Here is a 124,499-nt window from a genome sequence, read left to right as displayed (position 1 = left end):
AGGCCAATTGTATCCAGGACTACATTCGGAAGAATGTTGCCAGCAGCTCAAGGGAGGTGATCCTCCCCCTCTACTCAGCCCTGGTGAGGCCCCACCTGGAGTGCTGTGTCCAGTTTTGGGCTCCCCAGTACAAGAGCGACATGAAAATCCTGGAGAGAGTCCACCAGAGGGCTACAAAGATGATTAAGGGACAGCAGCATCTCTTATGCGGAAAAGCTGAAAGAGTTGGGCCTGTTAACCTGGAGAAGAGAAGGCTGAGGGGGGATCTTATCAATGTATATAAAGATCTTGAGGGTGTAAAGACAATGGGCCCAGGCTCTCTTCAGTGGTGCCCAGTGATAGGACAAAAAGCAACAGGCAGAAACTGAAACACTTGGTGTTCCATCTGAAAATGAGGAAAATGTTCTTTGCTCTGAGAGTGACAGAGCACTGGCACAGGTTGCATAGAGAGGTTATGGCATCTCCTTCACTGGAGATATTCAAAACCCATCCGGGTTCAATCCTTTGGAATGTACTCCAGGTGTCCCTCCTTGAGCAGGGGAGCTTGGACTAGATGATCTCCAGAGATCTCTTACAACCTCAACAGTTCTGTGATTCTCTGAACAGCCTTTCTCATACACATTGCCATTTGCTCATATTTTCTGTTATTATCATAGAGATCTAAGAACATTATGACATTGCTTTCAATTTATTAACGTAACTTCCTGTTCAGAGAGTTTCAACTGAGTCATTCGGCAGAAAAGTTTTAGTTGAACTATACTGTCACCTTGTGGTGACCAGTGCTTCTCATTCAAATTCGAACATGAAAGTTTTACTTTCAAACTGAAGAATCTGGACACCGTACACACAAAAGTGTATTTTCAAACTAGATACCCTTCTTGTGACTGCATTTTAAAAGATATCCAGGGCAGCTTTGTCACCACTATTTCCAATGAGGTGTTTACCTTTGAAGATCAAGATGACATACAGAAACAAAGGCATCCAAACTGATTGTCATGAAAATCTTGTCCTTCAATTATTCAATTTTCCTGCAGCCCAACAGAGACACTGTTACCTAGGTCAAAGTGTCCAGTTCCCAACAGGACCTAAAAACATTTGTTTGATCTCAGAGATCACATTTAGAAATAAATACTTCAGCCAGCCTGCATTTTTGAAGATAATTGATATCAAGCACCTACTAGCTTCTAGCATATGTCAAGCTTGAATCTTCACTATTCCTATCCCTTGAAGTCATCCCCATTTGTGCAAAGGACATGCAATATGTGCACAAGTAAGAGATGACACATGATGACATCCAACAGAAGTTGTTTGGGCATCAGTCTCACATTAGCCATGCAGAATTCCTTTCAGCAGTGTTCAGGTTTTGAAGAACCAGAACAAGTCGTCTGCTTCGGATCAAATCCCACCATAGTCACTTCAGGGACTGTATAGCTGTACTGTATCCTTGTGATGTTGCTAACTAGGAGTATAACACCAAACCCTTGAGAAGCAAATGCCACAGAAGCTATTAGGTGCTTATATCTACCTCGCTCTTTACTGCCTAGGCAGCCCTGTTTTGGCCTCCCCTGTCCCCCAGCTGGACTTATGTGTAAGGCTACACTGTGTTAGTGCAGGCAGGGACTGGAAGTAGGCGATTCTTCTCCTCTTCCCTGTTATAAATTAGACCACACAATTTACTGGTCTATTGAAAACTATTTTATTAATCAAGTAAGCAGACACAAACAAAACAGCGCTGGGCGGCTGGGGAGTCTCCGCTCCGCAACAGCACGCAACTTCCCTTTCCAGTGTGGCTGTTTTATAGCAGTTGAATTTCGGCTTCTCAGGACTTGTTGAACTGGCTGAGGCTGCGCAGTCTATTGTTGAGAGGGGGGTCGTTATTCCTCTGCTCCGTGTTCAGGTGGGGGTAGTGAAGCAGCAAAAAGGATGTCTTGTGATAAGGAATTTCACAGAGTCTGGTTTAACTCAAGGATGTTCACCCAACACCCCCTCCTGCTTCCTCCCTTATCAAGGCAATTAAATTTTACAACCTTCTCTCCCCAACAGATTCTCCAAATTCCTCAAAGACAATGAACAAACCCCCACTAATTTACCACAATCCCCCCTTTTTCTTTTTCTAACATATTTTGTTCATTGAATTTTTGCAATATTTGCTTGCTGAGCATCAAAGTTTCTGCGTCGTCCTTCTCCTGCTCAAGAGATTCATACTTAGCACGCACGAGCATAAGATGAGCTGCCTCTAATCGGCTTTTTACAATTGCAATTACTCGATTGAATATACATGGTCCAAAAGTCAGTGCTAATATTAGTAACAACAAGGGCCCCGCTATGGTTGATAGCAGGGTAGTAAGCCAAGGTGAGTAATTAAACCAGGATTCATACCAATTCTGACGAGCCTCATTTTCCCTTTTGCGTTTTTCTAATCCTTCCCGCAATTTAGTCATTGTATCTCTCACCACCCCAGTATGATCTGCATATACACAACATTCTTCACGCAGGGCTGCACACAGTCCTCCTTGTTGTAAGAAAATCAAATCCAACCCTCTACGGTTTTGGAGTACCACTTCAGATAATGACCTAACCGATTTTTCCAGAGCTGTTATTGATTGCTCTATACGGGCCAGATCCTCATCTACGGCAATGCGTAGAGAAGTAAATTCCTGGCTTTGTTTTACCAGGGAAGCAATTCCAGTTCCTGCACCTGCAGCCCCGAGAGCCATTAAAGTGGCTAAGGTGACGGCCGTAATAGGCTCCCTCTTTACCAGATGGTATTCAGCCACTGTGTGATGGGTATACATATACTCTTCAGTGTGGTATAGAATCCTTGGTATAATGACCACCTGTACACAAAAATCATGAGATGTGCTAAACAATTTTAAAGATATGCAAGGAGTGACTCCTAACGATGAACATACCCACCTAGTGTTATTTGCAGGAATTAACCATTTGTGGGTTCGGTCCATTTTTTCAGTGACATGGCACAGATCATTTTTATCTGTTGGAACTGTGCCGACACATCTACCTTTTTCCGTAACTTGAGTCAAAGTTATCCCGATTTCCTGACCCCAACTGCATTTGGAAGGATTTAACTCATTTGAATATTCAGACCTCCCCATATCCCCTGTAGCTTCATAATATGGGGGCTTAACACTTACACATAGCCAGCACCCTTCAGTTATCTCAGGATTAGTTTGATTTAGTACCTGGAAACTAGCATTTATAACTTTCCACATACTACTCCCGGGTACAACCTCTTTCTTTTTCACAATGCTTGGAAGCAGTGTGGGAAAGGATAACTCTGTCGACTTATTGAAAAACACTGTAGTAGGTCGGGCAGTCCCAGGTATCTTTACAGTCTAGGCAATCAAAACTTCCCCTAATAACTCTTTATTAGGCCCGACTACCTTGGAAGTCTCGGGTATTTCCTTCTTTATTAGTATGAGTCCTCCCTTGTCAGTTCCAGGTTCCGTATACCTTATTCCCCACACTCTTCCCATGTTCCACCCTCTATCCGTGGGTTGGGTAACATTTAAAAAAAGATATTTGCAGTTTCCACGTCCTCCCCACCCTTGTGGTGGAATGCACCCAAATGGACCCCATTGGACCCTTAAGTATTTATCTCTACCGTATCCCGGTATCCAGCTAGGGGCTATAGTCTCACAACCCCAATAGCTGCAGTAATATTGATTAGGGGAGTTGCAGTACCCCTTTCCAGGATTCGAACTCGGGCACATATAAAATCCCATATATTCCCAGCATCGGGGCCTCGGGATCAGCTTACATAGTGTAGAAGTAAAGCTTGGCCCCCCCGATGTTATCTGGGTAGCAATAACCTGTTGATCCTCAAATCGACTTAAAGTCCATTTAAAAGGTTGGTGGGGGTGGTGTTGAGTCGCTATGCAGGATGAAATCACTGCGAGAACCCCTAAATACCGATAGGAATGGCTGAGGCCCATTTCTTTCCCCACTTACTCACTCCTCTGCCTCACTCGTCAGTTGGGTTGCAGCCAACTACGAGGTTTTAGTTCTTCTCGGCAGCAGTAGTGTTCTTCAGGGGAGAGCCTCTACCTTAACCCACGGTACCTATCGAGTTCGTCGCAATGTGAGCTTCAGGTCTTTGTTTCCTGGAGCGATCTCCCACTTCTCGTCACAGATGGGTCCTTTAACACGGCTGGCATGTGTCCATCCTTTCTCCGCAGTCCGGACGGCTGTTTCTGTAGTAAGCAAAACAACATAGGGGCCTTCCCATTGTGGTGTTCATGTAACTTCTTTCCAAGTTTTTATCAGGACCTTATCTCCAGGCTGTATCTTGTGGATTGCCATATCCAAAAGAGGACATTGCACAATTAAACCCTTTTTCTGTAATTCCCTGCGTCTATTTATCAATTGTGTGAAGTAAGGTTTTAATTGATCATCTTGTAGGTGGGGATGATCAAGGGGTATCTCGAGATCGTAAGGCATACCATACAGCATTTCAAAAGGGGAGATTCCCAGATCAGTCCCGGGCTTCACGCCTATACTTAACAAAGTTAGCGGCAAGCACTTTATCCAAGAGGTTTTTGTTTCTAACATTAATTTAGTAAGTTGCTTTTTAATTTCCCCGTTCATCCATTCTACTTTCCCCGAGCTCTGAGGATGCCAGGGAGTATGATATTCCCATTTGATTCCTAAAGCTTTCATTGTGTCACGGGACACTTTTGACACAAAGTGTGATCCCCTATCAGAATCTATTGCTTCTACAATCCCATATCGGGGAATTATGTTTTCTAACAATATTTTCACTACGGTTTGTGCTGTAGCCCTTGTCGTGGGAAATGCTTCAACAAAATTTGTAAGATGGTCTATGATTACCAGCAAATATTTGTATCTTCCTGTTTTGGGAAGTTCGGTAAAATCCAATTGAATTCTTGCAAAGGGTTGGTGGGCTAATTCTCGTTCTCCCAGAACCCTTTTTCTCATATTTTTAGCATTTACCCTCCGACAAATCATACACCCATTAACAATTCCCTTTGCTATGTTATATATCCCTATACACATATAATTAGTGGCAAATTGATCTACTAATGCCTGAGCACCCCAATGCATTTGTTCATGAAATCCCCGTAGCACCCTCATAGCTACTGATTTTGGTAACACTTCTCGTCCGTCAGGTAGTACCCATTTTCCTTTTTCATTTTTTCGAATCCCCATTTGTGTAATCTTTTCCTTTTCTACAGTAGTAAAACAAAACAAGGGGAGGGGGGCGTGCCCACCAGAACATAAAGACTTAGCTGGGCCATGCTTGTAACAGTTCCTGTAAGGCGGACTCTCCTCCTCCAAACAATTACATTCAATCCCTTCTACTCCCCAGTCTTTCCAGCAATCATAGCATGGAAATTTCTTTAAATCCTTCCCCTTGCCACAATTCAGGCAGTCTGCTCTCTTAGTCAGTTCATATACACCCATGAGAGCTGCTCTTTTTGCTTCCTGGTCAGCTAAGTTATTACCTCTGATTTGGGGATTCAGCCCTCGCTGGTGTCCTTTTACATGCACCACCGCAATCTCCTTAGGCTCCCTGATGGCTTGTAAAACTTGGAGAATCAACTCCTGATGAATTAGTCCTTTTCCTCATGAATTTATAAGTCCTCTCTCTTCCCATATTTTCCCAAAGGTGTGTATTACTCCATAAGCATATTTAGAATCTGTATATATTGTTCCGCTTTTGTTCTTTAACAATTTCAGAGCTCTTAACATGGCATATAGCTCACAAGCCTGCGCTGACCAGCTCGGGCTCAGAGGGCCTGATTCTATTACCTCAAATGTTTTACCATTAACCAATGCGTACCCTGATTTTCTTTTACCCCCGACTACCCTTGAGGATCCAGTCCACAAATATCTTTTCCCCTAAAGGCAATTCTACATCTTCCAGATCAGGCCTCAATCTCACTTGTTCTTCTATATTTCTAAGACAATTATGTTCAGGCTGCTCATTTGGTTCACCATAAAGAAACCGAGCAGGGTTTTGTGCTGCAGTCGTTTCTAATGTTAATCTGGGTGAGGATATTAGGATCCCTTCATATTTTAGTAACCTTGCATCCGTTATCCATTTTTCAGCTTTTTGCTGCAGCACCCCACGTATATTGTGAGGGGATATTACCTTTATTTCTCCCCCTAATGTAATTTTTTGTGCTTCTTCCACTAGTAGGGCAGCTGCCACCACTACTTGCAAGCAGCTGGGCCAACCCCTACTAATGGGGTCTAATAGCTTAGATAAATAGGCTACTGGTTTTTTACTGTCTGCCCATTCTTGAGCTAGTACACCATAGGCAGTCTGTGCTATTTACGAACAAGAAAAATGTTTTTTTTAATTCCAGGCAGTTTAAAACTGGTGGATGCATCAGTTCTTCTTTTAATTTTTCCAATTGCTCCTCATCTTCTTTTGTCCATTTGACTAATCCATCTCTATTCAATTTGTTATATAGAAATTTAACCTTTCCACTGTAATCTTCTATCCATTGTCTACAATATCCAGTTAACCCTAACAATTGCCGCACTTGCCGTTTGGTAGTTGGGGCCTTTATTCCTAGGATCCCTTTAACCCTTTCAGGATCCAGCCTCTTAGTTCCTTTATTTAGCAAATGACCCAAATATTTTACCTCTTTTTCTACAAACTGTAGTTTTGACCTGGACATCTTTAGTCCCTGCGACCCCCAAAAATTCAATAGACTAACACTAGCTTGTCTTACAATGTCTTCATCTTTTCCAGCTATTAGTAAATCATCTACGTATTGGATCAGGGTTGTGCCCGGTACTCTGTTGTACTCTTGCAAAATTTGCTCAAGTGCCTGCCCAAACAAGTTTGGGGATTCTGTAAACCCCTGGGGCAGGACCGTCCACCTTAACTGCTGTTTTCTATAGGTGTCTGGGTCCTCCCATTCAAAGGCAAAATAATCCCTAGATTTTTCGTCCAGGGGGCATGCCCAGAATGCATCTTTTAGATCAATTACACTATACCACTGATCTTCTGGGTGTAATTTACTGAGCAGTGTACGTGGATTGGCCACCACAGGAAACCTGCTAACAGTTCTCTTATTGATTTCTCATAAATCATGTACTAATCTGTACTCTCCATCCTTCTTTTTTACTGGCAAAATAGGAGTGTTGAAGGGAGACATACAAGGTTCTAATAGCCCTTGCTGTAGTAGCCGTTGAATTTCGGGTTTTAACCCTCTCCTACCTTCTTCTGAGAAGGGATATTGTTTTATCCTTACTGGTATTTCTGGGTTGTTTATGGTCACTTCAAAAGGCCTTATTTTCAATTTTCCTACACTTTCTGGCGTGTACCAGACTCTAGGATTGATGTTTGCTTCATCCTCTTCTCGGAGTGGGCACAATTTAATTTCTAACTTTTTTCCTATCACTTCTAACCCTATTCCTAATTCTGTTATTAAATCTCTCCCTAACAAATTATACTCAGCCTCCGGTACTAGAAGCAGAGTCCCCTTACTCACTTTAGAATCTGATTCTATTAATACTTCTTTTATAACAGGGACCTCAAAGGGCTCCCCCTTTGCTCCAATTACCTGGACTTTTTCGGTGGAGGCTTTGCATCCAGTGGGCAAGGTTTGGACTGTTGATCTTTCAGCCCCTGTGTCCATGAGGAATTCTACCTCCTCACGCTGGGGACCCACTTTTAATTTTATCAAGGGCTCTGTCTTGTTTCGGATCCCCAGCAAATAGAGCCCCTGACACCCCTATTCACTCTTAAACATCCTCTCATCCTCTTTTCTTTGTCTGCATTCTTTCTTCATGTGACCTTTCTTGTTGCAATAAAAACAGGTCACGTTTTTCCGTTCTTTACTGCCTCTTTCCTCCTCCCTAGGTCTCCCATGCATCGGGTCGAACCTTCGATTCGGTCCAGCCCCCCTTTGTCCTTCTCGCACTGCTGCCACCATCATACGTACTTGCTTTTTTTTCCCTCTCTTCTTCCCTTCTAACATACACCTTCTGTGCCTCCCTTAATAATTCGTCCAGGCCTCGATCTTGCCAATCCTCTATTTTTTCCAATTTCTTCCTAATATCTACCCATGATTTTGCCACAAACTGGGCTTTAAGTAATGCCTCCCCTACAGGGGTTCCAGGGTCTAAGCCACTATATAGTTGCAAATTCTTTCGTAATCTTTCTAACCATTCCGTTGGGGTTTCATCCTTTTTCTGTTGCTCGTTAAAAGCTTTATTTATGTTCTGTCCTCTGGGGACAGACTCTCGTATCCCCTGAATTATGATTGTTCTTAAATCTTGCATATGTGCCCGGTGTATGGGGTCTTGATTGTTCCAATTAGGCTGCTGCATTGGCCACTTTATGTCTGCAGCCGGCCCCTGCTGGTGTTGCTGATCCCAAATTCACATCCCGGCACGCCTAATCATTCCTCTTTCCTCTGATGTAAAAAGAATTCCCAGGATGGATTGTAACTCTTCCCAGGTATATATATTTGGGCCTAAGAATTGGTCTACTCGTTCCGCCACTCCCAATGGGTCTTCTAGTAAATTTCCCATTTCCTTTTTAAAACCTCTCACATCCCCTGAGTTAATGGGGACGGCCACGTATCCCATTCCTGGCTGGGGTCCTCCCATCGCTATTTCTCGTAGGGGATATAATTCCCCCCTTAAAGCAGATTTCTGATTTCTTGCCCTGCTTCTGGTTACCGGCCCCTGTGTTTCATGATCCGATTCCGATTCTCCTGCATTTGCTAATTCGGGGGGCCCACTAAGGACGGGAGCCGTTGGTGCAGGCGGTGGAATATAGGGTGGGGGCGATGTCAGGACTTCTAAGTCATTTTTCTTTTTTTCCGCCCTCCTTTTTCTTTTAGAGGATATAGATGCGTCCTCGTATCTGAATTTATCCAGAGGTGCGCATATTCACTTTCTTCCAGACTAAAGGGCTCCTTAGAGTTAACATAAATGTTGAGGGCTTGGCATACCCAATCCTCAAAAGAGCCAAACGGAGGCCAGAAAACGCTGTCCCCTTTGATGGGCTTGTTGCCCCACACTTCTATACAATAATAAATCATTTTAACTTTACTCTTTCCCCCCCTAGAAGGGGAATCATCCCAATTCTTAATCATTTGTCCTAACGGACTATCAGAAGGAACAGAGGGTATCCCTACAACACTGGATTCCACCCTCATGGGGCCAGAAGGCTTACTTTTCTTCTGCCCCATCTTCTGGAGCACCTTCGCACACACACACAAATCGCTTCCCCCTTTTCGTGGCCCAGTCCCTCGCGGGATGTGGGAACCGCACTACCGAGGGGTCCGCACTCGCTTCATCCGCACTTGGACGTCTCACACGTCGTGCTCCGGGATACCCAAACCCAACCGAACTGAACACCGGCCTATACTTACCCACCCCGTGGGTCGTCGTTCGGTCTTCGTGCACAAAGGTTGCCTGGGGTTTACCGGTTTTATTTGCTTGTGTCTAATTTTGGGTTCGTCGATGAAGGGCTCGAGCAGGCGTTTCCGTTTCTGGGGCCACCGAAATCGGCGGGGCGCCTCCCCTAGAGGGACTCCTGATCAATCCGCCTTCATCCGAGTCACGGCACCAAATTGTTATAAATTAGACCACACAATTTACTGGTCTATTGAAAACTATTTTATTAATCAAGTAAGCAGACACAAACAAAACAGCGCTGGGCGGCTGGGGAGTCTCCGCTCCGCAACAGCATGCAACTTCCCTTTCCAGTGTGGCTGTTTTATAGCAGTTGAATTTCGGCTTCTCAGGACTTGTTGAACTGGCTGAGGCTGCGCAGTCTATTGTTGAGAGGGGGGTCGTTATTCCTCTGCTCCGTGTTCAGGTGGGGGTAGTGAAGCAGCAAAAAGGATGTCTTGTGATAAGGAATTTCACAGAGTCTGGTTTAACTCAAGGATGTTCACCCAACACCCCCTCCTGCTTCCTCCCTTATCAAGGCAATTAAATTTTACAACCTTCTCTCCCCAACAGATTCTCCAAATTCCTCAAAGACAATGAACAAACCCCCACTAATTTACCGCATTCCCCAGCAAAGTGCCAGAGCAGAGCAAGGAGGTCAGGGAGGCCTATGGATGGGATCAGGTTGAGGTAGAGAGGCTTGCACACCTGAGAGATGGAAGGAAAAATGGGTGTGTATGTCCAGTGTTACTTTTGGCTTCGGTTTTTCATCCCCAACTATATCAGACAGGCTGAAAAATAGTTAGGGGATACAGAGAAAGGCACCCACCTCCACAGTATTTATTAGTGGCAATGACAAAGCCACTCCCAGAATAATATTCACCAGAGCCAAATTTATTAAGAAAGCAATCAATCAGGCAAAACAGCGCTGGGCGGCCGGGGTGTCTCTGCTCCACCAATGGCGCACACCTCACCCCCAGCAGAGTCCCCTTTTTATAGCCTGGTTGTTCCAGGTATACCTGACACATCCTGGTGTGTTCGACGGTTGCGCGTACTGTTGCTAGGGGGTCGTCTCGGGCCTTCTGGTATCAACAAATATCAAATTCTTATTCCATGTTTATTACAGTATTCAATAAACCCTTATCTAGATGCATACTAGGATCGTATTATTTGCTGGCATTGCAATGACAGTTTCGCCCATCACTGGCTGGACGCCAGGTTCTGTGTGGGAGCTGCAGTGGGATATAGGTTTGTGGCGTTATGACCACACGGACACCAGGGTTCTTTTAGGATCAGTAGCTGCTGCTACTTTATTGATGACATAACCTCACTATCTCTGTTGCCTCCACATGCTGAGGACAGGCTCCCTTACACCATTCCCCAGAGCAGTACTTTCCCACTCACTATTCATTGGTCAACAACTTTGCCCGGCAACCGCAAACCCCCAGCAACCTCCATGCCCCAACAGCCCGAGAACAAGCAACCCGAGACGCTGGGGTCTCCTGAATCACCCCTCTTTGTTCCCTCTAAACTCTACATTCCTGATGGCCTCATCGTTAAGTGTCTGATGTTATCACCAACCATGGGGCTTGTCGACCCCCATGGCCACACTCCCACATAGGTTGTAGTGACAGACTGGTGTTTCCTGCATCAGAAAGACAGTCCTGAAATCCAGACTTTCTATATCATTTGGGTTACTTCCTATTGCACTGAAAAAGAGTGAATAGGTCAGTGAATTTAGGCTGCTGCCATTTAGCAGCTGTTAGTATACGAGCCTGTGGTTTTAAGCAGGCTGGAGATCACAACTGGCAGCGAATGCCATCTTCATGCATGACCTGTGTGGAGGCTGAGAGCTGCAGGGATGGTATGGGGTCAGCCACAGCTCTACAGCTCTGCCCATTCCCTACCCTATATAAGTTTCCAGTCGTCCTGGATACTGAAGAAGACTGCGTGATGATACCAAGAGTCCTTTCCTAACAGGTTTGAAAATATTTAAATGAACAAGATTATTTTTACCCCACAAAGGACAAGAATAATTCCTTTGGCAATGTATCCTTGCAGGCAGCCAAACCAACACACTGCCATTGGAGGCTGTTGCCATGGTATCTGTCCAACATCTTCACAGCATCTTACAGATATCTGAGACCTAACGTGAAAAAAGGAAAAGAAAGGAGGCACCAGATGAAAGATGCACACCCAGATTGCTGGCAAAATATGACCCAGTCCAGCCTGTAGGATGAATTCATACTTAATCAGTTTTTGTTGCTGCTTTTGTTTGTTTGTTTTTGTTTGTTCGTTTTTTTTTTGTTTGTTTTTTTTTTTTTTTTTCCAGTGAGAGTTGAGAGAGATTTGTCTCTCACCTTTCACTACAGATGGACCATGGATGGACTAGATACAATATATTCCCATCTGGGGATGGAAATCGCCAAAGGGAAAGAAGTGAGGTGCCTGGGACACACCTTTGTGTGTCTGGAAACAATGCAGATAAAATCAAAATGGCTTTTTTGCCCCATCTCTCAATCCTAGCAGAAGTCAAAAGCCTTCCAGCACATAAATCAGTGCTGAAGGAATTCAGTGGGAGGCCACGCTCAGGAAACAAATGACAAATTAACATCAGAACAACTGCACAAGGCTGATTTGTACCAAAGTGAATATGCACCAGATGAGGCCTAGCTGGTTTTGAGATTGTGGATTGTGCCATGGGCTGATCGCTTTCTGTTCAAAATGCTCGGCATTACAGGGTTTCAGTTGTCCAGGCGTTCTTCACAGGAGGGCTCCTCACGGTTTGCAGGCTTATAATTCCACAATCAATGTTAAATAAAGTGGCTTTATCATCATTTCCTGATTTTGTGTTGAACTGGTGATAAACACAGATTTATGCAGTTTTCTCTGTACGTGTAATTTTGTCCAGTATTAACTGATGTGATTTCCTAGCCTCTAGGTCTATTGGAGATGTATGGTAGGAGAATATATGTGGTGCATCTGAATAAAAACTGATTTTTCACTGACGATGTCTGTTTTAATGCTTTAGACAGTATCACAGGAGCGGTGTGCCACGGACAAGCTGACTCTCCGCCGTTCACTTCGTATTTATCACAGCCAAAAATGCCCCGCTCCTGGATGTTAATTGTGCGAGCAGCTCTCCCCAAGCACCGCACTCTGACGTGAGGTTTTGGGGTGGCTGCAGCTCGGACAGCACACAGGGAAAAGTGTCACGTAACGCCTGGGGGGCCGGGCCGGGGCGGGCCTGACTGTGCAGCCGCTCCCCCGGAAGCCGTTTCGGGGCTATAGCGGAAGGGAGGCGGGGCCCGGCCTCTTTGGTCCTGGCGGCGGGGGAAGATGGTGAGCGGCGGGGAGCGGGCGCGGGGCATCGGCCGCCATCCGTCGCCACGCCGCGCCCGGCGGCACCGGGGGCCTCGGCGGGGGCTCGGGGAGGCCCCAGCGCCATGCTGCGGGCCCGACCGGCGGCGGGGCGGCCGATGGAGGGCCGCGGCCTCGGGGCATGGCCTCGGGGCCTGGGCTGGCGGCGGGGGGCTGGGGTGGTGCTGCCGGCGGGGTTCCTCATGGGGCCCCTCGGCGGGTCGGGGCTGGGCCGTGCCTGAAGGGACGAGGTTCGGTTGACGTGGCCGCCCGTGGTGAGCGTGTGGCAGGGGTACGGGGAGCAGACGCTTTTTCTAAGGAAAAACAAGTATAATATTCGTTGGTGAGGAGGCTGGGGGAGACGAGAAGGCCTTGGGGATAAATGCTGGGTGGTTTCGTGCAGATCAGTGCACAGCGGAGAGTGGGGCCGGAGTGGCGGAGGGAAGTCTAAGGGAATTCTAAAAATGGAGGAGGCCTACAGGTAGAACCAGGGTGGCGGTTTAGAGTTGAGCATGGCTCTGACACGCTTGCTGTGCCAGAGTTCCCCCCAGGAACTACACCTAATTTCCCAGAGGAGTTAGGGAACTTTTGCTGGTATTTTTGACAAAGGTAATTTTTGAGGTATGGATGTATCTTTGAAGTGGTAGTGATATTTACACATGCAATGTCTTGAAATCTTTTTCAGACGAAGGGCACGTCATCATTTGGTAAGCGAAGAAATAAGACACACACCTTGTGTCGTCGATGTGGGTCCAAGGCATACCACCTGCAGAAGTCTACCTGTGGGAAATGTGGATATCCCGCAAAGCGTAAGAGAAAGTGTAAGTACGCAGCCTTTAACTGACTTGGGCTTAAATACTTGCATTTCTCTTTTTCAATAGTTAGACTTTTTTTTTTTTTTCTTCAAACCAGGGAAGAATAGTCTGTCATCCTGGAATGTTTGAAGCTTTTTTGAAATTGGAAATTAATTTAACTAATTTAACTGATTAATTTAACTGATTTAACTAATTTAGCTGATAATTCATTTACCTTGCATTATTACTACATAAAAATGGACTTGATTTAATTTTTTTTTCTTGGCTTGGTGAATATTTGTGCCATTCAAATGTACAATGCAGCAAATCATTTTGTGGACATGGTGAGTAATAGTAACTTGCATGTTCTAGATAACTGGAGCGCAAAGGCTAAGAGACGCAACACCACTGGTACTGGTCGCATGAGGCACCTGAAAAAGGTCTATCGTCGATTCAGGTATGATGCTTCATTGCAAGCTAGTGTAACATGAAATCTTACGTGGATTTCACTTTATTCGGAAATCCATCTTGATTTGGAGTTAAACATGTTTGGTTAGCACACTTAATGTGGTATGGTCTTTCTTTTAAAATACATCATGAAATAAAGGACACCTAGTATGATTAATAGCATATTCCTTTGAGGTTATAAAGCTTACCCTTAGTAATACATGGGCTGTACAAGAAGCTCTGATGTTTCTTTTAAATGCAGGTAGTGCAGAACAGAGAGGACATTGTTAAAAAATGGCCAGATTTGAAAAGATGCTGCCTGTATTTGTGAGTCAGTTAAGTGCTGGTTGCACTTAAGTGTGGGTTTTTTGTAAGAGAATTCTTGGAATGTGTTCTAATCCCTTGACTTAAACCCATAAAAAAAAGTTGAGAATTGAAATACTTCTGTAGTCGCTCTACTACCTGGGACTCAGCAGTAAGGAGTTATAATACCAGATGGTGTTTGAGTTTTCACAAGCTTATTATAAAGCTAGGTGTTGTACTTAGTAATGTAGGGGAAGGTACTGTGCTGTTAAATTAAGAATTCTTGTATTAAATCCATGTTCTGAAACAACTGTGTAACTTCTGGTCTAGTAAGTCCTAGAACTAGGTGTAATAGAGGGATCATTTTCATAGATAAAATTTTTTAATTAGCACAGTCTATCCCAGCAGCAGCCAGAAAATAGCTCTTGTATAACTGCAACCTCTGTTCCACCAAGTATGGCTGACATAGAAGAGTCACGTCCAGCAGAAAGCTTGGGGCTGACTCTTTTGTCATGCCTGTGTTAATTTTTGGTTGGAAGCATGGGGAATTTCTGTAAGAAATTAACTTGCTTTTTCAGTTCTGAGAAACTGAAATGTATTGTTGAGTTGCTTAGTAGAATATAAAAAACGGGATTCCTTGATCTGATGTGCTGGATCTGATTCAATCTCACTGTTCGCACTCACTTACTGAAATCTTCCTATTTGAAGAAGTTAAATTGACTTTAACAGAAGAAAGAAAACCATGCCATTAATTCCAAACAGCTTGTCAATGATGCTTCTTACTAAAAATGTCTGAACATATGAACTTCATAGTGATTTCAGCGCATTACTGAGATAAGCTGACAAAAAGATGGTAAACTTGATCTATAATATTAATTGTCAGATAAATGACCTGGAGCGAAAGTATACCTTTCAAAATGTGATAACTATTTCTAATTGCAGGAATGGATTCCGTGAGGGAACCACACCGAAGCCCAAGAGGGCAGCTGTTGCAGCCTCCAGTTCATCATAAAGATTCATCTATTTGCTAAAATAAATGGTCTTACCAGAAAATCTGTTACTTTTATGCATGTTTTCCTTTATTGAATCATGGGATTCCTGAAAATATGTGTGCTTACACGCAAAGTTTCTTAAGTGGTTTTATGTGTTACTTGATAAATCACTTCCAGGAGAAATGGAATGCTGGCACTGTGGACTTGCCTTTGAGTTTCATTGTGTCCATAAAGAACTCTGAACACAGAGCATCTCTGATGAGTCTCTTAGCATTTATTTCAAAAACAGTAACTTGTATAATGGCTCTTCAGTCCTGCTATAGGATGCAGTAGGTTAAGAGGGATGCTCAGTCTTAGACATTGTTCACTGTTCTGTAGCTCTGAAAGGCTGCAAAGAATACTGCTAATTAAGGGAGCTGTTGATCCAGGGAGGGGGAGAAACTCCCAAATCTGGAGGGGCTTATTGCCCCTCTGAAGGGATGGGAGACAGGGTGTCAAGGCAGAAGTTACCAAATGGTTTGAGGCCATTGTGGAAAGTTGAGGCACAGACAAATTATGCTGGGTGTAAACAAGTATTAGCAAGATACATAAGTGCTGTATGTTTGCTGTATGGTACATAAGTGGTTGTTTGAATTATGGACTGATACCTGGTAAGCTTGCACCCTGTGGTGTTGCTGGGTCACTCAGCTGGCTTCAAGCTCTCAGCCTTTAAAAAGTCCCTCATAACACAGAGGCTGGTAGTCACTGGAAGGGTTTAGAGGATTTTCAGATGTCTTGAAGACAAAATACGGAGTGGCGGTGGGGGGAACCTGATGTTTCCTTGAAGTGTTGGCCTATTTTTAATTCCTTCGGTTTCATCACAGATTTCATAGAATTGCAGAATGGTTTGGGTTGGAAGGGACATTAAAGATAACCTAGTTCCAACCCCCTGCCATGTGCAGGGACACCTCCCACCAGCCCAGGTTGCCCAAAGCCCATCCAGCCCCATCCAGCCTCGTCTTGAGCATTTTCTGGGGTGGGGCATCCATAGCTTCTCTGGGCAACCTGTTCCAAAACCAAAAATTTCCAGAGACTGTTAACCTCCAATTCTCAAGTAGTGACAAAGCTGTGTGCAAATGTGTCAGCTAATGCAAATCTTTAAAGAAATTTTCAGCCAGGTTTGAAATTGGAGTGTATACAACTGGAGTGTCTTTAAAAGACATACAATTTGTGTGCTTGGATAATTTAATGAATCTACTTAGGTTGTTTCTAAGCAAGAGAAAATTTGCTCTGTTTTTGCCTTAGCCTATAACAAACACACTGTACTCGGTTTTCAGTTGGTCATCTGAGAGATTAATGGTGTAAGTTGAAGTTTTAAAATAGGTATGTTTTGCACATACACATCTGTGTATTCACAGGTCTCAGGAATACCTGAGATATACCTGAGGTACTGGAAAATGCTTAAATAGACCAAGTAATCATACATGCTTTTTTATTAGAGCATCCCCTCAAAGCATCTTAAAACCTCCTTGCTGGAGGTCAACAAGGCAATGTAGGCATCTTAAACAATACTACGGCAGGCATTCTGAGTGGAAATTAAAGCCTCTGCATTGCAAAGTCTTAAGTGTTCGTTCTGTAACGTGAGGCTTGTTTCAGCAAACTTACACTGACACGACACGATGCAACACTGCAAAGGCGAGTGCTCAGCCATTTGATGCTGCTACCTGTTAGCTGCTCAGCATTAATTATGTTACACGGTACTGTGCTCCTGAAAAACGAACATTTGTAATATACAATGTAGGTAACAGTGACTGAAACTTTAAATGACTTGCAGTAACTTAAACCTACAAACTTTTTTCCAGAGAGATTTTTACCTGCAATAAGAACAAATTCTATGTTGAAGCAGTCTGACAGCATTTTCAACTGTTCTTAAAATGCTTCTGGGTTATATTAAACCAAAGAGCTGGGTAATCACGCACACATAAGTCATAGTTAGACTACAAGCCGTCTTTGCTGGATGTAGATTATGAAGCACTTCTTTTGTAGCCCTTCCTTAAATGCTGAAGGCTTTTTTTTTTTTTTAGATATTTTTTACAGATAATCTTTTGTTGAGATTGCGTTAAAATAATCTTAACTCAAGGGTTATCCATTAGAATTAAACCGCTGTGTAGTGTTCAGTGCAGTTTACAACAGCCCCTTTCTGTACAGAACTATTACCATACAGTCTATATTTACTGATTATTGCACCCTTCAGGCTGATACACAAGACACAGTTAATCTAAGAGACCATTACATGGTATTACCTAAAATTACTAAATGTCATATTCAGTGTTGCAAGTCTCACTTTTCAGACAACACTTTATCAGATGATTTAACTTAAGGTTTCTCAAAGACAAAGAGGTGAGCAACTGTGGTGGCAGAAGATTAATCACTTGTGGCATGTCTAGCTCCAGAAGCGTAATAGCATGCTAGAGTTTAAAAAGAAAAAAGGATCCTTGTCAGCTTGACTTGAGGGTCAGAATGTTTTTTCAGTCTCCAAATTGTAAACAGGAATTTTGCTTAGTGCCATGGGGCAGTATTTCATCTGTGTTGTTTCATACTGTAAGTTGAAGGGATAGTGAGATCTGACACAGCTGCTGAATGCATAGTGAACCATACATACTGGACAACTAACCAGGGACCCGCTTTAAACCCAGTGTTCTAGTTTTATAGTAGGGTGATTTTGTTTTTCTTATGCATGGTCTTTTGAGGGTAAGGAGGAACAAATGCGTAGACCAGTATTAATGTATATTAGTTGCAGTTGATAAAATGAATGCGATCCCTAAAGGCAATTTAGACATTTACTACTGTTGTACTTCCTGCAAGTACACACAAACAGTAGCACCTATTTTATATTGCATGGGTGCACTAGCAAACCCAATCTCACCTGTATCAACATGAGGTTGTTGCCTCTACAGCAGGAACAGCAGAAGATGTTTCTATGATCCAGTATACTGACATACAGTGGCGCTAAGTTTGCTTGAGGTAGGAGTTGTGACTAACTCCTCTGCTGCTGTATTGATAGGTAGTATGGACATCAGTCCAGCTACTTTTTTTCACAATGACACAACACAAATTTCACTAGATTTAAGTAGCATCGTGGAAAAGGGAGGGATAAAAGTAGAGGAAACTGTTGTGGAGAAGTGTTAGTCACTTTTTCCTTATGAGTTTACATGAAAATGGTTTGTGCTTTGATTCATGATGATGCAAAGATCTCTCCTAAATTACTTTTCCACACACTGCCTAAATACTACACTGGATTCTTACGCTTCTCTCACCCTGAGAACCTTTGAGGTCTTGACCTTACAATACAAATGTGAGAGGGTTTTTAGCTCAAAATACCAAATAACTTGATTGATATTATTTCTCTTACTCAGAATGTGTATAAACTCCACTGCCACGTCACGAGGCAGTTGGCATAGGCTGTGTCCATAAAAACATAAAGGGAAGCTCCAATTTCTGTTTTTTTTTTTTTTTTTTTTTTTTTTTTTTTTTTTTTGGTGTTGTTTCATGAACTAAATAGGTTAATGAACGCTTAATGAATAGGTTAACTAACATGTTAGTGCAGCAGTCCTCAGTTCAGGTTGTGCACAAGTTAGCCAAACTCTGCAATTTCTTCCTGGAAACAGTCATATTTCTTGACTGATAGGGAGATCGATGTTCTAGTGCTTTCCATGGAGCATTATTTCCCAGTGTTTTTATCCTTAGGGAGCCAGCAAACTGTGGACTATGCCTCCTAACAAGGTATTTTATATGTAGGACAGAGATCCTCCATTTATGTATAGGGAAAGATACTAGAAGACAGACTGAATTTTCTAATTGCAATAAATCTGGGGTTAATAACACATTTCATCATGCTTTTTTCTCATGGTAAGCTTACCTAGTGATTCTCTGCTGTCGTATATACAAAATAGCTTTCCATTAAATTTTGAGATATAATTAGTCACTGGAATTCTGTCATCCAATAAGGAACACTTACAGGAATTATTTTCAACTATTTTATCAAATACATGCACTCTTAATATATAGTCCCCATATGCCCTGGAAATACTGGTAGACAATTTCAGGCTTTTTGCTTCAGTAGTTGCAGGTGGTCCCAGCTATCCCTTGGTTCAAGCATGTCCTACTGAGCAGCATTAAACTCTTGCAGCCATTTTTTCCTTTTTTTTTTTTTTTTTTTTAATTAATTAATTAATTTATTTCTTTGGCTTCCATCAACAATTCATGCTTCTCTTGTGTGGTTTCTTCAAGGACAGCACTGCAGGTTTCTCAAATGTGAATCTATTAATCAGCTTTCTGTGGAAAACATTTTCAACAAACCAAACCCTGATGCTTATTATTCTGCTGTGGGATATGAGAGTTTGTAGTGTGTTTACATGGCAAGGTTTTGGTAGCAGGGGGGCGTAGGGGTGGCTTCTGTGAGCAGGATCTAGAATCTGCCCCATGTTACATAAGTGCCCTGCTGCTGACCAGAGCCGAGCTGAGCCAGTAAGTGATGTTTGCGCCTCTTTGATAACATATTTAAGAAAGGGAAAACAAAACAAAACAAAACAAAAAACAACCAAACAAAAACCCCACAATACTGCTACACAGCAGCTGGGACAGAGGAGTGAGGAACAGCCTTGCAGGCGACAAGGTCAATGAAGAAGGAGGGGGAAAGGTGCTCCATTTGCTGGAGCAGAAGTCCTCCACGGCCTGTGGTGAGGACCATGGTGAAGCAGGCCATTCCCCTGCAGCCCATGGAGTACCACGGTGGAGCAGGGTTCCACGCTGCAGCCTGTGGAGACCACGGTGGAACAGGTGGACCTGCACTGATGGAGGCTGTGGCCTGCAGAAGACCCCTGCTGGGCCAGATACTGGGCCAGACCTGCAGCCCATGGAGAGGAGCCCACGCAGGAGCAGGGGGTCTGGGGGTGGCTGCTGCCCATAGGGGACTCAGGTTGGAGCAGTTTGCTCCTGAGGGATGGACCCCATGGTACAGACCCATATCTGGTGCAGTTCTTGAAGAACTGCTTCCTGTGGGCAGCCCGCGCTGGATCAGTTTGGAAGGACTGCATCCTGTGGGAGGGACCCCAGAGCACAGGGGAAGAGAGTGACCAAGAAGGAGCAGCGGAGACGAAGTGCTATGGACTGACCACAACCCCCTTTCCCCCATTTCCCTGCACCACTCGGGGGGAGGAGGTAGAAGAGGGTGGATGGGGGGGGGAGGGGGGGAAGGGGAAGGTGCTTTAGGTTTCTTTCCTTTATTTCTCACTTACCTAGCATGTTAGTAATAGGCAATAAATCTTACTACCTCTGTACTCTGTCTGTTTTGCCTGTCACGGAAATTGTTGAACGATCTCCCTGTCCGTATCCCAGCCCTCGAGTCCTCTGCATCATATTTTCTCCCCCTTTCCCTTTGAGGAGGGAGAGAGAGTAGCAGTGGTGGAACTCAGCTGCCCACCCGAGTAAAACCACCAAAGAGGTGGTGGATAAAATACATCACAAAGTAGAAAGTTAAGTTTACATAAATCAACATAAAATACTTTTTAATGTTAGCACTTTTAAAGCTAAAGCCTCATGTTATTACAGAATTGAAATTCAAGTAAATTAAAAGCTCTAATTACTGCTCGCTAATAGCTCTGAATTTGTTCTGCTCCTCCTTAAGAACAGAGGATGCCCAGATGGGAACAAAGCCTGATGCTCGCTCATTTCCCTCCAGTGCTGTAGATATGCTGAGGATCTGTTACAGACGGATGGGAACTGCTGCAGAAGACAGGAAGTTCTGCTACAGAGATGAAAACTGCACAAAGAGAAATTGCCAAATTTCTGTACTCTATTCTTTCCCAGTTACATGAACTAAAAAAATTGTACAACCATATGATTCTTAGTCGCCCTAGTGCTGAATATGAGCTGTGATGCAAATCAGAATTTCTGTCGAAATGCTTCTCATTAGATGATGTCCAGAAAGGGCAAAACTAACATTCCTGAATCAGAAGTCAGAAAGTGAACAATCTGGCATCTTTACACATTAACACAGGCTTACTAAAGAACATTAATACCTGCTTTTCCTGCATTACATGCTATCTTTTTATCTTAATTTATAATGTTTAAATTAAAGCTTTTTACTGGTCAGTGCTGGCTGAAGGCATCTCTTATTTTCTGCTCAGATGATCCTCATGAAAATGCTTGAAATTAAAATTCTAAAATACTCAAATCAAAATCATTACTATTATTTTCCTTGTTTTTACTATTTTTTAAAACTATTATTAATAAGAAGTTAAAAAAAAATAATTTGTATGCAATTTTTTCTTTTTCTTCTTTCACAGTGATAAACAGATGGGTTTTAATTTTTTACCCCCTTAGGGCAGAGGGATGATTCTAAATATATATTAAAATAATATTAACAATATAAAATATTAGTAACATACACATATGGCATGTATAACTAATAAAGATAAATAATAAAAATAATATAAAAATATCTTCCAAGGACCAGCGTTTGTTTTGCATCTTTCTGTTAAATTCATGACTGCTGCAACATAAGTAATAATGAATACTCTCTGAACAAAGTTTAAGGTTATTACTAGATTTTTTACTTCCTGTAGTCTGCACACTGAAAAATCTTTATGTGGTCCGTATTATAATACCTTAATCTACTTGCGGACACATCGAGGGGCTGTGCATAGGGTAGGCAAGGAAAGCATTTTATTTGGCAACATTCACTCAGTCTGGAGAGCAGGGGAATGGAGAAAGGATGTGAGTGGGCAGCAACCTTCCTCTCGAGCCGATGATCTCCCCAGACAAAAGTTATCTACCCAAATGTCACTTTTTTTTTTTTTTTTTTTTTTTTTTTTTTTCCCCCCAGTTTCATCCTTTTCTTTGAATGTAGGGTGGGGAAGTGCTTTGAGACACCCCGGCTTCAGGCGGCAACAGGGAAGCGCTGTCTGTGGCGTGCCTCCCTGAGAAGAGAGGACGAGTTTAAACCGAGGCTTTGTTAAAAAAAATAAAAAAAATAAAAATAACAATAAAAAAAATGACTCGGCGGTCCTGTTTCTGTGTGTTGTCGGAGCCGCCTAACCAAGATGTCGCCTCACGGTGGCGCCGGGAGTGACAACTCGCGCTCATCCCCGGACAGACCGCTCCCCCCCCCGCAGGGCCGGTGGGCTGGCCCGCCCCCCCCTCCCGAGCCGCAATGGTTCGTTCCGCGCAGGGCGGCGAGGCGGTAAATGCGGCGTTCATTTCCGGGGTTCGGTGCGGGCGGGCGCAGTGTGGTTGCTCCTCCCCCGCCGGCCCTCCGTCCCGGCGCGGGCGGGCGGCACTATGCGCAGACTCGGCCCTTGGCTCAAGATGGCGGCGGCGGATAAACAGAAGCACGAGCACGGGCGGGTGAAGATCGGGCACTACATCCTGGGCGACACGCTCGGCGTCGGCACCTTCGGCAAAGTCAAGGGTGAGCCGCTGCCCCGGCTCCTCCGGCTGGGGAAGGGCGAGGTGGCGGTGGGCGAGGTGCGGGGCCGCGCTGTCAGATGGGGGGAGGGGGGAGCGGTGGCTGTCGCGACAGAGTCGCGACTGCGGGGCTGTAGCCCGGGGAGCGTCGGCGGTGTCGTGCTCCGCGTGTGTGGAAGCAGAGCCGGGAGCCGGGCGGTGTCCGGCCGGGGGAGGCGGTAAAAACGGCGGGCTGGGGACGGGGGGTGAGGGAGTCGCGGCCGCCCCAAGTCTTTGTGAGGAATTTGGTCGGTTCTTACCCAAGTTCTGCTCGCAGCCGACTTAAAAATAAGTTTTCCTGGTAGGGGTGCAGGTACCCCGCGGCAGACTCGAAATGGACTAGAGATTACGGTTTCCCCTTGATTCCTCTTCCTCATCTGGCCGCTCTGATAAAGGTTTCGTCACTTGGTAATTTAAGAAAAAGCTATGAAAAAAATCCCACGTTGCTCAGTTTTTATTCAGTTAGGGTTTCTATCGCGCTTCTATGATGTGGGGGTCAGATGTGTGGCTGTGGGTTTTAGTTTTAACAGCAGTGGCAGTCCCAAAAATGGGCTGGAAAACCAACGACTGTTAAAGGTCTCCCACTGCCAAAGTATCTGTCAGATGGATTCGCCCTTTCACTTGCCTTTTTACTGTCACAGATAACTGACTGATGTGATGTTTTGCCAATTTAACTGTTCTTCTGGCTCTTTGAGCCCAAATTAACCACTGACCTCATTCACTTGACTGTGCTTCAGATTCATGGAGGAGACAGCTGCTGGTTCTAGCCAATACACAGACAAAGCAAAATACCACAGAAGTGAAAGACTGGGTAAAAGAGAATGCTGAAAATAAATGTTTTGTGAAGCACATGCTCATTTAAATTTTACAAGGATTCAGCATAAAATACTACCCCTGTTTTAGCGTTCTCTTTTTTTAAAATACCACTGATGTTTTCTGCTGAAACCAAAAGCAAAGATAATTCCCAGGTGTTTCAAATGACTAGCTTACATAAAGGAAAGATTAGTCAGACTTCTAGTAATTTGTGCTGAGCTGAGGATCCTATTTGTTTTTGTAAACATACAATATTTGTCCTAGTCTTTAGAACTAGGTTAAGAGCGCTGATCTGTGTAGACTGCAACACTGATGTAAATAGGCCTTGATGAAGGCAGTGATAACAGACCCGGGAGGGGACTGTGAAGATCAGTTTTCCATCTAACATAGTTGTTCAGGAATATGCCTTTGCACATCATTAACCTGTGTCCATTTAATTTAGTAGAAACATTAATTTAGCTTTTTTTGTTTGTTTCTTTCTTTGTTTTAAGAGTGTACTCTACTGATCTTTGGGTTGTTTTTGGTCTCTGTCAAAATATTTGTGTGTTCCTAACATGCTTGTTCAGCTTTTTCCTGCAGCCTTCATGACTGGTATCTGTATTTCGTAAGAGTGTCATATTTACTCTGAATGGCTTCACAATTGTTTTTCTTTTCCAGCTGAAGACCTTCTGAACTGACTTTAGATTGTTGCTCCTGCATTTAAACAGATAAGGTTTCAAAGCTGCAGTGACTTGTTTGTCTCTGAGTGTCTTTGAAAACTTGCTGCTCTGCATAGTGAAATTTGAAAGCAATTGGTATTAGTGATAGGATGTGAGGAAATGGGTTCTAGTTGCACCAGGGGAGGCTTAAATTGGATATCAGAATTTCTTTATGGAGAGGATGGTCAAGCTTTGGAATGGGTCGTGGAGTCCCCATTGCTGGAGGTGCTTAAGGGATGTGTATGTACTAAGGGACGTGGTTCATAGTGATGGGACTCAGTAAGCCAGGTTGATGATTGGAGTTTAGAAGAGACTACCAAGACGAGGTGATTCCATGATTCTCATAACAAATAATATTCCTCTGTATTTATTAGGTATGTAAAGTGAGCTTCTTTTTGTAATGCTTTTCTTTTTGAAGGACTGATAGCTGGTAGACAACTGGAATGGTTAATATACATGTATTTTGATGTTTGTGAGCCAGCCCATTTATAGGTAAAACTTCAGAGGTAATACAGAGTAGCTTTCAGGAAAATAACAGTGGCTTCTTGGTTTTCTATGGGCTTTACATAATGTTATCATCTGAAGTCTTGTTTTCAGTTCTGTCTTTATACGGAATTCAGAAATACTCACTGGTCTGCTACCAGTTAGTGTCTGCTGTTTTGCTGGTAATGCATCAGAGTTTGAAAAAGTTTCAGTCATTGTGGCAATTAGTCAACTTATCATTCAAAACACAAAAAGATTGTTGCCTTTCTCCTCACTGTTTGCCATGTGTCAGTATGCACCAATTATCACTTTAGGACTAAATTGTAATGGGAGTTTACCCTGTCCTTTGGAGCACAGGGTGTGGGCCTATCGAAAGGGAGAAGACTGGCAAACAGTTGATGTGAGTGAAGGTGTTGTTCTAGGACCATGAGGTCTCATTTGTGAAAGTAACACTCCTAAAGCTCAAGATAACCTATTTAGATATAGAATAAAATACGTCACTTCAAAATATAGCCCATCAAGATTTCCAAAATGGTAGTCCTGTATATCAGGGAAGGATGTGTATGTGTGAACATTTGTGTGAATCCTTGCTAATAGATGATATTGTTCATAGTGTTACATACACATTTGAGATGAGAATAATGAAAGGGAATGGGGAGAAAAAGAAACAAAAGAAACAACAAGGCTGCGCGGAAGCACAGAGAGAAAGGAAAAAAGTTATTCTCTACTTCCCATCAGTGAGCGATGTTCAGCCACGTTCCGGGAAGCAGGGCCTCAAAACATGTACCGGTTGTTCAGGAGGACCCCCTCCTCCACAAGAGCCCCCTCTTATTGCTGAGTGTGACATCAGGTGTTATGGAATATCCCTTTGGTCGGTTTAGGTCAGCTGCCCTGGTGATGTCCCTTCCCCATCAATTGCCCACCCCCAGCCTGCTGGCTCCTGGGGGCTTGGAGGGAGTCCTGGTGCTGTGCCAGCACTGTGCAGCAATAGACACAACACTGGAGTGATACCAGGGCTGTTCCAGCTATGAGTGCAGAGCACAGCACTGTGTGGGCTGCTGCAGGGAGAGGTGACTCCATCCCAGACAGACCCAATGCAAGGTGTTGTAGAGAGTCCAGAAGGATGGAGAGCATCAGTGGTGCAAGTCCTTCTTGGATGGGCTTCTACAGCAGCAGGAGTACTGAACCTGACTCTGCACCCTATTGTGATTTTTACTAACTCTTGATGTTTTGTATTTACTGTTAGCCATTGTCTTACATATCAGGGCTTGGAGGATGGAGGATACAATAGGGCGTGTGGAAAACAAAGGAATGAATAATAATTGTGCTGTAACTCATACTAATGATTCTGTAAAGTTGCCCACATACAGGCATAAAACATTTGCCAATACATTTATTCCACGGAGGCAAGAGTCATGCTGCCACTCTGAAGGTAAAGTGAATCGACTGTACTGATGGAGTGGAGCATGGCAGGTACACTCTACTCTGTCATCTGACCTAAGACTTGCTCAGAATTAGGAGCCACAGTAGGCCTTGATGTGATTGTTCCTTGATCTGCTGGAGCGCCAGACAGATGAATGCCTGATACCTTGAAATCTGTTGCTGGAACACGATGAATCGCATTGGAGTCCAGGAACAACATGAAGTGATTGGCTTGTAGTTAAATTCCTTATCTAATAAATATGGTGCTGCATCATCTTTTCTTATCTGTGATTCAAAGAAAAGTTGTTGGGCGTCGTTCCTCTGTTACCTACAGAGTGTGGTGAAGCCTAACATTGGCTCACTCTGCTGTCACATATGTGATACAGGCATGGGACGATCAGGCCTCCCCTGACCATATCTGGGCCCCCTGTTGTGTGACTAATTGGTAAAGGCACAACTAAATGCTGAGGGGAAAGGAATTGCACAACATGAACCATAAACAAAGTGAAAAAAGACCTGAATCCTGGAAAATTACTAACTAAAAGTCAATTATCTCAGAATCCTGTAAATACTGATACCAAGGAAGAACTCCTTGAGCTCTTGAGGGACTGCAGTGATCTGCACCCTTGTTTTCCCCTGAGCTGGGAACCCTTTTTCATGGCATCCCCGAGGGGACTGCGTCTTGGGGGCTGACACCTTGAGGGTCAGGCTTGTCTGTGGACAACTGCAGGTGAGAGAGTAGGGTGAGAAATTCACCTCAAAGGGAGATTTTGGAAGTACGTGACTGAGTCTAGAACCGCCCCCCAGTACCCTGGAGTAAGTCCTGCGTGAGCCTTGCTGTTTTTCAAGCGTTAACTAAGTTGCTGTTTCTATTGTAACAAATTCTTTTATATAATAAATCCTTAATTACTGCTTAATTGAAGTTATGTATAATCAATTCTATGCCAGCATGACGTACCTTGAACTGCTTTAGCTTATGTAAGTTCTCAGGGCATGTAGGTAAAGTGAAGAAATAAGTCAAATTTTTATTTTATTTTTAAAAAAGCATGTGGAAAGACTTGTATTTGCTATTTTATTGTACAGCAAAGTGAAGATTACTTGTGCCTGGAAAGAATGCAAGATTTTTGAAAAGAATGTAGCTTAAGATTTAAAGTATATGACTTGTGGCAGCTGAACAGGACTAGTGGATACCCTATACATTTGCAACAAGACAGTTTTCATGAAATAGGTGGTGGTTGGAAACTACAGTCTTAGAGCTAGATTTAATATAATCTTAAGCTTGAGTAAAAAAGGGGAGTAAAAAGTTAGTAAAATATGACTGAAGAAAACAACCATTGAATTTGTTAACTTGCTAAGGACTTTTTCAGACTTCTAGGGATCTTTCTGTACCTGCACAAAACCACAATATTTTTTTATTTCAATATTTTTTTCAAAGTTGTTGGACAGCTGAAGAAGCAGAGAAGCATTTCTTCCAGTCCTTGAATAAAATCAAGGCTTGAGGCACACAGTTGTCATGACTAAGGCTCAGTCAACCACAAATGTTACTGCCTAATAAGTACTTCAAATAAAAAAAGTTTCAATAAAATGTTTTTTTTATGTACCTTGCATATTGAATATAGCTTGTTTGTACCTAATTAACTTTCTATTGCTTTTTCCTGGGTTCTAATTCAATTCCAGTTGTCTAAGGTAGACTGACAAATCAGAAAAACAAATTGGCCGATTAATTAGACTTTTCAATGATTTATATGGTAAGCTGTGAAATTGCTCAAATGCATGTGCTACTTAAGGTATTTAATTTAGTACTTTTTAAACCAAAGGGTGCTGCAAAATCTTGTGTAGTGGATTCTCATTTATTTTCTAAGACATTAACTAAAATTAATATTAATTGTTTTTAGTAGTAACTTAATTTAAATACTTCTGACTTGCCTCTGTTCATATTATAGGTAGTAAAAAGACTCAGTAATTCAAATGGAGTAATTGTTGTTTGAGTGTTTTATGTTAATGATTTGTTACTCTTTAGGTTGTGAAAATAAGTGGTATGATTTCTTGGTTTCCTTTGAAACCTCAATCACATTTGAATTGGAGAAAGCACGAAAGATAATTGCTCTAATTGTCTGCTTGGTTGAAAGCAAATACTACTTTTGCGCAACATGACTTTACAGTACAGGCACACACCTCTAATAATTTGTGGTCTGTCTAGAACTTGTGATTAATTGTCAGCCTTGTCCTGCATTCCTTGGCAGTATGAATGTGCTTGCACAGGGTTTGGTTATTGTGTCCCTAATTAGGTAATGGCTCCTGTGCACTGGGGAATGTTTTTTCCATCCTGTACTTGGAGCCTTTCTGTGATCTCAGATAAAAAAGGTGTCTCATCACCACATCGTGGTGGTTCAGTTTTGTGTGGTCCACTACTCGGTTACTTTCCAATTTAGACATGCTGCTTTGTTTTACCCGATAAACATATTTTTGTCATAAAAATAATCATTCAGAGAGGCTGAACATTATCTCATTGCTAAGAATTGCTTCTCACTTTCATTGTGTTTTATCGCAGTGTACAGGTAAATGGCAGCAGGAGGGTTTTGTACTAGAAATGAGAACAACAGATGGATAATCTTTTGCTAATTCTGTCAAAATTATCTTGAGTGCAGGAAGATTTTTTTTTTGTGGATAACTACCGCAAAATAATTATTAATCCACTAGGGAAGGAACCATGTCTTATACTTTCAGAAGAATTAGTCTGTCATGTAGCACTGGCCTTAAGCTTTAACATCTGAAATGTTGGCTTAGTCCCTGGTTTTGTGCAGTCTTTGCAGTTCTCACTAATGTGGAGTGACATTTTTTCTACTTTGTGAACAAGCAGCTGTTTCTTGCAAGCAAGATAAGTACTTCCTTAGCTATACTGTAAAATAATATACTATAAAATTAAATATTAGGTATACTGTAAATTAGCTATACTGTAAAATAATAAAATGCAAAATTGTTGAGGGCTTTGTTGATAAATGTATTAATTGTGCTGTGTCAGGTAAACTATATAGGTATGACTTCCAGGGTAAAGTTTTTAATTATATCAGAATTGTTTCACAGCTTGCTATGGGTGAACTTAAATATGTCTTGAAGCCTGGGACTTGGTCAGATTTTCAAGTGAGGAGATGCACTCAGATGAGAGGGTACTATGTTCAGCAGAGGTTTGTTGCCATTGTCCAACTGGACATTTAGATGTCTTGGAACCTGGCTTGCCTTTAGAACATTGCAGAGGATGGCAGCTGTACTTCTGAAAATGGATATATTTATGATATTAGCAGTGTTAAACTACTGTGTGCAGAAACTGATGCAGATAGAAAAGTCTTCTAGTGCAAGAGATGCTTACATCCTGCAGTATATCTGTGATCCAGTACTGGATTAAAAAAAATACTGGCACTGGATTAAAAAAAAAATATATTCATAGCAACTCTGAAGCCATTTTAAAAAGCACCTGCAAAATTAAGGAATTGAAGAATGGTAACTGTCAAGGGAGTGTTTTACATTTTAAAATTCCTCAAAGAAAAAAAGAAACAACTTATTGAAGTAGGAAGGAAACTGAGGAATGTAAGAGGTTGCCTATTTATATTGCTTCTCATAGTTGTTAGATTCTATTGTGTGCATTTCATGTGTTTTTTGCCATTTATATAATAAAGCTCTGTTATGATAGTCTTTTTTACTGCACAGAATGTGTAGTTCATAGAGTTTCAGACTGCTACATGGAGAGAAGTAATTAATTTTCAAGTAAACCAGTTACTCTTAGCAGTAATTCCAAGTAACTGCTGAAACGTGCTACTTGAGGAGAAAGGAAACACTTTTTTTTTTTAAAGTAAATGCAGTGCTTGTAGCTTGAGTAGTAAAGCTGGAGGAGAGCATGTCTGAGTGGATTACCATGTGAGTCTAAAGCTTGGAGCAACTTACACAGGGAAATAAAATGGTCTCCTACTTAGCAAGGATGGCAGTGTTTCGGATAGAAAAATGTTTTGTTTGTAATTGTGCAAAATGTAGTCATGCTGCAAGACTTCTGAGGTTGAGATTTAAGGCTCATTCTTACATTTCCAGTGAATTTTCTAACAATAAAATTGAGAGAGGAATTAGGGTGAAGCATAGGATGTGCCATCTGGCTTTCTATCTCCCTAAAGATAACGGGGATATGTGGAATGATCAATATCTTAACTGTGGTATTTCTTGGTTGCAATTGAAATAATCCAGTAAACGTTCTTATGGGGTAATTGAAAACCCTGACTAACTAAATGTTTTCTTGTTCCTTGCAGTTGGCAAGCATGAGTTAACTGGGCATAAAGTTGCAGTGAAGATCCTGAATCGACAGAAGATTCGCAGCCTTGATGTTGTAGGAAAAATCCGCAGAGAGATTCAGAACCTCAAACTCTTCAGACATCCACATATAATTAAGCTGTAAGTTTTGTTTGCTATAATCAGATCTATTTAAACCATCTCTTGTGCTCTCTTTTACCTAAGATGCGTTCAAAGGGCAAAAGTGCTATCAGTAACTTGTTAGAGAACTAACCAGCGTCCATGTATTCCATTTTCAATATCCTCTGATACATTTTCACAGAATTGATATTCTCTGTAGGGCACAAAACTTTCTTTAGGCAGGTTTAAAAAGTATTGGCATAATAGATTCTTCTTGTACTATCAGTTTTATTGTTTTTAGCTGCTGTTTCAGTATTCTTTTTCTGGTTGTATCTGATCCTTTTTTTCTGCTTAGAAATGTCTTAAGAACAAGACTGTAGAGTGCTTTCCTGTGCAAGCTTACTGTTTTTTTTTTCCTCAAAATATCTTTTATCAACATCAGTGACCTATGGTTTTCTGATGTAGATAGTGGATTGCAAAACTTTTCTGAATTAAAGACGTGCAGTATGTTAAGTGTGTTCTATATAAAAGAATTCTGAAATATCTGCTACCACTTGTCTGAATTAGTACAGAATTGATATTGTGCCTGTTCAGTCTGTTAGTTATCAGTCAATCAATAACTTACCAGCAGAGTTCAGAATACAATTTAATATGTGCTAGACTTGTGATTCATTTTCTCAGACCAGATATAAATGCCACTTATTTTTGACTTTTTTGTTTCATATAGCATACCGACGCATCTAGCAGGGCACAGCTATTGTGTATGTAACTTCTACTCCTAATTGTGGTATTAGAGTTCATAATTTTTTTTATTGGCAAAGTCTAGCGTTAAGACCATGCTGCCACTGATAGATGCCATGCCAGTACATTCCGTTAGTTTGGCAACAGCATGTAAGTCAGTGCTAAATCAGATTGAAGCAGGTAGTGAGATGATCTGAAGTGGATTAGTTTCAGAAGACTGTTGAGCTTCTTTGTCTATCTGCAGCATTGCTAGTGCTTCCAATGAAGAGTTTGTGACCTAGTCCAAAGCACATACCTGTAGCCAAAATAAAGGGAAGTGTCAGTGTGTCAGCTGACATACGGGGTGAAGCAGGAACATGTACTTTTGGTTAAGCTGATTTAACAGCTAAACAGCATAGGTTTCAGGTAAATATTTCTAGTGAATTATGAGGAAAAAATATTTTCTGCGTGTGGAGGAAAGGGTCAAGATGTAGGAGATAATGGAAAAGGTGATGGGTACCCAAATTTTCAGTTGTGCAGCCTGTATTCCCAAAGTAGAAGGGTTATTAGCCTGCATGTAAATGTTGCTTGAGCTATAATTGATACAGCTGTGCTGGTAGACATACTGGGAACTTAGGATCATGCTGCTTGCTCTACTAGGAACTAGACTGAGGAATTGCTGGGATAAAAGTAAACAGATTTCTTCAGCTGAACATCACAAATTAGACAACGTGTAATTTGCAACACTGCTTTATTAAAAATTGTATAAAATGTTTCAAGTCTGTCTTAAAGATTTTTTTTCCTATACCACAGTTTAATTTAAAAACCTCTACAGACTTGCTAATTGTCTGAGATGCTGAGGTTATCTCCCAACATTGTTTGTTACCTCAGTGTCCAGAAGGTGAACATCTTTGAAGATCTCGGCTATAAACCATTGCTCATGGTTGACTGAAGTTTATAGTTTACTGATAAAAATGTATAGATCTCATAATCAAAGAGAATTAATTTGCATCATTGTGAACATCTTTTTTTCCAGTCTTGAAGTACACTTTATTTCTGACAAGGCAGTTTTCTTGACTGTTAGGGTTGAAAAGTGTGGATTTTTGAGGAACTAGCAAAATCTTTTTGTACTTTTGTATTCCTTCTGCACTATGCTAAGCTGTGTGTGAGGTAGCACTTCAAATACTTTCATAGAAATACCTGATTTAAGAATTTTCCTCTGAAAGTATGGAGACTGATCTTCCTGGTAGGAAATAGAAGTTTTCTTCTAGTCTTTACAGTGATGTTATTACATAGTGAAAGGAGAAGTAGGTTCTGAAAAATAGTGTTACTGCAGTAACTATAAATTGACTGTTGAAACTAGTGTTTTGCAAAGAGTTGCGTAGAAGTATACTCTAAAATGTTTATCTGAATGTAACTAGCTTCTTAGACTGAGTACACAGATTAACAGATACCTTCGTTTATCAGGTACCAGGTCATCAGTACACCAACTGACATTTTCATGGTGATGGAATATGTTTCAGGAGGAGAACTGTTTGACTATATCTGTAAAAACGGAAGGGTAAGTGGTCAATGACTTGCATTGCTTTTGCAACATTCCTATTAAAGGAAGGTTTGTTTTTATGTATTCAGCATTAATTTTGCTGTTAACAATTAAAGATACCTTATGGCTACATTTTGTAAATATTTCTCATTTCAGAGCATGTTAGCATAGTTCAGATCTTAATGTATGACTGTCATAACATTTTTTCCACTCAACTAAAGAATTATTCAAATTACAGGGAAGCTGCTATTCTGCCTGTACTATTCTCTTTGACTAGTAGAATAGTTTCTGTGAATGCTCTAAACTCCTTTATGTTAAACTATCTAGATAGGCAGGATCCTTTTACTTAGACTGAGCTGACTTTGACATGTTATAGCACATGGTGATAGGAAGTGCCTAGCTAAGTCTGCTGTCTGGAGAAAGCTGCAAACAGAACGTAAATTGCATCAAAATTTACTGCCTTTTGTGCCAATTATCAGCAGCTTTTGTGTTAAGTCTTACACTGTGCTTAAGTATGGAAGTTCATTGATACTCACTCTGTTTAGACAAAGTTTGAGTTTGATAGTAATGTCAAAAGCATGACTGAGAAACTTTAGTAATTCTGAGTGGATACAATTTTGTCTTAGTCATTTTAGAGTTGTTGTAGAACAAAATGATTGAAGTTAAGAAGCTTTCTACTGCAAAGATGCGATCATTTGCTGTATAAAATATTAAAACTAAAAATACTAACTTTAGATCACTGGAAACATTTCTGCAATTCATATAAATGAAAAATAATTCATTCCACTGTTTCAAAATTGTTTAAAGCATTTGTTTGTCTTAGCTTGACGAGAAGGAAAGTAGACGTCTGTTCCAGCAAATCCTTTCTGGTGTGGATTACTGTCACAGGCATATGGTAGTACATAGAGATCTGAAGCCTGAGAATGTGCTGCTCGATGCACACATGAATGCCAAGATAGCTGACTTTGGTAAGCATTAATATCCTATATGATCGCACTTTTTTGTTACTTAGGTTCTGTTAATTGCTATGGAAAATACTTAATAAAATGTGGTTACTTGGTTATCCTGAAGATGGAACAGAATCCAGGAAGAATATGAATGCAAAGCAAAACAGTGTTCTTGCACATCTATAGTTTGTTTTCCTCAGGCTTTCTTTTTCAATTCAGGTAGCTTGTATGAGTGAATGAAACTGAGCTGTCTGGTTTAGTCATGTTTATTTTTCTGAAATGCTGAATTTCAGTGGGGACATATTTCCCTACTTGGTCACTTGAAAACTGACCCTCCTATTGCTGCCTCCTCCATCTGTAAAATGCAGATGCGTAGCTCTCTTGGAAGTACAGTGCAAGGCAGTCATCATATTTAAGAACCATTTTGCTCTAGTAAAATACGTTACTCCTTCTATGAAACTACTCTAAATTCACTTTAAAAGCTAAAGATGTGATTTGGTAAGAAAAATGTAGTTAAAGTGTAAAAGGTAAAATAATTAATTTTGCAAAGTTCTAGGCTCTTCTCTATGTAGATGCCTAACTAGTCAGAAAGTTAAATTGTTTATACTACCTGTTTGTGACACAGACAGCAAGGAGACTGGTAGCTAGTTCCCCCCCCTTCTTTTTTTTTTTTTTTTAAAAAAAGGAAAGAATGACCATACAAATACAGTAAGGTATCCATACTGCTGTGTTCATTGTGATGTATCTCCTGTAGATGTAGTAGATAATACCTGCCCTTATAAAGCATTTTGAGGTGTCTGATCAAAGGTGCTAGCTCATGCTAAGTATTCTAAGTATATTTTGAAAGTATAGGTGTTCAAGTATGTGGGTATTGGGAATCTTAACAATTTCTCATGTGTAGAGAATGCTCTGGGTGAAATTGCATAGCTGCTGAAGAAATGAAATACAGCAACTTACAGAAATTGTCCTGCAACTCCAGCATAAGCAGAACAGTAGCACTCAGTTAATTGTGACTAGCTTACTAAACAAGAACTTAATAAAAGTTTTTGAGTGTGAAAGCTAGTCAAGCTGTGTTCTTCAGTCTCCCCTCCTGCCCTTGGTGAAAGGGCGTAATTCCTTCTCTTTGGACTGAGTTCTCAGGCCTCTAGTAATCCTTATAATGCAGCCTCCACTGAGGAAACTGGAAAATATTTTCCACAGCTCTTCTGGAAGTGGTAGTTCAAACTATGCTGAGAGCTGGTGAACAAAGATGGCCTGGTCCTAAAGTATGCTTTAATCACTAACAGTATCTAAAACAAAACTATACTAAGCTGCAGTGATTCAGGAACTAGTTGAGAGTGCAGGTGGTTGTGGTGGCTGTCACCTACTCCAAAACAAAGTTGTGTGCAGTTCTCAATTCCTTTGTTTTTATATATATATAACCTCTTAGAGAATTGTGGGCAACTCTTTGGTAACATATTCCACTTAAACATATTTGTTTCTAAATAATAAAGATGCCTTCTTGTTAATGATCAAAATCCTATGTTATGCTGCTCTGTCTCCCTTAGAACAACTTTTTTCTGTCATGCCTGTGTAATCAAAATCGTTTGTCTTAGAATGAATGTATATTTTCAAACGTGCCTTGGCTGTGTACAATAATGGATTATGTCAGACTCAAATTTCTGCTAAACTTAGGATCATGTAGTGTTCTTGTGTGTGAAACTTTTGGTAATTCCAAACAGCTATGCTTCCTAACTGAGTTAAATGTTAACTTTGATATTTAAATTACTGGTGACTTGTTCCAGGTGGTATATGCAGTGTGAAATCACTTTGCTCTCTGAATTTTTAGTAGCTACTCTTATACACTTCCAGGTCTATCAAATATGATGTCAGATGGAGAATTTTTAAGAACAAGCTGTGGTTCCCCTAACTATGCTGCACCAGAAGTAATTTCAGGAAGGTAGTTTCTTTTATTTTGGATACATGTGTGCATGTATTTCAGTTATTTTGCTGCTTGATTCTAAAGGTTACAAAACTGTTGACATTCTCAGCTTGATGCTGAGATACTGGGTGGAGTTGTTAACTGCCATGATATTTTTTTCATAAGCATTTAAGGCTCCCATGAACTAGCTTTGAATAGCTCCTGTAAGTTGGAGGTGATGTCTAATGTCATAAAGTCCATTGTGTACGGTGTGCCTGAATTGGTTTAAAAATATCACAGCTCACATCTTGGAAGCAGAGGTATGGATAGAATTAGAGATGACATCTGCCGTGGAGTTGAATAGCAGTGAAACACCCATTGCAGAACTATATTCAGCGTGAACATAACTTCTACTTTTTACCGGACTCTTATTGTCAAGTCTGCTGTTTACAGCAACTCTAATACAATCTATTGCTGATGACAGGCCGAACGTCTATTTTATCTGGACGGTAGCACAGATGATGTGTGATAAGTCCTGTTATATGTACTTTCAGTTTACCATTGTATTAAATTGCATTTGTGGAGTATTTATACACAATAGAGGAGAAAACTACATACTTGTTCCCTAGCTTTCATTATGTCTTTGAAAGGATGTTAGAGTTCAAGGGAGGCATAGCACAGAACTGAAACATTATAATAATTGAAGATTAGTTGTCCGCAAGTTCATACAATTACAGTAAAATAAGTTAAAGTATGTGTGCGTGTGTGTTTGAAATCTATTTAAAAGTATTATGCACAAATCACTAACAGTTAACTTTTTCCCAGATTATATGCAGGTCCAGAAGTAGATATTTGGAGCAGTGGGGTTATTCTCTATGCTTTGTTATGTGGAACACTTCCATTTGATGATGATCATGTGCCAACACTTTTTAAGAAGATATGTGATGGTATCTTCTATACCCCTCAGTACCTGAATCCATCTGTCATAAGTCTTCTGAAACACATGCTGCAAGTGGATCCAATGAAGAGAGCAACGATCAGAGACATTAGGTAAAACACTGACATCTGCTTGCATGATTTTCTTGGTTCATGTATGCAGTATGAAGAAACCGGTATGAAGAAACCAGTTGTACCACTTGTTTTATAGTCTGAGACAAAATTAAAAAAAAAAGTGACTTCTGGTCATCTGGCTTTAGCTGTAATGGTTAGAATCATAGAATCATGGAATGTTTCAGGTTGGAAGGGACGTTTCAGATCATCTATTTCCAGCCCCCCTGCCGTTGCCAGGGACACCTCCCACTAGATCTATATGGCCAAAGAAGTACTAATTGGAGGTCACAGTAAAATGTATACATTGCAGGAATCTTCAGAAACTCTTGGTTTAAGTAAAGTTGTTTAGCTGCAAAATGGTTTGTAAGAACTGTAATCTACTGTTCTTTCTGGGGAAAAAAAAAACACATCTTTGCTTGAACTATTCACGCACTATGTGCTTTAAATATCTGATGGGAAATTACAACCCTTAACATAGCTACTGCTTAATCCAAGTTTATACAGACCTTGGAAAAATGTTAAGATGGTGAATATTCCGTCTCTAGCACTTTTTGGTCTGGCTTCAAAACCCTAGCATAAACTGGTGTATAAGTGACAATTACTGCGTAGAATATTGATGAGCTAAAGCTACAGATAGCTATCATGGGCTCCAGATTCCAAGATGGGATTCTGGAGGGGGTGACTCCTTAACAAGGTGGGCAGTAAGTAAGCTGTAATTCATCCAGTAGCGTAATTATTTTCCTGTCTCCTTTGTGAGAAACACTAAGAAAGCACTACCTTATTGAAAATACTTCTTCCTTTAGTCTTAGAATTTAAGAAGCTAGAAATGTCTGTGTTTTTTCAATAAAAGAAAAAAGTGTGGTATGTATTATCATTTGGTACTTTATTACAACAGGGAGTATTTTCTTGCAGCTCCCATCAGAAAACATGAAAACACTGAAAACTAAGAGCTGTAAAACTACAGTGGAAAGGAACTCTGGCTTATCTAAGTTATCTTTGGTGTGTCCAGATGAGAAGTGATATGAAAATGTTGAAAAACGGTGGCAGAACATGGGTGGATTTTGAATCCTAACCAGTTCTATACTCAGCTGTAAAACATCAGCTTAAAGGGCAGCTTGATTTTAATTACTGAATACCTTAATTGTTCTAGGGGGAAGTGTGCACAGGTGCAAGAGGAGAGACTCATTTCAGTGAATAGTAATAAAATATTTTTCTGACCTCAGTTGTGCAGCTAGGGCTGTGGTTTGTATTAGTACAGGAAAAGCTTTTTCTGCTTCTGAACTGTTTGTTACTGATTAAAGTGCATTTTGCACGTTTTGGTGATGAGGCATATCTTCATATTCATGCTGACTAGAGCTTGATCAGTGTAACTGCTCTTTAATCTGTAGTAAGTCTAGTGTTGATAGTTCTCTTTTCTGCAACAGTGTCATGCCGTACCCCTTGGCTGGTTAAGCAATTTACTGTAAGCACACAAGTTGCTCATAGAGGAAAAAAATAAGGTTAATTATCTGGTTAATTCTGGATTTTTCCTTTTCCCCTCTTATGAATACTAGCTCATGGATACAGTAGTAAAGAGGTACAGATTGACTTTTACATAGCCTTCCCTCAATTTTGTATGTGTTAGAGACAAGCTGGCCTTGTTCTGAATGGAAAAAAAATAACTTTTTGGGGGTGTGGAGCATGCGAGTTTGTTCAAAAATCCTTGTTAAAACACCTGCCAAAGAAACTATTCAGCATCGAGTTTTCTTTTTGTTATTTATTATGTATGTGCTTGTGGAGGAGGGAGTGCTTCAGGTATTTCAGATGAAATTGTCTCAAAACTAAGGTACTGGCAGTTAAATTTGTATATCATTTATATAAAAAGCAGGTTGAGTTACACTAAGATGTTTTTTTGAGCTAGGGTAGTTAGAACACTTCTAGGAAAGACTTCCTTTTTTTCAGTCTCCTGTCAAATGTCAAGCAAAATGTTGTGAAGGAGGTTTTTTTTTTTTTTTGCTTTCCTCTATGTAGAAATGTCCAGTTGCCTTAGCATGGTTAACTTGCTTTGTCAGAAGCACAGGATGAATACTTGGGCTGACAATTGTGTGTTTTTTTTTGTACAGACTGAAAATAACTTTTAAAGAATTTAATGCTAGAAATGCTTGCTTTACATACATAGCCTTAAGTTATTGTTTTTAAATCTAGGGAACATGAATGGTTTAAGCAGGACCTTCCCAAATACTTGTTTCCCGAAGACCCTTCATACAGCTCTACCATGATTGATGATGAAGCCTTAAAAGAAGTGTGTGAGAAGTTTGAATGCACCGAAGAGGAAGTTCTAAGCTGTCTGTATAGCCGAAATCATCAGGACCCCTTAGCTGTTGCTTATCACCTCATTATAGATAATAGGAGAATAATGAATGAGGCCAAAGACTTCTACCTGGCTACAAGCCCACCAGATTCTTTTCTTGATGATCACCATCTGTCTCGCCCTCATCCTGAAAGAGTGCCATTCTTGGTAGCTGAAGCACCGCGTCCTCGCCATACTCTTGATGAGCTGAATCCACAAAAATCAAAACACCAAGGTGTAAGAAGAGCTAAGTGGCACTTGGGAATACGGAGTCAGAGTCGACCAAATGATATCATGGCTGAAGTGTGTCGAGCAATTAAACAGCTGGATTATGAATGGAAGGTAAAAGAATAAAAGGTCTATACAATCGATAACAGTAACTTTTCGTTTGAGCTGTGTGATTACATAGACTAGAAGTCTAAAAAAAAAAATGCATCTTCCTGCACAGGAAAAAATCTTGTGCACCTGTGCTGACAGCTTTTGCTTGCTGTACAGGAAGGGTTTTGGGGGAGGCAACTTATGCTGACAGGATAAATCTTTGTAACATGTCAAACTTTTCTGCTGGGGCTGTAGGAATGCTTTTTTTCTATTGGGGGGGTGGGGAAGCTGTTACAGGTAAGCTTTAAATCACTTAATACCAGTGAGCTGAAATGAGAGGAACAATATGCAGTGTATCTCATGCAGTTCTGGTAACTTGCTCAAATCTTACTTGTCCTAGGTTGTAAATCCGTATTATTTGCGTGTTCGAAGGAAGAATCCAGTGACAAGTGCATACTCTAAAATGAGTCTACAGCTGTATCAGGTGGACAGCAGGACATACTTGCTGGACTTCCGTAGTATTGATGGTATGTGAAAACTTACATAAGTTAATTGAGTTGTAAGGGAAATAATTCGAATTGCCAGGTCTTGATTTACTTAGGTAGAAGTAAACTGAAATTCTTACCCTTTGTCAGTTGAAACAAAGTGTTTCTTTATTTCTTCAGTCCTAGTGTTCCTGAGATCAAATGGTTAGCTGGTTAATCCCTCAAATCACTTCTTAGCTGTATTAACTCCTGAATTGCTCCTTTTAATGTCTGCACTGGTATGAAAGGGGACAGATCTATGAGAGGTAATACCTGAATCAACCTAAACTGCCTGTGAGGCCTAGATTTAAACATTAACTTAAATCTGAGCTAAGACTATTAATATCTCTTCCTAGTGAAGATAAAGCTTGACATGTATGCCTGCCAGTTTGGCTTGGATTGTACACTGTTTTACTAGGTCTGGCTGAGATGGAATTAACTTCTTCATAGCAGGCTCTATGGTGCTGTGTCTTGGAGTTGTAACTAGAAGTGTTAGTAGTAGCTTTGTTTGGGCTGTTGCTGAGCAGTACTTTTGCAGTATCAAGGCCTTTTCTTTTTCCCAACTTTGCCACACATGGTGAGCATGCCAGGGATGAGCAAGAGCTGAGAGGGGACACATCCTGTACAGGTGATCCAGACATACCCAGGAGAGATTTGGTGACATAATACCATCCTTAGCAAAACATGCTAAACAAAGCAAACAAACTGAGGGGAGAGAATTTGGGGAGGTAGCTGTTGTTCAGAGACTGGCTAGACATCAGTCTGCTTGTGGGAGGTAACGAATGATCTCCTTTGCATCACTTTTTTTTCTTGGTTCTATTATCCATGTTTATCTTGACTCATGAGTTTCTTCATTTTTGGCATTCTGATTCTCTTCCTCCATTGGGCTGAGAAATAGAGGAGTGAACTATATATATAGTTCACTATATTCAGTGTATATATAGTATGGGAATTTGCTAGACATTTAGCTGCCAGCCAAGATCAAATGACCAATGGTGCTAGTAGAAGATTTGAAATAAGAATTGTAGTAACTGAAGTTTTCAAAGGTGGTAGTTTAACCTGCAGCAAGGTCATACTTTGTGGAATGACTGTAGTATCGCATAAAACTGTAAGTTGGCTATTTTTGAAAATGAATGGAGGCGGGTGTACCCTAACAAGGGTGTAGTAGAATTAAAGCAAAATTGCATACAGCTAATGGGGTACATAACTTGCCTAGGAAAATGTGGCACAGAGAAAGGATTTACTGGAGTCTGACTGGATTACCCTATAGAATGGCTAAGGCTGGTTTTTAGGTCAATTTAATGTAACTTGTTATTCCTGTTCTTGCCTCATCCCTTCTGACAATACAGGTGTTTGCCTAGATCCAGTAGTACTTGATAGAGGGAACTAACCACTTTGCTAACAACTGTATATAGGAAAAATGCTAATTTAGTTGGAGGGGAGATGACTGCATAGAGCCATGCAGCTGTGGGAGGTTAGACTGCTGCAGTCCTGCCTTCAACTCCTGAGAAAATACAACCCCAGGACATGTATTTGGCAGCTCTTCCAGTCATGAAGCTGATTTTTTACTCTGTTTTGACACAGTTAACAGTTCTCTACTCCTCTTACCTAACTAGTTTAAAGTAGCTTTAACTGATACGAAACACCATTTTATGTTTGCTAATTTCTCTTGGAAATTACTCACTTGTCACTAAAAAAAAGTTAGGCTAATGTTTTCTTTAAGAATAAAGATACTTCAGCAGAACATTACTTATAAGGTAGAAGTATTTCTTCTCATACAGGAGGTAACCTTAAGTGTAGATGTAAAAGGGAGGTAAGCTGTAGTATAGATGTAAAAGATACTAAAGGAAAATCTTCCAAAAAAGAAGGATAAATTAATGTAAACTAATAACAAATGATGCAACAATTATAATGAAAATAATATAAAATCAAAGCCAAATAACAATGACAAAGTACATACTAGCCAAAAGCATCTACAAAATGTGTACAAAGTGTTATTTGACTTACATGGGGTGGCATCATAAAGTTAAATTTAAAAGATAAATTAAGCAGATGAAATCAATTGATCTGTTAGTCACTGAAATTAGTTAATGAAAAACATGGCAGGTGCTGGTCTAACTGAAGTAGATGACATAGGCCTGAAACACAGTTCATAGCACAACGCTAATTTGCATAAGGACATCTGCACAAGATTAAGTCTCAGGAAGGGAAGATGTTTGCTGTTCCCCTGGTCAATTTGATACCAATAACTAATTCTTCTACTCTCTCCTTCCCCCTTCAGATGAAATTACTGAAGCAAAGTCTGGGACTGCAACTCCACAGAGATCAGGTTCTGTGAGCAACTATAGATCCTGTCAGAAAGATTCAGATGGTGATGCACAAGGAAAATCTGCAGATACATCCCTTACCTCATCAGTGACCTCTTCACTTGACTCTTCAACAGCTGACTTAACTCCGAGATCAGGGAGTCATACAATAGAATTTTTTGAGATGTGTGCAAATCTTATTAAAATACTTGCACAGTAACTTTGAAGATGGGCTTATTTCTTTTACAGCAATAAGCATGCCTAAATCATAGTCAGATGCTTCCAGTTGTAATCAAGTTAAATTAACTAAGGCGCTGAAAAAACTAGCTGCAAAATGCAATTTACCCAGGGACTGAAATGATTTTGGGCAGTTATGTATATTGCTTTGAAGCTGGAGCAAATTCTGATTGTCTGCTGTCCAATAGCTTAATACAGGTACAGGAAGTCACATGTCCTTTGGACAGTGTTCATAACACTTTACATCAAGTGCACATTAGGCTTCATATAACACTTAAGTTACACGGACCTTCTTGTTTTTTTTTGCTAGTGGTGCATACATCTGATGCATTGTAAGGAAATGTACAATTACTAGTTCAATGACCTAAGTATGACGTGCTGGTCACCACTTACAATTGTGCCTCAGTTGATTGGAACTATCAGTATCTCCTAACAGTAATATGTTAGAACTACTGTTTTTCCCCCCTTATTTGGCAGCGAATGAAATCAAAAATAGTTTAATATGCTATTATGAACTACTTTTAATAACTGATAAATCTGTTTAAATCCAATCAGAGTTTTTAAAGCACATAGGTGCTCTTTACCACACTTAACGGTGAAATTCTGTGGGGTGTAAGTAGAACAACTGAAGGTACGGTAGTGCCAAGAGTTTTTATGCTGATATTTGGCACCCAATAGGCTGAAACAAAATGTTGATCTGAAGAACTGTCACCAAGCTCCTGATTTGTACAGACTTGCTAGCTCATAGCTTAGTGTGGTAGCAGCACAGCAGTTCCCTGATGCTACTGCAGGTGGGGAATCCTTAGAAAAACCTACACTTATTCAAAAGCACAGCTTAGGGGTTGTTGCCTATTATTCCACAAACTAAAATTGACAGTTCTGAAAAGAAATATTTTGATATGGCTGCTTATGTTGCATGCTAACTTAGCATATGTGATACAGAATTCACTGCAGTTGAAGCTACATACATAGGTTAGGCTTTTCCAAGCCACCTTTATTAGTAAACTTTGCCACTTTAATTGTGGGAGTAAGTAGTCCAATTTATCAGTTGAACACTTTAAACTGAACATGACAACTGAAGTGTCAACATTCAAAATGTTTTCAAGTGTAGATTGCAATTAAATGCAAAAAACAAATGCAGAAGAATTTGTCAATGTTTCAGATAGAAAACAACCTTAAATGTTAATCACAGCAAATGTTTGCACAAAGACATAATCTTTTGTACGTCCATTTTGTACACCCACAGTTCTAGTTTCACCTCACAGCAATGGATGTAAACATTAATAGACTCTTATTATAAAAACATTGTAACTTCTCATTCAAGGATTCTTCCCTTCAAAATAAACTTTGTCTTAATTTCAAAGATTGCTTTCTCATTTAGAAACTGGAAATTAATGCATTAATGCGAACACTCTAACCTGGACTCTGTTAGAACAGATGGGGATTCTTGCCAATGACCAGTGAGTCAGATTTTATTCATGGCAAACTGCTAACTACAGATAGAACAATCTGGTGCAGTCCAGCTGGGTGCAGTCCAGAAATTAATCTATTAGAAATTTGAAGAAATTTACAGCTGCTTAAGTCCCAGAACTGCTGTAACTCTGTTCTGAACTGGGCAATTGTGGTCTGTCTAGTACATAGGTACAACTTTCAGTTCTTGTCCTCAAGTAGTGTCTCACATGGTCCCTGTAATGGAAGGTTGTATGCTCAAAGTGGAAGGTTTTTCTTAGATAGAGCTTTGGGTTTTAACTGAGATTGAGAAGTCAATGTGAGGGACCAGCTGCAGATCCTACTTTAAGACCTTTTTTAGTCTTGTAAGAATTGGTTCTGATGTACTGAATAAATGTGTACTCATTTTTGTTATCCTTTTGTTTTGAAACTGTTAAGTATTGCACTTGTACAAATATATATATAAAAAAAAAACGCACAGATTTTTTATTGAAGTAATTCCTCAGTGGAATTGGTTTGGGATCACTGAAACTGTCTCTTGCATATGTTAAAATAAGTATTTGCAAATGGTATCTGCTCCTGGTTTGTAAATTTGTAATGCTGATCACAAATGCAAGGTGTCAAGGTGCAAATAGCTTATAATTTTTATATACTTTTTTGGCCCTCTTGTGCTTTAAAGCAACCATGATTTTTACTTTGTCTTAGTATCTGGGGATTAAAATAAGTTTCTGGCAGAAATGTACTGTATGCAAGTTTTAAATAAAGTAAACTTTATTGGTATGATAAATCAGTTTTGATGGCCAAAAGTTTTCTGATTGAACTGAGTTTTTTATACAGGGAGGGAGAAAAGGACTGACAAGCTCTTTGAATCCAGTACAGTTATCTCTAGTGTGACTTTCTAATGCTTTGTAGATCTTGGTGTTGAAACTGCTTGAAACTGCTTTCTTCACACGTTCCTACTCATCTTGCAGATTTTTTTTTTTTTTTTTTTAGCATCACAAACCAAATTTCACTGAGAAGTATGCCAGGGTTGTAAGGATGCAGTTTAAGCAAGTATACAAATCAGACAAGTGTGTTTCTCTATAATCGCAAGTTTACTCAGATGGAGTATGCTGAATTGTTTTGCCTTTGTATTGTAGCTTTACGAAAGCATAGATAAACCTTGTTGTCCATGAGCAATATGACTCACTAGGAAATAGGTAAAAATTCATTTGGGGATATTATACTTTGAAAAACGAAACTTTCATGTTTGTCTTGCTATAAGCATTTAATACAAACTTTGAAATAAACTTTATTTTATCAGTTGATTATCATTGTAAGATGTGGAGTCTTGTTCTTCTAATACAGATGTGCCTACCGTCTATGCTCATTTTTTTTTTTTGACGAAGCTGATGAATGCAAAAGTGCTTTATAACTGTGTGACTTTCTAAACTTTCAAAACACAGAAGTAAATACAAACTGTACCACGCTGTTCTGTAGATGTGTGCATGCTGTCGTGTAGCGTTATAAGCCCAGGCTTCTTCCTTATAACGATGGAGCGATATTAACCCCCCATACCCCGCCTGTTCTCTTTTGTTTTGGTTTCTTTTGTTGAGTTTTAGTCGTTTTATTTGCCCTCCTGACGGCCGGCAGCGGCGACCCCGTCCCCCCCCCCGCTCCGCGCAGCGCTCCCCATGGCCTCCTTCGGGTGGAAGAGGAGGATCGGCGAGAAGGTTTCCAGGGCCACCTCCCGGCAGTTCGAGGCGGACGCTGCGGATGACAGGGGTCTGGCGGAGGAGGATGAGGACGATAGCTGGGCGCACGCAGCGAAGAGAAGGAAGGAGGGCCTGGCGGGGGGCTGCGTGGAGAAGAGCAAGCGGCTGAAGGATGAAGGCGCAAGTCTGGCCGAAAACAGGAGGTACCAGTGCAACCTTACTCCGTTTAACCAAGTGCTCGACGGTATTTTAGTCCTTTTCCTGAACGCTAGGCGACTTGCTAACTTCTGCACTCAAATACACATTTAAGAAGCAGACCAGTCATTCTTTTTTGTTTTGCGTCTGCCATCTGTAGTAAATAAGTGGTGTTCTTTGCTGGTGGTGTTGGCCGCGGTGACGTGAAGCTTGTATTCAAGTCTCATGTCTGTGTGTCTGCATAACAAAAGGTGATAAAGGGAGAGAGACAAAAAAATGGCTCTGAAATTTAAGAGGCTAAATAAGATTTTATGGGGTAAGCCTTAGCATAAGTGCTGCTTCAGCTACTCTGTGAGCTTTCTCGTATCTTGTAGGTGTGTGGTAATCCTGTGCAGCAGTTATTACAAATAAGCATATTTTCATGTACGCAGTGACAAGGCAAACAATACAAAGCAGTTAATGCACAGTAATTCTCTCCCCTTTGGAGAGGGGGCTGGATAAAGGAGGCATGAGAGGCTATAAGTAACACGTTAGCTACATAATTTGTCTAAGTTATTTTCTAGAACAAAAAACAACAACAAAAAATTCTAAGAATAGTCCCCTTAAAGTCTTCAGAATGCTGGATATTTAACTCTGTATTCTGACTTCGGTAATACGAAGCATCTCTGATTTATTCATTGCTCCATCTCTGCTTTATTCATTGCTCCAAATCAGCAATGACATTATTTTCCTGATACGAATATTTCCATAATAGGTCAGCATGCACTCATCTTCTGTTAAATTGGTGAGGGTCTGTTACAGGCCACCAAACCAGGATGAACAGATGGATAAGGTGCTCTATAAGCAGCTGGTTGAAGTTGCTCAGTCACCAGCACTTGTTCTCATGGGGGACTTTAACTTCCCAGGCGTATGTTGGAAATACAGTACAGCCCTGAGGAGGCAGTCTGGGAGGTTCCTGGAGTACGTGGAAGACAGCTTCCTGACTCGGCTGGTTAGTGAGCCTACCGGAGGGGGTGCCCTGCTAGGCCTGCCGTTTGTGAACAGAGAAGGACTGGTGGGAGATGTGGTGGCAGGGAGCTGTCTTGGGCAGAGTGACCACAAAATGTCAGAGTTCTCTGTTGTTTGTGAAGTCACAAAGTTACTGACCCCCTGGGTCACTAAAACTGCTACCTGGGACTTCCGGAGGGCAGACAACTTGGGGAGAGTACCAGGAAGTTGCCAGCATATGCAAGGAAAAAATCAGGAAGGCCAAAGCCCAGCATGAGCTCAACCTGGCCACTGTGGTTAGGAATAACAAAAATATTTTTATAAATATATTAAGGGCAAGAGGAGTGCCAAGGAGAATCTTCATTCTTTACTGGATGCAGGGGGAAATGACTACTGAGGGTAAGGAAAAGGCTGAGGTTCTTAATGGCTTCTTTACATCTGTCTTTAATAGTCAGACCACTTATCCTCAGGGTACTCATCCTCCCGACCTGAAAGTCTGGGACAGGGAGCAGAAGAAACCCCTCACAGTTCAGGTGGAAACAGTTAGAGACCTGCTGCTTCACCTGGACTTGTCACAAGTCCTTGGGGTCAGGTGCTGAGGGAGCTGGTGGATGTGATTGCTGAGCCACTTTCCATCATCTGTCAGCAGTCACGGTCAACCAGACAGGTCTGAAGCATTAGCAAGACTGGAGACTTGCTAATGTGATACCCACTATAAAAAGGGTTGTAAGGAGGACCTAGGGAACTACAGGCCTGTCAGCCTGACCTTGGTGCCAGGTTAGGTGATAGAAAAGGTCATCTTGAATGCAATCGCATGGCATAGGTGGGACAACTTGGGGATCAGGCCCAGTCAGCGTGGGTTCATGAAAGACAAGTCCTGCCTGACCAACCTCATTTCCTTCTATGAGCGGGTGACCCGGCTGGTGGATGAGGAAGAGGCTGATGATGTAGTCACCTAGAGATCAGCAAGGCCTTTGACATGGTCTCCCCCAGTATTCTCCTGGAGAAGCTTGCAGCCCATGGCTTGAACACATACACTCTTTGCTGGGTTAAAAACTGGCTGGGTGGCTGGGCCCAGAGAGTGGTGGTGAACGGAGTGAAATCCAGCTGGCGACCGGTCACCAGTGGCATTGTTGGGGCCCATCTTCTTTAATATCTTTATTGATGAGTTGGATGAGGGAATTGAGAGCACCCTCAGTAGTTTTGCAGAGGACACCAAGCTGGGGGGAAGTGTCTATCTGCCAGAGGGTAGGGAGGCCCTGCAGAGGGACCTGGACAGATGGGTCGATGGGCAGAGGCCAGTGGGATGAGGTTCACCTTGGCTCAGTGCCGGGTCCTGCACTTTGGTCATAACAACCCCAGGCAGCGCTACAGGCTTGGGAGAATGGCTGGAAAACTGTGCAGAGGAAAAGGATCTAGAGGTGCTGGTCAATGCTCACCTGAACATGAACCGGCAGTGTGCCCAGGTGGCCAAGAAGGCCAATGGCATCCTGGCTTGGATCAGGAATAGTGCAGCCAGCAGGACCAGAGAGGTGATCGTCCCCCTGTACTCTGCTCTGGTGAGACTCCACCTAGAGTACTGTGTTCAGTTTTGGGCCCCTCACTACCAGAAGGACATCAAGGCCCTGGAGTGTGTCCATAGAAGGGCTACGAAGCTGGTGAAGGGCCTGGAACACAAGTCCTGTGAGGAGCAGCTGAGGGAACTGGGGTTGTTCAGTCTGGAGAAGAGGAGGCTCAGGGGAGACCTTATTGCTCTCTACAGGCACCTGAAGGGAAGGTGTGGAGAGCTGGAGTCAGCCTCTTTTCACAGGTAACTGGTGATAGGACCAGAGGGAATGACCTCAAGCTGTTCCAGGGGAGGTTCAGGTTGGGGATGAGGAGCCATTTCTTCTCAGAAAGAGCAGTCAGGCATTGGAACAGGTTGCCCAGGGAGGTGGTGGAGTCACCGTCCCTGGGGGTGTTTAAGGAAAGGTTGGACGTGGTACTTAGGGACATGGTTTAGTGGGTGACATTGGTGGTAGGGGGATAGGTGGACCGGATGATCTTGGAGGTCTTTTCCAACCCTTATGATTCTATAAACTATACCTGTCAGTAAAAAGAAGGGATGACCAGGGCAATCTGTAAGAGAGAAAAACTTAGAAGTCTAAACCAGGCAAATTTATACGTTATTTTAAAAACACTTTGTGTGTGGTCTGATTAAAATATTTTCTTTGAGGAAAGGCTTTCTGCTCAAATAATTAAAGAGGTTCATCTTCTTACTGTTCATTCTGATGCTGACACTATTCAAGGGGGTAGTGGTTCATTCCTATACATACACCTGCATTCATGAGTTCTGTAGATTCTAAGTTCAGAAATTTGTCAATACAATTTTGAAACTTTTAAAAGGTGACTTTAAATTAAACTGAAATTAAGCTTTATCATTTTAAACATGCTGCCATTATATTAATCAACACCTTTAATGCATTAACGACATGAATTAGCTACAGTAATATTAATGTCTTTGAACCCAAAATAACCAAAGTAAGTGTGTATTGTTAACATATTTGTATAAACTATTTCCAGTGTTAAAAACAATGATCTACAGAATGGTAGATCTGTTCTGTCCTTTTTGAGATACAGAGCTTTTCTTTTTCAGCTTGAGAAAATGAATTATTTCTAAGTACTTTCATTCTACTGCTGATAATGACTAATAATTACTGTATATTAAGCAGAAATTGACATCCTCCTTCCCACCTTTACCCTTTTCATATTTTGCTTTAGGATGATGTATTCTGTGAAACAGCCCTCAATTCTCTGTAGATTTTGTTTTCTCTTGCTTTGTTTTTGTAACAAATTTTAAGTTTTGTTTGTAAAATGCAATATATCTCTTGAACAGCAGTAAATAATCCATGTGGTGGTCTGCAGCTGGGAGATCAGACTGCTTTATATTTATTCTGAGCAGCAGGTAATTCTTTGTGCTTTTAATATCATAAATTACTGTGAGGGACTGAGTTTTGTCCTAAGACTTTCCTTTTAATGTTGGTTAGAGAACCCTAAAAAAAACTCAACCCATTAATGAGTAGCAACTTGTGGTTTTGTTTGCAATTTTAGTGAGAACTGTATCTCATTGGGGTGCTTATGTGAACTACTGAGAAACACTAAATGGTTTATAAGAAATGTGGAAAAAAATTAACAAGAAGTTAAAATGTAGTTTTCAGGAGAGTTTTCACTCTCTATGGTGTTAACAGTCACATCTGAGGCTTAACAGAAGTTCTGACTTAAAACTGTAGTCCTCATACTTGAGGGGAGATTATCACACTCAGTAGAGTTTGGGCTATTGTGGTAACCTGGCATTGTCACCATATGTAACTTTCAGGCAGATCTGCCTTAAAAAAGGTTTGACATATAGTCTATGGAGGCTTTGTTGTTTTTTAACCCGGCCGGCAGCTAAGCACCACACAGCCGTTTGCTCACCCTCCCCCCTCCCTCTCTGGGATGGGGGAGAGAAATGGGAACGTGAAGCCTGTGAGTTGAGATAAAGACAGTTTATTAAGACAGGATAATAATAATAATAATATGTACAAACAAGTGATGCTCAAAGCAATTGCTCACCACCCGCTGACCAGCCCAACCCAGCCTATCCCCAAGCAGCCGGCCTCCCACCCCGGCCAGCCACCCCTATATATTGTTCAGCATGATGTCAGATGGTATGGAATACCCCTCTGGCCAGTTTGGGTCAGCTGTCCTGGGTCTGTCCCCTCCCAGCTCTTGCTGCACCCCCAGCCTGCCCGCTGGCAGGACAGAGCGAGGAGCTGAAAAGTCCTTGGCTTGGTGTAAGCACTGCTCTGCAGCAATTAAAACATCAGCATGTTATCAGCACTCTTCTCATCCTAATCCAAAACATAGCACCCTACCAGCTACTAGGAGGAAAATTAACTCTGTCCTAACTGAAACCAGGACGGGCTTTTATTACTTGGACAGGTGGAATAGTTGGCCTACCATCACAATGAACTTGAAGAAGCAGTATGAAAGGAATGTTTATTTTCTTTGGTGAACCGTGGTTGTTGTAACTGTGTGTTAGACTTCCATGGGCTATTTTCTGAATAAATGTCTTTACAACTTGTGTAGAAATGAAATACTTAATGGAGGTTGTTTCAAACAGTAGCAAAGCTTAGTAACAGTTAAAGACTTTAAGTTGGATTGTGCTTCATTCAGTTAAAAGGATGATATTTTAGTTGATATTTTGGATGATATAAAAGGAGGATGTTTTGGATATTTTTATATGATATATAAAAGGATGATATTTTGATGATATTTTTTTGATGAAAGGATGATTTTTTTTGGCAGCAAAGTGATACGGGGCCTGGAGCATCTTCCCTATGAGGAAAGGCTGAGAGACCTGGGTCTCTTCATCCCTGAGAAGTGAAGACTGAGGGATCTTATCAATGTTTACAAATATCTTAAGTGTGGGAGGCAGAGGGATTTGTCCAACCTCTTTTCAGTGGTTTGTGGGGACAGGACAAGGGGCAATGGCCACAAGATAGAGCATAGGAAGTTCCGCACCAACATGTGAAAGAACTTCACAGTGAGGTGACAGAGCACTGGGACGGGCTGCCCAGGGAGGTTGTGGAGTCTCCTTCTCTGGAGATATTCAAGGCCTGTCTGGACGCCTACCTGGGCAGCCTGCTCTAGGAAACCTGTGTTGGCAGGGGGATTGGACCCAATGATCTTCTGAGGTCCCTTCCAACCCCTACAGTTTTGTGATTCTGTGATATTAATTGCAGAACTTCAGAAGAAAAGCAAAGCCTGAAAACTAGTGGGAATTGAAGGTGGTATCTTAGTTGGTGTTACTTGTGGGATGGAGAGGAGAAGCAGGTTCAGGAAGGAAACAGATGGGAAGAAGCAAGACAGAAGAAGCAATAAAGAATGGAAAGTGATAAATTCAACTTCATTTTTTTTTGAAAAGAGACAACAAGATAATGAGCATGGCAAAATTAATATGACGCAGGGTGAATTTTATACGTGGATCCGCTATCAGATATACAACAGTGTTTACCACTTCTGTGTTTGGTTAGGTCAGGTAGCTTTTTCTTCTGGTAAGGAAGCATGACAGCAGTGATGGTGTTACTTCCCCACAAATGTTCCTGTTTTCATTTGTGGTAAGTATGTGTCTGCGGATAAACGAGATGAAACTGACTGACTTGTGCTTGTAAAGTGAGTCTCAGTGTTTCTGGGGGAGCAAGGAATAATGGGCCGCTAGAAAAACTCGTACGGCTTTCTCTTTGCCCACTGTTCAACGCAGGAGTGGCACAAGTGAATTGTATGGGGCTGTAGGCACCAGGAAAATGAGCTTTCAGCTTTTATGCCAGTTGCTTGCGGAGTGTTTGTGTGTACCTGGTGTAATGCATGTGCAGTAGACTCATTAAGTCTGGAGACAGAGCAAAAGTGGTGCTGAAGAGAACAGTTTCTGATCCACACTTCAGTCTTCTGAGGAGTGGGAAGGAAGATGGGGAGGTGCTGGGAATGGGTGTAGAACAAGGTTGATTATCCCAGTGGGTCTAATATATTGTGGGGGACATGGGTTAGGAAATTCTGAGCTAGAGTTTTGATTGGTAGGTTGTTAGGATCTGTAGTCGGAAATCTTTTTTTTTTTTTTTTCCTGATAGTGTGAAAAATCAGATATAAGGAAGAAGTATCGCATTTGTCGTCTCTTTGTATATGTGGGAAGGAGTCATGCAACAATTAAAAAAAAAACAAACGTACATGCATACACCCTCTTTTCAGAAGCAGTCTATTGGTTGAAAGAATGGAGAATATTTTAGAAGAGAGATTACTTTTGCTTATATGAAATTTATAATGCTGGCAGATTGTGCAAACTGAGATCCTAGCATAGATGTATCCCCATGCACTGGAACTAAGAAAAATAAAAATAAAAGTTAAAAAAAAAAAAAAGGTTGATCTTTTGTTGATTGTCCCATACCTTTTTCTTTAAATCCAGCACTACACAAAAGAATAAAAATTTCTGTTCAGCTTCAGGATGTTGTAAACAGCAGTTTGCAATTGCAGTGTATTTTGAATGGTAGGTGCCATTTCCTGTGGACTCAAGCCTAAGAATGGGTTCAGATGAGATTAAATAATGGAATGGCCTCGAACATAAGATGTGTTGAAAGCTAACAGCAAGGAGATGAAATCTTTTGTCTGACTAGCATCTCCGATATAACTGAATTGCATATTGATGTAGATAACTTTGCAATATATATATATATATTTTTAAAAAAACGTTTTCGTAGCTGTCCACTAGGTGGAGGTAGAGTTCTTCTCATTAAAACCTAAGTGCAATTTTTTTTTTTTTTTTACAGATATACATTATTTAAGTTCTGTTTAAGTTTGTATTGTTTTGCATTTAATGTATCAATTAATTCTGAAAAATAAAAGTTACACTAGTCTCTTATTTCTGATGGTACTTTTCTTAATTATGTTAAAAAAAAAATCTCCATCTCTCAAGCTGGTACTAGTTTTGGAAGGTCATGCTGTCATCTGGAAAACTGTCTTTTGGCTGAGCTTATAGAGATTTACCAATGTTGAAATAAATAATTGATGTTGCTTTGTCACTTGCTGATCTAAATTAGAATGACTAACAATGTTTTACACTTAGCTTTTGCAGTGGCATATTAAAGAAGGATATATTAAAGTGCTACAGACAGAGCAGACAATAGATCAATCTTCATGACATGGTTTGTTCTTCAAGGGGAATTAGTCTTTAAGAATTTTCCAAATTATTTCTCTAACCCATTATTATAAAAAAAAAACATGTCCAACTTTTCTGATCTGCTGTTTAATCCACATTTTCGTAGTTGAGAGTTAACCCTTTTTTTTTTGCTGGCACTAATATGCCAGCATCACTTCAACATGTGTAGTCTTTAACTCCTTAGGTATATATGCTAAAACTTTTTTTTTTTCACTAGATACCTGTAAGGTGTCAGCATAAAATGATGAGAGGCACAGACCTTTTAAAAGCATGTTTAATGTAGTGGTCTGTGGGATTAAGCATTATAAAATGGTCCACTTAGCAAATAGAGCAAAAGAGTAACATCTAGTTCCAAAACAAATGAGCAACAAATGAGGAATTGAAAAAACTTTGCCATGTTTGTGTGTTCAACGTACCAGTGTCTTTCAGGCTTAGATCGTAGAATAACAGAATGGTTTGGGTTAGAAGAGACCTTACAGATCACCCAGTTCCAATGCTCCACACGTCCCACCAGCTCAGGTTGCCCAAAGCCCCATCCAGCCTGGCCTTGAGCACTTCCAGGGATGGGACATCCACAGCTTCTCTGGGCAGCCTGTGCTAGTGCCTCACCATCCTCTGAGTAAAAAACTTCTTCCTAATGCTTTATCTAAATTTACCCTCTATTACAGTAAAGCCTGTATTTCTGCTTGGGATTGCCCCATCCCAGGTGCAGAACCTTGTACTTGGCCTTGTTAAACTTCAAGAGGTTTGCACAGGCCCACCTCTCAAGCCTGTCTAGATCCCTCTTGCTTATCGTAAGTACTTGATTACTAATGAATTACGAAAGCACTGAAGTAATAGACTTCCTTTCAGGTTATCTGGCATATTTATTTCTATGCAACTAACATGGCAAAGGTCCCTGGAAAATTTGCCCTTCATTTTTCAGATAATAGAACACTTAATTATTTACATAATAAAGTGTTAATATATGTTTCTCAGAAAATCCAGCAGCTCTCTTTGGCAGAAACTTTTCAGGAGGCTCAATTACATTGTGTAGTAGCCTAGGAGAAGTAGGGTATGTTAGAATATACTGGGTATTTTAGGAGGGGTGGGTTATGCTAGGAAGATGGGGGCTGGGTCTAGGAGAGCCAGTTGCATTTTGTTCAACAGCTCTCTCCTCCAAGCTCAAGAATGGCTCATCCTAACGAGGGGAAAATTGGGAAAAGGCGATTTACTCTTCCATAAGTATGATCTGAAAGCCGTACACTGTTGGATTTTGTAACTGCATATAGGCAAAATCAGTGTAAAATAGTTAGGATGAAACTGGGTGAGTGCAGGAGGCACTTCTACTCTTTGTGTAGGTTCAGAGTAACTGCTTGGTATCAGTCCCAGATGTAATTTTCACATCAGGTCCAAATAGTACTTGCCTCTTTCAGAGTGAGTGACCAATATCAGTATTCTATAAGTAAAATGAAATTTTTTAATTTCAGTAATTATTTGCTTTGATTAGGTGTACAAAATGCAAAAATGCAGAGAAAGTAGGTAGGCTTATTCCTCTAAAATTGTGTAGTGCAAACAGGGGCTTGATAAAATTGTCTCGACTTCTACTCCAAAATACCTAATCACTACTTTTCAGGGTTTAGCACGATTACCTATTGTGCAATTGTGTATATTGTGTATATAAACTACTTTGCTGTTAGCTTCCTTGAGAACGTTTTACACGTGACATACTTACTAAAATGAGGCTAAGGGTGTGTGATCTGCAGCTCTTGAGTGCAGAATACATGAGCTGAAACAGAAAAGTCTGAACAAGTACGGACTTTTTACCTCCAGTTTCCTGGAAAAGCACATGTTGCAGCTTCTCTCCCATTAGTCAGAACGTAGGATTTGTTCTGCAGGCCTCAACCTTTCCACGGAGTTAAGAGCACTTTCTGCGCTTTTTTTGTCATGTTCAACAACCTCCTATAAATTGGTTTCCTGAAATAGCACTTTAATTTTTGTCTTGAAGTTAATTTTTGTTGCTAGCATTACTGTTTTCCCCCACTTGCTGATAAGAGTTGTTGCTTCCTGGTGATGCATCTTGTTGGCTTCTGTCATCGAGGAGGAAATTATTTGCAGAATGTTGAAGTAGTTCCTTTTGTTTAAATTGCTGTTTATCTTTAGTTTAGCTATTTTCCTCTCACTCCGACAACTGGTTATTGTTTGGCAAAGGAGGAGTTCAGTTTTGAAGTTTCGTTGTTAATTTATTGCAGATTCTTCTATGTGCACAAGAATCAAAGATTATTTAAGAACTGTACAAAACTTCTGATCAAATTTGGGAATGTCTTTTTGTTACAGTTACTGTTACTTGATGTTGAATTGTATTGTAGTATCCATGTATATTTGAATGTGTGCACATTTATGTAGGTATCTGTTTGTAAATTGTAAATTAATATTCATAGAACAACTGTAGACTTTGTGAAAAACGTATATAAGGAAATATTTTAATATACATATATGTGGAAAACACAGTTTATCTGCTTTCGCTCTAATTTTTAGGCACTGAAGGGAGGCAGTGAAGAAAGGAATCTGTATTTATTCAAGGTGTCTTCACAATATAGGAGAAAAACTTATCTCCAAAGCATGAGTCAGCGCACATAGGAGCTTAAATTGCACTTTGTTGGGCCCTCCTGATGTTAACCATGTATAACTACACCAAAAAAGTACCAGGACTGCTTTTGGGTGCACCAGCACAGAGTGATCTGCGGTCCTTATACAAAATGGTTTTATGACCTTGAAGAGGGTGACCATGGACAAACTATCATCTGGGGAATGCCTGTGGCCAGCTCTAACCCCACCTCGTCCTGGAAATAGCTGGGGAGAGCTGTCTGGCCACAGCCGTGCCAAAGACCCCTCTGAAAAATACCACTGAGTAACACTGCTGGAGTGACAGTGGCCAGCGACGTTCCCTGGCGGTGCTGGTTTTGTGGTACGGAGCAACCTGTCAGACTACAGGATGGATGAAGTCGTAATCTAAATGCTCAACATTAGGGACCTAAGGTTACGTGGGGTGAATCAGGGGTAACTGCTCATACCTGTCAGGAGATGAAGGGGAGTCCATGTGTTACCTGTCCTTGGACTGAAGTTTAGAGGGTCAGTGTGCTTCTATCACATTTCTTGCGTGGAAGAATTTGATCAGAGAAAAGCTCCTATGCTCACCAGAGATGCGTTAAAAATACTATTATTATTTTTAAATAAAAGCAGAGAGGTTGTCTGTTTACTTAAAAAGAAACAAAAATAACAAAGAAAGACTTCTGTTGATACGTGTTTTGAATCCTGGATACAATATCCATGTGCCTCAGCCTTCCTTCACTTTTTTAAAGCAAGAAAAACTCTGTAATAATAACTGAAGTTCTGTAACATAACAGTATTTTAATATAAAGACAAAAATATTGTGTTTTGTTACCAATTATGATTATTTTACATTTAATTTTTATAAATCGTCATAGCTGTGCTTTAAAAGTTAATTAAAAAAAATTGAAAGCACATGCTGACATTTTTTTTTTACTTGTAAGTTATACATAAGTAGAGTTAATTACATTTTTTTTTCTAGTTTATTGTTTTGGCAGTCTGTTTTTTTGAGTGCTGTACCTGTGCTGTGTGGGATTTGATAAAATGTATCTTCTCAGCAACACTTAGAGCCTACTGCTGAATATAAGGGATAATAATGCAGCAGTATTATTAGCAGATCATACATGATTGTACATGTGTGATCATGATCATAGAATGATCTAGGCTGGAAGGGATCCTGTGGGCAGGGACACCTCCCACCACATCAGGTTGCCCAGGTTGTCCAGCCTGGCCTTGGGCACTGTCAGGGATGGAGCATCCACAGCTTCTCTGGGCAGCCTGTGCCAGTGCCTCAGCATCATATGAGCAAAGAATTTCCTCCTAATACCTAATCTACATCTACCCTTCTTTAGTTTAAAGCCATTCCCCCCTGTCCTATCACTCCACCCCCTGACAGATTCCCTCCTCAGCTTTCTTGTAGGCTCCCTTTAGATACTGGAAAACTGCTGTAAGGTCTTCTCTTCTCCAGACTAAACACCCCCAGCTCTCTTGGTCCCTCTCCATAGGAAAAGTGCTCCAGCCTTCTGATCATCCCTGTGGCCCTTCTCTGGACTCACTCCAACAGCTCCATGCCCTTCTGGTGCTGGGGGCCCCAGAGCTGGGTGCAGGGCTCCAGGTGAGGTCTCACAAGAGCAGAGCAGAGGGGAACAATCCCCTCCTTCGCCCTGCTGGCCATGCTGCAGGATAAGGTTGGCTTTCTGGCTGCAAGCGCACATTGCCAGATCATGTTGAGTTTCTCATCAACCACCACCCCCCACATCCTTCTCCTCAGGGCTGTCCTCAATCCATTCTCTGCCCAGCCAGCATTGGTGCTTGGGATTGCCCTGGCCAAGGTGCAGGACTTTGCACTTGGCAGTGTTGAACTTCAAGATGTTTGCACAGGTCCACCTCTCAAGACTGTCATCCATCTGAATAGCATCCCCCTCTTCCACTGTGTCAACTGCACCATTCAGCTTGGTGTCATCTACAGGTCTGGTGGGTGTGCATGATCAGTGCATCCATCCCAATCTCAAAAGAACAATCACAGCATTGTAGTATCACACTCTATTTTCTGTTACGACATTGAATTACCACAGCTCAAAAGTTCTTAGAGAAAGAGTTATACCTCTCTCTACCTCTGGGTGGTGCCCAGAACCCTAATAACAGAGAGAATGTATCCCTCACCTTCTTCTTACCTCTGAAAAACAATTAAAGAGATCTTTCCTTGAGAAAATGAGGCTTGCACTTTTGAAGCTCTTTCAAACTGATAACTGTTCGAGGCCTGCCATTCTTAGTGTACATTGAACATGTTTTGATGCCAGTCTCCGGAGCTTCGATGTCTAGGATCTAAATGATAAATCTTAAAATACATTGTTTTGTCTTTGACCTGTCAGCCAGTAATATAAATCTAATGTAGTAGACCAGGACTTAAGCTTTTTTCTCTTCTGAAAAAAATAAGAAGTGACAGTTAAGACATAATATGGATCATGGCTGTAGATTTTTTTTTATTTTAAAACTAGATTCCTTGGGTAAGGGATTTTGGCGATGAATAATGGCTTGTCGTCAACTGGCTCCACAGTCCTATTTTACTGTTAAAAATAGAAGACATCTATTCAGTATGTTAAATAACATAAGCTTACTGAAAGGCTTTCTTCTGCCTGGGATTCTCTGTAGGAAGCTGTGTTTGTCTGGAGGCTTTAGTACAACCATTCCTTTTCCTGGCAATTAACTCCTGTGATGATTATGATAAACTTACCTCCACGAATCTGGATGTTGACAGAAGTGTTTTTAATTGTCTTCAGCCTAATCTGTCAATGAAACTGTTCTGTTTGTCAGAAGATTAACTTTCCTTGGTATTACTCACACATAATTTATTTTTCTGGACATTTTATTTGATGTGTTGCATATTCTAAAATTGTGGTTCAGTAAGTATTTCAACTTTTGGTTTTTAAAGAATATTACTGATCCAAATTTGATAAATATTTTTTGAGATTTTAAAGAAGACTTAGGGTCTTAAAATAATTGTATAAACCAAGTGTTTGGGGATGGTAGAATCAGACGCTGATACTGAAATAAGTTTTCTAATGTTTTATTTTCCACTGAAAATGTATTTTGTTTTAATTGACCCTTGCTAAACCATCTTTCATTGCCAGACTGAAAAATCTATTTGCAGAGCTCTTAATGTGAAGGTGGTAGGAAGCTATTTGCTATGGATGCTGTTTTTATAATGTATTGTGTGTTTTATGAATATCACAATATTTGCCTTGTTTAGTCAAGTAGGGAGCGTGAACTGCTTCTCCAGCATCCAAAAATATACTTGAGATGCTGGTGCCACATATAGTGGTGCCACTATTGCTTAACAAAGCTCTGTTCATTGTGTTTGCGTAGCCAAATGGAGAATTAGACTGGGGAGCTGCTTGGTGTTTTAAAATAAACAAATTTTGGGGTAGGTCATAACTTATTTCAGGTCATTGCCATGGTATAAGAAGCACAAGTGTTTATGCTGGTGCAAAGTAGGGGGGAAGAAAGAGGAGACTGAGGAGAGTGTACTACTGAGAACTGACTAAAAGTGTTTTTAAAACTTTATATTAATACTTGTATTTGCCTTTCAAAAATTAATTCTCACACTTCTGTATTGTGGGTGGAACTGAATTCACTGGGTTTTGTGAATTTTGTTTATTAGTGGCTGATTTTATTTAGGGGATTTGAAGAGAGAAATTCCAAGTGATACTAAGCTAAACTGTTAGAATCTCTGCTGATACACAGAATGAAATAAGCAAATACTAAAATTACAATAATAAATATTAAAATTGAATTAGTTTACACAGTCTAATATCTGTCATACAACGTAAGAAAGTTTTAGATAGAGAAAGTTTTAGGTAAATTAGTGTAAGCTATTGTATGCAGTATTGTATTAGTATGGGAGAAATCTTTAACCTGGACTTTGTAAGTAACTTGTAATAGTTGAATATATTTTAACTGATGGTAACAATGCCCAGGTTATTCAGTTGCAGTAATTATATCCTGAAAATAAATTGAAATTGAGAGGTTGACATTTTAAATAGTGAGCAAAACATGAAAAAAAAAAAAAAAAAAAAAAAAAAGAAAGAAAACAGGGTGAGTGTATTTCTATGTCTAAAGTGAATTCATTGACATTTTGAGTTTGTGGATGAATTAAATACAGGATTCATTTAATACAGGAAATAGATTTATAGAAAAGATAAGGCATTAGCGAGTCAGACTTAATTATGTTTATCTATCTAATCAGTGGAATCAATCTAATGTTTAAAGACATAAGGTAGTAAGGAATATATGTAAGGAATATAAGGGCATATTTTTGTAACTGAGACATCCTTTCTCCAGATACAAAGCTGAAGTTACTAAGCTTTGATTACTTCACTTTTTTTCTTCGGAAGAAAGGTGTCTTTTTTTTTTTTTTTTAAAAAAAAAAATCAGTTGTGTGGATTATCTGAGTGAATTCATCTCTACAAATTCATCTACTTTGCTGAAAGTGTGTTGTAAATTCATGAGTAGTTTAATGGACAGGGTGTCCCTTCCAGAACTTGAAATACTCTTCATCTGTGTTCCCCTGTAGGTAGAGCATGGGATTTGAGTCATAAAATAAGAGAAAGGGGAAGATTTTATTTCAGAAGTTAGGCTTCAGAAGCGTAAGATAGTGTGAAATAAATGGCTTAATTATTGGTACCAGTAACCAGTGTTGATAAAAACATATGAAATATTAATCTTTTGTTGATCTTTAATAATTTATTTTTCATCTCATATTGTGGTATGAGAAAAATGGAAGGAGCTAGTTCAAACAGTTCTTGCTGTTATTCTCACTTAATAGGCAGTATTTATGTGTGTGCAAAATCATGCTGCCAAAACCCATCATTGGTCTGAATCTACAGCTTCCTGTAAGGCTGCTCATCGGTAGATGAGCATTTTATTTAGTACAGCATTTTAAGCGTTACAGCATGGCACAGCATTTTAGGTTATTTTAACTGTTGTGGAAATGGGAGCACAAACTTGTGCTTGCCTCTTCTCCCGCCTTACCGAACATTTTTGCTTAACGACACTTAGGCTCAGTGCTCCTTGTACCTTCAGTGCTGGTAGTCAGAGTTCCCACTCTACTCACCACTTTTAAATTTGTATGTTGGTGTATATTTACAGGTCCTCCTGGGATTTAGAATTATTTGATGTATTCATTTGGTTTTGGGTGATGATGGTCCCTCCCTGTAAACAACCTGTGTATGTTACGTCCTTGTATGTAGATTGTGCTGCTTATTGCACAATTATATTTCAATTCAGGATAATTGACATTTTTTGCTTACTAGTACTTGGATTGATACTTTAGTCATTTTATGTCAATACTTTGTAATCATTTCAGTTATATGGGGAGAGTTGCTTAGCTTGCAGGTCCTTCCATGAATCGTAAATCATAAGTGCCCTCTATAAGTCTCTCAATGTCATGGAGAATTGCACATTTCCCATGTCTTTATTTGTGTCTTTTTAATGTAACTTCTTTAATTATTACTCTGTGATGTTAGTATCAGCAAACATTGTAAAGAAGTCAGAAGTAATAGAAGGAGAATGACATGATTTAGTACAGGTAACAAGAGCATATCATCGAGATGAAATGCAGCTATGCAGAACAGAATGTGAACAGACTAAAGATTACTGCTTTTTGTGTATCATCTCTCCCCAGCTGTTTTGCACTCTATGTTGTCCTCACTCTCAAGCATTTTTATTTTTATTTTTGGCAATAAAGTCATTTTGAGAGAGAGGTAAAGAAATAGTGTTATCAAAATTCCGGAAGGGGGTGTTTGTGTGTGTGTGTTTGTTTTTATTTGCTTTTTGTGTGGTGAACAACTTTTGACTTTGTCCTAGTTTTTATGATTAATTTGTGAGAAGCAGCAGGACCAAAGTATGAGGTGCTAGAGATGGAGCTGTCTGCCGTTGTGGACAAATATTTGAAAGGTTGAGTTGAAATGCCTATTCAACTAAGGAAACAACCTAGTTGTAATGACTGTTAAATTGAGAAAACAAATAGTATCCATCATTCTAGCAGTACTTAAATGTTTCTAAAGGATATCTGAACAGATATCTCAAATAAGACCAGAATACAGCCTCAAAGTTGCTTTAAATACATCACAACAGTTTTTCTTCTACATTTTTCTTCCTGTTGCTTTGAGAGGAAGTACTGCTGAAGCTGTTTTGAGGAACTGAAGCTTTGTATTTAAGATTTCATTTTAGCACAAAATACATTGCTTCAATTACCTACTATTGCAAAATCTGAAAGTTGACTTATATTAATTTGGGTCTTTTGTTTAAGGATAGTAAAGTATTGAACTGTAGTAGTTTTACCTTAACTATGCAATTCCTTTTCATATGAAGCTTGTAAGGTTACTATGGCCTGTTCTTTATTGCTTACATAATAGTGAAATGGCAGGTTCAGGAATCATAAAACTTGTATTCTTGTTCTTGATTTGAATTTCTTTGGGTAAACCTCATTTCTGCTCTTATTTGTCATTGTTTATTTCGGCTTCCTACAGATCTGTCACCCATAGAATCACAGTCATCTAGATTGGAAAAGACCATCAAGATCATCAAGTCCAACAGTTGAACTGACCTGCTGAGTCCCATCACTAAAGCATGTCCCTTAGTGCTATGCCCACATCCCTCTCAAATACTTCCAGAGACGGGAACTCCACCAAATGACAATACCGTTGTCATTTTGATTTTAGTCAGGTAACGTTAAATTACAGGGCTGGGATTTAATGACATGCTCCATGTTTATAGATAGTTGCAAAGCAGATTTTAGAAACAGCAAGAGGGTTCCATAGGTGTTTAAGTTAGAAAGATCTAATTTCTTTTTGAATCCTTAAAGTCAAACATTTATCCTTACCGTAGCTGAATTTTGTGTGGTAATAATGAAAATACTAATCACTGCAGTCCTTCTATCTGGTAATGTTTCTGTAGTTAATCAGGTATGCAGTCACAGACAGTAGGGTCTTGTGGTTTTTATGACAAAACTAGAACAGCAAAACCACCACTTACATGAAGGAAGCATAGTAAATTCTTCCAATTCTGTTCTTCCACTCTGAATAACATCCTGGTGTTGAAGTTAGCAGCTTGTAGAGAACTGCTATTAACCATTCTCACTTTCAAAATTACGCTACAGCAGAACCTTTTATGCTGCAAAATTCTGTTACAACTAAATCAGCCAAATATACCCCACAATTAAACTACCACAAACAATTAAAATTAGCCTGAACTTGTCAAATAAGTTTAGTTCTTTGGACTCATTGGAGTATTTTTTGTAGGATCATTTACAAAGATAAAGAAGTCTTTGTGATTACCAGGGAGCCAGTGCATAGGATGCCCTGGGATGCTCAGTTTAGGGGGGGTCAGGAGGGGAGGAGGTGAGGGTATGGTACTTGACTGCACTAGTGATGAGTCAGTAATGTAATCCTATTACAGGTAATTTCCTCTGTGTTACATGATATAAATAAGTTTTATATCTAAACCATATTTGGGGGTGTGTAGGGGGATGAGGGGTGGAATTATGAAGTAGCAATGCCAGGCCTGGGGATATTCTTCAGCAGGGCCAGAAACAAAACTTTATAATTCCCATTTTAAAATTTTAGAATTGTGAGTGTAATTGACATGTTTAGCTAAGATTTTGTTTAGCAGCATGCAACCTGTACAAGTTTATGCTGATTGTAAGGATTATTTTCAGAAGAAAAATAAGTGCTTCAGTCTTTCTTGAAGCAGTGCTTGTCAATCAGCGATGTAATTCTGTGTTCTTCAGAAAGGAAATAAGTATTTCTTGGTTCTAGAATAAACACAAGCATATGCATGCACATATACACTTTCCAAAGCTCTTCTTGAGTACAAAGCCCTGTAACTGTGCATACTGATAGTAAGAGTTTTTCAGTTAGCAGTGAGAGAATTGACTAGTTGCCAAGTAAGTTTCATTTGTGTTGCAAGTTAGCTTGTCTTCATACAGGTAAGTGTCGTATCTGAGTGGGTTTGACCATGAATCAGTGATTTGCCAGATTGTAAAGAAGGATATAAAACATGGCAAAGGCAGCAGGGCCCTCTGGTCACAGTTAAATATAAAATGTTTTTGAGAAAGACATCTTACATCAGACTGTCAAATCTAGACACTGATTACTCCCATTATTATGGACTACTTTCAATTTATTGCATTAACTCCTGTTGTTTGTCATTAAAATAATTTACTGCAATATGCTCCATACCTGGCCCTCAAAACAATAAAATAACCACCAAGTAGTAGTAAGTGATTTCTGATCAGGTCTCGTCTCATGTTTTATGTGAGAAAATAAAAATGTTACTCTTCACGGGGAAGGATGTCTCTATCACAGAGAGTACCAGAATCCTGATTGCATTATTTTCACACCTGGACATTAGCTACAGGAATATCTTTCTCTATTATTGGATTTGGTAGGTTTTCTTTGACAAAGGCAGTTTCAAAAGTAACTGCATTTGCCTAATAGATGAAATGATAAAAACGTCCATAGGTACATGTGCCGATGAAGTACAGCTTAAGAAACTGAGACTGAACTCATGTTGAAAACCTCATTTTGTAATTTGGGCATGATGATGGATGGTAATTGTTTTGGCATGTGATGAAATGCTATTTCTCATCTGCTCTTCTGCGGAAGTTCCTAAGAGAGATAAGTCTCTTTGAAGTAATTGTGGAGCTGTTTAATTGTGGGGTATATTTGGCTGATTTAGTTGTAACAGAATTTTGCTGCATAAAAGGTTCTGCTGTATAAATCTGACTTCTTTTCACTGTTTGCACTGTGCATGTCCAGATACCAATGACATGATACCATGGGGTCTAAAACGTGCAGGAACGCGAACTCTTATGAATAGTTAAGCTTTGAAATGATGGGCATCAGCTGTGTGCATGCTGTTCTGTCCAATGGTAGGTTCCACATAGTTCACCAACTTGAAGGGAAGCTACAGCAAGCTTGTTTGCATTTATCTAGCATTTACTGTGGGGTAAGAACATGTATGCGGTCAGTTGCTGTTGAAGAACTATAATGTACTTCTTTACCTGTGGTAATTAGTATGGCCATACTTCAATCAGCCTGTTTAAAAAAAAAAAAAAAGTTTCATTGGAAGCTGCAGCAGGTAGCAAAGCAGACAGTTTTAACTTTATCCCTTTAAAATCACAGGTAATATATAGTACATTATTTACCATAAAATAACTATGCTGTTCAGCTGCAACCTGTTGGTGATTCATCAATAGCACCAGAATCATCTGCAATTAAAAAAAAAAAAAAAAAAAAGCTTGAAGACATAATAATCTTGTGAAGACTACCTGTGAGGTTAAATGTGCTGTAGGTCACGAATAATGGACTAGAATTTCATATGTACATTTAGATTAACGAAAAAGCTTGTTTTTACCTGCTACTGCACATTGTTCTTGCTAGATGCTCATATAAAGTACCAGTTCCCTCTCCACACCCAGCAGAGGAAGCATTTTACTACTAAAAGATCTGTTTCTCATAGAGGACTCTCAAGTTGTTTAACACAAGAAAGTTGTGCTGCATTTGTTCTCTTTTATTGCTTTTAGTATTCTCCTTCACCTGTTCCATGAGTCTTCTCCCACAGTGCAACCCTGCATCATCACCTAGCTTGTGAAAAAGGAAGTTGGTTCCTATGATCAGATACTCATTTGCTTTTCATTTCTCCCTCCTTTCCATTTTATGTACCCTGTATAGTTACTGGCTGGCATTCTTTTCCTCCAGCTTCCACCAAAGTTTGTTGAATTTGCCCCAACACTCGATTAAGGTTGCTCTTGCTGGTGTTTCTGGTGGCCACAGACCATTTACCTTCATCCTCTGTGATGCGGTTCAAGTATTCGACATGCTCTTTTTTGAAATCTTGTTTTCCGCTGGCCTCTGTCTAACTTGTTGTTCGTTGTCCTCCTGAAACACCTGAAATTCTCCAAGTCCCTGAGAATTCTGGGGAGTTATGTCTCCTCTTTTCTGCTGACATGGCACTTCCGTGATTTGCCTCTCTCCTGCAGGCATGTTTCCTGAATGTGCTGCCATCTCACCTCTTCAGTATATTTTACGATGTTTTCAATGTCATTCTGTGTGTGCCCTGTTTCAGTCTCTGCCTGAAGCATCAACTATGCCAAGCCTTTCAGAGTAAAGCTGCAGCAGTCTGGTCTATTATATGTAACTTGAATCAAGTTGTTTTGTTTTTTGGATTTTTTTTTTTAAACCCAGAAGCATCTAATTAAATACAATTAACGAATATACAAATTTGGCATAACAATTTTGTTTAAGAGCACAAGAGATCCCGTTTTCCCAGAAGTGTTATTGAAAAAATGAAGTGTAAGCATAAGATGTTTGTTTCATAAGTTCACAAAGCTGCACGAAAATCTGCCAAGTCTCTATAGCTCCCAGATGGTCAGTAGCATGTCTTAAGAGAGCAATTTTAGTATTTCAGGGGAGCCATGGGATTTCATGTCGTTAAGTAAAAATTGGCAAGATCCATCACATCTTGTACTCTGAAACCATCCCAGATGTGTCCAGTTTTCAGTAATTTCTTCTTTTTTTGGCATTTCAGTGAAGAAAATAATAACTGCGTTCTGGTTATAATTGCATAATCTTTTCCTTTGTAGTAAGGTGTACTATTTTATTGAAATCACTGTGGGTAGATTAAAGTCAGTATACTTTATCTTTGTACTTGCATAAATAACAACTCAGTATTTCAAAATATGACAATCTTTTCTTAAAAATGGTTTGTATTACTGGAGTTTAGAGGCTTAGTTACAATGCATATTAGGGTTTTACTTTTGCAGCAATATTAATTTGATTTTCTATAAAATGAATATATGTCCATTATTAATGTTCTGAGGTTTCTTTATGGTTACATTAGATAAGCCTTTAAAGTAATCCCGGATGTGTGAAAATTAATGACTTTGTAAGATTCTGTTTGTTTTCGTTTTGTCAGGAGATGATCAGATGTCCTTTCAAACTACAGGCCACTGAGGTTGCTGATGTCATACAATCCTAATAAACCCCAGGACATTTTTCTACTCCATTTTCCACCTCAAAGCAAGATCAACTTGCTCAGGATGTTGCCCAGTTGGGGTTTGGATATCTTAAATGATGGACGCTCCACCACCTGTGTGGGCAACCTGTTCCAATATTCAGTCACCTTTTTTTTTTCTTAAATTATTTCTTAAACAGAATTTCCTCTGTTTCACTTTATGCCCATTGCCTCTTTTCCTGTCGTTAGGCACCAATGAGAAGAGTTTGGCTCCATCTTCTTTACTCCTGCACCCACTTCTGAATCAGATATCTCTACGCTTTGATAAGATCTCCCGTGAGCCTTTTCCTCTCCAGGCTGCACTGTTCCATCTCTCTTAGCCTCTCCTTGTATGATAAGGGCCCTCCATGCGCTTCAGATGATGCCAATCATCTTTGTGGCCCCTGGCTGGACTTGCTTTGGCATGTCCATGTCTCTCTTGTGCTGGACAGCCTGGAACTGGACCCTGCACTCCAGGTATCATCTCACCAGAGCTGAGAAAGATCCCGTCCCTCAACCTGCTGGCGACGCTTAAAGCCCTCCACGATGCTGTTGGGCTTCTTTTCTATGGGGGCACATTGCTGGCTTATACTTGGTTTGTTGGCCACCAGGACTCATGGATCTATTTTCTGCAAAGCTGCTTTCCAGCCAGTAGGCCCCCAGCCTGCTGGTGCTGGGACTATTTCCCACTGTGATAAATATCAGAGTTTTCTGAGGAAAGTTTATAAAATCACCAGTGGATGGATCTGTTGTTTTTGAGTCTCATTCTTGTTTTTGATGCAAGTTTAATTTTTTTAAGTATTAGGTTTCATATCCCTTTTTTCTGAAGGGACATAGGATTCAAATACATGTTGCTGCATATCATCTCTGCTGTATATAGCATGTGTTCTGGATGTATGTGCTCTCATTCTCTATCAGGCACATTGGAAGGAGTTAAGTTTGGGATGTGATCTGCATTAAGATAAATGGAACAGCAATAAGCAAAAATTCTTTACCAGATGTGACACAGTAGTTTTTTGCAGCTTGGCTGATGGATACTGGCTTGTTGCAAGCTAGTAACTCAATTGTATGAGTTTATTTGCTTTCTAAGAAAAGAAATGGGAATAGCAAGTGGAATATTCATTAATTTTGTTTTAATTAAACCCAGAGCATGTAAAGCTCTCTTTTTCAAAATTATTTCTTCTTCCGTACAGTGATAAAGGTTCTATAGAATTCAGTTCGACAAGATCCTGAGGGACAGTAAAATGCTCAGATTTTTATTTTATTTTTTTTTATTTTAGCAACTCTACCTATGTATTAGCTCATTTCTAATGTCAGCCAAGGTTTTACTGGAACCTTGGTTTTACTGGAACACTGTTTTTACAACTGTATCTCTACAACTGTGTTCCCAGGTGATTTTTTTTGCAGGGCTTCTGATATTTAATACAGTTTGTAATCTGTGTATTCTCTCTGGCATTCCATCTTCATTTCTCTCAGATAAGTCTTTCTGGGGCTCAAAGGTTGGATTGAGTTTTTTCCTGACAAATGTATGTTTACTCTTCTGCACCTTTCGGATCACTGAACTGCTCTGTCCATACATACATCATAGACATTGTACAACGTTTTTGTGAACTAATGGCCTCCTTTCCCTTGCCTACCTTTATTCTGTTGACACTGTTGACAAATTGGCAGCAAAACCCAACAGAATTTTGGGCTGTATTTGCCTGTATTTGAAGCTACCTTCAGAGGTAGCCTGCTCTTGCTGTGAATTTTATCTCATTCAGATTGATACTTTGGTGAACCATGATGTCCTCTTTGTAGAAGTAAAATGCTTGTTCTTGTAAAGAAACTTTGATCTTACGCCTTTCTATTTCCGGAATGCCAGTGTTGTGCCTTCCTTTCTATCGTTTAAATACTGTCACTGTATTTGCTCAGGTTTCTAAAGTCTTCTAACTTTTTTCCTTTCTTCGTGCCCCCCCACCCCCCCATCTTGTGGCTTCCTACATGGCCAGGACACTGCCTAACTGAGCTCAAAATGCCCTTTACTCGTGTATTTCTCATAGCTAATGAAGGTTTTGTTGTGCTATGTCTGTGCTGGGTCTTAGACAAAGCTATAGTTCTCTACTGAAAAAGTGTTTTTTGCTAACTAAATGACAGCTTATGTTTCTACTAACATATGTAAGAAATGTGGTGATGTTTCCTGTAGTGTGAACACCTGCCCATGGAGTATGAACTGAGACTGCAAATGCACAGCTGGAAGCTAAACTTTGAGGAAATGGGAAAATGTTTTGAAACATCTTTTTACTTGTTTTTGAGTACTAAGCATGCTTAGCAGTGTCACTTACAAACATTTACAAATAATACCCAAATCATTACTGAGTGCTCAACTTCAATTGTGTTGCTTTTCCAATCTATTATTTACTTCCATTCAGTTCAGAAATCTCTGAAGTCTTCATGTGACTGATTTGGTGTGATGCATGCCAGAGGACTGAACAATGGGGGAAGGGAAAGAGAAGGGAGAATGGGAGTGGGGGAAGGTAACTATTTTAACTATATATCAGCTGTATGAAAACTAGTTTTATCTATATTATATTAAAAGTGCAGTGTTTATATCAAGAGTAACTGCTTTCATACCTTCACAGTGAAGTTAATGAAGTTAATAGAAATGTAATGGTTCCTACACAATTCTGTGTCAAAGGTGAATTTTGAAATGGAGGATTCAGAGATCTTGCTGCACTCAGAAGACTCATTGATATTAATGTGTGGCTTTCTTTTAGTCTGGAAGATTGCACCCCTCTAACTGTTTATTATGCTGTTACAGTTTTTTGGTGTAGTTTAAAACGCTAGTATGCATTTGTCAGAGTTCCACCTCTTTGTTTAGACAAAGACCTACTTTTTATTGGGTTTCGTGAACTCATTTCTTCTGTTTTCTAGGGGAGGGCAACATATTACAAAGCTACTGCATATTTCCCCAAAGTTGAATTATTTCAGTATATCTGTTTCTATTTCCTTTTTATCCTTATATGCCAAAGTTACTCAAACTTACGCATTTTAGTCTATGTAACAATACGGAAATGCCGGTGTATAACTCCAACAAGCTTTTGAGGTTGAAAACAAATTTTAAATGATGACTGTAGTAAGGCATGTTGCATTCAGCTTACATTTTTTTAATATGTGACTGAACATGATTTTTGACGAGGGGAACTGGATTCAGTTCAAGAATTCTAACTTTAGTTCATTGGTTTGACATAGGTTTCCTATGTTGACTTGTAAATTCAGTTGAGGCAAGTTGTATGGTAGTACTTAGCACTCATTGGTCACAAAAACAAATACCCAGTTCCTCAGAGCAATTCAGCATGTTTTACAGGGAAGTGGTTAGAAAAACCATTAATATTAATGAGATGCTATGGCACTTTAATTAGGAAAATGTTGGGTTTAAAAATAGAAATTCCTAATATAAGTCTTCTTTAAATATAGTGAGAGTGTAATATTGTCTTAACTGCAGGTACCGGGAGGCTATTCAGAAGTGGGATGAAGCACTTCAGTTAACTCCAGAGGATGCTACGCTTTATGAGATGAAATCACAGGTAAATCACGATAATTCTTTGTAAGTTTAGAAATGAAAACTCTGTGGTCATGACTAGATACTGGCCAATGTTGCTGTATGCATAAACTACATAAAAATTAATTTAGATTTCCATTTATTCTCAACACAATAGAGTATCTTTTATCAGGAGTAAAATATATGCTATATTCCAGCCAATCATAATAAATAACATCTTTGCTAGGATCTGAATTAGGATGTTGCAATTTAGTAGGAGCAACCGAAATATCTGAAATCTATATTTTGGAGGGAGCAGAGGGAGCCTTACTCTTGACAGATGAACAAGATGAACAGTGTGCCTGGGGGCTAGGAGTACCAACCGCACCCTGGGGTGCATCAAACACAGCACTGCTAGATGGTCAAGGGAAGGGAGTGTCCTGCTCTGCACCTGTGCTGGTGTGGTGTCCACTACTGTGTGCAGCCTTGGGTGCCACAGTGTAAGAAAGAGATAACAGGCTCCCCAGGGCACGGCACTGAGCTTCTGGAGTTCAAGAAGTGTTTGGACAATGCTCTCAGACACATGGTTTGGTTTTTCAGATGGTTCTTTGGGGACCCAGGAGTTCGACTTGATGATGCTTGTGGGTCCCTTCCAACTCTGATATTCTGTCATTCTGTAAGGTTTGACTCTGCCGTTAGAAATCTGCCTGCTCTTTTTAGTTGAAAGAGTTGACTTAATATTCTCAACATTAAACATGGCTACTGTACACAAGACATGCTACGCTCAGTTTTCACATTAAGTATTTCAAAGATAAATTAGTCTTGGAAAACAGCGTTAGTTGGAGTATATTTATGACATCAATTCATCAAAGCCTTTATTTTACAAATATTTTGATGAAAAAGGCTTGTAGCCATCAACACTTCTTGTCAAAGTTATGACATCAGTTTGTAATTTAAGTGTGTCTCTTTGTGTAGCTTAGATGGCAAAAGTGCCAAGATTTGTCATTTTGTTTGGATCAGGAAGCTTTTGACTCCATCTGTTTGCCAAGGTACAAAAGTACTTCCCCCCCCCCCATATTAAATAAAGATGCTGTTCTACAAATACATTTTTTATTTGAATTGAGAATGAGAACGAGAAAATGTATGGCTTCCACTTTTTTATTACTCTATTTTTCTGTGTTTAATACCTGTTAAGTTGCTTGTTTTGGTTGCTAAAGGCTTTTGTCCATCTTCCTCATCACATTTTTTCTATTTTTTAATTAATTTAATTCTTTTTCTTTTAAGAATATAATGGTTATGCTTTGTCATAGCTGAGATAAATGGAAACAGCAAACACCTGCCAAGCTGCTGAACATATTACCTGTGTTTTAATGTTTTTGTCTGTGGGGCATAGTAGGTTAGCAGGCTAGAGGGAAGATGAAAAGTAGCAATGTTGTATATTTTTGCACATTTACAGAGACTGCTTCAACAGGAATGGACAGGAACTATCTCCTCACATCGACAGTTTAGGTTTCTTTTTTGGAAACATAAAAAACTTCTTGCTAATGTGCCACAATATAAGCACATTTTTATCCTCTGTGAGAGAGCCTTTTGTTGCTTCAGAGGAAACAGTGAGAGCTATTTCTTCTTCATTCATGTTTTCTGAAATCCTTAACTAATAGTTTAAGCCATAAATTAATTGTGTATGATGTTTTGTCACTTAACGTGTGTGACTACAAAAGTCAGAGGACAGGTAAATAAACTGAGGTGAAGGGAGAATGCTGAAACATACACGTGAAAGAAAGGCTCTTAAAAAAACGATTTTCCATCCATTTTACAGATTAGAAAGGGAAAAAAAGTACTCTTAGGGAAATAGCTACCCAAAATATGGGGGAAAAATACTTTTTTTAAAGCTGGGAGAAGAAAAAGAGAAAGGAAAAACAGCACATCAATGAATGTACTATGCCACTGTTGGGAAGCATGGTATATTTTTTAGTTTTAAAATTGTTATTGCTGCTGCAATTTGATTGTGGTATAAAGATAACAAAAAAGATGTGGTAACTGCTACTTTTTTCTGGATGTTAACACAACTTCTCTTATGTTGTCTGTGAACTGAAAAAAAGTTAGATTCTCTAAAACAATAAATTGAGTGTTGTTGGATTACTTTGTCAACATACATGTATATACAGGGTGAATATAGCTTGTATTAGAAAAACTTGGGTGGTGTGGGTGGAAAGATTTGAAAATGGTATCAGTCCTGTAGATTTTTGGGCTATAAATAAAAATTTAACTCTTGTTTGAGTAAAACAGACCACCTAGTAGGATATCTTGATATCCTTGGTATCTTCATAAGGTATCTTGAGCAGAGATGATTCGAGTGCTTGATTGCTGGCTACTTTAAGCAGAATGTTTTTGCTGTAGTATTTATTTTGCAATTTGTTTCTTCTCTGTCTTACTCAAGAGTATTCTGTTGAGAAGGGCAGTGGAAATAACGGGAGTACAGGGAATTGTTAGCTTACCAAGGTCTGGACTAGGTTGTGGAGTTACCTGTGCAAACAGATGCATACTACATCATCATTCAATTGGTACTCCAGATACAATACCTATTACTGGTGTGTGGTTGCATGCTTGGCACCCCCAATCCTTTTATTTCATCTAAGTGACCAAGGTGTATAGAATCATAGACTTGTACAATATCCGGAGTTGGAAGGGACCCACAAGGATCATTGAGTCCAACTCCTGGCTCCACACAGGTCTACCCAAAAATTCAGACCACATGTCTGAGAGCATAGTCCAAACTCTTCTTAAACTCTGACAGGCTTGGTGCTGTGACTACGTCCCTGTGGGGAACCTGTTCCAGTGCGTGACCACCATCTCAGTGAAGAACCTCTTCCTGTTATCCAGCCTGAACCTCCCCTTTCGCAGCTTGACCCCATTCCCTCTGGTCCTATCACTGGTGACTAAAGATCATCGCTGGCCCTTCCAATCCCCCTCATGAGGAAGCTGTAGGCTGTGATGAGGTCTCCCCTCAGCCTTCTCTTTTCCAGGCTGAGAAATATATAAGTGATTGGAGGAATATGTAAGTGACTTGGAAGAAGAGGATACATTGTTTTCCTCCTCACCAGGGAAGGGCTCAGAAACCAGCTGTGTGACTGTAATTTGGATTGTAAAACTTCTTTGCCTGTCTTAATGATACTGTTTGTTGGAGAGGAACAAAACCTGAAAGAATGATGGAATTTAAGCTTTCACTTCCAGCGCTCCCTTTCCTGTAGAAGGGAGCATAGCTGGACAGTTGCACTGTTTCTCTTTGGTTTCACTTTTTGTTATTACATAATATATTCTCATTCACAGTGTAACAGAAGATAAGTTTATGTACAAAATAGTGTGCATTTATAAAATTATTTCTTAAATCTTTTCAACAAAACCTCTATTTTAATCTTGCACATTCGCAATAGTTCTTTAGTACATCCAAATAACTATTACAGATGTTGTTTGCAGTATGACTTATGCTTACTGGAAGCTGATTAGTATAATGTGTAATCTGATACCTTTCTACTTTTAAAGGCACTAATATGAGCTGTAAAAGTCCACTTTTTGCCAAAATAGGAATACGTTAAGTCATTCCAAAAATATTGTGGTTCATATTTAAATGATACTGTCTTCAGGCTGAGTATGTAACTCCAATCCATCACACCAGTACAAATACTGAAGCTATTACTGTGTAGCTAAGTGAGAAAGTTTAGGTAGCTCCAGATCTGGAAGAAAGCTGTATACCAATTTCAGTAAGGGCTTGACCAGTATTGGGACCATGAAAATCTGCCTGTCTTGATGCGAGTCACATACTAGAGGAGGTGATTCATGCTAAGAATGACTTTGTACTATATGCAAAGATTCTTTATGGTCTATACTGATTTTCTGTCAGTGAAGAAAAGCCTCCCCGTGAGTCATGCTTTTTGAGAATTAACATAGGATGGGATGTTTTTAATTGGTCTGAATATCTGTGCATCCTGTTATGTTTATGAAGATTATCTTAGGTTGGGTTATATAGCAGCTCCCCAGTTTATCAGTATTTGCTTTCTCGGCAGCAAAGTAACATCTTAAATACCCCGTCGTTTAATATGCAGCTCAGAAAAATACACTAATGACACAATAGGAAACTGCAAATATTTATGGAAAGACTTAAAGATCCCTATTTTAACTGATGTGGGACAAATGTCTTTCCTAATTTCTGAAGAACGGAAATAGCATTTAAAGTTTTCAATTGTCAATGACAGTTGCATTAAGAGTATTTCCAGAAAATCATATGGGAGCTGTGGAATTGCTCAACTGTATTTTGGTTCAAAACCCATAAAAGTAGATGAGTTTCTTTCCTTCGCTCTCAGCTACCCTTTGATCCCTTTAAAAACAGATTATTATAGCGTGTTGAGAGGTTATGGGTGCACATATTGTTCTTTTCATGCAAGATGTTTCAATTTATGTAGCTTATATTCCCTTACCAGCTTAAATTGTTTCCCTGTTGCAAGAACACTGAGTATCCAGTAATTGTTTATGCAAGCAGTCCGTTTCTGTATTATTATAATTATTTATTGTTTTGGCAAAACTAACACCCCTAGTATTCATATTGGTATTAAATACTTGGTATCATATTCAAAGGAGTGTATAAAGCCCACCTACATTAATGTAGTCTCTTAGACTGCTTGAAATTCATTGAGGCCTAAGTTTTTAAACATTCATTGCATTATTTCACTGCTGCTTTGAATTACAAAGATGGAGGAGCATGCATGAAGGAGATGTGTGAATTTGGGTCTGAACTTTTGTACAGCAGACCAGCCAGGACACTCTTTTTGGGGCAAGAGAGATATCAAAGGGCCATGGTACATATAATGAACTTGCTTGGGATTCAGGCAGGATTCCTGAGAATTCCCCCAGCTAGTGTTACTCATGAAGTGATACTTGTACTACAGAGATCTCAGATAACAAATTCTCGAGCAGCCTGTGCAACTATGACAGTATTCCTGCAGTTCTTCTGGGATCATGAATCTGCATAATAGTTTAACATTGACGGGCTTTACATGAATTCCCCTATATTTGGGGGACAGGATCAATCTATTTGGTTTGCCATGCCTTAACACATTCTTAGCATGTCAGGTTTAAGGTAATGTGTGTATTTCAAAGTAAATGTAAAATAACTTATTTAAAGGCATCCTAAAGTGCACATGCAATTGTATATAGATATGTATTGAAACGAGTGAATGCAAATGTAAACAAACAAAAAGTGTTATCATAGAATTATAGAATGGTTTGGTTTGGAAGAGACCTTTAATATCAAATAATTCTCACTCCCTGTCATGGACAGAGAAACCTCTCACTAGATCAGCTTGCTCAAAGCCTCCATCCCAGCCTTGTACACTTGGGATGGGGAATCCAAAACGTTTCTGGGCAACCTGTTCCAGTGCCTCACCGTCCTCTGAGTAAAGAACTTTTTTACTAATGTCTAATCTAAATTTCCCCTCTTTTAGTTTAAAGCCATTCCCCCCTTGTCCTGTCACTGTACCCCATGACAGAGTCCCTCCCCAGCTTTCCTGTAGGCCTCCTTTAGGTACTGGAAGGCTGCTGTAATGTATCCCCAGAGCCTTCTCTTCTCCAGGCTGAACAACCCCAGCTGTCTTTGTAGGAGAGGTGCTCCAGCCCTCTGAGCATCTGGACTCTGGATTCACTCCAACAGGTCCAGAGCTGGGTGCAGGACTCCACGTAGGGTCCAATGCGTGCAGAGCAGAGGTAGAAAATCACCACCCATGCCCTGCTGGCCACGTAGCTTTTCATGCAGCCCAGGTTACATTTGCACTGCCAGCTCAGGTTATGTAAATTTAATAAGCTTTTTGGCTGTTTATCAGCTGTCTGAGGATCTAGTTTCTGTACAGCCCTGCATCCTCAATTTGCATTCATTGAACAGGATCAGGATTTCAGCTGCATATCTCTCTTTGTATGCCAAGCCCATTATAATGATATTTAAATTCTTCCACCCTTGTTCTTAAGGATTAAGAAATTCATAGCTCAGTGAAGAAATAATTTCAACTTCATTCTTTCCCTCTTTGTGCTTAAGAAATGATAAAGTTTCTAAGAAATGGCCAGATTTCATAATCAGTAGTTTAAGTTGTAACAAATCAGCTAATAATTGCTGATTTATATATAGTTGGTCATATATATATGGTCATTATTAATGATACGTTTGTTACTTAATTATAAATTTAGCTTAATACAAGCTCTGCATTACAGGCAATCAGTTGGAACCAGGCGATGGTAAAAGATCAATTTATGGTGATGACTGCTGCAAATCTGTTCATGAGGGATACTATGACAAAATAAAGAAACAAAATAAGAGAGGAACGTGGGTATTATTTTTTTTCCCCAGGCCCGCTAGAATCCCTCTGCTGGACCAGACCTTTGGCTAACGTGGCTATTACAGTCACTAAACTCTGTAGGTACAAACCAGTCTGAACTGAATTTAATGTACTCTTCCTATAGGCAGTCTTACACTCCTGTTTTCTTATAACAGACAGAAACTCTGCTACCAACTGCTGAGATCAGTTGATTTAAAAATAGCATTGTACATTTCTGCGAATAGAAAAAAAATAGTCTAGAAATTTACTAATTAAAAAAAATGTTACTTCTAAGCAAAATAGCAGGTCATGCTTACAGTGCAAATGATGTACCTGTGTAAGTTTAAGAGGAGATTTGCTGCAAGGGTTGGGGCAGAACATCTGCCTACTCTGAAGTTCTTGTGCTGTCCTTGAACTGTATTTGGCCTCTGTGGAACTGGATGAACTTCAGAATATGAGCTCCTGAATTCTTCATGTATTCTTTGTCAATATTACAGCTGTATGCATTATATTGACTCTATAGTTGTGATCAAAATATTTTTAGTTGTTCTTGATTTGTATTGGTTGAGATTAACCAGTTTGTGATGTACTGTAATTATGTAGTGTTCTAGTGTTACTTCCATTGTGCAAGCTAGTAAGCTAATAAATATTTTAGTGTTTTAGATAGGTTTATTTCATCTGCGAAGATACAAACTTCACAGATGCCTATCTATGAAGGATATAAAACCATCAGTGTCCAAAGGATGGCTACAAAGCTGGTGAAGGGTGTAGAGGGCAAGATGTATGAGAAGTGGCTGAGGTCCCTGGGTTTGTTCAGCCCCGAGCAGAGCAGGCTGAGGGGAGGCCTCATGGTGGCCTGCAGCTCCATCACAAGGGGAGCGGAGGGGCAGGCGCTGAGCTCTGCTCCATGGGGACAGCGACAGGACCCGAGGGAACGGCATGGAGCTGGGACAGGGGAGGGTCAGGCTGGGGGTTAGGGAAAGGTTCTGCACCCAGAGGGTGGTCGGGCCCTGGGACAGGCTCCCCAGGGCAGTGGTCACAGCACTGAGCTTCTGGAGTTCAAGAAGTGTTTGGACAACCCTCTCAGACACGTGGTCTGATTTTCAGGTGGTCCTCTGGGGACCCAGGAATTGGACTTGATGATGCTTGTGGGTCCCTTCCAACTCAGGATATTCTGTGGTTCTGTGACTCCTAAGAGCCCTATTACCTAGTGGGAGGGTGGGGGTGTGTGTAACAGAGGAGAGAGATTCTTCCCAGAAGTGTCCACCAAAATAGTAAAAGGCACTATTTACCAATGACAGCAAGAGAAATTCCAATTTTAAGAGAGCAAGAAAAAAAACACTTTTCAGAGAAAATGATTATTCTTTGAACAGATTTCTGAAGAAACTGGAGATACTTAGTTTATTTGAACAAGATGTTGAACAACCAGATTCAAGTTAACAGCCTTTGTTTGAGGAGGTTGGACTACATGACCTCCAGAGGTTCCTACTAACCTAACTGAGTTTGTAATTCTCTTCTTTGATCACAATGTAAGCAAGTATAAACAGTAGGGAGTTTCATTTTATTTATTTTTTAAATTGGGATGTAGTAAAAAGAGTTTACCAAGAAAACTGAGAATTCCAGGAAGGTCCATAACAAAAAGGTTTTGTTGTATGGTACAACAGCAATTGCTTTGTGGCATGGGTAAATGTGAACTGGTTACAGGTAGGAAGAATTTTATTTGTGACTATTTCAAAATGGGTTTCTGGATGGAAGAAGGAATTGGGTGATTTTCACTGGACTTGGAATGTGTCTATATATAGTGATTCAGCTTCAAGTCATTATCTAATCTAAAGTGAGGACTCATTCGGATTCATAACACTTCTAAAATATTGTGGGTAGCACAGGACAGGTCATGCTACTGCCTGGATTTTTTCACTTGGTCAGTCTCCTGATGACTGTTGCAATATTTGATTTTTTTTTTTCTCCACAAAGTTCTCCACTCTCACTTTTTAAAAAAAGCTAGACTTATTAAACAAAGTCACCATAGCAACATAGATGTTCTTTGCTTCAATGCATGTGATAATTGTAAGTCTGTGCTGGAATAAAATAACCTCAGAGAAGCCACCTACTGAACAGCTTTATGAGAAATATATTAAAAATGACTAGATGGGAGCATGTGCATAGGAAAGAACTTTTTCTGTTTTGTAAGATTTTGTTTTCTTCTCTAATTTATTAGTTTTAACAATGTTTTCTAATGAATTGCATTCACTGTAACTGGAAAATAAAATTTGCAATGAGATTACTTAACTGTGAAGCTTGAGTGCCATCTTGTTAATGAAATTTGCAAAAGAAGTTTCATGCAAGAAATTAGTAACAGGAAAGGAACAGAATCTTAGTGTCAGCTCCTAAAAGGGACATTCATAAATAGACACATATCTTGATCCTTACTTTATAGGAAGGTAATTCTGGCAAAACAGCCCTTTTCCCTCATAGCTTGCTTGAAAATAAGTATCTGTTTTGCTGATAAGATTGCCTCTGTGGAGGTTTTTCTAAGAATAATTATGACAAGTAAAAGCTTAATATCTTTGTCCTTTCAGATGACAAGGTTATATTGGTGCATTTTTCTGAGTGATATGTAGTTTCTCTGAAGCATCATGCTATTTGTGTGGTTATTGAAAATACCCTAATGCAACCAAATTAGTTTTTTTTTTTTTTTAAGGTGAAAGTCCATTTTAAAGAAATGCAGAAATGCTGTGTGACTAGTCTAATTTATTCTAGTAGTTTGTGACCATTAAAATAACGCTTGCTTGTTCCTGTTTACACTCATAATCTGAGTATTTGCTAGAAGTGACTAGCAGAGAATAGCAGAGAGTAACAACTATTAATCTCTGTCAAAAAAAAAAAAAAATCCTACCAAAAATACATGGACATATTTGTCAATATAAATTGAACCAAAAAAGATCACACAAAGCAGCTGATGAAGTAATGTAATTGTATGTGTGTCTGGATTCATGCTGATTATAGCTTGTGGTTTAGAGTCAATTGTACTGTAGTCCAAAAAAGATTAAGAAAAGGTCAAGAGCTTTGTTGTACTAAGTACGACAGAGCTCCTGACAAGATACATTCTCCACATGGAGAAGTTCCTTCTGAAAGGAATTCAACCAAATCAAAGAGCATGGTTATGTCAAAGAGAGCATTTGGGGGTAAGTTACCCAGTTCTCTTCAGAATAATTGTGTCAATACAGTTAAATATCCAAGTCTAAACAAACTTACAAATATAACAAATGACTGTAACAATAAGAAGATAAAATACAGCAAAGTGGCTGCAAGTATTATACATAATAAATGTGGGTGTAGAGACTGCTACTGGTTGACAGATTCCTGTTTGGTCACATATCTGAAGAAGAAGATAATAGATCAGCTCAAGTATTTCAAGCATCTGCATGGAGATGAAAGAAAACCTGGAGACATCTTTGTGAGAAACAGAAAACTAGACAATTATACTCATGCCATGTTTGACCAAGTAAAAGTAACTTATTCAAAACCAGATAAACGAAGCAAAAAATGTAAATTCTTAAAATGAGCTTAAAATCAATTTGTGTACAGTAGGAAGTGAGCCCAAGACTTCGAACAAGACATTGTCAATCATTGTCTTATTATTTTTAATCAAATGAACAGTGGTTCATTATAGTGCGATATGTAGAGATCAAGGAAACCAGCAATGAAGAGAATATAGTCAAAAAAATGTGAAAGAGCTTTAGAGAGAGCAAAAGAACCTTCATAGAATCATAGAATGTCTCAGGTTGGAAGGGACCCTAAAGATCACCCAGTTCCACCCCCCTTGCCATAGGCAGGGATGCCACCCACTAGATCGGATTGCTCAGGGCCTCATCTAACCTGGCCTTGAATACCTCCAGGGATGGGGCATCCACAGCTTCTCTGGGCAACCTGTTCCAGTGCCTCACCACCCTCTGAAGAATTTCCTCCTAACCTCTAAATCTCCCACCTTTTCGTTTAAAACTGTTCCCCCTTGTCCTGTCATTATCTGATTGATCAAACAGTTGTTCTCCATAGTTTTTATAAGTGGCATATAAGTACTGAAAGGCTGCAATGACGTCTCCCAAGAACCTTCTCTTCTGAACAGCCCCCAGCTCCCTCAGCCTGTCTACACAGGAGAGGTGCTCCAGCCCTCTGAGCATTTTCATGTCCCTCCTCTGGACCCGCTCTAACAACCCCACACCCTTCTTGTGCTGGGGGCCCCAGACCAGGACACAGCACTCCAGGTGGGGCCTCACGAGGGCAGAGCAGAGGGGCACAATCTCCTCCCTCCCCTGCTGCCCACCCCTCTGTTGGTGCAGCCCAGGACGCAGTTGGCCTGCTGGGCTGCAAGCACACACTGCTGGCTCATGTCGAGCTTTTTGTCCACCAGAGCTCCCAAGTCTTTCTCTGCAGGGCTGCTCTCAATGGGTTTTTCTCCCAGTCTGTGCTCATGTCTGGAATTGCCCTGACCCAGGTGCAGCACCTTGCACTTGGACTTGTTGAACCTCATTAGGTTCACATGGGCCCACTTCTCCAGCCTGTCCAGGTCCCTCTGGCTGGCTCCCCTTCCTTCTGGTGTATTGACTACCACACAGCTTCATGTCATCTGCGAACTTGCTGAGGGTGCACTCAATCCCACTGTCTGTGTCACTGATGAAGATATTGAAAAGCACCAGTCCCAAGACAGACCCTGAGGGACACTGCTCATCCATCACCAGCCTCCATCTGGATGTAGAACCACAGACCACAACGCTCTGGATACAACCATCAAGTCAATTCCTTATCCACTGGATACTCCACCCTTCAAATCCATATTTCTCCAATGTAGAGATTAGGATGTCATGTGGAACCACGTCAAAGGCCTTACAGAAGTCCAGGTAGATGACATTGGTCAGTCTTCCCTTCTCAACTGATGCAGTCACTCCATCACAGGAGGCCACCAGATTGGTTAGGCACAATTTGCCCGTGGTAAAGCCATGCTGGCTTTCCCAGATCACCTCCTTGTTTTGCATGTGCTTTAACATTGCCTCCAGGAGGATTCATTGCATGATCTTGCCAGGCACAGAGATGAGAATTTATATTTGTATTTATAATGATGTTTGGAGCTGTTGCAGTAGAAGGTACTTGTAAAAAGTACTGAATAGTCTGAGATGCATAAAATCGTTTAAGTAACGATATACTTAGATTTGTTTTCTATTATGAGAATAAATACATTAAGAGATAGAGTGTAAAAGCTAGTTGAGGTGTACAAAATTGTTCAATCTTGGTGGGATGTACACCTCTCCTCAGGTAGCAGTTTGACTCAGTTCATGGATCTGTTGCAGTTTGGACAAGCTGCACACAAAAAAAGCAGTTGAACTGAAAGTTTTAGAAAAATAAATAATAATCATTACAAACTTTGCTGAGAAAGTACAGCTGTTGGGAACTATTAAGTGAAAAGAGGGAGAAATGCCTATGACATGACATACAACTAAGGACTGTGTTTAAAGATCTTTAGGTACTTTAAATTCCAGTGTACAGTCTATTAAATCAGATTAAAGCAAAACCATGCAATTACTCTCCAGAAAAAAATAATTTTACTGAAATATCAGAGGTATGGATTCAAAGGCTTTATTGGAAGTTTTGCTTGCTGTGTTTCTTGTGTGCAGGGTTACTTTCTGAAGTAAAGCTCTCTTACTCTACTACTCCAGTTACCCTCGTACTGTGCGAGTACTTTGTGAATTAAAGTTAATTAATTAATTAACTCAAGATAATTGCATTTGAATCTTGCTTTATGCTACACTCATATTTGTTTAATATATCATGGAGCTGTAACGTTAAATAAATGCATTTTACTCTCAGCAGTGAGAATGTATTCTGATATTATTTGTCATGCTTCTGGGTTGAACAGTTGGGAAGAAAGTGGTTGCCCACATATGAGTCTTACTTGTGTGGTTCACATTTTCATCATACTGTTGGAATGCAGTTGTCATTTGTTTCTTACACTGTTATCTATCACCATAGCATGCGGGTGTCTGAAATCATGATCTCAGAGTGATGCAGGTCTTCAGGTAACATGCCAGTCTCATGGAGGTCTTGGAAAAATAAAGCAAGCTTTGAGACACAGTATGTGCTGTTAGCTATGATTTATAGCCTTAGTTATGGAGATTCAATGCAAGGGATAGAATGCTTTGGTTACAGGCTCACACTAACCTGTAGTGTTTGTTGAGTAAATGAGATTTCCAGATTCAGAAACCACCATTTTACATTTTTTATGTAGATTACTTCCTATCCAAGTAAAGCATTCTGCAATAGCAAAGCCTTCTCTCCAAATACAATAATCATTTTTACAGTTGTTTCCATGCTGAATTACAAGGGTTATTGCTATAGTTGTATCACATGCACTGTAACTATGTTGGGTAGGTTTTGGTTTTCTATTAAAAAAACACACGGGCATTTTGCAACAGTACTTGCTTATGTATTGTGATTAATTCTCAGTGTGTTTCTCCTTCACTGTAATATCACAGTTCTGTTATTCTTTTACAGAATGTGGGATTTGTAGGGGGGAGGGAGAGACACGGATGCCTTTAGAAGCAATTCATCTGCTTCTAGGAGAGTTGTGTAAATTGTTCAGATAAATCATCCTGTAGCACTCCTGTTTCTCTATGTGAGCTATAGAGCGACACTGGGTGACTCTTAGATTAGGCAACTGACTTGTAAACTATGGAAACCTAGGTGAGACTAACCTGGCCTTATTACTGAAACAAGGGTGGTTGCTTGTGTAATCCCGGAAAATTTAATTACATTTTCAGTTTGTTTATTCTTATTCCTCTTATTTTTCTGCCATAGGTCCTGATGTCATTACATGAAATGTTTCCAGCAGTGCATGCAGCAGAAATGGCTGTTCAGAGAAACCCACGTTCCTGGGATGCCTGGCAGACTTTGGGACGTGCCCAGCTTGGATTAGGAGAGATAGCACTGGTAGGAAAATCAACAACACTGATATGCTAAAATTATAAACTGCATCCTCTGACTTGTGCATGAGAGAATGAAAGTACAGAAATATCCAAGTAGCTCAATATCTTTAAATAACCTGGAAATAGGCAAGGCAGAAGGTTCTTGCTATTAACTGCCAGTATGTCCTCTACTTGTTTGTTTTTCACAAGTGCTTTCTGCGCTTGTGCAAGACTTGTCTAGCTCAAAGCCTTTTATGTAACGTGTTGCATTTGAGTGATGCCTTTATGTAAGAAAATAATACGTTGACATAACTGCACATACTACACTCTGGGTGCTGTACCGCTACAGTGCGTTAAAGCTGAAGGTCCTGTGAAGTCCCAGGTGATAGCCCAGCCTCAGTTTTATACATGGCTGTTAACAGACGTCTAGCATCTTTTTTCTTTTTCCTATCTCCTACTTTCCAGCTTCAGGTGCGGCAAATCATATATGCACCTACACGCTTCCCTGTGGCTTCTTGATTCTAAATGATGGGTGAAGTTGATTCTCTTGCTAAAAAGAGTAAAAAGGCTGGGGTGCTCTGCAGTAGCTCAAGTACATCTTTTCTCTAGCTGCAGCTGTACTGTCCCATCCTAGTGTCTTGGCCACACTGTGACCAGATGACTCATCTCCCACATCAAATCACTCACTGTTTACAGGTTATAATGGAATAATTTTCTGAGTGGTAAAGCGTGGAAACATAGTGAGTGAACTTTTAAATTCAGATACATTCAGAAAAGTGTATTTGAAAAATGACTTGTCACAAGCTCTTAGATTAAAAAAAAAAAAAAGAAAAAAAAAGATACTGGCTTGATTTTAGTTCTAACACAAAGCTTTATGTCGGTTTGGTAGAAATAAATAATTTTGTCATTAGAGTATTTCTGGAAAGGTTCAATGTTAGGGCTTAAAAATTTTCAGGAATAAAAAATGGATTTTTTTTGAGCAAGGCTAACAAATCATGCATAAACATTTTTTTTTATATTTAATATAGTAAGGAGTGCTATTAAAAAAATAAATAAAGCAGTCCCAAAATGTGAGAATAACATAAGGTGAAAGCTGAGCATTGCAGGTGTGTGTGTAGTGTGCTCCTTTATATTGTCACACTATGCTAATATGAAATATTTAGTATAAATCCATACATATCTGCATCACCTCAAATAACTGGTGACATTTTGTTGCTTTTGTGTTGTAGAAGGTAAGGGCAGATGGTCTGTCATGTCTGGATCAACGATCTATAAATCCTTCTTTTTTCCTTAAGTGCTTCAAATTGTCTCTGTAAATTATGTCTGAGATTTTAAATACATTTAAATACATTATAAATCCTTTTTTTTTTCCCTTAAGTGACTGAAATTGTCACTGTAAATTATGTCTGAGATTTTAAATACATTAGTCTCAGGAAATTCCAAGTTACTTCCTGCAAGGTAACTGATGCTTCTTATTCTACAAAAAATGCCACAATCACAGTAATGAAAATTATAGGTACTGATTTACCCTTATTAGCTATACCACCAGGTCTGTTCACCAGGTCCTGTAAGCTTCATCTGCACTATCTAGGCACATCATGCCAACAGGAGTGGGTATCTCAAGTTAATAGTGCTGGGGACTTATCCACACAGTGTTCACTTTGTTGTTATTCAGACTAGCTCTGTTTGGAGCTTCAGGTGCTCTCTTGGAGTACATCATCGAGTTTAATCACAAAGGAATCTAGTTTACGTTGTCTGAGACTACTCCACATCAGAGATTTGATCAAAGCACATTATGGATCTGAAACAAAATAACTTCTGTAGGTGCACCTGTAGTTATGTTATGTTGACTTTACCGTCTGAGAAGAGAGAGACGTGGGATTATTGCCAGGTAGGTTTTGCCCTCTGAATGCTTTTGTCTCTCTGTTTTCCAAGCAGGGATCCCAGGGGAGGGTAAGCTCCCTTTCATTGGCTTCTCTAGTGCTCTGACATGGGATGTTTCTACTTCTTTGCTTTTCTGTGTGTTTAAGGCATACTGAGTTGTCTTCTGATGAAAGTGTTCTCATACAGAAAAGTGCTTCGGGAGGTATAATGCTCACTATTTTCAAATGAATGAATTTTTAAGGAATCTTAAAAGATTCCTTAAGGAGTTTCAAAAGGCTGGAGAAGTCTTAACAGGTTAAATGATTTTTCAACTAATAAACCTGTGGAGGCTTCTTGAACTCTAGTGATCTATTGTAATTATACTCTTCCCATTAGCTTTTCTCATCTTTCACTGCATTAAAATTTTTACAAAGAAAACCTAATAAAACGTAAACGTCATCGCTTTTAGTAATGTTTGAGATTTGGGAATTATTGTCATTGTTTGAGTTCTCTTCCCCCACCTCCCAACCCTCAATGTGTTTCTTTGCTACCCACATCCTGCCAAATGTTCTGTCGTAAACATTTTCATTACTTCACAACAAATGATGCACTTTTCTTAGGAAAAACAATTTACTATATTTTGATCTTGTTTCCCCTGTCTAAAATACAGCTTCCAAACAAATCTAATCCATAATAGTATGTGCCACACAATATATTCATTTCTTTCAAATGAAAAGAAGGATTTTTTTTTGTCAAACTTGTGACAAGAAACAGAATTAGATAAACTAACCCCATTTTCATTAACTTTTACAAAAAGTATTTTGTTCTTTTTCCTGAATTTAGTAAGTAGGCTAAGTCAATAGTAACAAATGCAAATGAGCAGAACTTAATTTCTGCAACTCAGGTAAGACGTAGTAATTCCTTAAATGCTAGAAACCACTTGTAAAAGTGCACACACGAATAAAATGTAACATGAATATAGAAACTGCAGAAATGTATGATCAAGCTTGCAATATTTCTCTAATTGTAAATGTTTGCTTTTAGAAGTGAGTTTTACTGTATTGGTGATGACAGTCTAAATAGTAGCAATTTCTTCATATTTTCATTAGAACAATTCTTCCGGTTAGAGAAAGTGACACCCATGCTTTCATTTAAAAAAAAAAAGAAAACCCACCAAACGAATGACAAAAACCAACAACAATGCAGCATTAAGAAATGACCAACTGAAAGCAACTGAGTCTCCCACCTTGGAGATATCCAGAAACTATCTGGACATGGTCTGCAGCAACCAGTTGTGGGTGTCCATGCTTGAGTAGGGTGTTGGACCAGGTGACTCCCGAGGTCACTGCCAGCCACAACCATTCTGTGACATAAGTTTACCCCATTGTGAGCTGGGCCCTCTTTTTCAAAGCTAGTATATTCATGATTGCGAAGATATGTAAATATGAACCAGCTGTGGACTCTTGCTGCTTGATCTTTAGAAGAATGCACTTTGCTGTGTTACTACTAAGTAGGTGGTGGTATAAGAGTAAGTAAGACTGCATTCTGTAAAAGACTGCATTCTTCAAATCAGGCTTTTCCTTTAATTTCTTCTGAAAGAAATACTGTTGAGGTCTATATGTAGTGATAGCAGTTATGCAAAGAGGAATCACTCTATTTTTATTGGAATCTATTTGGGAATCAAAAGGAACACGTCATAGCATTTATGTGTAACCTTCGTAAAATGATGGTTGGTCTTCCACTGAAATGCAAAAAAGCCTGTACTTCAGATTGTGTTCCTGCCACATTGAGGGGATAAACAACTCAGACTTTATTTTTATAGACTTATATGGGATTAAAATATTTAATTACACTGCTCTGATGATCTTCCTTCTAAGCCCAACACAATGTGTTGATGATTTTTAGTCAAGTATTTATGCATGTTGATGGAATATTTAACTTTATTATACTAATTTAGTCAGCACTTGCTATTCTTATGTGCATAAATGAAAATAAAAAGATCCAATTCAATTTTAAAAATAGTTACTTGGTTTATAATTTTGGCTTTGAATTTCTTGTTACTCCATTTGAAGTGTGAAACAAAAGCTGTTATTTATATATACATGTATTTATATATATAAAGTGCCTATCACTGCATTGATAAACACTCTTTGGAACTACTCTGATGGCAGGGCTAAGAACAGGAGTCGGCCTGATACTGCCTTCCTTATCAGGATTTGATAAAAGACATTGATTTAAAACAAAAAAATCACAGGCCATGTTTTTGTCCTGCTGACTCCATCCTGAACTACATGCCAAGCACATACACATTCTAGCACATAGTACCTGGGAGGTATTGAACTAAAATTTGAGAGAAAATAAAATGCGTAGTCAAATAAAAGAGATTAGGTTCCCTTCAAAAGCTTTGAATAGTCCTAGTCAGGAATCACCTCTTGGTTATGGAAGGTTCCCAGCAGGTCCTATGTCTGTCCTGTAGTGCCCAGCTCCTGTAGTGTATTCTTTTTTTTTTAAACAGCGTTGGAAGTCATAAATATATTTTAGTATACCATCAATTATATGTATAATTTTAATGCATGAAAATGTCATCTACTCAGAGGTTATTTTTATTTTCGGGAAGGAAAGCAGAAGAGCAAGCAAATTTCCCTATATTTAAGTGTTCTTTCAGCTACATTTCTAGCAGATTTATAGGCATTCTTTAGAACATGTTAATGTAACAACTTTATCCATATCATCTGGTAATAGAGAAGTGAAATATTTTGAATTCTAGGATGGGATAGTATTTTTGTTCCCTTGATCAACCTGGATTATGCTTATGTATGCAGTAGAACATACTGTACAGGTCTCTAAGGTAGAGCCAGCCTAAAACAATTACTTGTACAGAGCTTGCTGCAGTGTCTTCTGAGGATACTCACTGAGGGATAATGGCAGAGAGGTGGTAAGGATTGTGAAGAAAGAAGGCCAGGAAGAAATGAGTTCCCCCAGGATATGGAGAACACTGAGGTACTTGATGATGTTTTTGCCTCAGCCTTCACAAGCAAGAGCTCCAGCCTTTTAGCTCAAGCTCCAGAAAGCAAAGGCAGGTACTGTGAGAATGAAGAGCTGCCAACTGTAGGAGATCGTGTCTGAGACCAGTAAAGGAACCTAAAGGTGCACAAGTCCATAGGACCTGATGAGGTGTTTTCATGGTCCTGAATGAACTGGCAAACGTAGATGCTCAACCACTATCCATCATACTGGAGAAGTTGTGGCAGTCCAGTAAAGTTCCCACAGACTGGAAGAGCGGAAACATAACCCCTACTTTTAAAGGAAAAAAAGAAAGATCCAGGGAACTACAGGCCAGTCAGTCTCACCTCTGTGCCTGGCAAGGTCATGGAGCAGATCCTCCTGGAAACAATGCAAAGGCACATGGAAAATGAGGAGGTGACTGGTGGCAGCCAACATGGCTTTTTAAGGACAGATTGTGCCTGACAAATCTGGTGGCCTTATATGATGCATAAGGACATGGACTGATTAGAGCAACTCCAGAGGATGTCCTCAGAGATGATCAGAGAGCTGGAGCACCTCTCGTATGAATACAGGCTGAGGGAGTTGTGGTTGTTCAGCCTGGAGAAGAGAAGGTTCTGGGGATACCTTATAGTGGCCTTCCAGTAGCTAAAGGGGGCCTATAGGAAAGCTGGGGAGGGACTCTTTGTCAGGGGGTATAGTGATAGGACACAGAGTAAACTAAAAGACTGTAGACTTAGATTAGGCATTAGTAGGAAATTCTTTACTCAGAGGATGGTGAGGCACTGCAACATGTTTCCCAGAGAAGCTGTGGATGCCCCATCCCTGGAAGTATTCCAGGCCAGGTTGGATGGGACATTGGGCAACATCGTCTATTGGTAGGTGTCTCTGCCTATGGTAGGGGAGTTGGAACTGGGTGGTCTTTAAAGTCCCTTCCAACCCAAACCATTCTGTGTTTCTTTGAGTTGGTGCAAAGGTTGATCTGGGAAGTGGGAGCACATCACTGGAGGAAAAGAAATGACTGTGCCATTGTCAGATGAAGAATGAACATGCACACTGAAGAGAAACCTAAAGTAGGACACTGTGACTGACAAACTTTCTAAAACTCAAATGTATATGGAGACATGGGCTCAGGGCCGAAGAAACTGAGGAGGATTTTTCTACTAGTTGCCAGAGGTCGCTGTGTACTTGTTGTATTCTTGTGGCTCTGGGGTCATGGATGTCAGGTTCATGTCCTGTGGCCTTTTGTGTCAGCCCTCAGATGCTGTGCCCCAGGGAGGATGTATGCTGAGTCACCCCTGGGGATGATGCATCCTAATCCACTCCGCATGAATACTCTGCAATGGAGAAGTTCAGCGTGGGAGAACTAAGCTGCTGTTGGCTCAGACATCTGGCAAATGGGAACGACTTTTACAGGTGTATAGCATGGCCAAATTCCAGTATGTTTAATGCAAAAATCTTTCACATCTGGAAGATTTCCCACTGTATTTCAAGTCATTTCTCCACATGAAAACACTGTACCTTCTGAATAAGATGGATTTATAAACTTAAGAACTGCAAAACATAAGGTGTTCATCTCATTCTTGAATACAGAAGAATTATTCTTGCTGGAAGGAAATTTTCAGTGAAAAAATGTCTATTGGAAAGAAATAATCAGAACAGAAATCTTGTATAGGAAATCTTAACCTATTTTGTTTGCTATTCAGATTAAGTCATAAAAAATAATTAAACTAGAGTGAAAATATCTGGAAGAATTGGCTTTCTTTGTGTTTAAAGAAGAGAAATATATAGAGGAATTTGGTCAGTGTCTTTAAATATACTAAAGTTTTCTGCAGAAATGAGTTATGTTTACACGGAATAGTACAAGAAACAACAGGATTAAATTGCAATAGAATATGTTGGAAAAAAAGTCCTTCTGTAAGGATCATCAAAAATGGAAAAAGATTACTTACAGATGTATATACATCTCCACTGCTGGACAACTTTTAAAATAGGTCAGCTAGACTCCTGTCAGATGTAACATAAAAACCTAGTGTAAGCCCTCGGGACGGATGTGAACTGCATAATCTTTTGAGATGCTTCCTTACCTTTTTTTTAAGGGGAAAGGTCCCTGTATAGCAGCAATTACTAGGTCCATGTGATATAAAAGCATGTTACTAATAACTGTAGTCAGATTAAAACTGCATTTTACATTTAAAGACTCTGCATACCAGCAAGAGAGATTCTGCTCATGAGATGAATAACAGGATGATTGTTTGCTGTAGAAAACCCAATAGTATGACAAAATGGCAAATATTTAAAAAATACAAATTCTTCAGATCCTTAACTCAGAAAGCTAGAACGTCATGCAGTAGATTTTATAGTACTCTTCTTCAAGAAGCAAAACAAACACGTGAACCTCTGCTGAGTTAAAATCACAACATCCTTAGATGCAAGGTCCCTGAGACCACAGCTGCCCATTAAATGAAGCCAAAAATATCAAGTTTGTCTAGCACCATCAAAATTTCCATTAAGGCTATAATTGAAGTAAGAGATTTACATCTTCATCACTAGGAGATTTAAAAGTAGCACTTCCTGAATTGACCCAAGTGAATGAGTGAATGACTTCAGTACAAGATTAAAGTAAGATGCATCCCAATTTGCTTTCAGCAGCTGTTTGTCATGATTAAGGTTATAAACAAGATGAGAAATAGGAATATAAATCACTTCTGTACATTTTATCTGGCATATTCTAGATGGATGGATAGATTAACTGCCACCTGTGACAGTTTGGGGTATACTTATGGATTTCTGTCTTCCTGTTATTTTCAGTTCTTTTGTCTTAATAGAAATTGATGACTGTAGAAGCAATTACAGTGGCAACATGAGATTTTATGTGAATAATAATTTGGCATTTTTCAGTATTGCGTTGTAGCTTTAAAAGTAATCCCTCTGATCTTTTGCAGTACTTCAAATCTATATTATTTATGGCAATGTCATATGCATTTTTTTCTAATAGGTTTACAGAGAGGATTGTTTCATGTTGTATCATACAGTTATCGAGGCAGCTTCACAGCCTATTAAATGTAGCTGTACATTGATCTGTATTTGTTTACTGTGTTTAATGTTGCTTAATGTGCATGAATGTAACTATATGGAAAGGTTTTAATTAAAGGGCTTCTTTCATGGAAGGTTTAAAGACAGATGGTGTTTGTTTATATTTTGTGTTTAACAGAAATTAAAAAAAAAAAAAAAAAAAGCATTTAGCATTTACTTGTAGCTCATCTATCCCTGGAAATTAAAGGAAGCAAAGTTGAACAAAGTGACACTGTTCTGCAAGAATAAACTGTGCTCCTCCTGTTTAAAGTCCAGCGTGCTCCTACACTTCAAATCTGGCTGTGGACCAATTGTAAAGTATTTCTTTTTCCTGGAACTGAAAGGCTGCCTATTACAACAGCAATAATGCTGATAGCATAATCAACATTACTTAAAATCTGCTTTGTATCTCTTGTCTGTTGCTTCTGAGTTTACGTCATACCGAGTTGTATATTACTGTCTGCCAGAAGAAGGATGAATTGGCAGTTTCTGTTAATGCAGATGAAAAGCAGTGATTTTTAAAATTTATTTGCATCCTTTGAGTATTTATAAATTATGAGAGAATACATCATTTGATGATTGTTCATGTCCTTAAAGTCTTTATATGAGAGTTGCTGGAACTTTTCCCAAATACTATTCAACAGTGTTATTACTGATCTTCTACCCTGTGCGAAGGTTTCTGTGCATCATCATGCAAGAATTTCATCATTCAGGTGACCACTATCATAACTGACCATAACACTGTAAATGTGGAACAGTTATGTGCCTGTGTGTACATACCTGTAAATCAGAGTACATAAAGTTAGTCTTGACCTTTCCACTGTTAATATAACTATAAATCCAATACAGTTTTAATTTTTATTCTGGCATTTTTCCAATGTTGTAGCAATTTCTTCTTATTGCTGATTGTCACGTCTACTGGATTAGACAGATTTTTTATATTTAGCAATGTCTGTGTTGGATATTTGTGTTTGCCAAACTTCTCACAACTGAGCTTAAAGAAAAAAGAAAAAATGTCAACTATGCTTAATTAATTTTATTAATATTACATGGTTTATAAGATTAGAGGATTTCTTTCTTAGAGCAGCTCTCCAAATTGGAAGTTCATTTGTGTACTTTTGCCTGATTCAGCAAGTGTGTTTGCAACCAATTTGCTTAGCTGACCTGGTAAAGAGACTCCTTATCATGAGGGTAGGGTTACTGTAGTAGTAGGTCTGCCTATGAAATGACTACGTGCTAATTTAAAAGGAGCGATGTTAGTGATGCTTCAAATCCCAGTCATTCCTTTTCTGTATTTGTTTAAACCACATCTCTTTACACTTGCCTTCCCATGTATCTGATGTCAGGAGAAAAATGGGATAGAAACCGTCAAAACAAAAATGATTTGGCTTTTACCCTTTTAATTGCAGTATTATTTTAGACATGTGAACTCTTATTTGTTCTGCCTTTGTTGCCAGGTACCTGATCTGTTCATGCATTCTAGGTGCTTTCAGACAGTTGCAGGCAGAGTTATGTGGGGGTAATGCTATTACTGAACTTTAAGCTGAGGGAGGATGTTTCACGAAAGACAGATTGGAGTGAAATTATTTTTCTCTTTGCTTGAACAATATATTTTTTTTTTCCTGTCAATTTCTGTGATGAAATGTGTAGGCATTAAAGTTGCCAATCTGTGTTTTTTTTTTTTTCCCAATTCTGTTTGTAGGCAATTCGGAGTTTTCAGGTATCCTTACACATCTTTCCAATGAACCCTGAAGTATGGAAGGAGGACCTTTCGTGGGCAAGAAAACTATATGAACAACAGAAGGCAACAAAGACTGAGGCAGTGCAAGCACTGGCCAAAGGAAAAGAGATGGCACAAGCATCAATCCCAGACTATGACTTTGAAAGTGATGAAATTGTTGCGGTATGTGCTGCCATTGCAGAGAAGGAGAAAGCTCTTTCGGCAGCTAAAACTGTAGTGATTGTGTCTGCTTCAGGCACAGTAGAAACTGTTACTGAGAAGGAGAATTGCACTACAACTCCTGATGAAACCCTTTTTATCAGAGCCCGATAGGGCCACCCTATGTCTTGTCAGTACTGTTTCAAGAACTAGTGTTATTTATTGCATTGGGTTTCTTTTGTTTTTTAAGCAGTGGGAGAGCCTGCAAAATAAAAGGATTGAAATTATTTTTCTTTTGTAAAGTGAAAAAACAATAACCTGAGTTGTACTTCAGTCTGTATTTTTGGAGAAGGCCAAGACTTGGTTTTGAAAATCTCATGAACAAATGTAATGTTAAAATGCTTAACTACATTCTAGCAACTGCATTCATCTTACTGTATTTCGTAGTTTTACAGGTTCATGTCTATGCTTTCTGGGTAATTAATGAGCTCATATAAAATGCAAAAGGAAAAGAGATTTTAAACAAAACATATTTCAATCCTTAATCATTAGCATTATTTATGCTAGAGCTAGTGTGAGCTGTTCTCTGTTATCAGAAGTCTTTATTTTCATCAAGATTAATTTTTCTATGGTGAAGTTTTCTGTGAAGCAGAGATAGATTTTCATTTTGTGTGTGTTGGTGTGATAGCCCTGGGATCTGATCTGTAGTCAGCGTAATCAGTAGACACTTTCATGTTGCCTTCATAGGTGAATGGTTAAATACTTTACATATATATATACTTTCTGATTAGATGAAAGGCCATGCTATACCAAACAAGCACCTGAATGCTTAGTTGTTACTAAATGTTTCACCAGAAGAAAGAACATTCAGTGGAGACTGAAGCTGGCCTTCCCTTATCTTAAGTGCTATACTACAAACACCACTGAAAGTAAAATGATGGGAGTTGGACATTGTTAAGTCTGAAGGCTAGTGTATTACATTTAGCCTTTTTTTTCCTAGTAAGGCTAACCTGATAAGGGAATCAATTTGCTTTTCGTAATTCTTGTGAATTTAAAGTGTGTTCTCAATGAACCAGCTGCTCAGGACAGCATTGCCCAAGTCTCCATTTTTGTATTCTTTTTGGATTTTAGATGCTGTGGTGGTTATGGGTATTCAAGAGACTTGTTTGCCTGGTCTTCATCTTTCTTTAGGGGAAGATGGCTGTTGGTTTCTCACATGGACAGTTAAAAGAAACAAAATCAACCTGTTTCCCTGATGTGCTCCGTGTTAATACTACTCTCTTTTCATTCTCAGGGGAGACATGACAGAGACGATAGGTTCCTAACTGGACTGGAGAAAACAGTCTGTTGAGGAACTCTGGGAGAATTCAGGATTAGGAACATATCATTTCCACTTAATTTTTATAATATTTTGCATGAAGAAAAACATTTCAAATAAGAGGTTTGTAGCCAGGTGAAATCTTTTGAAATCTTTGCATTTTTAATACTTGATTTCTGTTTTCAAAATAACACAGTTTTAAGGGCAATAACATCCTTTTTGCTTGAGAAGCATAGTGTTTTTTGAAATAGGAAGAGTATTGTAGAAAAATCACTTCTTTCAGAGCATAGTACAGTTGAATATTGTTAATTCTTAAGAGGGCATTTACAGTTGTTGCAGAAATTAATTGTCCTTTTCAAAGACTTAATTGCCATGTTGGTCTTAAGTGACTAAGAGTTCATTAATTTTGGCAAATATGAATTTTTAGATCAGTGTGCACGCACACACACATATTATCTTCACTTTTTAACATCTAATTATCCAAAAAAATTACCATTAATTTTATAAAAAATGTAAAACATCACCAAGATATATTTGTATTTATTCATTCAGTTGTTAAGTAGATTCGTAAGTGCTTATTGAAAAGGCATTTGATTAGATATGGTTTCATTCAAGTTTAAAATCATGTTGGTTGAAGAACTTCTTCATCTTGTTTTTTCCTAACAAATAATACAACCTGTTCAGACATAGGAATAGTTAGCATGAGAAGGATTTTGACAGATTTCTTCAAAGAAGAGACATTCTCTGTCTAGAAAAGGAAATGTGCAAGAAGCTGTAAGGTGTTTTCTGTTTCCTGTTTTGAAGGAGCTCAGCTATAATCAAACACATCTTTCCTTTCTTTGCCTTTTGTGCTTGTGTCAGTGTTGTGTATGGGAAAGACTGCCTCCCTCCTTTCAGACGTCAGTGTTATCACTGTATCTGTTTCCACTGAAATACTTTGCTATTGACTTCGTCACTGTTGAGCAAAGTTAACTAGAGAGGTGTGCACCTATACCATCAGGCTCAACAGTTGTGCTGGGCCTGAAGGGTTGTCGTTGCCATCTCCAGCAGTAAATGTGGTTTTCCTTCTGATGATATTAGGTTATGAATTCTAGATATTGCCATGACAGTGACATCTTGAAACAGGGAGCAGAAAAGTTCTTGTGACCACCTTACTCAACTGGAATGAAGCTTGACAATTGGTGATTGCAACATCTGTGTTTTTTGTTTTGTTTTGTTTTGTTTTGTACAGCATGCCATGTTTTGCATGTATAGGATTTTCTGGATATGTTTGAATAAAATACTGACTTATCTGCTGTTTAATGATGCCTGTTTATTTTTTTGGTCAACATTGACCACTTTAGGATGTTACCCAATTAATCAGTTGGCTTCTTCTGTCTCTGCAGAACATCTTAATTAGTTGTGGTGGAAAACAAAACACAACTGTCTCGAGAAAAATTCTTAATAAAGGGTAGTTGTGAGCTGTTTTGAATCTTTCTGGAGTATCCAAATGAGAGGAATCCAAAGGAGAAAGAAAAATGGAGTATTTGTGAAGTACACTGCCACTTTGCCAGCAGGGATTTATTTATTTATTTATTGTTCATCATCATCATTAGAAGCCAGTGGCTGCACTAGCTTCTCTGTCTTTGTCTTTCATATGAATTGAATATGAAAATGCTGAAGTGTTATGATGTAGTTAAAGAGGAAATCTCAATGGCAACAGTAGTTTAGCTGGGATTCATTTTTCCTTTAATTTATCATCCAGAGTTAAACATTTAAATCTGATTTTTTTTTCTGTTTGCATCTTTTTATATCCAGTGGAAAGAAATACACAGCCTTAGAGGGCCATTCATATGCCTTGTGCTAGATAAGTATCTTTGAATTAGATGAATCAGCCTCCCGAGGTGCTTAATTATTACCATTGACTACAAAGGAAGCCTAAGTTGACTGGCAGTTAACTTCAAATGCTGAAACAGAGCAGATGAATTCCACCCGTACCGACTGAGATAAACATCTTTGAAAAATTAAACATAGATTATAGAGAGAGAGAACAAATGCTTTCTGACAATACTGGCAGATAAAGCATGGATCAGATAACTGTGACTCGGATTTAATAATGAGATTGGATTTTAAAAACAGTTATGGAAGGCAAAACAATTTTTTTTCCCTCTAGTCTTCTAGTTTCTAAGATTTCTTTGAGTAACTGTTGATGTTTGGAATCAAGATGAGAAAGGTAGCATTGAAAACTTACCTGGCTACATGAGGTAGGTGTTTCTCAGCTTCTAAAACCAATGGGAAGAAAGTAAAAGCTTGTGTTGAAGGTTGGTGCTCTCTTAGTTTATTTCTAGATCATACAACGACTGTGAAATTATAGTAAGGTAAGTTAGAACTGGGGTACAGGAAAGCGGAAGCATGTGGTCTTGGTTTATTGTCAGATTGCAGATAAAGCATTTTATTGTAGGTTGGTGTCATGTTAATAATCATGTTCTCAAGTGGATTGGAGTCCTTGCCCTGTGGTATTTCCACAGAGGACAAGTTTAGAAGCAAAATAAGCTGATGAGCATGGATTACTGCTGGATCCTGACGGATGTGCTGTCCTGGTTTTGAGGGCTGTCTTTCTAAGAGCAGCAACTCTAGGAACTCTACAAATTGTAGAGGGTAAATGATCAAGTGGAAAGATCGGAGGTAGGGAATAAATTGAGGATTTGGGTTCAGAAAGGAGGGGATTTAGACTTGGATTCCAGATCTCATCAGGGTGACAGGTCTAGAACGGGACCTAGCAGTGGAACGGTCTGTCGGTGCTTAGTAGCTTGAAAAGTAAGTAAATCTGCTGTAAGTAACACAGATTTACCGTTGTTTTGCAGCAGAATACAGAGTAAAAAGCTTTGTAGGAGATTTCTTGTTTAGGACAATGGGTGGTACCATTTGAAGATAGTGGATTACGTTGGATTACTATCAGTGCTTTGTCATTGCACCTGTAGCACTGATTTGGGTTAGGTAACACTTGTGTTGTAGACAGCAGAGACGTATAAGCAGAGCTACAGGCTTGGGGGAGAGTGGCTTGAAAGCTGTACAGAAGAAAAGACCAACTGTAACACTAACCAGAAATTGAAATTAATTTTCAGAGAAACCTGTCTCCCACAGGTACTGACTTTCCTCTACCTGTGGTGGGTAGGTTCTCCACACCATGCCACAGGACAGGGGCTTAATTTGAGTTCAGGACCAGGGTTTGGGGAGTGGTACAGGTGTGGGAGGTCTAGCAGAACTCATGGGTGGAAAGGGTTCTGTGAAGTTGTGGCCGGGGGTGTGTGGGCAGAGGCAGGCTGCTGGAAGTGAGGGTGCGGGACCGCTGGTGATGGGACCAACAGGATGGAGTCTGGGAGATACAAATTGTGTATGTTTCTGAACCAGGAATTAATGCATTTCTTGTGAATACATAGAAGACAGGAAAGTGGCTACATATGTGAAGACAGACTGTATCACAGGGTATGTGGGTTGCCAGGGGTGAGGAGTGGAAGGGAGCTACTATGTATGAGAAATGAAAGCCTTTTAAACATGTGAGAAGTTCTCATACCTAGCAGGAAAATAACTTTTTTTTTTTTTTTTTTTTTTTTTTTTTTTTAACTTGCATGCTGCAAATTAATCTCTACAAACTTAGAGCTTTATTTATGTTTCAGTAGCCAAGGAAGATAATTCAGCAACGTGACTTGTCAGCCTGGAGGCAGAATGGAGCAGGGTTCCAAAGCTGATCAGGACTCTCAGGCATGAAGAGAGAGACATTGGTGGTCTGTCACCCTGAACACAGGCACACTTGCCCGGTTCTTCTAGCCAGGCTCATTCTGAACATCCTTATTTGCAGCTGTTAGATGGGCTCCTATTTGTCTTCATGCACTGCCTTTGAGTTCTCATAGACAATTCCAGTATTGCTCATGACACTTTTTAATCTGTAGGTTGACTGTGAATTCTTGAGTTCATTACTGAGGAAATTAGTGCTGATGTTGTTGTTGCCTCCACTCCACTACTGATACACCAGCAGTGCAGTGGGTAGGAGGAAGACTTCACACTTAATTCGTGTTTGCTAAGGGAAGGTCAGCTGCTTACAATGGTCTATTGCTTCTTAAAAGTCTTCCAGAACACACACATTTTCCATCAGTAATGCATAGGCCTTACATACATACTGGACTCATACACTGGTGATATTTCCTTCTGTCATTGCATCCAGTACCAATAATTCATTCTGCTGTTTTGTTCCAGCTGTGAAGGTGTGTGTGGTTCAATATTTTTGTAGGTTGCATAGTTGCAGGTGGTGGTCCTCCCTTCCTGCTGTCAGGTACTGCTTCCTATCTTAGGCAGTACTAGTGTGTTCTGTTTGTTGGTCACTAGTAAGCAACAGACGATGGTTAAGTGATTTAATTGCAAAGAATCCAGGCAGATCTTTATCTATAGCTCTGGCAGGAGCTTGAGTAATACTGTTCTCCACCTTAATCAGTGCAATATTGGGTTCTGCTGCAAATATTTGTGCACAGATTTAACTTCACTTCCTACATGGGTAAAGGTAAATAAGCTCAAGTGCTCCTGTGTTAAAGGAACTCAGTGAAGCAGGTCTGAGGTTTAACTGCGTGGGGGTTTTGATTTTTTCGTTGTGTGAAAAATTTTCACGGCTCTGTGTCAATGCTCTCAGGGACATTTTCAAAGGAGGCTTCCTCTTGCTAATGGTGATCGTTCTGTGGTGTTTTGGAAACTTCCAGCCCCAAGTATGTTTTGAGAGTAGCTCAGCACAAAGTGTTCCAAATGGGTGGCTTTTTAAAGTGAGGAGTTGGCACTGAATGGCAGACTCTCATAAACTTTTGAGCTCAAGCAGAACATTTTCATTTAATTGTTATCCCCAAAGTGATTTTGGTCAGTACAACTGCTTAAACATACCATCAACATAAGGCTCAAGATTTTCATTACAATAAAGCATTTCACATGAGAACACTTTAAGCAGCATAACATGCTTAGTATTTAACAAAACATCCTCCAAATATCTGTACAGAATTATTTTAGTAAATGGTCTTTCTGGAAGAAGACCTACCCCATACAAAACAAAACACCAGAAGTCCTTTTGTCACTGGTGAACAGCTGTTTTGGGTGATGTCTTTGCCATTAAAACTCTAGGAACAAATAATCTGCAAGAGGTACAAGACCAGAACATGGTTCTATATAACCTACACTTTTAAATGAAGATTCTGCTTCCATGGTTTTGTATGTTTATTTGGTGGAATATCAGATTACAGCGTCATAAAATTCTATTTACTATTTAAAGTAAAATGATAAATGTTATGAAAAAAATACCTTTATTACATCAGTGATGCTTTAACTAAAGTGAATATTAAGACTATTAACCAGGGGTGGAAAGTTTTAGGCCCTGATATTAAAAGCACTTCTATATGTCCTTAACTTTACATGTAAGGAGTCTCCCTGGCAGCGGAAGGGCTACTCCGATGGGCAATGTTAAGTGTGTGCCTAAGTGCGTGCAGAATGTGGGCCGAAGTACTCGGAGAGGAGCAATGTGTTTATACATGGAAACATTCTCAGCACATAAATAAAATCTGGCTTTTTAGTATGTACATACACTGAAAGAATATTCTTAACTGAAAGGATGTGTTTTCTTTTTCTCAATGGTACATATGTTTCCATTTCACTCAAAGTGTTTACGTATTCTCAGCTAAAGAATTGTATCGGCCGTGAATGTAGCACGGATAACAAATCTAAAACAAGAATGTCTTATCAGCAGGCAATACTGGGGGAAGAGAAGGCTGGCAATCATTTCTATATACCTGGTATTAGTAAGAACCCTTCTCATAGAGAAGAATAGACTTTTAAATATTTTCAGTCCTGATACATATACAACAGTAAAAATTCACATTTTCATGCTTTAGTGAGACACTTTAAAATCCTACTGCAGGCAGCTGTCAGAGTAGCTCTGTCCAGTTCCTAGTAGCTGCCTCACATTCTGCTCTAGTACCAGAAGCTTAAACTCTTGATAGTTGAGCAGCCATAGGAAAACACAGTTCTACCAGATTTGTAAAGGGAAAGAGAAAGAAAGAAAGTGATGGGTCTTTCTATTTCAAGAGGCCCAGTAGCTCTCCTGCGTCCCAGAACAAGACATGTTCTTGTTTCCAGTCCCATTAGACCCGTCTTGTACAATTTCTGATGGCAGCGCCTATGTCTGTTCCACACAGTCCTCAGTAGTCTAAGAGAAATGTACCCATCACATGGCAAGAGAAAAATAGCCCTTTGGAGCATAGCTGAACCCCTCTCCCCTTGAATAGGCAGAATACCTATCTATTGCACCAGTTTTTCCAGCGTACCGGGAAGGATCACCAGGGTCGATGCCTTTCGTTGCTATATACACTTCTCTGATAAATTCAGTGTCTCTGTGGGGAAGGTGACCTGGAGGGGGCTGCCCTTGGAAGTTGAGCTGGCCCCACCACCAGACCTGATCTCGTTCACCAGGAAGACACTCTCTGAGTCCTGCCCGTGTGAAGAGTCTGAGGTCTCTGAGCTGCGCAGTGTCCTTACGGATGTAGTGTCAGACTGAGCCAGACTTGCGCTGGGGCCGGGAAGCAGCACGCGCCCCCCGACGCTGCTTTCACTTAACTCCGGGGGATAGAGCAGTGTTTGTGAGGTGCTGCTGATCTCCCGCAGCTCACGGGAGATGAAGGAGGGCGACTGACTTGACACAGCGGAAGAGGTCCTGCGGCCATCCACGCAGTTGAAATTGCTCCCCGAGTGCTGCCTCCGGGCCCCTCCAATGCGGCAGAAGAGACACTTGATCTTCTCGATGGCTTTGCTGAGCACAGTCTTGCGGAGGAGGATGTAGACCCATGGGTCCAAAATGGGGTTCACCGAGGCAATGCGGATGGCTTGCAGGTCGGGGTTTTGCCTCACATCCTCCACTAATTTAGGCTGATAGAGCTGGTTCACGAAGACACGGACCTACCCAGAGAGATGGGGGAGGAGAAAGGTGCAATTTTACAATTACATCAGGAAATCAAAATTTACGTATTGAAGCAGAGATCTCGATTTACATTTGCAAGCTAGAACATGAGAAGAACCTGGCAAACAAAGCACCTTGGATTAGCAGCCGCAAATTTATTTTTGGAAATGGCAAGAAAATCAGAGATTAATCTGTTGTAAATTGATCTTCTGTGCTACAGGTAGGAAAAGAATGGCTCTTTCTCCCTGCTCCCCTCATAATTAATCCTTCAACCTTCAATTTGGGCTGCTGCTTTTGCAACTTCTTTGTTAATGGGTATAACCCAGGAACAAAGATTTAGATCTGTATCCTGCTTCCTTAGTGTATCTCAAGTCTTATGCTATCTGCAAAGGGATATCTGAGTTCGCTGAAAAGACCTGGCCAATCAGTTCCTCTGGGTAGGGGTCTAATAACTGTATGTTTAGAAATAATCTGAAATCCATATTATAATTCAGGTATATTAACTTCCAGAAAGAAGCCCAGAGCTGTTGATTCCCTGGTTTAGAAATACCTTTTGCTGGCACCTGGCCTTACTGGAATTGTTTGTATACCCTCAGCTGTTTGCTTGTTGCAGCATGTTTTGGACAAAAGAAATCACGGAACAGAAATAAAGGTCCCTCACAGTTGGGAGATTTTTAATAGGTCGAGATGATTCCAGCGCTGGACTGGAGTGCTTTGCTCATCTACATGAGCCATCATCGGGTTCTGCTTAGAAAAGCGTAAAAATGCTTGTCAAGATTCTGAAGCTGCCTTTTTAATTGGCACTTTCAGTTCATCATGGACAAAATTTAAGACAGGATCCTGTCTTCTACACAGAAATGCCTCCTTCAAGTTCTTCCTTTGAATCTAAGAAGAAATGAACAGTCCCTACCCTGGATTTGGGGCCACTTCTGTAATGCTGCTATAAGGCACAGGCCAGTTCTTTGACATGAGTTGTTGTCATCTTTCCAGTGTCCCTAAAGAGCATGATGTCATATGAGTTTGTTTATCAGTCCCAAATAGCTGCTCTGTTTGAGCAAGACCTGCACAATGTCCTGCATTTTAGGAAAGCCTAGGACAGCCACTGAAAAGAATGGATAATGGAACATGCTGATTGCTTTGGACTTCTTAAGGTAAGTGTAAATAAATCTATTACTTCTCTTTTTATGTGATACAGTAAAAATCTAGTAACAAAAGTATGGATGTTTTAAAGTCTCAGACAGATCCTGAAATGAATCAAGCCCGGCCTAACTAAGAGAAGGTTACAGGCAAGGAGGAAGACAAGCATTTAAACCACAGCCAAACTAGAGCAGCCTCCCTGAGTCATTTTTACTAGGAGTTATGCTTGTGAGGCCTGGTGAAAAAAAATCACAAATCTTTTAGAGAAATTTTCCTGCAGCAGGGCAATGTGATGGTATTCTACCTATCAGGATTCAGAGCCTGAATGTGCTCCAAAGCTATAAACAAACTATGTTTAAAATAATGCAGAGTGTTTCTTCAGAAGTCCTATGCTTACAATCTCTCTCAAATCAGTGAGTGTGAAACTGATGATCATCTGTATTTATTTCTCAGTACTTTTGTATGGGTTTACAGGTAACAAAACCTTCACACAGAATTCCAAATATGGGAAAATCTTGAACTGATACAGAACTACAATGATCTGAGTTTTACTCTCTGTTACTTTCCTAATTTCTAACATTGCATATGTTTTTTTTGACAACTAATTTACTGAGCTGTAAGCCGCACACACAATTGAAGTACTTTAAAGCATATTCCTATGCATGTAGATCTTGTCTGTTTTTTTTTTTCTTTGATTTTTTTTCATTATTTACTTTGTCTCCAAACTGCTGCCACTCTTACCTGATACCCATCACCAAAGAACTCTGTGTACTGCTGGCTGAGAGAAGACCAGCCCCTCCAGAGTCCAATATCCGCAAATACACTTCTGCGGGCATTCACTGAGGATTCTTTCTTTAAAGAAAGGCACATTGCTGAAATCTCCTGCTGTGGGCTGTGGGAGGTGGCGTCCAGGAAAGCCGTCCCCTGCGCTGCGCTGGGCGCCGCTTGCAGGAGCGCACCGCTAGGTGGCAGAGGTGTCCCGCAGTCGCAGCAGCCCCGCTTCCCAGACGGGGTACCCGCGGCTCCCGCTGGCTGCCCCCGCTCCCACGGGCAGCAGCTGCAGCCAAGGGAGGGAGAGCGAATGTAAATGCGCTACTGCCAGTGATTAACTCTGGAGGTGGGGATTAGTCCCGGGACTTGCATAAGCTTATGCAAGTGGAGTTGCACTTAGTGACACAGGCTCTGAACCTGAAAAGCAGATGTCAGGTTTCCATAACGTGAAACGCTGAAAAGTGAGTTGATGAGACGATGGTATCAGCTAAACGCTGTCCTTGAAATCTACTTGGCCATGTGTGTGAGATTTCCTCCTCCCCCGTGTCCCTCTCCCCCAAAAAAAAGATAGTAAGAGGTCATAAATACGTGAAGAACCAAGTTGCCTTAAGGATTTGACCTGCGCCGTAACAACATTTCTTTACAGATGCTCCTCCTTTCTCTGGGCTGAGATTTTCCTTTATGCAAGGGAATACACCCTGAAGGTGTGTAAATGCTGGTCGACGTATCTGACCATTGATCATGGGAAGGGTACCTGCCCTGAGAGGCAGGAATCCAAAGGACGGTGTTGTGGGAGTGGAGGACTGCTAGCAGCTTGCACTAACTACATGCAGTCATTACCAGGAATATCAGAGGTGTGACACAGAGAAGTATTTACTGGTAAATTCATCCACATTGCAGAACCAGAAGGCACGCTTTGAAGATAGCTGAAGTACACAGACCAACTTTGGAGACCTGATTTTTATTTTACTTTTTTTTTTTTTTTTTTTTTTTTAAGTCAGACCTGTAGTTACACATCAGTGACTTAATAGTGGGATTGTTCCTTTGATAAGCACCACGTGAAGTTGAAGTACCTGATTCACCTTTCTCTGACTGCCTGGTAGAGTTTACGGGAAGACAAAAATGTCTTTAAGTGCTGATGCTGTGGTTAAAAAGTACGATCACAGATTGCACAGCTTGCTTTATGTTATCTCTGTATGCTTTATTTCCTTGTGACAGATATGTGACATGTAGGTAAGAGATTCCTAAAATGGACCTACTTATTGAAAACGTTGGACTGTACAAAACTGTTTCAATTTTACAGAAAAGTCCCACATCTTTTCTTAGCAGCCCCCCAAAATGTCAAATGCATTTGTCAATTCAGACCTATTGCATGTATTACATATTAATCACAATATGGTAAAGATTAATCTGTGTTGGAATGTCACTTTTATGATTTCTTTACAACCTGGTAAAGCAAGAGCATTTATTAATGTATCATCTACACTAACAGTAAGAGATGTATCCTGTTTTGGCTACAAGTCTTCTGTTACAGGATGTAGCATGACGAAAGATATTGCCTTGCATCTTCCTAAGTCCCGAGTAAGTGGAATTCATTACTGTGTCAGCTAAGCTGATGTTTGAATTTCTGCAGTTTAAAATCCCTATTAAAGAAGTGAATGGGAGCAATTCAAGTCTCAATAGAATGAGGTTTAAATGTTACATCTGCAGCCACAGAATACAGACAACGTATTTTGAAAGTATTTGTGGTTTGTTTGCAGTTGTGTTAAGAAGCACGTTGCTTCATGCTGCACTGAGTTTATGGTGAAGCGATAGGTAGTTGTAGATCATGGTCCTGCATGTTTTGCTGCTTTTCTTTTTTACTAAATATGAATGTGAATAATGACTTCTATTCCTGTGCAGTATGATAAAGTGACTAACATACTTATTGTTCCAGAATAATTAAAGGAGTAGTTATCTTCATAGCTTCTACTTGCCCTCATAAAATCTCCCCACATAGGATATAGGATAATTTAAAAATCTGTACAGTAGAAAGCAGGAAACAAGTTTCTCAGCTCTGCAAGCCAATACCCTTTGCCCTCCAAGGGTTTGGTGTCTGCTGTAGCAGATCACTCCATTGCTTGGAAATCATGCCTGCCACCTTGCTGTTTTTGGCTGCACAAACCCTGTACTTCAGAGACAAGACAAACCAAACCAAAAGAAAATCCAAACTTTTAGATCAATTAAACATTAAGTTAGAAGCCTTTGATTATTTCATATGATCAAACACATGTACATCTTGAAACATAGGATTTTGTTTTCAATTTCACTGCAATTCAGTAATGTTCAGTGGTCAGGATCAGAAAAAGTCACCTACTTAAAAATCTACAAGTGTCTGACAGACTGCTGGAATGAACTGGAGTTTGAATATTATTTTCACTTGAGTTTTTTTTTTTTTTTTTTTTTTTTTTTTTTTACGGCTGGATAGCAATTTCTAATATGTTCTTGGCACCCCCCTCCCATGAAACTCATCCTCTACTTTTAAATATAGCCAATTCTGTTTTCTAAAAACTCACAGATTTTTAAAAGATTAAATGACCAATGTGGAGTGCAGGAAAGAGGCAGCATGCAATTTCTGTATTTTTTTCCTTATTGCATTTTTAAACTATAGTAACATTCTTCTTCATGCTTTCCACACCACTTTCTATATACTGAGAACACATCAGGTTATATCAGAAGATTATTTTCTCTACTCATTTTTGTTCAACTTTTTCCCTTGATAAATTTGATCAGCCTTCAGCTCTGCAAAGTTCATTCAGTGTTTTGTACAATGCTCAATAATTTTGCTATAGTAGTTGTCATTATAAAATTTGCTCATTTTATGAATAAATCACTAAAATGTTAAAAAACTTTACTTGCAAACCAAGTCCTGGAGCATCTCATTTTTAAGAATGTCTGTTCTCTGTGACTCAGCTTGCTGTTCTTTAACCACTTTTTAAATCAAGACAAGCCTTTTCCTATTATTTCAGAGCTATTTTATATTTTAAGATGTGAAAATTTCTGTTAAACCCTAGTAAATACAGTCTGCTGGACTGCCTCTGTGTACTAGTTTATTGTTTTGTGAAAGTGTTAATTCTAAAAAGTTAGAAGCTTACGTCTCTCCTTCTGAAGTTGCTTTGACTTCAGTGATAGTTTATTCAGCTGAAATCATCAGTAGGAAATCAGCTCATCAGAAAAATTCAGTCACAAAGCACCCTCTGAGCTTGCTTTGTGTATCTGAATCATGCCACCACCACCTTACTACTTGTATGTTCTTGATGCCTGCCAGGATCTCCTGTTATAAATGCACCTCTCAGTCTCCTCCGTGGTGAGGGCTCCCTAGTTTAATTCAGAAAAACTCGTCTGAGTCATGAAAATGTATGTGTACATAAGTGATTTTCCTGTCTCTGCTGGTGGCTCTTTCTAAGGATTTATAGCATAAAGGTGTCACCTCTCAGAGTTTATCCTGGAATGCCTAACCTCAGTGCATAAGTAGCACAGAGGGCTTAATACACATATGCAACAGTGCATCACCGTATAAAGAAACATAAATGGGTACAGGTTATTCCCACAGGGGGAGGCAAATGACTGATAAAAGCTACCTTTAAAGGGAAGCAGTTTAACCATGCTGGACACCACAGTGATGTATCTATATGTGTTTTAAAAAAACTTTTTTTTTTTTTTTTTTTCCTAGTCATGTACCTAAGTGAAATACGGAAATAGTGAAATGACAGTCTTTTACCTCGTTTTACATACAGATGAAATCTGCGGCTTTAGCTGAGAAAAGCTACCATATGTGAGCACTCTCGAGGCAACACCATGCCTTTGTAAGAAGTGAAATCAAGGTCTGAGAGAGCTTCAGAACTTCATCACCCACACCTTCACACATATTAAGGTTTTCAGCAGCTACTGTTTAAACAATAAATCTCTCGCTCCACCCAAGTTCATTAATTTTAAGTGTCAACAATCTAGTTTCCTTTCTGGCAATCTCTCCCTCTTGATTTTTCCTTTTTTTTTTTTTTTTTTTTTTTTTTTTGAGACTTTATAAAAGCTTCCCTAGCTGCTATTGTATATGACCAATTTCATTTTGCACTCAGCTGTTCTCAAGCTAGTCCTCCGTGGGATAAGGTTTTGGCTTTTTCTTTTTTCCTGACACCACTGAAGTCCATCAGCTGGTACCCTGCGCTGTGTTGTGACATTGCATTTAATTCCCAGAAGCTGTTCTCTGCATTTACCAGCAGCTCTTTTGAAGACAGCATATTGTTATTTTGTGAAGTGGCTGTTACAATATTAGATTAATCGCATTAAGTGCTGTGGACCCACAGGTACTCTCAGGGTTTGGCCACTCTACAACCTGATTCCTTCCAGTGTGGCAGGTCAGCTTACCCGTGAGGTTTCTGGTGCTGGACTGCAGAACAGGTTGCGTGAGGTTCCTCGATCTAACACGCGTGCCACTCAGAGGCAGCCTGTGCACAACGCAAACGTTTTGATTTCCTTTAGGTGACGAGCAATAAATGGACAGGAAAGCGTCCAGTTATGCTGTGGCACAATGCGAAGTGACACGGCACTGCGGGACGGGAGACAGCCTTCAGCGACAGCCCGAGCACTGGTGCTCTGGCAAAGCCACACTCCACTGGCTTCTGTTTATGTTAGCAATGTGGCAAAACTGGCCTGACCCTTGCAGTTACACCCTCCTTTGATGCAGGGGGATGGACTCACTGACCTCTCCGAGCTTTCAGACGTATTTTTCTGAACTTCCTTACTGAGCTGTAGCTTGTTTGTTTCGCATCCCCAGCTGGCCACTTGCATCTCACGCACATCACAACCCCTCCGTGACACTGGGATTGCAGAATAATTCCTACCTACAATAAACTCCCTGAAAACAATCCATCTTCCAAAACACTTTCTGTCTAAGAAGTAGTGCTTGGCTCCCTAAACTGTGTTTTGGAAGGTGGCGAATAAGGCAAGCCAGCTGCTTGTTTAATGTTTCTGAGCCAGAAGGTGAAAGAAGTTCGCCAAGTTTTATTATGGTGGGTGGCAAACAAGAACTGAGCCTCAAGCTGGTGTGGTTTTTTTTTGTCTTCCTTTGAGATAAGGTGGAGCAATAGAAGAAAGTAGATCCTGCATGTTCAAATCAATGACAGTAATTGTACCGGCTGTTTCAGAAAATTAGCAAATGGTTAGTGGTAATGTTGTCTGGCATTTTGGTATGATCTCTAGCTTCATATGGGCCAGAATCCTCCAACTCCCATTTAACAGAAAATTACACCAAGTGGCTCCACTGAATTTAGCCCTCCAACACTGGGGAGCTGTTTGAGGGCTCTAAATGCACGGGATCTACCCCCAGTGTATCCTTCAGGATGGGACTTCACTTCTGGTTTTGGGTGCGAAGTGCTCTGCACCTTGCTGGTGCCACGTGAAGAGAAGTCTCTCTTCCTGCCAGATCCTACAGACTGCTGTACGCTTCATCAGCAGAGTGCCTATTTTAAAAACACAAAAATCATCCAGCAGTGTGGGCCAGCCCCAAACCTCACTCATCACAAATTAATTTTGGAAGTGAACTTTAAAGTGCCTTTAGCTCTCAATACGATTTTTGCTTTGTGGATTCCAGTTAAATGGTGGAAAATTTGTTAAGAATTTTTGGCACTGTATGTCAGCCAATCAAAGGAGCCTAAGACTTGGGATGAGTGTGTTTCTTTTCTTGTAAATATAAACCAGTACAACTCTCTTCTATCACCATGTATGCATGCTAACTGCACTGAAATTACTGCTAGAGTTTGCGGCACCAGCTAAATGGGATTCTGTCCTACAGGCACAGGCTAGGAGGAGAAGAGACTCAGCAACGTGGGTGATGGAAGAAGAAGGGTTGCACAATGTTACTCACCACCAGAGGAATGGAGCAGATGAGCACCACCAGGGAAGTGGCAATGAGCAGAATAACCATCTGGATCTCTGCTCCGGCCATCCGACGGAAGCTCCGGCGTCTGCGAAAGTCAGATAAGCGGCTGGAGGTGGTGTCTGTCCCCAGGGATGTGCGTCGCATGAACTGGCGGTGCATGCGAATTAGGGCCACGCAGACCAGGATGTTGCAGATCACTGTAACCATGATCAGGAAGGAGCTGAAGCCAGCGTACATGTAGGAATATGCTGCATGAGTGGCCTTCTTTGCTCGCCAGTCTATGAAACACCAAGTGTCAGGGTACTGCCGGGTCGATTTGCCGAGCCCCATGCTGGGGAGTGCACAGAACAAGACGTTGGAAGCGTAGATGGCGAAAAGCGTGAGCCCCGCCAGCTTCTTATCTACGTAATGGTTGTAGAAATAGGCATGGTTGATGGCCAGGTACCTTTCTATTGACATGGCACAGATAATGCTGAGGCCAGACAGTCCAAAGAAGAGGAGGATGAAGGAGCTGTACTCGCACAGCGCGTCTCCTCCTGGCCAGCGATTCTGCAGGTAAGTGGCAATAGTGACCGGACTCACCAGGCAGGTTCCCAGCAGGTCGGTGACCGCCAGCCCGCAGACCAGTGTGTAGAAAGTGGTCTCCTTCTGCTCCTTCCGGGACTTGCAGAGCACCACGATGGCGATGAGGTTGCCCACCACGCCGAAGATGAACATGACGGTGGGGATGGTGGGGGGCTTCCCGCCCTCGGCCCCGCCGGCGGTCCCGTTGGCGGAGCCGTTGGCAGGTGGCATGATGGTGGGGCTGAAGGACATGGTGCTGCCGCTGGGGAGCCGAGGCGAGGAGAGGGTCCGGGAAGGAGAAGCAAAGGAGGAATCGGGGAGGAAAAAAATAGAAATTACAAAAGAGGAGGGAGGAAAAGAGACGGTGTGGTTTAGGCGAAAAAAAAAAAAAAAAAAAAAAAAAAAAAAAAAAAAAGAGGAAGGAAAAAAAATCGTGAGAGGAGACGAAGTGGGGCAGCCCCGTCTGGCAGCGGGCGAGCCGAGCGCAGCCCAGCACAGGATCCCTGCGGATCCCAGCGGATCCCCGCGGATCCCGGCGTCCTTCGCCGCCCCTCTCTCTCTCAGCGGCACCGGCGCGGGCTCCAGGTGCCGGCGGGGGCGTCGCGGGAAGGTGCCGGAGCGCGGTGCCCGCCGCTCATCCCCTCCTTCTCCCCTCCCTTCCCTCCCTTCCCTTCCCTCCGCGTCGCGGGGCTGGGGCTCCTCTCCCCTCAGCGCCGCGCTCCCGCCGAGTTTCGCCGCGGAGGGCGGAGGCGGCCCGGGGCAGCCGCCGCCGCCGCTCCCCGCCCTCTCGCTCCATTGGCCGGGCGGAGGCGGGCAGGGCCGCCCCGCGGCACCTCCGCCCGCGTCGGGGGCGGCTGGGCGGGAGGGGGCGCCCCGCGGCCGTGAGGGGACCGAGAGGGGACCGAGAGGGGACCGTGAGGGGACGGCGAGGGGACGGCGAGGGGCACCTGCCGGCGCCCCGGCCCGCTGAGGGAGGGTCGGTCCCGCGGTGGGGGCGGGTGGCCGGGAGATAAGGCGGGTGGTGCCGCGGGACCGCGGCGGGAGCTCTTGCATCAGGCTCCCGCTGCCAGCCGTCGGCTTTCCTCACAGCCCGTCATCGATGTATTATTGCTTCTCTCCGGCTCCCGTGCGCTGCTGATGGAGTTGCCAAACACAGGAAGGGTGTGTGTGCGTGTGAGGGACGTGTTTGTGTGTTTGTGTCGAGGGCTCGTTTTAGCTTGACCACGAGGAGATCACGTACGGGCTTGGGAATAGGATTGTACTTGCCGGCAGAACCCTGTTGTTGGGGCTGGGCTGACGGAGGGACAAGAGCTGAGTTTATCTGATGCCTGGCACAGTGGCACTCAACGAGCAGCGGTGATTGACCAGTCCCTGGAGCAGAGACACCAACACGGAGCTCACACCACAACAGGTAGACACACGCAAAGGTGTTCCTCTGAGAGGACAAACAGCAGCGGTGCCTGTGCCTGGTCAGGAGCGAGGTCCTCAGACCGCTACGCCGCGTCCAACACCTGGCTCTGGCTGGTCTCACGGCCTCTCTCCTACGTGAGATGACATCAGTTGCTACAGTGGATATGAAACCTGTGCCCTGAAGCACGAAATTTATATCCTTAAGCAGAACCCCTTCTCTGAAGTAAAGGCAAAACGTGTTATCAAAGTCTAATCTTTTTTCACTCTTACTATCCTCCACCTCCCCCCCCTCCTTTCTCTAAACCTCTGACACCGGTGATGTTGTGGTGTGCTGACAGCAAAAATTCTGCCAGGGCAAAGTGCATGAGGCCGTGTATCGAAGGGAAGAGGGTGAATAATACCAGTTTTCAACGTTGTGTGAGCAGGTGTGGAAAAAAAGGCGACTTTTATGATTTGATCATTCAGCATTTTAGTGTTGTTATCTTGCCTCTTGGAAAATAAAGTTCATTCTTAGGAAATATAGTTGGTTTTAAAATAAAACGTACATAAATAAGCTATAGTAGTGGTGGTGGTCTGTTCAGATAGCGTAAATAGGACTTTATATGTTTGGCTGGTATGACAGCTCTTAGACCCTCTACAAAGTCGGAAGAATATTCAGCCATAAACACAGAGCTACATGTGGGAGTAGATGTTGCTCAATTAAGTTTGCCTAATTGTCAGAAACAAATTAGAAGCAGCCCAAAACACTTGCAAAGGAAGTGCACAATGTAATGCACTGCACGATTTTTTTTTCTTATCTTTTAAACAGTTTTCCGGGTGTTACAGCATAAGAACACCTGGTCTGGGTGTTCCAGGAAAGTTGCCACTGGTACACAGCAGGCTCTGAATTCAAGCTGTGTAACTGTACATGTTTTCTCTGTTGTCCTTCTTTCATAAAGTGGGACTTTGGTGCTCTGGTATTAGAGGCAATTATGTGGGATTAAGTTAACACAGGTGCAGCAGTATAGAAGAATTGCCTGACTTCCCTGAAGCAGAGCAAAGGTTTCCAATAACTAAGGGCAGAGGAAATGATTTGTGCTTCTGTGTTGCTGCTTTTTCTTTGACGTTTTCCTTACCTACAGATCCAGTCTCATGAATTATGAGATGATATTGACCATCTTGTTACAGGTTGTGTGTCTTCAGAAGTCTTTGTCTACAGAAGTAGAGGGTGCTCAAGTCTTTTTGGGAGTATGTATACCTGTGTGTCTGTGTGGAAGAATGAATGCTATTCATTCTACAAGGTCTGTCTTGCTGTGAGTATATCTAAATAACTGATTAAAAATGCAGAGGAGCCCAGGAGACCAGTGAAATAACAATAGAAATGTAGCTTTGAGTGCAAGGATAGTGAGATCAGTTTTTTGAAATAATGTTAGTTCTTAGAGAATATGTTAGTTACAGAAGTGTGGTACAGATTACATGTGATTTTACTGTATCTCTCCTTTGTGTAAAAATTCTCAAATAACTAGAAAAACTTAGTAAGTTTTAGGAATTTCCCTTAGAATTAGTAGTTCTGATACCTAGAACTCATAGTCAAGATGAGAATGATAATCATACAAAAGATTTAGTCTTCAGAGGAAGGAAGACACTTAAAGTGGAACTGAAAAACTGAAGAAATTCCGCTTGCAAGGTGAGTAGTCATGCTGTCACAGAAATAGTGTCACGCATTGTAGAACTGAGTAACCACCAAAGAACCTGCATGTGAAAACCGCATAGATGACAAGTCAAAATAGCATGAACAAAACCCAAAAGCTTCTGAATGATAATAAAGTATGGAATAAAACTTCTCGTTTTAAAAATACTAAATGCGATAACATGATCACTGGTTTATAAAATGGATGTAGTGTATATGATTTAAATGTGTTTTGCTCTTTACTTATATACACAATTATATGACTACCACACAATAAATGAGACTTTTTTAACATGAGGCTTATTGACCAGTAGACCAGTTCGTTTGGAAATGTTTTTGATTTCTATATTGTTGGTGGTCTTTTAATCAGGCCAAGTAAATATTGTGATATCCTATGGCTCAAGCAGAAGCACCAGACTTGTTAACAATGATTAGGATAAACTTAACTTGTCTCAAAGTATTTTTTTTTCTGATTTTAGTGCTGTTACAATTGTTAGAAGATTAATACTCAAATACATCAGTGAACTACTATGGCTTGATTAATTGAGCTATATAGAGCTGCATAACTAGTTTTGGTTATATTTCTAGCATGGTGAAAGAGATTTAAATTTGCATACTTGGCCTTCCCGTCCCCCCTTCCTTTCCCTGTCCCCCCCTCACTGTGATGTGATAAGAGGCTCATAATTATTCAGCATTTCTCAGCCGCCACATGACAGCTTTTTTCAAGCTCCTTTAGCCAGCTGATGTTTCCAAAGCCCTACCTGTGTTGCTCAGAGGGAGCTAGACTGTAGACAACTAACCTATTGAAAGGTCTCTAGCGAGTGGAGCTCTTTGTAATTTTGACACAATAATGCCCATGCAGGCTTGTAAGTTGATGTCTTCTTTACTGGAGGTGTTCCTATGAGCTCCGTTTGCAGAGGAACTGCATTTTCAGTGGCTTTGTAAGTTGGGCACTAGAAGTGGATATGCAACTAATTTTGGAAGCTTTGGCCTGAATTCTTAACATATTGCAGGCCCGAAACAAAGTTGAGCAAAGGTGTGCAACGGCAGTTTACCACTGCCATTAAATAATTCAGGATCAATAATATTCTTGAATTACTCTACAGTTCGTGAACTTTTCTCCTTTGGTGGGCAATTTAGCTACATGAAAATTACCTTGTTGCATTTTCCCTAATTTTTGTTCAGCTATTCATGCTTTTGACATATATGTATATTTATATATATATATTTAGGGAAAAACAAACAAACAAAAAAATACAACATAACACAACATTGAGATGTTGAGATGGCTATTACTAAACTATGCCTGTATGCCAGAATAAAATCATTATTAATAGACAGTGGAAATAGACCGAACCAAATGTTACATAATGGTCTTTAATTAATCAATAGGAAAGAAAAAATACACAAGGAGTAAGTTGAAGAAATATTTAAAAGGAAGTGGGAGATTCTGTAATGTAATTGGAATGGAAATAGCATTGTAAGTAGGTAGTTTTTATATTTTAAAGCACATAATGTTTTTCTGCCTGCAGATTTTCTTATAACATCATCACAGATAATAAAGTATTAGATTTACAAATGCAAGTAAACCAGTATTAGATTTAGATGTATTAGATGTACAAGCAAACCGGTATTAGATTTCTTTTAAGAGTTCCGGTTATTACTAGCCTGACTAGTAATATTACTAGTACTTCTGTTACATTTCCTTTGTACCTGATGAAACAGCTTGCTGCGCGGGGGCTTTCCCTGGGAGGGGGAATTCTCAGAGGAGGAAGGGGTATCTCTGGGCAACTCCATGAGAGCAGTCCCCGTCACCCTCTTCTCCCTGCATGACCATCCAGGAAAGAGCTGCAAACTGCCACTGGAAGAGGAGCTGATGGGGAGCAGGCACCTCTGCACTCCTGCAGGATGCTAATACCCCCAGAAAATACAATGCGTTCCGTACTAGTCAATCATGATACTGAAGTTACTATTTTTTTTTTTCCAGTTTAAATGAAGCTATTAATCTTTACAGTACACAATGATTTTTTTTCCTCTGTAATAACATTTGTCACTGCAGTGTTATGTAGTTCTATTTTAGCAGTTATAAAGTCTGCATTGAGTTAAATACTTACTCTTTTCTCCCAACTCATTTCTTTAGAGCAATACAGCTTAAATTAGCTTCCTCCTCAATAGCTGCTTACTATTTTTTTTCTGATTTTTCTAAGATGGACAGTGCTTACTTGTCTTTCAGAGGCCGATGGCATAGAAGGGGTGTTCATAGAAGAGCACAAAATGTTAGTTTTTAACATCTATTCTTATTTTTCATACATCTAATACATCTAAATAATTATGTCTGTTTCAGGTTTTACCTGATGAATTACAAGTAGACAGCAATGTCCAACAAAAATGCTACAAATTGAATTCCTGTCATGCACAAACAACAGTTGCACCTTCATTGAAGTAAACAATATATTTTTAGAACATATGCTGGATTGGTTTTGCAGGGAATTTTAGAAGGCACGTTGTAAGTATTAGTAATCGGATTTTTTTCATTTGTTTGTTTTGTTTTGTTTTCAGCAGCTGGGTGCGTGGGGTGTAGGTTTTGTTGTGTGTGGTAGACAGTAGGGGTGGAAGCAGACAGAACCCAGTACTGCGCAGGAAGCAATTCTCTGACAGGTCCTATTGCTGTCTAGTTCTGCAGATTTTCCACGAGAGAGTTGAAGACAAAAGATTCTTCTTTCTAAGGATCCTGATGATAATTCTTTGATGATATCTGTGTGCCAGAAATTTCAACAGGCTTTCTTCTATTTCTTGTTCTTTTTTTTTTTTTTTTTTTTTTTTTTTTCTCCAAAGGTATGATAACGGTAAACAGGAGTGTGTTAAACAATCATATCCTGTAACTTTGAAGAAGGAACTGAAGTTAATCACTTTTGTTTAAAACTCATATCAAGTGTTAAAAGATGTGCACCATATACCCCTGTGATGAAATCAGTCGACCTGGGATTTTTGCAGCCAGATCAACAGTCATGGAAGTTGCATAATTCATGTGATTTTGTAGCATTCCTTTCCTTATTGTCATACTTGTCTTTGGTGTTTTTTAACATCTCCTTGTAAAATAAACCCATCTTTCTGTGGAAAAATCTACTTCCTCTATACAAACTGTGTCTCTGTTTTTATCCTGATTAAGCATTCCAAGAAGATTGTCAATAATTTTCAATAGTTTTGATGTGAAGTGTTTTCTTCAGTGAAGGTACTTGGACCATCTTTCAAAAGAAACCAGAATCCTTTATAACAAGAGCTGAGCTGCTATGCCACCTATGCAGCGTGAAGGCTGGCTTGGCATCTGATTTCAGCCTAGATGGGAGTTACAATCAGCTCAAAAAGTTGAATAGAAGTTTCTTCTTGTATTATCCTGTTCACAGTGGGGCTGGGCTTGAAAGTGTTTTTAGCTGTCATGATAGATTAACAATTAATAGTGCAATGCAATGGCTTTTTTATTGCCTGGTGGAAGAAGTCTCCTGATAAACACTGAGGCTGGCTCTTTGGGAAAGACTTTTCCTTTTTATAAATGCTTGCCAATACAATTATTTGGGATGTTTTTGTATACTATGTAACCACTGTATATAATCAAATCTTTCATGGCGTGAACTATATCACATTGTGCTTTGAGTTATGAAAGATTCCAGGACCAAGAAAATGCAAACCAAGGAGCTACTGATTACTGTCTATAAATCAGCAGCTTGGTTCTTAGAAAAATCTATTATTCTCACTTCAGAAAGGCTAATTCTGTGGGAATGATTCATTTATTAAGACAGTCAGTTATCTTTCACAAAGAGGACACTCACTGCAAAATTATTGGAGCAGCGTTAGTAAGCCTACAGCAACAGACAAATGGTATTTGCAATTGAATGCTTTTAAGAATGTCTGTACAAAGTTAAGGAAATTTGTTTTGCCTGTAAATTCTCTGTTATTCCAGCAGAGGGTAGTTTATCCTCTAGGAAGCTAGGTGTGTTGAAGGAATGATCAGGATAGGTAACTCGATGATTCCCATTTCCTTTTATTTGAGATAGAGCAATAAATAGAGCAATAAAAATTATCTTCAACTGACTGTCCTTATCAGATTAACAAATGCAGAAACATATTGTTAGGCTACAGAATGTTCCTAGGCTGGAACTGGAAGAGGCATCCAAATTCAACAGCAGTCCCATTTCTGTTCTGCTACCAAGCACTTCATTTGCCCTTTAAGGATTACTGCACTTTCCTTATGCTGAGAACATTTTCATTATCAGCCTGATGCTTAAGAGCTACTTGACTTTCATTTGGCAGCTGGTAAAGTAGATACAACACGAAACTTTTGCAGTGGATGCACAGCCTAGCTCTATTTGAAGGTTATTTGACATGTTCATCGTTGCTTAAAAATTCTTTGAGATCTGGACTGATGCAATTGTATCTGCTCTCAGCTCTTTACAGTGAGGGTATCTTAGCAGTGGTGGTGAAGCATACACCACTTAAAGACTGCCACAAAGGTGGTAGTGGCTCTACAAATGGTGTTATCCATCACCCTTACTTCTGCTACTGTTCCCACTGCTACAGCACCTGTCCATGCTTGTAGACTCTTGCAGTGGTACCTTCCTGCACCTGTGCTCTGCTATACTGACAGCATGCAGTGACTGTAGAGATACTCTCTGTGAGTCCTCATCTTCTCTGGCTAATTTATTTTAAAGCAATCATCAGAGAGGAATCCTGCCTGTGAACTTCAGTGGCTGTCAGTCCTGAAGTGCAGCAGAAACTTCTGTGGTATGAGAGCATGAAGAAGTGCAGTGACCACCACGTTCTGGGAAGGATAACAGAAGGAATCTGTGGATCCACAGCTATTCTGTTGCTACTGGAAGATGGAAACCTGCTACTGAAGCCTGTCTGGATTTAAGAAGAGATTGGACTGTGCACTTAGTCACATGGTCTAAACTTTTGGGTAGACCTGTGCAGTGTGAGGAGTTGGACTTGATGATCCTTATGGGTCCCTTCCAACTCGGGATATTCTGTGACTCTATGATAATAAGAATGTGTTTCCATTGAAGGCACCATTTCAGCCCTATACATCTCCTCCTGGATAGTACAACCAGACCGATGCTGAATATTTTGATTTTGAACTTCCATATTTTTTTCTCTTAAAAGCAAAAAAAAAACAACATTCCCTTAAGAAACCTGAATATAGTTAATGTCAATCACGTCCATGGAAATACTTCTGTGGCTACTTTGTATTTTGTGGTTGGTGTTAATATTACACAAGTTTTTTTGTTTGTTTGTTTGTTTGTTTGTTTGTTTTTGTGTGTGTGTGTACACAGGACTTTGTTTTTTCTCTCTCTTTTTTTTTTTTTTTAAAGTATATGTCTGTGTCAGGCAGTCTAGAAAGTAAAATCTAGCTGTATCGTTCTGTGTTCTAGCCTTTTTTCCCATCTTCTAGTTTTGAATCTGCATTCAGAAATGACGCTTCACTGTTTTCTATTTGTTGGAAAAATAAACAGACTGAAACAGGGATAAATGATGTACCTAAGTTCTTTATTTTGGAGCAATACAGGTATAATTAATTACCTTGACTCCGTTTTTAAACCTACATGATCAAAGAAGAGCAGAAAAGCTTTTATATGGATCAGTAGGAGAAGGTTTATGTCATGTTCTCCACCGATTATACAAGAAGCTTATGCAATTAATCTCTTAGGCCATGCACTTTGGTTAGGTATCTTACTTACGTGGGATGTTTCCAGGCCTGAATACCTCTCCAACGTCACTGTTGTCTAAACATGAAACAGAGAAAGGAAGGTGGAGGAACCAGAGACAGCTTTTCCAGAGACACAAAAAAGGGTTAGTGCCAGAATTGTTACTTGCCAGTTGCTTACAATCTCAGTTGACTGTGTTGCCTTCCAAAGTGGAAATAGCTTTGTCTGGAGGAGACAGACTCATTTACTGTTCATTTAATGTATTTAGCTTGAACTTTATATTGTTTCACTGGTAAGCAGTTTGCAAAGGGCTAATATCTGGTAGATTAAGACTGTAATCTTGTCACAGATGGAGAATGTATGTGTTAGCAATTAATATACTTTAAATAGACACAAGTGATCTTTGAGCCACAGCCTTCTGTAGTAAACAGTTCCCCATTTATTAAAGGTATGTATTAACTTAGTAATAGTTCTGAGCATTTTATAAGTAAATCTTCGTGTGTATTGCTGGTATTCATATGTCCCATCCATCATGATAGCATGTGGCTGCAGTACAATAGCAGGCTGGAATAAAAACGGACTCCATTTAGAAATGTAGATAGATAATATTTAGAAATAATGTACAAATTGAATTCCTCCTGCTGCTTTCTTCACCAGCTGGAAAGCCTCTCACTGTCGGAAAGGCATTCAGTGTGTTTGACATTAAGGGTGGGGGAATGTTTGTGTAATTATAAATGTTAGACTTGCAAACACGCCTTTTGATTGCAACAGCCTGAACTTCCACATGTCAATAGGAATCCAACTTTTCACAAGATACACCTTGGCTTATATACCTTGGCATTGTCACTGTTCTTTTCTGTATAATTTCTGTGCTTTTATCTCTAAACTGGAACTGGATTTTACATGCGTGCACGTTTCAGATGAGACATGGAGATAATCTAAGTATTCTTGACTAAACATTCAGTTGCTACAGCTACTGTATGAAGCTGTAACAGTTTTGGTATTGTGATGAAAGCTTAAATCACACTTAGCATGAGTAACTATCTGTGATCACACAGGCTTGTGATATCTTGTGCAGTGCTGCTGAGCCTAGTATTCATTCTAGAAAGGTTTGCTGAGGTCTGAACGTTTTCAAGGAAGTCTATGTGATTCACAGAATCACAGAACTGTAGGGGTTGGAAGGGACCTCAAAAGATCATTGGGTCCAACCCCCCTGCAAAGTAGGTTCCTCAGAGCAGACTGAGGTTCCTCAAGTAGGTGTCCAGACAGGCCTTGAATATCTCCAGAGAAGGAGACTCCACAACCTCTCTAGGCAGCCTGTTCCAGTGCTCCGTCACCCTCACCGTGAAGAAGTTCTTTCCTAGTTATGTAGCAGGAAAAAGCTGAGTGCTCTACACTGTCTTTACAGTGCTGCACAGGTGTTGTTTGTTTGTTTGTTTGTTTGTTTTGATTTGGTTTCATTAGGAAGAATTATTTAAGAACTTGAGAATGGATTTAGGAAGTAGAGTGGTTGAGGACTTTATCTGATCTGAGGAGGAGGAAAGGAATCAGACTGAAGTGGCCACTGTGTCATGTGAAGGATTACATGTTAGGACTATTTGTTATAATATGCTAAATGAAGTTTCCTTGTGCTTCCTATCCTTTCTAAGATAAACTTAGACTTTCAGATGCATGATATGCATTGTCTAATTCTGAGCATGATTAAGCAGTTCTCAGAAAAATTCTAGCTCAGGATGCATTAAGTTTTGCACCAAGTATTTCTATGCTGCGGAGACCCCTTGAAAAATACTGACAAGAAAAAAAAAAATGAAAACAGTGCAAAGGAGCAGTGTTTCTTTCTGGATAATAATGACGTACAGAAATCTCAGAGGTTTATGCCATCTCATTTGTAATTTCTTCCTGCCAATAAGCATATCTGTAATATGCTTATTGCAGCAATGCTCCATCCACACCTACCTGAACAGGTGCAAGTATAGCAGTGTTGTGGGACACCCTCTCTGACACCTCAGATCTGGAAGGAATGTGTGTGATGTATCACTCTGTTCATGGATGTCTATGCCATGTGGACAGCATTCCTGCATAATGTTCTGATGCATATTAATTAGACGAGCAAGATCCTCCTATGATATAAATCAGATTTTCTTGGAAATGTACCCGTTTGTATCACAACTGAATATCTAATCCAGTATCCCTAATTAGGGGAAGTTACAATCTGAGTTACAAATAATATAAAATCGTTTTTATGTATGTTCAAAGAGATTCATATAGAGTATTTTATTTTAACGATTAATGGCTAATTGCTAATTTTATTAACATGATGAGAGAAGGGGTATTATCTGTAGGGCTGTGGAAAGATGGTAGCTTTCAAGACATAGTTTGGCATACAAATTGTGGGAAGTTTGGTGATAAGACTGGAAGTGATGGAAGAGAGAAACACAATGGGGGCATGTGGACTAGTAGAACTGGAGAAGACTTGTTTTGTAGGTGCAACTCCTTTCCTCTCAACTTCACTGTTTGTATATTGAAAAGGTTTTCTTCACACTGTTTCCTCATAACTTTCTGTTGGATTACAGTGTGTGTTTTCAGTTTGAGCTGCTCGCTTTTAAACTCTATTGCCTAGTGTCTACCCAGAATTGTGCTGCCCCCTAAATCATCGATGTATTTCCTCATTCTGGCAGTGACAATACACTCACAAAAGAAAAGCACACATGCTTCAACTTTGAGCTTTGCAGTGTGTTGGTGCTAGGTGCTAGCGAATCAATATCATGCAGATTAGTTGCTTAGGCAGCCCCTATGGAAATTAGTGTTAATGGCAAATCTCAGCAAGCTGAATGGAGAGCTGCTTGGGATATACCTTAAAAAGGATTTAAGGTGAGGAGTGCCTTAAGCTGTGTTGTTGTCTGGAACAGGGATACCATAGTCTCCTTCAGCTCAGGATGTCTTTCCTGAAATTAGTCATACAGCCTTTTTTGTTCAAAACCTCTTACTGTTCTGTTCCTTGCTTGCCACTCCCAACACACAGTATGCACTAGCTCAGCAGTTAAAAGGCAGCAGACTTGTGTTCAGTTCCTTCCTCTGCCTGAGGGAGCTCTAATCAGCATCTCCCATCTTCCAGGAAAGTATTCTGGCTATAAAATGCTCAGAGATGGGATGGTTGCAGTGTCTCCTTTTGAAGGTGTTTTGCTTTGCATGGAATAATTAAATATTAATTGGGAGTGCAAGAGAAGATCAGTTTGTGGATTACACATCTGGGAGTAGAGACAAGGGTTTTAAGCTCTAGCTCGAGGGAACACTAGTCCTGCTGTTTGTCTTCAGCCTGTTTTTCTGAGGGTGTCCTTGATTAGGGTATCACAACAGAGGGAAGTAGAGGAATGTGGAACTATCCATAGATATGAACAGAAGTGAAACCAATTAAAATTAAGATGGTACTGGAGATGTCAGCTATCTTGAGCAATAGCAGCTGAGTATGTTGATAGATATTCAGGGTTAAGTAGCACTGATGATCTTGAGTATCTAATTTTGGAACTTAAGCACCAAATCAAGAATCTAAATCTTACTTATGTATTTATGTAGCTCTAACCATGCATGACAATGGTGAAAATGTAAGGTATTTTAAAAATCCCATGTAATTTCTTGTTCTGCTATTATTGCTTTAATCCTTTTTGTATCATGAACCTCTTGAACCCTCCTTCTGTTTTCATGGCTTCCCATTTCCATATACGTTGCTCCTTATTCTTGCAAGAATCTCCCAGTACCTTTTTTGCTATATTCCATGTCTAAAAATTGCTCCTTCAAATATACTATTTAATGTATATCAAAGCTGATTGGTTTGGCAGTAGTTTCAGTAGGTTGTTTTTTTGCTTTCATTGCTTCCTTATTGCAGTACTTTCTGATACCATATTAACTGACTTAATGTACAACAATGATTGTATCAGTGATTGTTCTGCTTACTGTTTGTTTGCTACGGGAACTGATCAATATATTTTATCTGATTTTTTAATCCTATTTTTTGTTGATTATTTCACTGGATAGTCATTGGTAGTCACCTTTTGAGAGACGAATAGCTTGTTTAGTGTTTTATGCAAATACATAAATATTTAAACAGTAGAAATGACCTATGCCAGTCAAAATTTTATCAGTGATATATACTATTCCAAAGTTTGGGAAAGATACAGATAATAGGATTTTGTTCTATTTCTTTAGTAATAATTAAGACTAAAAAGATAATAATACTTTTTTTTTTTAAAATTATTTTTTTTTCAGTTTTACTACTGGTTCAGAAGAAAGTGTGCAAATTGGCTTGTACTTTCAAACTGTAATCTGATGTGATTTTAGTTGTGACGTACTAAGCATATAGATGTGAACTCAACAACTGTGGTAAGTGTTAACTTTAACACCTATCTGTAAACCACATTTTTTATCAGAATCCAAAGTAGTCAAGAATGCTAAACAGGTTATGACACTTGTTTTCACTGTCACCAAGTGTTGCTAAGTCAATAGCGTGTTTGGTAAGACTCTCCCAATACCTAAGTATGCGCCATTCAAACTCAGAAATATCTGCAATAAAATATGAATCGTCTTTATATGTCTAGCATCCAGAAATCATTAATGTGAAAGCTGATGTCGTAGGCATCAATTTTTGGAGTAGTTCCTATTCAGGAAACTTAAATGCCAGAGGCATCTGTATTGAATGGTATGTTGAAAAAGTACATCTGTTGTTATTCTAGTACCTTACTGGCAGTTCTAAGCATTGTGTTTTGTCTGGAAATAAGAAGGGAATGTATTAGAGCACTATCTAATCTTTTATAAACTAAAAAACCCACTCTAAATTCAGTTATAATAGAAACAGAAACCTCTTTAAATGTCTGAAATATCAGAATATGACAGATTAATGGATATTTTAGATATATGGAGAACTGCAGTATATATTTTAGTAGAACAATATGAACTCAAAATACTGGCTGCTTTATCTGAAGTACACAAAGATATTCATATCAGTCAATTTTAAAGAAAATGGATCATCATGACATTTCAACACTGCTGGTAGAGGTAGTTTTGACTATATACTTTCCTACTGATTAAGTATTTTCATTCAGCACTAACACACAATATCTATCCCCTTGATCTGTACAGAGACAGAGGAAAAGCAATTACCCTTTTAATACTTTAGTTAAGTGATTGCCTTATTCTTTCTTTTTCTTTCCTCCCTCCCTTCCTCCCTTCCTCCCTTCCTCCCT

At 40.0% G+C, this 124,499-nt stretch overlaps 4 protein-coding genes and 1 non-coding gene across 5 annotated transcripts; 4 read left to right on the top strand and 1 right to left on the bottom strand.

Annotated features, from left to right (window-relative positions):
• Positions 1-12,613: 12,613 nt before the first annotated feature.
• On the top strand, positions 12,614-15,366 carry RPL37 (ribosomal protein L37). The gene is made up of 4 exons (XM_035310643.1): positions 12,614-12,744; positions 13,448-13,583; positions 13,929-14,013; positions 15,249-15,366. Exons 1-4 carry the CDS (start codon positions 12,742-12,744, stop codon positions 15,316-15,318), a joined length of 294 nt encoding a protein of 97 aa, XP_035166534.1. The 5' UTR covers positions 12,614-12,741; the 3' UTR covers positions 15,319-15,366.
• On the top strand, positions 15,067-15,147 carry LOC118156789. The gene has a single exon (XR_004746442.1). It is a non-coding gene; the product is annotated as a small nucleolar RNA SNORD72 (small nucleolar RNA).
• Positions 15,367-22,550: 7,184 nt separating the features above from the next.
• On the top strand, positions 22,551-45,221 carry PRKAA1 (protein kinase AMP-activated catalytic subunit alpha 1). Its single transcript, XM_035309267.1, has 9 exons — positions 22,551-22,748; positions 30,492-30,633; positions 32,779-32,872; positions 33,678-33,822; positions 35,653-35,740; positions 36,527-36,751; positions 38,936-39,422; positions 39,799-39,925; positions 42,204-45,221. Exons 1-9 carry the CDS (start codon positions 22,619-22,621, stop codon positions 42,446-42,448), a joined length of 1,683 nt encoding a protein of 560 aa, XP_035165158.1. The 5' UTR covers positions 22,551-22,618; the 3' UTR covers positions 42,449-45,221.
• Positions 45,222-45,564: 343 nt separating this feature from the next.
• Positions 45,565-96,436, top strand: TTC33 (tetratricopeptide repeat domain 33). Its single transcript, XM_035309268.1, has 4 exons — positions 45,565-45,811; positions 70,646-70,727; positions 83,890-84,021; positions 93,640-96,436. Exons 1-4 carry the CDS (start codon positions 45,588-45,590, stop codon positions 93,988-93,990), a joined length of 789 nt encoding a protein of 262 aa, XP_035165159.1. The 5' UTR covers positions 45,565-45,587; the 3' UTR covers positions 93,991-96,436.
• A 3,519-nt stretch (positions 96,437-99,955) lies between these two features.
• Positions 99,956-110,893, bottom strand: PTGER4 (prostaglandin E receptor 4). Its single transcript, XM_035310663.1, has 2 exons — positions 109,906-110,893; positions 99,956-102,094 (listed from the first exon to the last, which is right to left on the bottom strand). The coding sequence occupies exons 1-2, from the start codon at positions 110,734-110,736 to the stop codon at positions 101,501-101,503; spliced, it is 1,425 nt and encodes a 474-aa protein (XP_035166554.1). The 5' UTR covers positions 110,737-110,893; the 3' UTR covers positions 99,956-101,500.
• Between the last annotated feature and the right edge of the window lie 13,606 nt (positions 110,894-124,499).

The sequence above is a fragment of the Oxyura jamaicensis genome, chromosome Z (assembly GCF_011077185.1).
Source record: "Oxyura jamaicensis isolate SHBP4307 breed ruddy duck chromosome Z, BPBGC_Ojam_1.0, whole genome shotgun sequence".
In the NCBI taxonomy this organism is placed as follows: Eukaryota; Metazoa; Chordata; class Aves; order Anseriformes; family Anatidae; genus Oxyura; species Oxyura jamaicensis.
The sequence above is the reverse complement of the archived record's forward strand: the minus strand, read 5'-3'. Positions and strand labels throughout refer to the sequence as shown.

Bases quoted from the DNA above. Each gene is read 5' to 3' on its own strand.
- RPL37 (XM_035310643.1), top strand. The intron at 13,584-13,928 runs GTAAGTACGCAG...TGCATGTTCTAG, and splicing joins CGCAAAGCGTAAGAGAAAGT to ATAACTGGAGCGCAAAGGCT. The intron at 14,014-15,248 runs GTATGATGCTTC...TTCTAATTGCAG, and splicing joins AAGGTCTATCGTCGATTCAG to GAATGGATTCCGTGAGGGAA.
- PRKAA1 (XM_035309267.1), top strand. From the start codon at position 22,619: ATGCGCAGACTCGGCCCTTGGCTCAAGATGGCGGCGGCGGATAAACAG. The intron at 32,873-33,677 runs GTAAGTGGTCAA...TGTTTGTCTTAG, and splicing joins ATATCTGTAAAAACGGAAGG to CTTGACGAGAAGGAAAGTAG. The intron at 35,741-36,526 runs GTAGTTTCTTTT...ACTTTTTCCCAG, and splicing joins CCAGAAGTAATTTCAGGAAG to ATTATATGCAGGTCCAGAAG.
- TTC33 (XM_035309268.1), top strand. From the start codon at position 45,588: ATGGCCTCCTTCGGGTGGAAGAGGAGGATCGGCGAGAAGGTTTCCAGG. The intron at 45,812-70,645 runs GTACCAGTGCAA...TCTTAACTGCAG, and splicing joins AGTCTGGCCGAAAACAGGAG to GTACCGGGAGGCTATTCAGA. The intron at 70,728-83,889 runs GTAAATCACGAT...TTTCTGCCATAG, and splicing joins TTTATGAGATGAAATCACAG to GTCCTGATGTCATTACATGA.
- PTGER4 (XM_035310663.1), bottom strand. From the start codon at position 110,736: ATGTCCTTCAGCCCCACCATCATGCCACCTGCCAACGGCTCCGCCAAC. The intron at 102,095-109,905 runs GTGAGTAACATT...CTCTCTGGGTAG, and splicing joins TCTGCTCCATTCCTCTGGTG to GTCCGTGTCTTCGTGAACCA.